The 144,179-nt window shown below is 46.4% G+C and overlaps 2 protein-coding genes across 4 annotated transcripts; one reads left to right on the top strand and one right to left on the bottom strand.

The window, feature by feature from the left end:
• Positions 1 to 56,206: 56,206 nt before the first annotated feature.
• Positions 56,207 to 89,263, bottom strand: ISG20L2 (interferon stimulated exonuclease gene 20 like 2). 3 transcript variants are annotated; one of them, XM_069727614.1, is made up of 5 exons: positions 89,134 to 89,249; positions 74,087 to 74,228; positions 66,465 to 67,250; positions 57,423 to 57,623; positions 56,207 to 56,403 (listed from the first exon to the last, which is right to left on the bottom strand). In XM_069727614.1, the coding sequence occupies exons 3-5, from the start codon at positions 67,140 to 67,142 to the stop codon at positions 56,290 to 56,292; spliced, it is 993 nt and encodes a 330-aa protein (XP_069583715.1). In that variant the 5' UTR covers positions 67,143 to 67,250; positions 74,087 to 74,228; positions 89,134 to 89,249; the 3' UTR covers positions 56,207 to 56,289. The 3 variants fall into 3 exon arrangements, with proteins under 3 accessions (XP_069583715.1, XP_069583707.1, XP_069583723.1); XM_069727606.1 differs by lacking the exon at positions 74,087 to 74,228 and having other exon boundaries at positions 89,134 to 89,263; XM_069727622.1 differs by lacking the exons at positions 74,087 to 74,228; positions 89,134 to 89,249 and adding an exon at positions 89,028 to 89,133.
• On the top strand, positions 89,073 to 137,624 carry METTL25B (methyltransferase like 25B). Its single transcript, XM_069727563.1, has 9 exons — positions 89,073 to 89,213; positions 92,288 to 92,399; positions 102,948 to 103,069; positions 103,453 to 103,666; positions 103,775 to 103,837; positions 104,457 to 104,600; positions 108,841 to 109,499; positions 109,578 to 109,762; positions 136,985 to 137,624. Exons 1-9 carry the CDS (start codon positions 89,188 to 89,190, stop codon positions 137,077 to 137,079), a joined length of 1,620 nt encoding a protein of 539 aa, XP_069583664.1. The 5' UTR covers positions 89,073 to 89,187; the 3' UTR covers positions 137,080 to 137,624.
• The last annotated feature ends 6,555 nt before the right edge of the window (positions 137,625 to 144,179 follow it).

The raw sequence follows: 144,179 nt of genomic DNA, 5'->3' as shown, positions 1-144,179 counted from the left end.
GATTCACTTCCCTGCTGGTCTCTCCAGTTTGCTGTGCTTTTCTACAAAGATAAGTCCTGGCTTTGTTTTTGCTGTCCACCTGCTGTGGACCTTATAGTTCTGTGCATATTCATGTTTTTGTCTTGTCCAGCTTGGTCTGTGAAGGATTTTTTGCAGCCTAGCTATTTCTCTGGAGATGCAGATATACCCCCCATGTCTTTAGTCAGATGTGGTGATTCATATTTTCTGTGGTGGATATTTTCTAGTGTTTTTATACTGACCGCATAGTACTCTGTTCTATTCTTTCTTTTTAGCTAGTATGGCCTCCTATGCTAAAATCTGATTTCATATCTGCGTATGTTATTTCCCTCTCCTCTCACAGTCAATATTTGTGGGGGGCTATCTATCCTTTGGGGATTTTCTCTGAGGCAAGATAGATTTCCTTTTTCTGTCTTTAGGGGTAGTTAGATCTTAGGCTGTGCCAAGGGGTCTAGGGAGTGTTAGGTACCCCCCACGGCTACTTCTAGTTGCGCTGCTAGGTTCAGGGTTTGCGGTCAGTACAGGGACCACCTTCTCCAGAGTCCGTCTCATGCTGCTCCTAGGCCACCAGATCATAACAGTGGCCGGAGTGTGAAGTGTAATGTGTGACTGTGATACCTGGTCAGGTGAACTCTTTTAGTGCAATCAGACATAACATCACTCCCCTTAGTGGCAGTGCGACATTACTGCAACGACCAGGACTCGGTTCCACTTCACCCTCCATTTTCTCGCTGGGGAGAAGAACATTCGTGCTGACGCCTTTTCTCGCTCTGTTGTATCATCTGAGGAGGAGGAAGGAGAGCCTCGGCTTATTGTCCCCTCTGAGAGGCTGAGAACCGTAGCTCCGGTGTCGCTAGAGTCTGTGCCTCCGGGCAAGACTTTTGTGCCCATAAATTTGTGACCGGAGGTTCTCTCTTGGGCTCATTCGTCCAGGGTGGGTGGACACTTTGGGACAAAGAGGACATCTGAGCTGCTGGCGAGGACGTACTGGTGGCCGCATATGCTCCGAGATGTCAGAGACTATGTTCTGGCGTGTGTCTCCTGCGCCAAAAATAAGTCTCCTCGACAACGGCCAGCTGGCTTGCTCCATCCCTTGCCGGTGGCAGATAGGCCCTGGGAGATGGTCGGGATGGACTTTGTGGTGGGTTTGCCCAAGTCTCGTGCCTGTACCATCATTTGGGTTATTACCGATCATTTCTCGAAAATGGTGCATTTGGTGCCGCTTCCACGGTTACCTTCTGCACAGGTCTTGGCAGTGTTGTTCATTAAACACATCTTCCGCCTACACGGCATGCTGGACAAAATTGTCAGTGACCGGGGTCCCCAGTTTGCATCTCGGTTCTGGAGAGAGCTGTGTTGTCTTCTCAGCATTGAGTTAAATCTCTCTTCCGCATATCATCCCGAGACGAATGGGTTGGTAGAGAGGGCCAATCAGACTCTGGTCACATATTTACGACATTTTGTTTCTGCCAGGCAGGATGACTAGGCATCCTTGTTACCGTGGGCAGAGTTTGCCCTTAACAACGCTGTAGCCGTTTCCACCGGTCAGACTCCTTTCCTCCTTAATTACGGCCAGCATCCGCGGGTTCCTGTGCCTATGCCCGTGTCCTCTGCTGACTTCAGGGTGGCAGACTGGGCTGTGGAGGCACGGGACATTTGGGACCGCACTCTGGATGCCATCCGGGCCTCCAAGGAGAGAATGAGGTCCTCCGCCGATGCACATCGGCGCCCTGCCCCGACCTTTGCTCCTGGCGATTTAGTGTGGCTCTCCGCCCGTAACATCAGGCTGCGTGTAGAGTTCACTAAGTTTGCACCTGGCTACTTGGGTCCCTTCAAGGTCCTCGAACAGGTTAATCCTGTGGTCTACCGTCTAGCCCTTCCTCCACGCCTAGGTATCACCGACACCTTTCATGTGTCCCTCCTTAAGCCCATATACATGTCCCGGTTTTCTGAGTCAACTGCCGGGACATCGGGTTCGTCTACGGACGATTTCGAGGTGAACGCTATTTTGGGGAGCAAGGTGGTACGTGGCAAAAAAATTTATTTGGTGGACTGGAAGGGTTACGGTCCTGAGGATAGGTCCTGGGAGACTGTTGAGCACATTCAGGCTCTGCAGCTCATTGCCACCTTCAAGTGTAGCGAGGCCCAAGGAGGGAGGGGCAATGTTAGGGGTCGAGTTCCCGCCTCTGCACAGGGGGAATCTCGGGGCGTCTCCGCTGCGGTCTCCCATTCTTCTCCTGCCGCAGTGGAGTCTGCTCAGCGGTGACATCGGTCCCAGCGTCTTGCTCAGTCCCACTCTGTACAAAGAGTTACTGCTGCTTTTCCTGCTTCTGCCATTGAAGTCAGTGTTGGGCAGCGGCGAGCAGATGCTTTTGGGACTAAGTCCTACTTTTCTCTTTCTGAGCATGCCCAGGGCAAGATCTCCCGTTGGAGATCGAGGGTCACATGCTCAGGTACTGCAGCACATCCCATTGGTCCTCCAGGAAGGTCCTGAAAGTGCAAAACTTCGGTAGCAGCTTCCCATTGGTCCTTTATTGGAAGGTCCTGAACGTGCTGCAACTATATAAGCTGCGCATGACCTCACGGCCATGCGCTAGTATTGACTTGATATAATGTGTGTGTGTAGATGGATGTATGTCGATGGATGAAAGCTCCTAAATCATTCCCATTCCTAGTGTTGTTGACTGTTTGCGAATGATGGTAGCTATCTAGCGCCCGACTAAGCCTTCAGCACGAAACACACATTACAGCGTCTAGTTGCTGTGACCGCCAGTGCGGCGCCGTGCGCTTTCTCAGCGCTTTCCTGACCCAAGTCTGGGTGGTTAGTGGCGTCCGTTAGTGTGGCACAGCATACACTTCTGTGCATAATAGTTTCCTCTGATACCCCAATTGTGGTGTTTATCGCAAGAGTTCTACACTAATTCTAATCCTGTGTCCTGGGATAGAGTTCTGTGGTTCCTTGTTTGCGCTCTCTGTGCGGTACCGCGACCCTGTGACTTACAGTCATGGCCAAAAGTATTGACACCCCTGCAATTCTGTCAGATAATACTCATTTTCTTCCTGAAAATGATTGCAAACACAAATTCTTTGGTATTATTATCTTCATTTAACTTGTCTAAAATGAAAAAAACACAAAAGAGAATGAAGCAAAAAGCAAAACATTGATCATTTCGCACAAAACTCCAAAAATGGGCCAGACAAAAGTATTGGCACCCTCAGCCTAATACTTGGTTGCACAACCTTTAGCCAAAATAAAAGCAACCAACCGCTTCCGGTAACCATCAATGAGTTTCTTACAATGCTCTGCTGGAATTTTAGCCCATTCTTCTTTGGCAAACTGCTCCAGGTCCCTGATATTTGAAGAGTGTTCTCCAAACTGCCATTTTTAGATCTCTCCACAGGTGTTCTATGGGATTCAGGTCTGGACTCATTGCGGGCCACCTTAGAAGTCTCCAGTGCTTTCTCTCAAACCATTTTCTTGTGCTTTTTGAAGTGTGTTTTGGGTCATTGTCCAGCTGGAAGACCCATGACCTCTGAGGGAGACTCAGCTTTCTCACACTGGGCCCTACATCATGCTGCAAAATTTTTTGGTAGTCTTCAGACTTCATAATGCCATGCACACAGTCAAGCAGTCCAGTGCCAGAGGCAACAAAGCAACCTGTTGTGAATTCCGCTCTTGGGCTCCCTCCGGTGGTTGTAAGTGGCACTTTTGTGAGTTCTGCTCTTGGGCTCCCTCTTGTAGTTTCAAGTGGTATGGCTGCTCCTTGGAGTTAGCTGTCATCAGCTGCCTCCACTTATCGTCTCTTCTGCTCGGCTATTTAGGCCTGGCTCTTTCTTCAGCCAGTGCCACTTGTAAATGGTTCCTGGTTGGATTCACATCTCTTTGGATTTCCCTGTTATCCTGACCAGTTCTGCAAAGCTAAGTTTTTGCTTGCACTTTTCTGTTCACAGATTGTGGACTTATCCATTCAGTGCTTTCTATGATTGTCCAGCGTTATCAGTTTGAATTAATTCTGTCTTGCTGGAAGCTCTGGGAAGCAGATTTACCCTCCACACCTTTAGTCAGGTGAGGAGATTTTTTTTGTAAACTCTGCGTGGATTTTTGTAGTGTTTTATACTGACCACACAGGATTCCATCCTGTCCTATCTATCAAGCTAGACTGGCCTCCTGTGCTCATCCTGGTTTCATTCTGTGTATGTCTTTTCCCTCTCCACTCACAGTCATTATTTGTGGGGGGCTAATCTATCCTTTGGGGATTTTCTCTGAGGCAAGATAGTTTTCCTGCTTCTGTCTTTAGGGGTAGTTAGCTCTTAGGCTGTGACGAGATGCCTAGGGAGAGTTAGGAGCATTCCATGGCTACTTCTAGTGTTGTGTTTAGCTTAGGTACTGCGGTCAGTACAGTTACCACTTCCTTCAGAGCTCGTTCCATGTTGCTCCTAGACCACCGCATCATAACAGCAACCCCAAAACATCAGGGAACCTCCGCCATGTTTGACTGTAGGGACCGTGTTCTTTTCTTTGAATGCCTCTTTTTTTCTCCTGTAAACTCTATGTTGATGCCTTTGTCCAAAAAGCTCTACTTTTGTCTCATCTGACCAGAGAACATTCTTCCAAAATGTTTTAGGCCTTTGCAGGGAAGTTTTGGCAAAATCCAGCCTGGCTTTTTTATGTCTCGGGGTAAGAAGAGGGGTCTTCCTGGGTCTCCTACCATACAGTCCCTTTTCATTCAGATGCCGACGGATGGTACGGGTTGACACTGTTGTACCCTTGGACTGCAGGGCAGCTTGAACTTGTTAGGATGTTAGTCGAGGATCTTTAGCCAACATCTGCACAATCTTGCGTTGAAATCTCTTGTCAATTTTTCTTTTTCGTCCACATCTAGGGAGGTTAGCCACAGTGCCATGGGCTTTACACTTCTTGATGACACTGCGTACGATAGACAAAGGAACATTCAGGTCTTTGGAGATGGACTTGTAGCCTTGAGATTGCTCATGCTTCCTCACAATTTGGTTTCTCAAGTCCTCAGACAGTTCTTTGGTCTTCTTTCTTTTCTCCTTGCTCAGTGTGGTACACACAAGGACACAGGACAGATGTTGAGTCAACTTTAATCCATGTCACCTGGCTGCAAGTGTGATTTAGTTGTTGCCAACACCTGTTAGGTGCCACAGGTAAGTTACAGGTGCTGTTAATTACACAAATTAAAGAAGCATCACATGATTTTTTGAACAGTGCCAATACTTTTGTCCACCCCCTTTTTTATGTTTGGTGTGGAATTATATCCAATTTGGCTTTAGGACAATTCTTTTTGTGTTTTTTTCATTTAAGACAAATTAAATGAAGATAATAATACTAAATAATTTGCGTTTGCAATCATTTTCAGGAAGAAAATGAGTATTATCTGACAGAATTGCAGGGGTGTCAATACTTTTGGCCATGACTGTAACAGGGATCGCTTCCTTCACACAGGGTGAAGTTAACCCGTGTGTGTAATCACATTGTACCGCCATATAGTGCCGCCATTCACTTAGCAGCAGGTTTTCACCTGCACGGTGGACCTCGGACTGCGAACGCACCTAATACCATTACATCTTGAACTTGGTGTGTTCCGCCAGTCCTAACAACGTGGCCTGTGCAATATACTACGTGGCTGTGCAATACACTACATGGCTGTGCAATATACTACGTGGCTGTGCAATATACTACGTGGCTGTGCAATATACTACGTGGCAGTGCTATATACTACGTGGCTGTGCTATATACTATGTGGGCTGTGTTATATACTATGTGGCCTGTGCAATATACTACGTGGGCTGTGCAATATACAACGTGGGCTGTGCAGTATTCTACGTGGCTGTGCAATATACTTCGTGGCTGTGCTATATACTATGTGGTGTCACCACCTTGCGGTCCGGGGTGCCTACTTTCTCTTCTCCGCCTGTTCTTACCTCCTCCGGTCCTGTCGTGGGCCAGCAGCGTCACGCTCCGGTCGTCCGCCGGCGCTCCGGGTCCGTCTCTGCAGACTTGCTGCCTGGGTCCTTGCTCCCTTGTCTGCAGCACTTCCTCCTTTCCCTCCCTCTCCTAGGGAGTGCATAGGGGGCGGGCAGGCGAGCTCTCTGGTTTCTTAGAGTGCCAGCCCGTTCCTACTCACCGCCCCTCCTCCCGGCCTATCACCTGGAGGCTGCAGGGATAAAAGGATCTCAGTCACTCCTGGACGCCGCCTGGGCAACTTCTATTATCCTGAAGTTGCTTCTCCAGGTCTGATCTTTCTAGGCTTTTCAGTTCTATTTCCCTGTCTTACTCTTTGTACCTTTTTCCCTAGGATCGTGTCTGGTCTTCTCTGCATCTGAGTCCCGGATCCTGTGAGGTTCCCTGCAGTCTTCTTCCTGCTTCCAAGTTCCACATCCTTCCCTGCTTAGTCTCTTCATTTCTTCCCAACCTCCTAGGTCGGTTTAACACAGTTGTCCGTCTCATCGGTCCCTCTACTGGTGGTCAAGGGGAAATCCCTGTATAGGGGTCACTCCTAGGCTTGGACTCCTTGGAGGCTCCCCGATGTTTTGGTCCTGTGGCCTTCTTTTGGGGTTCCTTCCCTAGTATTTTTGTATACCTTTCAATAAAGCTTCTAACCTGCCTTCCTAGTCCGGCTCTCCCTTCCTGGTATCTGTAACCGTTGTATAGCAGTCCAGTGGGTCCACCCGATACACCCATCTATAGGGCGTGACAGATTTTGCCCAGGTCATGGATCCCGCTGATGCCAGGTTCGATGCCCAGAGGGAACTCGCTAGTCTCCGCCAGAGCCAGGAACAGGTTGTTGCCTTTATGTGGACCCTTGATGCCCGTCTAGTTTCCCCTCAGGGGGTGGATGCATCTTACTCCTCTCATCTTGCAGATCTCCATCAGGAGCTGAATCAACAAGGACGGATGCAGACCCAGATGCTGGATTACATGACGTCTGTGGACGAGCGGCTCTCGAATCTGCAGCGGTCTCCTCCTGCCCCGGTTGCTGCACCTGTGTTGGATTCCGGTGCCGTAGGAGGCGTCTTCTCTTCCTTTCGTCTCTGCAAACCCACCAGGTACTCTAGGGATCCAAAGATGTGCAGGGGTTTCATCAACCAATGCCAGCTGCATTTCAGGCTTCTCCCTCATCAATACCCTACGGATGTGTCAAAAGTGGCCTTTCTGGCATCACACCTGGAGGGTGAAGCCTTGGCCTGGTTCAACCCATTACTAGAGAGAGAGGATCCCATTGTATCCGATCTGCGGCTTTTCTTGGACACTTTCTGGAGGATCTTTGATGAGCCTGGGCGGGTGGCTTCTGCCACGGAGGAGTTGTTCAACTTACAGCAAGGTACTCTGTCGGTTGGCCAATACGCCATACAGTTTCGCACTTTGGCTTTAGAGCTTCGCTGGTCTGATGAACCCCTGATCGGTGTCTTCCGGAGAGGGTTATCCAGTCGCCTGAAGGACAAGCTTGCCGTATGAGACCTTCCCGGTACTCTGGACGGATACATCTCCCTTGCCGTCCGGATGGACCGCCGCCTACAAGAACGCACCAAGGAGAGAACCCAGGAGAGAAGACCATCTCGATTGGCACCTTCTTTTCAGAGGCCCCTGTTTTCAGGTAACGCTTCTTCTGCCATAGCACCCGAACCCATGGAGGTGGATCGTCTCCGGCTGAGTCCCCAGGAGCGTGAGGAGAGAGTCGCCTGGAGATTGTGTCTCTATTGTGGTGGCTCCAATCACTTCCGCCGGCAATGTCCCAGAAGACTGGAAAACTCCTCCACCTAGGACAGGTTAGAGAGGCCATGCTAGGTGAGAGTGACACCTCTCAACCATTAACTGTTCCCATACAGGTGAGAGTCGGAGACAGGCGGTTCTCCGAGTTGACGTATTTGGACTCAGGATCTGCAGGTAACTTTATTCAGCGAGACATGGCTCTCAGTCTCGGCATCCCTATACACCCCCTGCAACATCCCCGCATCATCGAGTTGGAGCTTCAGATCGGAGCTCTCCATGCTGAGAGGATTGCTTTTTACGTGCTGCCTACTCTCTTCCCCCCTTTCATGCTCGGCCTGCCATGGCTGCGTACGCATGAGCCAGTCATTGACTGGCGAAGTGGGGAGGTCCTGCATTGGGGTTCGGCCTGCCATAGCCGTTGCCTGCTGTCCGTCCGGCCTATCCATTTGCCTCCTTCACCTACGTCCTTGCCCGAACTTCCGGAGGCCTACTGGGCATATGCGGATGTCTTCGATAAACTAGAAGCAGAGGTGTTGCCTCCGCACAGGCCTCATGATTGTTCCATCGATTTGGTTCCAGGTGCCTCTTTTCCTACAGGACGAATCTACCCTCTGTCCCCTGCTGAGACTCAGGCAATGTCAGAATACGTCACTGACAGCTTGGCCCGGGGATTCATCCAGAGGTCCACGTCCCCTGTTGGAGCCGGGTTCTTGTTCGTGAAAAAGAAGGACGGGTCGTTGCGTCCTTGCATTGACTACCGCGGACTAAATGCCATCACAGTAAAGAATAAGTACCCTCTGCCTCTTATTCCAGAACTCGTCGATCGGCTCCGGGGAGCCCGGATATTCACCAATCTGGACCTGCGAGGGGCTTACAATCTTGTCCACATCCGGGCCAGTGACAAATGGAAAACCGCTTTCAACACCCGTGATGGTCACTTCGAGTACCGGGTGATGCCCTTCGGACTGTGCAATGCACCAGCCGTTTTCCAGGAGTTCGTGAACGACGTCTTCCGTGACCTGCTGTACATATGTGTAGTGGTATACCTAGATGACATCTTGGTTTTCTCCCCAGACCTGCCCACACATAGAAGAGACGTCCGACGAGTTCTCCTTCGATTACGGGAGAACCGCTTGTACGCCAAATATGAGAAATGCCTCTTCGAGCGGTCTTCCCTGCCGTTCCTTGGATACATCGTCTCTGACTCAGGGCTGGAGATGGATCCTGATAAGGTGTTGGCCATCATGAACTGGCCTCGGCCGGTCGGGATCAAAGCCATCCAACGGTTCTTGGGATTCACCAACTACTACCGGCAGTTTATTCCGCACTTCTCGGATCTGGTCAAGCCCCTCACAGCACTCACACACAAGGGAACACCTACTAATGGGTGGACTCCAGAGGCCGAATGCTCCTTCCAAGCACTCAAACGGGCCTTTTCCTCTGCACCAGCCCTGCACAGGCCCATCGCTGAGAAGCAGTTCTTTCTGGAGGTGGACGCATCCTCCACAGGTGCCGGGGCCATCCTTACGCAGAAGGCCGCCTCCGGACGTATGGTTTCTTGCGGCTTCTTTTCGAAGGCCTTTTCCTCCTGTGAGCGAAATTACTCCATTGGTGACCGTGAGTTGCTTGCCATCAAAATGGCCTTGGAGGAGTGGCGTTACCTCCTAGAGGGAGCGGTGCACCCGGTGGTGATTTACACCGACCACAAGAACTTGGCCTATCTCCAGTCTGCCCAGAGGCTCAATCCTCGCCAGACCCGTTGGTCCTTATTCTTTGCTCGGTTTGACTACCGTCTTCATTTTCGCCCCGCAGTTAAAAATATCAAGGCTGACGCCCTCTCCCAGTCTTTTCTTACCGTCGATCAGGAGGAGGAACCTCGTTCCATCATCGATCTTTCCAAGGTGATCGTGGTTGCACCGCTTCAACTGTCGCAGGTACCCCCAGGTAAGACGCTGGTGCCCGAACTTAATCGAGAACGCGTCCTTCGCTGGGGACATTCCTCCTTACTAACCGGTCACGCGGGTTTGACTAAGACCTTACAGTTGATCGGTCGGCACTACTGGTGGCCTGGGATATGTCAAGAGGTGACAGACTACGTCTCTGCCTGTTCTTCCTGTGCCCGCAATAAGACCCCCAAACGGCTTCCCGCCGGACAACTCTTACCCTTGCCTATACCATCAAAACCCTGGCAACACATTGCGATGGACTTTATCACGGATCTTCCTGCATCCTCCGGGAATACTGTCATCTGGGTTGTGGTGGACAGATTTTCCAAGATGGGTCACTTCGTTTCGCTGCCAGGTCTTTCTTCGGCACCCAAGTTGGCCGAGTTGTTTGTTCAACATATCCTCCGCTTGCATGGGTTACCGTCCAACATTGTTTCCGATAGGGGTGTTCAATTCGTGTCCCGATTCTGGCGCTCTCTCTGCAGGAGACTCGATATTGCCTTGGACTTTTCTTCGGCTCATCATCCACAGTCTAATGGACAGGTGGAACGAGTAAACCAGGTGTTGGCAGGTTTTCTACGGCACTTTGTCAACGCGCACCACGACAACTGGACGTTCCTACTGCCTTGGGCGGAGTTCTCATACAATAATCATGTTGGTGAGTCTTCACGTAACACTCCATTTTTTATTGTATATGGGCAGCACCCGAGGATCCCGACACCCTTGGACATCACGACTTCCAATCCTGCAGCAGAGGCCGTGGCTCGCGACTTCGTCAACATCTGGAACAAGACTCGTGTAGCTCTTGAGAAAGCATCCCACCGTATAAAGGACCATGCCGACAAGAGAAGACTTGATGCCCAGTTGTTTCAGCCAGGTGACAAGGTATGGTTATCAGCCAAGTACATCCGCCTTAAGGTGCCCTCCTTTAAGCTCGGACCTCGGTACATCGGACCTTTCGAAGTGTCCCAGAGACTCAACGATGTATGCTATCAGCTACGACTGCCTCCTTCTCTGCGAATACATAATTCTTTCCACCGTTCCCTCCTCAAGCCTGTGATCCTCAACCGCTTCTCCCAGGACCCGGGAGAGCGTCCTTCTCCGATCTCAGCCTATGATGAGTTTGAGGTAAGTGCCATTCTAGACATGAAGAAGAGAGGACGTGCCACTTGGTACCTGGTCGACTGGAAGAGGTTTGGTCCTGAGGAGAGGTCCTGGGAGCCTGAAGGCAATGTCCATGCTCCTCATCTCCTACGTCGGTTCCTTGCCAGTCGCCTCCCGGAGGGGCCTGGAGGGGGGTACTGTCACCACCTCGCGGTCCGGGGTGCCTACTTTCTCTTCTCCGCCTGTTCTTACCTCCTCTGGTCCTGTCCTGGGCCAGCAGCGTCGCGCTCCGGTCGTCCGCCGGCGCTCCGGGGTCCGTGCCTGCAGACTTGCTGCCCGGGTCCTTGCTCCCTTGTCTGCGGCATTTCCTCCTTTCCCTTCCTCTCCTAGGGAGTGCGTAGGGGGCGGGCAGGCGAGCTCTCTGGTTTCTTAGAGTGCCAGCCCATTCCTACTCACCGCCCCTCCTCCCGGCCTATCACCTGGAGGCTGCAGGGATAAAAGGATCTCAGTCACTCCTGGACGCCGCCTGGGCAACTTCTATTATCCTGAAGTTGCTTCTCCAGGTCTGATCTTTCTAGGCTTTTCAGTTCTATTTCCCTGTCTTACTCTTTGTACCTTTTTCCCTAGGATCGTGTCTGGTCTTCTCTGCATCTGAGTCCCGGATCCTGTGAGGTTCCCTGCAGTCTTCTTCCTGCTTCCAAGTTCCACATCCTTCCCTGCTTAGTCTCTTCATTTCTTCCCAACCTCCTAGGTCGGTTTAACACAGGTGTCCGTCTCATCGGTCCCTCTACTGGTGGTCAAGGGGAAATCCCTGTATAGGGGTCACTCCTAGCCTTGGACTCCTTGGAGGCTCCCCGGTGTTTTGGTCCTGTGGCCTTCTTTTGGGGTTCCTTCCCTAGTATTTTTGTATACCTTTCAATAAAGCTTCTAACCTGCCTTCCTAGTCCGGCTCTCCCTTCCTGGTATCTGCAACCGTTGTATAGCGGTCCAGTGGGTCCACCCGATACACCCATCTATAGGGTGTGACACGTGGGCTGTGTTATACACTACGTGGGCTGTTATATACTATGTGACCTGTGTTATACACTACATGGGCTGTGTTATAAACTACCTGGGCTGTGTTATATACTGCATGCGTGGGCTCTTATATACTACGTGGCTGTGTTATATGCTATGTGGGCTGTTATACACTCCATGGGCTGTGCTATATATTACGTGGCTGTGCTATATACTCCGTGGGCTGTGTTATATACTAAGTGTCTGTGCTATATACTCCGTGGGCTGTGCTATATACTACGTGGCTTTGCAATATACTAAGTGGCTGTGCTATGTACTGCGTGGCTGTGCTATACTACGTGGCTGTGCTATATACTACGTGGCCAGCCGCGAACAATCAGCGACAGGCGCGGTATTTGAACCACGCTTCGCTAATTGGTTGCGGCCGGCCGAATCCTGTGTATTCAATGTATTATTCTAAAATCTTCATAAATAAACTACATACATATTCTAGAATACCCGATGCCTTTGAATTGGGCTACCATCTAGTCTATACAGTGGGGCAAAAAAGTATTTAGTCAGTCAGCAATAGTGCAAGTTCCACCACTTAAAAAGATGAGAGGTGTCTGTAATTTACATCATAGGTAGACCTCAACTATGGGAGACAAACTGAGAAAAAAAAATCCAGAAAATCACATTGTCTGTTTTTTTAACATTTTATTTGCATATTATGGTGGAAAATAAGTATTTGGTCAGAAACAAACAATCAAGATTTCTGGCTCTCACAGACCTGTAACTTCTTCTTTAAGAGTCTCCTCTTTCCTCCACTCATTACCTGTAGTAATGGCACCTGTTTAAACTTGTTATCAGTATAAAAAGACACCTGTGCACACCCTCAAACAGTCTGACTCCAAACTCCACTATCGTGAAGACCAAAGAGCTGTCAAAGGACACCAGAAACAAAATTGCAGCCCTGCACCAGGCTGGGAAGACTGAATCTGCAATAGCCAACCAGCTTGGAGTGAAGAAATCAACAGTGGGAGCAATAATTAGAAAATGGAAGACATACAAGACCACTGATAATCTCCCTCGATCTGGGGCTCCACGCAAAATCCCACCCCGTGGGGTCAGAATGATCACAAGATTGGTGAGCAAAAATCCCAGAACCACGCGGGGGGACCTAGTGAATGAACTGCAGAGAACTGGGACCAATGTAACAAGGCCTACCATAAGTAACACACTATGCCACCATGGACTCAGATCCTGCAGTGCCAGACGTGTCCCACTGCTTAAGCCAGTACATGCCTGGGCCCGTCTGAAGTTTGCTAGAGAGCATTTGGATGATCCAGAGGAGTTTTGGGAGAATGTCCTATGGTCTGATGAAACCAAACTGGAACTGTTTGGTAGAAACACAACTTGTTGTGTTTGGAGGAAAAAGAATACTGAGTTGCATCCATCAAACACCATACCTACTGTAAAGCATGGTGGTGGAAACATCATGCTTTGGGGCTGTTTCTCTGCAAAGGGGCCAGGACGACTGATCCGGGTACATGAAAGAATGAAAGGGGCCATGTATCGTGAGATTTTGAGTGCAAACCTCCTTCCATCAGCAAGGGCATTGAAGATGAAACGTGGCTGGGTCTTTCAACATGACAATGATCCAAAGCACACCGCCAGGGCAACGAAGGAGTGGCTTCGTAAGAAGCATTTCAAGATCCTGGAGTGGCCTAGCCAGTCTCCAGATCTCAACCCTATAGAAAACCTTTGGAGGGAGTTGAAAGTCCGTGTTGCCAAACGAAAAGCCAAAAACATCACTGCTCTAGAGGAGATCTGCATGGAGGAATGGGCCAACATACCAACAACAGTGTGTGGCAACCTTGTGAAGACTTACAGAAAACGTTTGACCTCTGTCATTGCCAACAAAGGATATATTACAAAGTATTGAGATTAAATTTTGTTTCTGACCAAATACTTATTTTCCACCATAATATGCAAATAAAATGTTAAAAAAACAGACAATGTGATTTTCTGGATTTTTTTTTCTCAGTTTGTCTCCCATAGTTGAGGTCTACCTATGATGTAAATTACAGACGCCTCTCATCTTTTTAAGTGGTGGAACCTGCACTATTGCTGACTGACTAAATACTTTTTTGCCCCACTGTATATATAATTGTCTAAGGTCCATTTCCGTCTGTTTGTCTGTAACGGAAATCCCGCGTCGCTGATTGGTCGCACCCGGCCGGCTGCGACCAATCAGCGACAGGCTTTACTATTGATGCTGCCTATGCACCTTCCGGCGGCCCCCGAAGCCTTCCCCATCCTCGCGATGCTCTCGGCAGCTCCGTTCCCAGTAATGCTTTGCGAAATGACCCCAGATGACGTAGGATCACATGAGACCACTACGTCATCACAGGTTATTGCCGCAAAGCATCACTGGGAACAGACCTGGTGAGAGCATCGCTAACTTCTGGGCTGGATCCGGGGGTCGCTGGAAGTTGAATATATAACTATTTTTTATTTTAATAATTTTTTTAACAGGGAGATGGTGCCCACAGTGCTATATACTACATGGGCTGTGCTATATACTACGTGGGCTGTGTTATATATTCCGTGGCTGTGCTATACACTACATGGGCTGTGCCTGTGCTATATACTATGTGGCTGTGCTATATACTACGTGAACTGTGCTATATACTACGTGGGCTGTGTCATATACTACATGGACTATACTATAAACTACATGGATTGTGCTATATAATACGTGGACCATGCTATATACTACATAGACTGTGGTATATACTACGTGGGCTGTATTATATATTCTGTGGCTGCTATATACGTGGCTGTGCTATACACTATGTGGGCTGTGTCTGTGCTATATACTACATGGCTGTGCTAAAAACTACGTGGCTGTGCTATATACTACGTGGATTGTGCTATATACTATGTGCACTGTGCTATATACTACGTGGGCTGTGTTATATACTATGTGGACTGTACTATATACTACGTGGGCTGTGTTATATACTATGTGGACTGTACTATATACTATGTGGATTGTGCTATATACTACGTGGACTGTGCTATATACTACGTGGCTGTGTTATATACTACGTGGACTGTACTATATACTACATCAACTGTACTATACTATGTGGATTGTGCTATATACTATGCGGACTGTGTTATATGCTACTTGGGCTGTGTTAGATACTACATAGCTGTGCTATATGCTATGTGGCTGTGCTATATGCTGCATGGGCTGTGTTATATGCTACGTTGCTGTGCTATATACTACGTGGACTGTACTATATACTATGTGGATTGTGCTATATACTACATGGACTGTGTTATATGCTATGTGGGCTGTGCTAGATACTACATGGTTGTGCTATATGCTACGTGGCTGTGCTATATGCTACGTCGGCTGTGTTATATGCTACATAGCTGTGCTATATACTACGTGGGCTGTTATATGCTACGTGGCTGTGCTACATGCTACGTGGCTATGCTATATGCTACGTGGCTGTGCTATATAGTACGTTGGCCTGTTATATGCTACGTGGGCTGTGCTATATAGTACGTGGCTGTGTTATATACTATGTGGCTGTGCTATAGGCTATGTGGGCTATGTTATATGCTACGTGGCTGTGCTATATGTTATGTGACTGTGTTATATACTACGTGGCTGCGCTATATGCTACATGGGCTGTGCTATATGCTATGTGGACTGTGCTATATACTACGTGGCTGTTACAGTATATGCTACGTGGCTGTGCTATATGCTATGTGACTGTGTTATATACTACGTGGCTGCGCTATATGCTACATGGGCTGTGCTATATGCTACGTGGGCTGTTATATGCTATGAGCAATGTATGGTAGTATTTAAATGGGTTATTCCCAAGGTGTAAATTATCTGCTCTCCAAGGTTATAACTTACTAATTGGTTGGGGCCCCCACAATACAGCGCTCTGGAACCAGGGAACCGAAATATGTAAAGCCTCATCATAAATAAAGCGGAGGCCCCATGCTCAATATCAGTTCCATTCATTATTTATGAGACTGCCGGAGAAAAGTGACTACAGCGTTTTGCTATTTCCGACATAAACAATAACTGGCACGGAGGCTGACCAAGGACAACTCTGCACCATTCAAGATGGGGTCCCGCAGAACCGTGATCCTAGATTCTAGAGCTGTCCTTCAGGACCCGTCCCCAGGCCCCAACATATTCATTCTATAGGCAGCGCTGATGATGGAGATGTCAGGACCAGAAGCTCTGGGTGGTGCAGACTCTGTCCAGCCACTGATATTAAGATACTTTTATATTTGTATTTGGATACTTCAGCACTATTACTTGGGCACGGTATGGAGGTATTATTTTCAACCTCTAATTCATGTATGATACTTATGGGTTAATATCTAGAAATGTGCTTTTTAGGGTGAAACTCTTGCACCTATGACCAGCTCTTCTCCTATCCCAGGGTTAAAGCATAGTCTCCAGAATGTAGAAATGGGTGGGAGGTCTATCTTCCTGCCCCCAGGGCCCCCTGCTGATTCTGTCACTTCCATAAAGGAAGCTAATACAATCTGTAATATGCATTCCAAAGCTTGCGTTATAGCCATTGTAAGGACGTATTTTACATAGGAAAAGCTGCAACACAGACGGATGGACAATACAGAATCCAGAATGATAATGGGTGAAAGGAAAAGACATATCCTGGGAGAAAGGAAAACTTTACCATCATCACTCATAGAGGTCCAGTCACGCTCCCCCCCACCCCCTGTGAGGATGAATGGGACAGTGGCGTCCCCCAGAAATCGCCTAACAGGGTTCTCTGTCACCTCGTGTCAGTGCTCCATCCCCCTTTAATGACACTCTATGTGCTATGAGAAACAGCTTTTGTCTTCATGTTAATGTGAGTGTCACTGGGCTAAAGAAGGGGAGATGTCATTGTGACTGGTGCCAGGGGAGGAGGTTTGGTGAAAATACTGCAGAAACCAAATGTAGAGGGGACACCGGCAACAAAGCTAATAGTATAATTGTTTCCTACGCCGTGTGTCCAGTCCATAGGAAGATCTAGTATACAGGGTGGACCATTTATATGGATACACCTAAATAAAATGGGAATGGTTGGTGATATCAACTTCCCGTCTGTGGCACATTAGTATATGGGAGTGGGGAAACTTTTCAAGATGGGTGGTGACCATGGCGGCCATTTTGAAGTTGGCCATTGTGGATCCAACTTTATTTTTTTCAATGGGAAGTGGGTCATGTGACGCATCAAACTTATTGAGAATTTCACAAGAAAAACAATGGTATGCTTGGTTTAAACGTAACTTTGTTCTTTCATGAGTTATTTACAAATTTATGACCACGTTTAAAATGTGTTCAAAGTGCTGCCCATTGTGTTGGATTGTCAATGCAACCCTCTTCTCCAAATCTTGACACACTGATAGCAACACCGCAGTAGAAATACTAGTAGTATGTCCCCAGTGCTTCCCAGTAAGGTGGATGGTGATGGTGTGAGGTGCAGACAATAACGAGGACACAGGGTTGCAGTCTCTTTACCTCTTTACTGGTGACTTCAGGATCCTCAATCCAGAGCACAGTTAACAGGGCTGTCTGAGACCGGCCGGTCCGAAGGCACATCCAGAATTCCCTTTGCAGGTGGAAATCGTTGCCTACCACTGGCGCCTGTGTGTTGTAGTGCTTCCCTGCTGAGCATTCGGGATAGTCCTCACAACTTCTATTCTCATTCGTTCCAGTTCTTTCTAGTTCTATTCTCCGTCCCCCAGGTTTGTTATGGCTAGGACGCACCCGTTTGATGGGTAGGCTCGGAGCTCTTCCGGGACCCTAGAGATGCCCCTCTCCACGCGTTGCCCCCTATGTCTGCTTAGGTGATGTAAGGTAGACAGCCAACCTATAATTAACTGTCCTGCGGTATTTGAAGTAAGGCATAAAGTCAGTTACTTCCTCGGTGTTCCGGGCACCGGCTACGCGCCTCAGTAGGATATTGCCCTTCTCTGGGCACGACTCCTACTGGCTCTCCTTTGTGCTTGATCTCGTTTCTCACTGTCCACAATATCCTTCGCTTCGTGTCCTTTCTAAGGATACTGCCGCGGGTAGTGCAGGCGCAGTTCCTTCCGTTCTGTTCTTGTCGCTGGGTACCTGCCAGGTTCCCACGCCTGACAGGGACCCCCCTGAATCTTCCCCCTGCAACACCCCCTGCCACAGGTTGTTGCCTGGACAAAACCCAGTCAGCTTCTGCCTAACTTCCTATCCAACCCCTAGTTTTACTAGTGTGAGGAGTGGCCTAATAAATAAAACCTTTTGCTCCCTCTAGTGGCCGGAGTGTGAAGTGTAATGTGTGCTGGTGATACCTGGTCAGATTAACTCCTTTAGTGTCATCAGACGTACCATCACTCCCCTTAGTGGCAGAGCGACGTTACTGCAACGACCAGGTCTCTGGGGCGCTGCACTAGCACAGGCTTCCAGTATCCATTGTTTCAGATGCTGCACATCTCGTATCTTCATAGCATAGACAATTGCCTTCAGATGACCCCAAAGATAAAAGTCAAAGGGGGTCAGATCGGGAGACCTTGGTGGACATTCAACTGGCCCACGACCACCAATCCACTTTCCAGGAAACTGTTCGTGTAGGAATGCTCAGACCTGACACCCAAGATGGTGCACCATGGTGCACAGAGCGAACAACAGCTGGAATACCACCTAACGAACAAGACCAATTTATTTGGCAGCGAATCATCCAATAGATGGAGGAGTGTCAATGTTTACTGCAGGAACTCTTGCCCGTGGAATGACGAGCTAAAGGAGAGGGGGAGTGTAAGGAGGAGAACCGGACCGTGGGTGCCTGTCCTGTGCCAGGTCCAGAAATGTCGGGGCTATCTCCTCTGTTGTCCGAGGGAAAGAGTAGGAGACCGGACAGACCTTTGCACTCGAAACCTGGAGTTGTGGCTAAGTGGCAGCAGCCACCACACGCGTGGAAGCAGTCAGTCTTGGCGGGAACAGGCAGCGCACAGCATAGAGAGAAAAGTGCCCCGCCCTTGGAGCACCGGGATTGTGCCGGCCCGCGTCCGTGTACTCCCGCCGTCACCAGCGGGTCACCAGCGGGGATTCCAGAGAGAGAAGTGCAGTGTGGCCGGTAGCTGGCAGAGAGCGAGGTGCCGTGCGCTTCGTGACCGTGAGAACAGCGCACGTGCGCATAGAGAAAACCGGGTACTGGACAGACGTTTGCGGCCCACCTTACCAGTATATACCTGCCCGCTCATGTTGGACCGTGATAGTGCTGTGGCCTTGTTTGTTCCGGCCGCATATGCTTATGGACTAGGGGCTCAGTGGAAAGTCCCGGAGACCGACCGCTGCTGCCAGAAGATTGACCGCAGTTACCAACCGAACTTGTTTGGACAAGCACCATGTCAGCTGTTGTTGCCGCTACTAACCCTCAAGTAGTATCTGCAATCTGAGGAACTTCTGACACGATAAGTGTACCAAAAAAAAGAACTGCCTTGTTCATTAACTCTGCATATCCTTTGCAATTTGACTGTTTATTCCCTTGTTTAACCGTTCATTTCCCTGAGAGTATTTAACCCCCTGTTCAATCAAAAGAGGAAAAAAATTGTTAACCCTTGTTCTGCCTCCTGTCACTGCATCCCGACCCTGCTCACACAGGATAATGATGCTGACACTTGGAGTACAGGATAATGACACTGATTCTTGGTGTACAGGATGATGAAACTGACACCTGGGGTACAGGATTACACTGACTCTTGGCCTAGAGGATGATGGCCCTGACTCTAAGGGTACAGGATGGTGGCACTGATTCTTGGGGTACAGGATTACACTGACTCTTGGCCTAAAGCAGGGGTCCCTAACCTGTAGGTCGGGAGCCACTTGTGGCTCGCGGTCCCATGAATTGTGGCTCACGACTCTGCCAGCTTGGTGCATTAGCTCCAGGTCTAGCAAACAGGTATGAAGAGTACATCTCAAAATGGTGAATTTTTGAGAAGCCCTGCACAGAAGAGCAGATCTGGATGCACCTATACTGGTCTTAGGGGTTTAGAGATGTTTTAGGTATGGTGGATGATATTACCTGTAAGAGCAGGTTCTTAAAGCTGGATGCGACAATGTGTTTGGAGTCCTTGATGGGAGAATACTGAATTAGGGCATTGTGGTAACCCCTGGATTTCAGTGTACTGCTTTGGCGTAATTTCTGTAGAAAATCTTCAGTTATCATTATACCCGTAATGGGGGACTTTGGTTGAGACTACGTTGAGGGGGACAGGAGCAAGATGTTGCTCGTGACCCCCTTTCAGAGCTGAATGTGGCTTGCGACCCTCTCTCAGTGCTGAATGTGGCTTTCTAGGTCATAAAGGTTGGGGACCGCTGGCCTAGATGATGATGGCACTGACTCTTGGGGAACAGGATGATGGCTCTGACTCTTGGTGGACAGGGTGATAGCACTGACTCTTGGGAAACAGGATGATGGCTCTGACTCTTGGTGGACAGGGTGATAGCATTGACTGTTGGGGTACAGGATGATGGCACTGATTCTTTGGGTACAGGATGATGGCTCTGACTCTTGGGGTACAGGATGATGGCACTGACCCTTGGGGTACAGGATGATGGCTATGACTCTTGAGATACAGGATGATGGTACTTACTAACTATGTTACTATGTTACTATGTTACTGATTCTTTGGGGTACAGGATGATGGCACTGACCCTTGGGGTACAGGATGATGGCTCTGACTCTTGGGGTACAAGATTATGGCACTGACTCTTGGGGTACAGCATGATGGCACTGATTCTTTGGGTACAGGACGATGGCTCTGACTCTTGGTGGACAGGGTGATAGCACTGACTCTTGGGAAACAGGATGATGGCTCTTACTCTTGGTGGACGGTGATGGCATTGACTCTTGGGGTACAGGATGATGGCACTGATTCTTTGGGTACAGGATGATGGCTCTGACTCTTGGGGTACAGGATGATGGCACTGACCCTTGGGGTACAGGATGATGGCTCTGACTTTTGGGATACAGGATGATGGCACTGATTCTTTGGGTACCGGATGATGGCACTGACCCTTGGGGTACAGGATGATGGCACTGACCCTTGGGGTACAGGATGATGGCTCTGACTCTTGGGGTACAAGATTATGGCACTGACTCTTGGGGCACAGCATGATGGCACTGATTCTTTGGGTACAGGATGATGGCACTTACTCTTGGGGTACAGGATAATGACATTGATACTTGGGGTACAGGATTACACTGACTCTTGGCCTAGAGGTTGATGGCACTGACGGTTAGTGTACAGGATGATGGCACTGTCTCTTGGGGTACAGGATGTTGGCTCTGACTCTTGGGGTGCAGGATGATGGCACTGACTCTTGGGGTACAGGATGATGGCACTGACTCTTGGGGTGCAGGATGATGGCACTGACTCTTGGGGTAGAGGATGATGGCTCTGACTCTTGGGGTACAAGAGGATGGCACTTACTCCTGGGGTACATGATGATGGCACTGATTCTTTGGGTACAGAATGATGGCTCTAACTCTTGGTGTACAGGATGATGGCACTGACTCTTGGGGTACATAATGATGCTACTGACTCTTTGAGTACAGGATGATGGCTCTGACTCTTGGGGTATAGGATGATGGCACTGACCCTTGGGGTACAGGATGATGGCTCTAACTCTTGAGATACAGGATGATGGTACTGATTCTTGGGGTACAGGATGATGGCACTGACCCTTGGGGTACAGGATGATGGCTCTGACTCTTGAGATACAGGATGATGACACTGACTCTTGGGGTACAGGATGATCGCTCTGACTCTTGGGGTACAGGATGATGGCTCTAACTCTTGGGGTACAGGATGATGGTACTGACTCTTGGGATACAGGATGATGGCACTGACTCTTGGGGTACAGTGTGATGGCTCTGACTCTTGGGGTGCCAGCTGAATTATGGAGTTGTCATATAGTTACTAACACATATCTATGTCAGCAGATATCACTATGGAGACAGTGACGCGCACAGTTTTCGCACAGAGCAGAGTCGGTTAGAAGGTAATAGTTTCCAGAAAGGTCAGAGAACTGGGGAGATTAACTAAGATCAACATTAGATCCACAATAGGACGGGCGGGCTTTGATCAATGGCTGAGTCAGACTGTACTAATATTCAGTGACAGGCTCAGATGCCGGTTACCACGCTATCAGCAGGACATGTTCATTCACATGCCGTGACCTATCCGCTAATGAGTCCATCAGTGCCGGCTGCTGCCTTCTGTCCAAAACGCTTTCCCTCAGCCAATGAGAAAGAGGTAACAGATCAGCAGAGCTTTGATGCACAGTGTCTGCATGTGAAAGTAGCGCCCTGTGGCAGCATACGACACAAGGTGGACTAGGCGGTGATCTAAGGACCTACAGCTGTGTGAAAAAGTATTTGCCCCTCCTGATATTCTGTTCTTTTGCATGTTTGTCACACTTAAATGTTTCCGACAACAAACAAATGTAAATAATAGAGAAAGATAACACAAGTAATCACAAAATACAAGTTACAAAGTCCTTTATTATTAAGGTAAAAAGAAATCCAAACCTACAGTGCCCTGATACAGACATTACAGTGCAGGATCACAACTGATTCTTTTTGAGAGGTAAAACATTTTCCTGACTGTGTTTAAAAAAATATTTTACCTTAAAGAAAAAATGACCGTACTTGTGATCATGCTATAATGTCTGTATACTCCTTTGAGTCCTCCCCTGCCCAGGAGCTGTGGTATGATCAGACCATGTTCCTGTACGGTCAGACATGGCCATTACACAGTACACAGCAAAGGCACATGTAGGCTGGTTTTTTTTTTTTTACCTTTTTTCTGTAAAAAACGCAAAAAAAGCATGCGTTTTTATCCCTATACTTAACATAAAAAACGCATGCGTTTTTTTGCGTGCGTTTTAATGCGTTTTGATGACGCATGCGTCGTTTCTATGCATGCGATTTGTTGCAGAAATGCAATATGTAGTAATTTTTAGCGGCGTTTTTTTTGCCGCAAAAAAACGCATGCGTTTTTTCGCGGCAAAAAAAACGTATTGATGTCTATGGAAACGCATGCGTTTTTAAGCACATGCGTTTGCATGTGTTTTTAAACGCATGCGTTTTTATAGAAAAACACAAGAAAACACACTGATAAGCCAACCCCCAACCCTAACCCTAACCCAAACCCAAACGCTAAGGGATCCTAACCCTAACCCTAATCCTAACCCTAACGGATCCTAACCCTAACCCTAATCCTAACCCTAACCCTAAGGGATCCTAACCCTAACCCAAACACACCCACGTGGTGCGGCTTATTACAGTAATGAACATGCGACTCCACCCCTATGGGAGGTGGAGCCGCATATTCATCACTGTAATGTGCGGCACCACGTGACTGCTCATACAGGACAAGCAGCAACGCTGAGAGGATGTAAGCGCCGAGGGAGCTGGGTAAGTATTTTAATGCCAGTGGGCGGGGGCACAGGGGGTGGGAGGGGGCAGATTACCGGCAACTTTATTTAAAAAAATAAATAAATAAAAAAAAAGATTATTCATTCCTTCTTTCCAGCGAACGCTGCTGGGAAGAAGGGATGAATTCCGGCTTCAGCACCACACGCAGGGGGGGGGGGGGTGCAGCGCTTACAGTAGCGCTGTCTCCTGCACGGCACACAGACTGAACACGGACAACATCCGTGTGCGGTGCGTGTTTTACACGGACCCATTGACTTTAATGGGTCCGTGTGATCTGTGCGCTCCCACGAACACTGACATGTCTCCGTGTTTTCCAAACGGACACACGGTCCGTGAAAACGCACTGACATTTGCAGAGACACATTGATTTTAATGTGTCTACGTGAGTCAGTGTCTCTGGTACGTGAGGAAACTGTCACCTCACGTACCGGAGCCACTGACGTGTGAAACCGGCCTTAATGTGACACCTGGAGCTGCTTCTCTTTAGTTCAGCTGTGATGTTAGGTGATACTGATTATGTTGCTTCTCACAGCTGCTTTTCCAGGTTTGTTTCAGACAGGAGAGCATTAAACTTTTTATCATAAGTTTTGTAAATCATATACATCACCATAGGAGACGCTGAGAATACTGTATATACATCACATAGGAGACGCTGAGACATCTGTACATACACCACATAGTAGATGATGGGACTGCTATATAAGCATCACAGAGGAGACACTGTGACTGCTGTCTATACATCACATAGGAGAAGCTGAGACTGCTGTATCTATATCACATAGAGGACATGGAGACAGCTGTATACACATCACACAGGAGATACTGGGACTGCTGAATTTACATCACATAGGAGACGCAGGGACTGCTGTATATATATTACATAGGAGACACAGGGACTGCTGTACATACATGACACAGGGGATTCTGGGACAGCTGAATATACATCACATAGGAGAAGCTGGGACTGCTGTACATACATAACAGGAAATATTGACACTGCTGTATATGAATCACAGGCGACTCTGGGGTCATAAATTACAGGAGGGGCTGGGAGGGCATAGACATCACAGGAGACGCTGGGATATATTCATCAGTAAGGAGGCTGGAGGGGAATAGACATCACTGAGGGGCTTTATACATCACTATTAAGCACAGACAGCACTGGGGGTATATATGACCATGGGGAAAAATACATCACTGGTGGGGTCACATACATTACTGGGGGCTATATACATCACAGGTGGTTGGATATACAGCACTGGGGGTGATATATATAGCACTCAGTGGAATATACAGCACTTGTGGTGAAAATGCAGTGCCGGGGAATATACATATCACTTGTGTCACATACAGCCCTGGGGGGATATACAGCACTTGGGGAGGGGGGATATACAGCACTGGGGGGGACAGGCATTGCCGGGGGAGGCACATAGATCACTGGGGATCGACACAGAGATCATAGGGGGAGTGGCACGAAGATCACGGGGGGGGAGTACAAAGATCAAAGGGGGGCACATAGCTGGGGGGGCACAGAGTTCACCGGGGTGTGACACAAAGATCACAGGGGGGTTAAAGGGCTGGCAGCTGGCAGGATACGGTAGCCGCCCGAGCATTGCGGACTCCGGTGACCTGCCCGCGGGGCGCATGAAAGGTCACCGCAGGCAGGAGGTTCCCCACCCCTGTGCTAGATTATATCAGAGAGAGCAATAAATGGGAAATTGGATTTTTTATTTTTTTTTTGCGGTCGTTGTTATTCACCAAATAATGGCGATCGCAACACCGAGGACGGTAACAACTGACTCAAATTATGTTCTCCGGGGTCTCAGCTACCCCAGAGATTTTCTTACGCTGGGAGGCACTATACCTTTTGTCACGGGGTCCTTCTCTGGTATCACACAGTCAACAGAGCAAGAGAATAGTGAGCAACTCCAAGACCTTTATTAGGCAAAAATATGAAAGGTCCATATATAATCCACTACACTGAGGATACAATAGTCCAGAACACGAATGCAGTTCAGTAACAGGATAAAAGTCCAACAATCCAGCAGACAGAGGATATCATCTACTATATAATTGTCTAAGGGGTACTTCCGTCTGTCTGTCTGTCCTTCTGTAACGGTTATTTGTTCGCTGATTGGTCTCGGCAGCTGCCTGTCATGGCTGCCGCGACCAATCAGCGATGCGCACAGTCCGGAAGAAAATGGCCGCTCCTTACTCCCCGCACTCATTGCCCAGCGCCCGCATACACCCCTCCAGTCTGCCCTCACACAGGGTTAATGGCATTGGTAACGGACCGCGTTATGCCGTGGTGTAATGCAGTCCGTTACCGCTGCTATTAACCCTGTGTGACCAAGTTTTTTACTATTGACGCAGCCTATGCAGCGCCAATAGTAAAAACATCGAATGTTAAAAATAATACAAAAAAAGATTATATACTCACCTACACCGCCTTTCCTGCTCCTCGCGATGCAACCGACATGTTCCAGTCGCACGGATGGTCTGGCAGAAGGACCTGCCATGATGTCACGGTCATGTGACCGCGACATCATCACAAGTCCTGTACGCCTGCGCAGAAAGGACCTGCCGTGACGTTACGGTCATGTGACCGCTACACAGTCATGTGACCGCGACGTCATGACAGGTCCTGCACGACAAGCACCTGCCGTGATGCACGGTCATGTGACCGCGACACGGTCACGTGACCGTGACGTCAGCACACCCTGGAACCGGAAGATGCCGCCTGCACCCCACACAGGCGACAGTGCTACAACGCGCCTGCGGAAGGTGAGTATATGTTTATTTTTTTAACCTGTGTCATACGTGGCTGGGCAATATACTACATATCTGGGCAATATACTATATGGGCTGTGCAATATGCTACGTGGCTCTGTGCTGTATACTACGTCACTGGGCAATATACTACGTCACTGGGCAATATACTATGCGGCTCTGTGCTGTATATTACGTCACTGGGCAATATACTACATCACTGGGCAACATACTACGTGACTGGGCAATACACTACGTGGCTGAGCAATCTACTACGTGGCTGGGCAATATACTACGTGGCTGAGCAATATACTACGTGACTGGGCAATATACTACGTCGCTGGGCAATATACTATGTGACTGGGCAATATACTACGTCTCTGGGCAATATACTACGTGGACATACATATTCTAGAATACCCGATGCGTTAGAATCGGGCAACCATCTAGTCTACTATATAATTGTCTAAGGGCCACTTCCGTCTGTCTGTCTTTCTGTCTGTCTGTCACGGATATTTATTGGTCGCGGCCTCTCTCTGTCATGGAAATCCAAGTCGTCCATGACCATTGCCACGACCAATCAGCGACGGGCACAGTCCGGCAGCAAAATGACCGCTCCTTCCTCCCCGCAGTCAGTGCCCGCTCCATACTCCCCTTCAGTCAGCCCTCACACAGGGTTAATGGCAGTGTTAATGAACCGTGTTATGCCGCGGTGTAATGCACTCCATTAACACAGCTATTAACCCTGTGTGACCAACTTTTTACTATTGATGATGCGTATGCAGCATCAATAGTAAAAAGATCTAATGTTAACCCCTTTCTGACATCGGACGTACAATCCCGTCGAGGTGGGGTGCGCCCCTATGACCACGGACGGGATAGTACGTCCAGCGCGATCGGCGGCGCTCACGGGGGGAGCGCGGCCGATCGCAGCCGGGTGTCAGCTGCCTATCGCAGCTGACATCTGGCATTATGTGCCAGGAGTGATCACGGATCGCCCCCGGCACATTAACCCCTGGCACACCGCGATCAAAGATAATCGCGATGTGCCGGCGGTGCAGGGAAGCATCGCGCAGGGAGGGGGCTCCCTGCGGGCTTCCCTGAGCCCCCCGCAGCAACGCGATGTGATCGCGTTGCTGCGAGGGTCTTACCTCCCTCCCTGCCTGCTCCAGACCCGGATCCAAGATGGCCGCGGATCCGGGTCCTGCAGGGAGGGAGGTGGCTTCACAGAGCCTGCTCACAGCAGGCACTGTGAAGGCTGTACTGCTCTTAGGGTACCGTCACACTATAACATTTCGATCGCTACGACGGTACGATTCGTGACGTTCCAGCGATATCGTTACGATATCGCTGTGTCTGACACGCAGCAGCGATCAGGGATCCTGCTGAGAATCGTACGTCGTAGCAGATCGTATGGAACTTTCTTTCATCGCTGGATCTCCCGCTGTCATCGCTAGATCGGTGTGTGTGACACCGATCTAGCGATCTAGCGATGCGATCCAGCGATGCGTTCGCTTGTAACCAGGGTAAACATCGGGTAACTAAGCGCAGGACCGCGCTTAGTTACCCGATGTTTACCCTGGTTACAAGCGTTAAACTAAAAAAAAAAAACAGCACATACTTACATTCTGGTGTCCGTCAGGTCCCTTGCCGTCTCTGCTTCTCGCACTGTGACTGCCGGCTGTAAAGTGAAAGCAGAGCACAGCGGCTGTGCTTTCACTTTCACTTTACGGCCGGCAGTCAGTGAGTGCAGGAAGCAGACTGCAAGGGACCTGACGGACACCAGAATGTAAGTATGTGCTGTTTGTTTTTTTTTAGTTTAACGCTTGTAACCAGGGTAAACATCGGGTAACTAAGCGCGGTCCTGCGCATAGTTACCCGATGTTTACCCTGGTTACCCGGGGACCTCGGCATCGTTGGTCGCTGGAGAGCGGTCTGTGTGACAGCTCCCCAGCGACCACACTACGATTTACCTACGATCACGGCCAGGTCATATCGCTGGTCGTGATCGTAGGTAAATCGTATAGTGTGACGGTACCCTTAAGTGAGATCAGTGATCTGACAGTGCTGTGCACACTGTCAGATCACCGATCTGTGATGTCCCCCCCTGGGACCAAGTAAAAAAGTAAAAAAAAATTTTCCAAATGTGTAAAAAAAAATAAAAAAAAATATTCCTAAATAATGAAAAAAAAAAAAATATTCCCATAAATACATTTCTTTATCTAAATAAATAAAAAAAACAATAAAAGTACACATATTTAGTATCGCCGCGTCCGTAACGACCCGACCTATAAAACTGGCCCACTAGTTAACCCCTTCAGTAAACACCGTAAAAAAAAAAAAAAAACGAGGCAAAAAACGCTTTATTATCATACCGCCGAACAAAACGTGGAATAACACGCGATCAAAAGGACAGATATAAATAACCATGGTACCGCTGAAAGCGTCATCTTGTCCTGCAAAAAATGAGCCACCATACAGCATCATCAGCAAAAAAATAAAAAAGTTATAGTCCTGAGAATAAAGCGATGCAAAAATAATGATTTTTTCTATAAAATAGTTTTTATCATATAAAAGCGCCAAAACATAAAAAAATGATATAAATGAGGTGTCACTGTAATCGTACTGACGTGAAGAATAAAACTGCTTTATCAATTTTACCAAACGCGGAACGATATAAACGCCTCCCCCAAAAGAAATTCATGAATAGCTGGTTTTTGGTCATTCTGCCTTACAAAAATCGGAATAAAAAGCGATCACAAAATGTCACGTGCCCGAAAATGTTACCAATAAAAACGTCAACTCGTCCCGCAAAAAACAAGACCTCACATGACTCTGTGGACCAAAATATGGAAAAATTATAGCTCTCAAAATGTGGTAACGCAAAAAATATTTTTTGCAATAAAAAGCGTCTTTCAGTGTGTGACGGCTGCCAATCATAAAAATCCGCTAAAAAACCCTCTATAAAAGTAAATCAAACCCCCCTTCATCACCCCCTTAGTTAGGGAAAAATTAAAAAAATGTATTTATTTCCATTTTCCCATTAGGGCTATGGTTAGGGCTAGGGTTAGGGCTAGGGTTAGGGCTATGGTTAGGGTTAGGGTTAGGGCTAGGGTTAGGGTTAGGGCTAGGGTTAGGGCTAGGGCTAGAATTAGGGTTAGGGCAAGGGTTAGGGCTAGGGTTAGGGCTATGGTTAGGGTTAGGGCTAGGGCTACAGTTTGGGTTGGGGCTAAAGTTACAGTTAGGGTTTAGATTACATTTACAGTTGGGAATAGGGTTGGGATTAGGGTTAGGGGTGTGTCAGGGTTAGAGGTGTGGTTAGGGTTACCGTTGGAATTAGGGTTAGGGGTGTGTTTGGATTAGGGTTTCAGTTATAATTGGGGGGTTTCCACTGTTTAGGCACACCAGGGGCTCTCCATACGCGACATGGCGTCCGATCTCAATTCCAGCCAATTCTGCGTTGAAAAGGTAAAACAGTGCTTCTTCCCTTCCGAGCTCTCCCGTGTGCCCAAACAGGGGTTTACCCCAACATATGGGGTATCAGCGTACTCAGGACAAATAGGACAACAACTGTTGGGGTCCAATTTCTCCTGTTACCCTTGGGAAAATACAAAACTGGGGGCTAAAAAATAATTTTTATGGGAAAAAAAAAGATTTTTTATTTTTACGGCTCTGCGTTATAAACTGTAGTGAAACACTTGGGGGTTCAAAGTTCTCACAACACATCTAGATAAGTTCCCTGGGGGTCTAGTTTCCAATATGGGGTCACTTGTGGGGGGTTTCTACTGTTTAGATACATTAGGGGTTCTCCAAACGCAATGTGACGCCTGCAGACCATTCCATCTAAGTCTGCATTCCAAATGGCACTCCTTCCCTTCCGAGCCCTCCCATGCGCCCAAACGGTGGTTCCCCCAACATATGGGGTATCAGCGTACTCAGGACAAATTGGACAACAACTTTTGGGGTCGAATTTCTCCTCTTACCCTCGCGAAAATACAAAACTGGGGGCTAAAAAATAATTTTTGGGGGAAAGATTTTTTTTAAATTTTCACGGCTCTGCGTTACAAACTGTACTGAAACACTTGGGGGTTCAAAGCTCTCACAACACATCTAGATGAGTTCCTTAGGGGGTCTAGTTTCCAAAATGGTGTCACTTGTGGGGGGTGTCTACTGTTTAGGTACATTAGGGGCTCTGCAAATGCAATGTGACACCTGCAGACCATTCCATCTAAGTCTGCATTCCAAATGGAGCTCCTTCCCTTCCGAGCCCTCCCATGCGCCCAAACAGTGGTTCCCCCCGACATATGGGGTATCAGCGCACTCAGGACAAATTGGACAACAAATTTTGGGGTCCAATTTCTCCTGTTACCCTCGGGAAAATACAGAACTGGGGGCTAAAAAATAATTTTTGTGGGAAAAAATTTTTGTTTTATTTTTACGGCTCTCCATTATAAACTTCTGTGAAGCCCTTGGTGGGTCAAAGCGCTCACCACACATCTAGATAAGTTCCTTAGGGGGTCGTCTTTCCAAAATGGTGTCACTTATGAGGGGTTTCTACTATTTAGGTACAATAGGGGCTCTGCAAACGCAACATGGCGTCTCATCTCAATTCCTGTCAATTTTGCATTGAAAAGTCAAACAGCGCTCCTTCCTTTCCGAGCTCTCCCATCCGCCCAAACAGTGGTTTACCCCCACATATGGGGTATCAGCGTACTCAGGACAAATTGTACAACAACTTTTGGGGTCCAATTTCTTCTCTTACCCTTGGGAAAATAAAAAATTGGGGGCAAAAAGATAATTTTTTTGAAAAAATATGATTTTTTATTTTTACGGTTCTGCATTATAAACTTCTGTGAAGCACTGGGTGGGTCAAAGTGCTCACCACACCTCTAGATAAGTTCCTTAGGGGGTCTACTTTCTAAAATGGTGTCACTTGTGGGGGGTTTCAATGTTTAGGCACATCAGTGGCTCTCCAAACGCAACATGGCGTCCCATCTCAATTCCTGTCAATTTTGCATTGAAAAGTCAAACGGCGCTCCTTCCCTTCCGAGCTCTCCCATCTGCCCAAACAGTGGTTTACCCCCACATATGGGGTATCAGCGTACTCAGGACAAATTGTACAACAACTTTTTGGGTCCAATTTCTTCTCTTACCCTTGGAAAAATAAAAAATTGGGGGCGAAAAGATAATTTTTGTGAAAAAATATGATTTTTTATTTTTATGGTTCTACATTATAAACTTCTGTGAAGCACTTGGTGGGTCAAAGTGCTCACCACACCTCTAGATAAGTTCCTTAGGGGGTCTACTTTCCAAAATGGTGTCACTTGTGGGGGGTTTCAATGTTTAGGCACATCAGGGGCTCTCCAAACGAAACATGGCGTCCCATCTCAATTCCAGTCAATTTTGCATTGAAAAGTCAAATGGCGCTCCTTCGCTTCCGAGCTGTGCCATGCGCCCAAACAGTGGTTTACCCCCACATGTGGGGTATTGCCGTACTCAGGACAAATTGTACAACAATGTTTGGGGTCCATATTCTCCTGTTACCCTTGGTAAAATAAAACAAATTGGAGCTGAATTAAATTTTTTGTGAAAAAAAGTTGAATGTTCATTTTTATTTAAACATTCAAAAAATTCCTGTGAAGCACCAGAAGGGTTAATAAACTTCTTGAATGTGGTTTTGAGCACCTTGAAGGGTGTAGTTTTTAGAATGGTGTCACACTTGGGTATTTTCTATCATATAGACCCCTCAAAATGACTTCAAATGAGATGTGGTCCCTAAAAAAAAATGGTGTTGTAGAAATGAGAAATTGCTGGTCAAAGTTTCACCCTTATAACTCCCTAACAAAAAAAAATTTTGGTTCCAAAATTGTGCTGATGAAAAGTAGACATGTGGGAAATGTTACTTATTAAGTATTTTGTGTGACATATCTCTGTGATTTAATTGCATAAAAATTCAAAGTTGGAAAATTGCGAAATTTTCATAATTTTCGCCAAATTTCCGTTTTTTTCACAATTAAACGCAGGTACTATCAAAGAATTTTTACCATTGTCATGAAGTACAATATGTCACGAGAAAACAATGTCAGATTCACTGGGATCCGTTGAAGCGTTCCAGAGTTATAACCTCATAAAGGGACAGTGGTCAGAATTGTAAAAATTGGCCCGGTCATTAACGTGCAAACCACCCTTGGGGGTAAAGGGTTGAAATAATAATAATAAAAAAAGGTTATTCTCACCCTCTGATGTGGCGCGCTGTCCTCGGCAGTGCAAGCGGCAGGTTCCGGTGCCAAGGATGCTATGCGAGGACCTTCCATAATGTCACAGTCATGTGACCGCGACGTCATCACAGGTCCTGCGCTCATACCAGCCCTTAGACCAGAAGCTGCCGCGTGCACCGCACACAAGCGTCAGGACTTCAATTGGCCTTCGGAAGGTGAGCATAGGCTTATTTTTTATTTTAAGTCTTTTCTAACCACGCATATAGTGCCCACATTGCTATATTTATTATTATTATTATTATTCATTTTTATAGCGCCATTTATTCCATGGCGCTTTACATGTGAATACGGGGCAAATATAGACAAATACATTAAACATGAGCAGATAACAAGGCACACGAGTACATAAGGAGGGAGGACCCTGCCCGCAAGGGCTCACAGTCTGCAGGGGGTGGGTGAGGATACACTAGGAGAGGGAAGAGCTGGCTGTGCGGCTGTTCAGTAGGTTGAGGATCACTGCAGGCTGTAGGCTTGTCGGAAGAGATGAGTCTTCAGGTTCTTTTTGAAGGTTTCTATGGTAGGCGCAAGTCTGATGTGTTGGGGTAGAGAGTTCCAGAGTATGGGGGAAGCACGGGAGAAGTCTTGGATGCGGTTATGGGAAGAAGAGATGAGAGGGGAGTAGAGAAGGAGGTCTTGGGAGGATCGGAGGTCGCGTGTAGGTAGGTACCGGGAGACCATGTCACAGATGTATGGAGGAGACAGGTTGTGGATGGCTTTGTATGTCAGTGTGAGGGTTTTGAACTGAAGTCTCTCGTGGGCTGTGTTACATACTGCGTGGGCTGCGTTATATACTACATGGCTGCTATGTACTACGTGGGCAGTGTTATATACTATGTGGGCAATGTTATATACTGCGTGGTCTACATTATATACTACATGGCTGCTATATACTACGTGGGCAGTGTTATATACTGTGTGGGCTGCGTTATATACTACATGGCTGCTATATACTACGTGGGCAGTGTTATATACGATGTGGGCAGTGTTATATACTGTGTGGGCTGTGTTATATACTGTGTGGGCTGTGTTATATACTGCATTGCTGCTATATACTACGTGGCCAGTGTTATATACTATGTGGGCAATGTTATATACTGCGTGGGCTGTGTTATATACTGTTTGGCCTGTGTTATATACTGCGTGGCCACTGTTATATACTGCATAGCCACTGTTATATACTGCGTGGCCTGTATTAAGGCATCGGGTATTCAAGAATATGTTGTGGCCTGTGCTATATACTATGTGGCTGCTATATACATACTGTACATATTCTAGAATACCTGATGTGTTAGAATCGGGCCACCATCTAGTAGCCCATATATTCTTCTTTCTCTCTGAGATGCTGTGAACACATCATCATTCCACACAGGACTGATCTGTGTCTCACCTCCCTGATATTTTAAGTCTCCCTCCTCATTCACAGGTCAGGAGGGGGAAGGTCTCAGGGGCTCATTGTTTCAACAAGCTAGGTCAACATGTCATTAGCATATTCGCAAACAATACAGTGCTGTGGGGTCTGATATCAGATGGCAGCAACAGCCATTCATCAATTAGCAAATAACTCCTTTTACAAGAGAACACCATGAAAATAAGTAAAATAGAAATATACACAAAAATGATACCCACATAGCATATCACACCATCACACCCTTATTTCTCAGCACTGTTAAAAAGCGGGGCTGAGGAATAAGTACCCTTAACTGCCACCGTTAAAAGGAGTATCGGCGGTCATTAAGGGGTTAAGCCTTTTAGAGATCATTTAATCTTCAACTTGCTTAACTGTTCTCAATAACAGTAATTTTGACCAGCGGTGCCCAAACCTTTACATGCCACTGTATGTCCCAAACCCTACCAGGAAACCCCAGGAAACCCGAGATTCAGCCTTGTGATGGGGAAATGAGAAATGGCATGGGTGGGTGTATCCTTGTCTTAAAGTAAACATGGCAGATGGGAGAGGCTTCTGCTGCAGCCAGTTTTCTTATCATCACACATGAGATGGTGTAGAGGAGGAATAGGGATATGTCTGAGATCCTGGGTCTCACAGAAAAGATTTTCTCAGTTTTAACAGTAATACTAGACAAAATATGACCAAAGAAAAGGGGGGAATTTTCTGCATTTTTTAAAATTTAGTTTTCCTAAATGGCCCTCAATACTGGAGGAAGAAAGGTGATTCTGGCAGCTAGGTAGGAAAGGGTTCTTTATAGTTAGAGCAGTCAGACTGTGGAATGCCGACCACAAGAGGTAGTAATGGCCGACTCTATAACAGCTGTTATACAAGGGATGGATGATTTCCTCAGTACAGAACATTATGGGTTATAGATAATTTAGTGACAAAATGTGTAATTGGTGCAGAAAGGTTGCACTTGATGGACCAGGGTTTTTTATTTCACCTTTGTAATTATGTAAAAGTCATTGCCTCATTAGTTTCGTTTGTTGTCTTTGATTTCATATAATAATATATTGCAGCCACCTAACTTGTGGGAAGTTAAAGGAGAACTCCACTCATCTCATTGTTACATGGATGACGTCCCCTGTATGAAAACAAAATTTAGCTGATGGAAAAATTGGAAGATGGAAACATTTCCACACTGTATTCGTTATTTTAGATGTCTCTCTTGAGGTGAGTTGATTGGTTGCTATTGTCAGAATATTGACATCACTGAAGATTTAAAAACCTTGTCCCGATTTGTCAGCTATGTGCTTCATGGAGAAACTCTGCCCTCTGCTGGCCTGGAGTGTGAGATGTCTGAACATATAGTAACCTTCCTTTAATCCAGCATCCGAATCCAGAGTCATCGCACTTTAAAGTAATGCAAAATCGACATGTCCAGCTGTGTAATATGAGCATTTTGTCATTGCTTTATATGCCATCTGTTCTGCGGAGATTGTTTAAGTACATCCATAATTTTTTGGCATGTATGAAATATTCTGTATGAAATGAAATATTTTATTTTATAGGCATAGATGGTTTTAAGATTTTAGATGGTTTGTACATCCTCTGGAATCAATATCTGCACAATTCAAATGTCACAGTACCGCTGCAGCCTGTGATTGGCTGCATCGTTTAGGTTACTAGAAGTCACCTGACCTATGCAGTCAAACACCAGCCGCAGTGGACCTCTGACTTTCAAACAGAGCAGACATTGCTTCTGGAGCTGGCGCAGAGAAGAATGCACTGAGTGAGTGTTGCCTGAATTTAATCCCCAGCACACTGACATTGCAGGTGCCACAGCATCATCCCTCATATTGACAGTGTCCGGAATGATGGCAGGAGATGCTCGCCACCCTCTCCTCTCTCTAAATCCACTGCAGGTAGGAGAGAGGGATGAGAGTGCGGCAGTGCAAACACTGCAGTGTCAGCGTGCCTGCAATTTAGTTTTAGCAGCGCTGTCATTCAGTATAATTGGAGGTGTGCTAATTAAGGGGGAGGAAAGATGCACTAAGCCCCTCACCATACTGCCAGGAACCCCACTGCGCTGCCACCAATATGTCATGGTTCACGAGGATACCTTCATCATCCCCACCGCTCACACCAATTTGTCATGAACCGGGGTTGTTTGGTTGCCCCTGGTTCTTTCTGAAAGGGATTTATCTATATCCCACTTCCCAGTTCCGGTTTGGAACTTGCAGCTCTCTGGCGCCTCCTTTAATCTCAGGTCAGTCAGGGTACTGTACCTAGGGTAAATAGTCACCAGAAAGGCTGCCTGTAATGTACTAGCTATTGGGCACACTGCAGCGAGGGCGATATAACTACTCCCACTCAGGCAGGAACAATAATTATCAACACCGCCGGTCGCTGCAAAGACTCCCAATTGCACAGGACAAATTATGCTGCCACCAGCTCCTAATTCCTTAATTATTAACGGGATCGGAGCCAATCCAGATTAATAGTGTAATTCACTTCAGAGGACATGACAGTTCATTATAGAGCAAGGAGAGACAAGCTAATAATTTTATATTTTACTCCAAAAAAGGTAGGCAGTGTTTACAGAGGTATAAAAAGATATTATAAAGAAGACAAATATCATATGTACAATACAATACAATTACAAATAAAATGGGATTAAAGTTGAAAAAGAACACTTACATTTCTTTATGTCTTCTTATCTCATGCCCGACCGTGTGCTGTGGAGGATAGGCACACATCTAGATGCATAGCACGCATCTGTATAGCAACTAGACCCTGGACAAAGACCCATGAAGACTGATTGCTTCCCTTACTTATTTCCTAGCATAAACCCAAGGCACTCCCCCTGTGGTGACCTCCCCTTTACTTGGAGTTATGGCAACTATTTTTCTACCTAGCTTGCTGTATGAATCTCACATACGAAAGACACCAGGATCCAGATGTGCACCACGTTGGGACGATTCTTTTAAACACGGCGTACCCACTTATGGAGACACCTGCACTTTGCACTCATTGGGTTTAGCTTCTAGCGATTTCAGGGAGTTATAGATCCCTCGATGGACATCCGGAATATATAATTCTTATATCTCTAGCCCTGATCGGTGCCAATATATATAACCTTGAAAGAACAATAGAAGCTTGAGCTTTCTATTCCAGTTTTAACCATTACCAGGTGGGAGGGGGAATGAGGGATTTTTACTCTGACTGCCCAGAGTAAAGCCATATACATTTTTTTTTTTGGGGGGGGGAATAAGGGGTTTTGGATAACACACACAAACAGAGAAAAGAAGGGGAGGAGGGGGGTCGGAAAGGCCCGCAGCGTGTATCTGAAAAGCCATGGAACTTCTAGGTAGATACTCGAACATGGCATATTCACATTATCGTGACACATGCCAATAAATAAAGACCTTTTCCTGAGCTGCAGAGGAAGTAGATACTAAACTTATAATTATTATAGGAGCTAAGTCCCTTACATGACAGTAGAAGTAGTTTAATTTGAATCTTTGGGGTGAAAGACTCCCTTTAATGGTACCGCTTTATATTGTGTATTGTTTGGTTAATCCCCCCCCCAAATGTAAAAAATGCAATTGCCAAATCTGCAGCAAAAAAAAGCATAATAAAGGGGTAATGCATTAATAAAACAACAAAAAGTAGTAATCAGAGAAGATTGTTATTGTGCAACTTTGTGCAGACACCTGCAGAAAAAAACAGCGTTTTTGCATGTTTTTGTTATATGTGTGTTTGCTGTTAGAGTTCTATATTTGCCATTTTTTATGTTTTGGGTATGTTCTTAAGGTACCGTCACATTAAGCGACGCTGCAGCGATCTAGACAACGATGCCGATCGCTGCAGCGTCGCTGTTTGGTCGCTGGAGAGCTGTCACACAGACAGCTCTCCAGCGACCAACGATCCCGAAGTTCCCGGGTAACCAGGGTAAACATCGGGTTACTAAGCGCAGGGCCGCGCTTAGTAACCCGATGTTTACCCTGGTTACCATTGTAAAAGTAAAAAAAAAACCACTACATACTTACATTCCTGTCGCGTCCCCCGGCGTTCTGCTTCCCTGCACTGTGTAAGCGCGCTGGCCGGAAAGCACAGCGGTACGTCACCGCTGTGCTTTGCTTTACGGCCGGCCGGCGCTGACACTGGGGGACGCAGGGAAGCTGACGCTGAGGAACGTGACAGGAATGTAAGTATGTAGTGTTTTTTTTTTACTTTTACAATGGTAACCAGGGTAAACATCGGGTTACTAAGCGCTACGTCACAAAAAGCAACGATATCGTTAATGATATTGTTATGTGTGACGGTACCTTTAGTATTTTGTGTATTTTTATGCTTGGCATATGCTCTCAGTGGCTTTCCTTGCTGTGGGTAGGTTATTTCCCCACTTTGATACAATCTTCGCTCTGCCCCCACTAAGACCCTAGTGATAACATAAAGCATCATCTATCCCACAGCTGTTCCCAAAAACACTCGGCAAAGGAAAGGACTACAAGGACGTGTGAAAAAGTTAGTGCTCCCATGAGAAAGGCTCTACCTTATTCCCAGTAAAGTAATGCCACAGTCATGTGTCACTTTGGCACAAATGTGTGCATGTAGGTGGCAGCTGATTTTTTTTATCCTTGCCTCCGCAGCTTCTTAACTATTAACCCTTTTGATCCATAAACTCTCTTACCACAAAAATTAAACATTTCCGAGAGGCCAAGATCCCGACTGCACAAAAAAATGTGATCTTATCGCAATTTGAATTGATTTCACCTCTGCTTGCCACTAAAAATTGCTATATAACCTCATATGTATTTTTGCAGTGTGGCGAGTTTACTATGATTTTGAGCTCCAGGGCTTTGGAAGATTTTATTTAGAATTTGGGGCAACTTAGATATAATGGCCGTGATGCTAATTTCACTTTAAAGAGGATCTGATAGTTTCCATAAATATGTACTTGTTTTACCTGGGGTAAATGCCGTTGTTGACCTGAATCCGGAGATGTTTTTCTTTTGTTCCTGCGCCTCTCCGTTCCTGAGATATGGTCCTTTCTTTCCTCTATATAAATCTAGTATTTTTATCCAAGTGGGCGTGGTCGTAAAGACACACCCACAGAAAAGCATGAACCATGCTGACTTAACTTAAAAGACTAGCTTGAAATACAGAGAAGGGCTATATCTCAGCAACGGTTCTCCTCGCCGAAAAAAAAGAAAAAGGCCGGATACAGGAGCACTTGGGACATTTGCACCAGGAATTTTATGGCAATTTTAAGAAATAGGAACAGGGAGAATACAAGCTGCCTGCTCATAATCAGTCATAGTAAACTACAGGGTCCTTTTTAGTCCCAACTCTATGGGGACCCTTTAAGAATTGAAAGCTATCTTGTAGGATCATGAGGGAGGATTGGCTTTGGGTGGGGGGCAATCAAGACTCAATTCAGTAAATATTTTAAACAAATGAGACCTGATCTGAAGTGTCCAGGCATGTTCAGAAACCTCCTAACCCCTAGGTTTACTTAAATATTTGTTGGTTTACCCATAACAAATAAAGACCCCTCTCCTCCTCTTCAGCTTCTTATCAGTTAATGAGATAATGGCTTTGGCTGATTTTCTCAATTAGGACCCCAGTGTCTCACAAATTAAGCTCATTAGCATCCTGTTTGTATTTTTGGCCTTCCTAAATAGCAGGATTGGACCCAAGCTGCATTAAGGATTGGGAAGGAGGGGGGTCAGGTATGTTACTAATCCTCAGCAAAAGTCAACTACAGCTAAAGCCTTTACCTTTGTAGATGGGAAATCTCCTCTTGGCAAAAAGGTTGGGAGGAGTGGGGAGGGGTGGCATAATCTCATTAGCAGTCGACTCTTTACACAATAAATAGTTTTCCCTACCCCATGGGAAGGTAAAATCTGATAATGGCAAAAGCTTTTAATGCTATTGATGAAAATACTGGATTTGTCCCCCAATCTCTAGAGGCACACATTAGTATGCTCCCTAAGCTAGGTGAAGACTCTTCAATAATAGCCAACTTTAGGGCGATATCTCTCTTAAACATAGACATTAAATTATTTTCAAAAATCTTAGCTGAGAGACTAGCCCCTGTACTTCCTTCCATAGTCAATAGTGATCAGGTAGGCTTAGTCAAAGGACGAGAGGCCCGGGATAATACTATTAAGACATTACTTATCATTTCCAAGGCAAAAACTAGCTCCACGCCACTAGGTCTTCTATCTGTAGACATAGAGACATAGAGAAGGCTTTCGATGGAGGGTTTATGGAGGAAGTCTTGAGACAGATAGGTCTAGGTCCTCGCTTTCTACAGAAAATCTTAGATGGTTAGAGTAAATGGTTCACTATCCCGCCCATTTAAGATTAACAATGGAACCAGGCAGGGTTGCCCGCCTTTCTCCATTACTTTACGAAGTGGTAATGGAACACCTAGTCAACGCTATCAGAAATAATATCAATATTCATGGATATGGATATACGATAGGACCTAACTCTTAGAAAACAGCTCTGTATGCAGATGATTTACTCCTTTATATATCACAACCACAAAGATCGTTTCCAATGATTTTAAAGGAATTTGATAGGTTCGGATCACTCAGAAATTCAATTATTCCAAATCAGAAGCCTTAAATATATCCCTTCCTCAGAATGAGGTCATTCAAATCATGAATAAATTCCCATTTAAATGGCAAGGAGGGTGATTGAAATATCTAGAGGTTGTGGTCTCTTCTGATCCTAATAAATAGTTTTTTTAAACTGTATTAAGCAGAATATACAGAGACCTAGCGAATTCTAGTAAATTTAAACTATCAAGTTTGGAAAAATGCCTTCAAAATGGACATTTTACCCTGCTTCTTATACATTTTCCAGACAGTACTGATTTCCCCCCCTTAGTTTCTTCTGTAAATTACGATCAGCTTTAACCAAATTCATATGAGGTAAACTCAAACCTCGCATAAGCATACAGACCCTTTCTCGACCTAAATCTATAGGTGGTGCTGGTCTTCCCAATTTTAGGAGGTACTTCCAGGCTACTGCATTACTTAGGATTCTAGACTGGCACTTTGAAGCTGATGCCAAACAATGGATGGGGGGGGGGGGGACAGGAGGGTTTGGATGTCCCTTTAAGACATGTGCCGTGGTGTTCTGGGGAATCATTGACTATAGTCAATTGTAATTTAACTTGAGACACACTTAAAATATGGCACACTCTGAGAAAGAAGGGGTTCCCAGATAGGAATATTAGTTCACTAACATCAACGTTTTTTATCCATCCTTTCTCCCTGGATACTTGCGCGGACCTTTTCTCGGTTGGAGGGCAGTGGAGGATACCCAATTGTTTCAGGTGCCAGAAAACGGGGTGTTGCCTTCATTTGTCTCCATACAGGCTCAATTTCCAATGGTTTGAATACTTGCAATTACAATCCTTCCTAGTGGCACATCATTTTGATAACATTTTGATTTCAAACTTTACCTTTTTTTGAGAAATTGTTCTTAGAAGAAAATAGGCCCCCACATGCTATATCAGTGATTTATGGGGGATTGAGCAGAGAGGGTGAAGTAGAGAAATTAACATTTCGACAGGCATGGGAGAGAGACTTGGGGATACGCTTGTCTCCTCAGGAATGGGAAAGGGGGTTTCTCTTGACTCATAAACTTGCTAGCGCTGGGGTTGCACAAGAGAAGAACTATAAAATACTTATGAGATGGTATCATTACCCTTCTAAACTACACGCAATAGATCCAGCAGTATCAGGGGTATGTTGGAGATGTGAGAGGGAGGTGAGCTCTATGATTCACATTCGGTGGGAGTGCTGTAAGATCAAGCCATTCTGGGAGAAGGTTTTTGACAGTTATCAATGAATCACGGGAAACAGTGTAGCAAGGTCCCCTCAAATAGCTCTTCTGTCAATTTTACCTTCTTCAATAGGGACTCCGAAAAGAGATCTTCTTTGGTTTTGTCTAACAGCAGCATGAATGGTAATCCCGCGGTTTTGGAAACTTACAAACCCCCCCTGACATATTTGACCATTTCCTTATATCAGTCTATCTACGTAGAATGGAGGAGCTGTCTGCAGACTGCAAAGGAACAAACAATAAATTTAGAAGGATTTGGAGTGGATGGATTTCAGGACTCACCTGATTACCATAATTTGTTCTGCTGACTTTTACAGTTACATAGGAATTTGCACATTAATATATCTGATTTTAAGGACCCCTTTATCTATAACCCCTTTTTGTTGTCTCTTCCCGTGTCTTTCTTTCCCTCTTTTTCTTATCCTATGTCTTTCTTCTACATAATATAGAGGATACTTCCTTTCTTGAACACCTTGTTATATATGTTACTGTTATTGTCTACCTTGGTATGTTTGACTTACTGTTAAAAAGTGGTATTCTCATTTTGAATACTAGATATTTTCTATGATTCTATATATTATCATTTTTCATATATTTTTTATTTATAAAATGTTTAATAAAATAGATTGAACATAAAAATCTGTCTGATAAAAGCAGTAATGAGTTTAGGTTGACTAGTCCTCATTAGGATGCAGGTCAGGAATATAGGGCGATGCCTGGGTAGACTGGATCTGCCCATGTACACACTCATTCCGCGGACAGCTATCTCTCCCGACTGCCCGATACACATGAATGTTTGGTTCATGTGCTCTCAGTGTGGAGAGTAAGACGTTACCATGGAGCTCTGCCATCGATTGATCTTCCCTGAGAACATTTTAAATTCAAACTTCCAACTGCCAGATTCTTTTGTCCCACGACCTCGCCAGTTACACCCAACTGCTCGGCCGATTCCGCCTAAACTGTCGAATAAAGTGTATGGTGTGTTCCCCAGGCCGTTTTACTAACCATTCCCGCCAACTCTGTACCAATATCACCAAACCCCTTTAAATAAACCCAGTTGCCCTCATAAGAAGTCCTGAGCTGTATTCTAATGGGTGCCAAGTGATAGGATGGACATCTCCAGTTGCCCTTTCTGCCCATAATTGTTTCCATTCCACCATTGATTGATATCAACGGAATCAATTGACGTCTCCTATAAAAAAAATCAAGACAATGCTCTTTGCTCAATGGGGCAGACGGAATCTTGCCTGTGCAAAGCTAAAGTACAACTGCGGAGGTGCAGGCGTGATGTGGGTGACATCTCCTAGGCAAATATCAGGATGATGATCTGCCCTAAATGGGGCAAACGGAATCCTTGCTGCGCAAAGCTAGATTGCCACTGTAGAGGTGCGTGATTGACATGGATGACATACCATGTCAAACCAATCAATCTGGCGCATGCACAGATCAGTAGGTTGCTCTTCCATCAGCTGGTCGTCACTGTGGCCTGGCACCACAGCTGCCTACTAGATGACCTAATTTAGAGGTCTGTCCTATTTCCAGATGCAACATTCATGGGTTGCCGGACAGGGTAATGCACAGGGAACACTTGGTGACATTTAGACAGAGACTATGACAGTTGCCTTTGTGCTCGTCTCCGAATGCCGTGTGGTTGATAAGAGGTGCGAGTTCTCTTCGGGACTCGTGTCTCCTGGCGGCCCAGGATTTCCTTGTTTCCAATACATTAATAATGTGAACTTTCAATCTTCACAATGGTCCGGTGATAAAGAGTCACCGGTGTTGTCCCTGCGAGAGAAGGCCTTGTTCTCCCACACAGAAACCAGATCCCCCTCTGGGGGACGGCAGGACAGTGGAGCGCTGTCTTTAGAGGGATCCATGCCATCGTTGCAATCAGATGCCACCTAGATAATTGTGCCCGGGGCTAAAACTCCGATTTATAAAGCTCCACAGGAGAACTCTAACACGAATGGCCAAAATGCTTTCTAAGGGTTTCTCCAACCTTACTCTGTGTTACCCCAATGTATCTGAGCCTGATACGCAATGTTCCTGCTCAGTTTTTATACCTAATCATACCCTAGTAATATTGCCTGCAGGCCAGAAGTATCTAAGCCTATCATGTGTGATACTAACTGCAGAGGCAGTGTAGCCAATCCTAAAATATGGGATACTGCCTGATGAGCTGAAGTATCCAATCTTATCCTGTGTGATAGTCTGCTGTGCTATGGATCTAATCCTATCCTGTGTGATACTGTCTGCTGTGCTGTGTATCTAATCGTATCCTGTGTGATACTGTCTGATGTGCTGTGTATCTAATCGTATCCTGTGTGATACTGTCTGCTGTGCTGTGTATCTAATCCTATCCTGTGTGATACTGTCTGCTGAGCCGTGTATCTAATCCTATCCTGTGTGATACTGTCTGCTGAGCCGTGTATCTAATCCTATCCTGTGTGATACTGTCTGCTGTGCCGTGTATCTAATCCTATCCTGTGTGATACTGTCTGCTGTGCCGTGTATCTAATCCTATCCTGTGTGATACTGTCTGCTGTGCTGTGTATCTAATCGTATCCTGTGTGATACTGTCTGCTGTGCTGTGTATCTAATCCTATCCTGTGTGATACTGTCTGCTGAGCTGTGTATCTAATCCTATCCTGTGTGATACTGTCTAATGAGCTGTGTATCTAATCCTATCCTGTGTGATACCGTCTGCCAAGCTGTGTATCTAATCCGATGTGATACTGTCTGCTGAGCTGTGTATCTAATCCTATCCTGTGATACTCTGCTGATCTGTGCATCTAATCCTAACCTGTGTGATAGTTTGCTGAGCTGTGTATCTAATCCTATCCTGTGTGATACTGTCTGCTGAGCTGTGTATCTAATCCTATCCTGTGTGATACTGTCTGCTGAACTGTGCATCTAATCATATCCTGTGATACTGTCTGCTGAGCCATGTATCTAATCCTCTCCTGTGATACTGTCTGCTGAGCCATGTATCTAATCCTCTCCTGTGTGATACTGGCTGCTGAGCCGTGTATCTAATCCTATCCTGTGTGATACTGTCTGCTGAGCCGTGTATCTAATCCTCTCCTGTGTGATACTGTCTGCTGAGCTGTGTATCTAATCCTAACCTGCATGATACTGTTTGCTGAGCTGTGTATCTAATCCTATCCTGTGTGATACTTTCTCCTGAGCAGTGTATCTAATCCTATCTTTTGTGATATTGTCTACTGAGCCGTGTATCTAATCCTAACCTGCGTGATAATGTCTGCTGAGCCGTGTATCTAATCCTATCCTGTGTGATGTCTGCTGAGCCGTGTATCTAATCCTATCCTGATCCGATCACATGTGAGCCATGTATTTGATAGTCCCACAGGCCCGCTGGGGAGGACTCCACTGGTCCCTTACAATCTTAGGCTACTTTCACACTTCCGTCTTTTGTCCTCCGTCGCAATCCGTCAGTTTGGGCAAAAAACGGATCCTGCAAATGTGCCCGCAGGATGCCTTTTTTGCCCATAGACTTGTATTAGCGACGGATCGCGACGGATGGCCACACGTTGCGTCCGTCGTGTTTTGGCGGACACGACGCACAAAAAAAGTTCAATGTAACTTTTTGTGCGTCGCGTCCGCCATTTTCGACTGCACATGCGCAGCCGAAACTCCGCCCCCTCCTCCCAAGACTACAGAATGGGCAGCGGATGCGTTGAAAAACTGCATCCGCTGCCCACGTCATGCAGTAATTTCACAACGTCCGTCGGTACATCGGCCCGACGCATTGCGCACTGCGGATACCTGCGGATTTACCGCGGTTTTTGTGTGGATTTCACCTGTGGTTTTACACCTGCGGATTCCTATTATGGAGCAGGTGTAAACCGCTGCGGAATCCGCACAAAGAATTGACATGCTGCGAAATGTAAACCGCAGCATGTGCACTGCGGATTTTGTTTTCCATAGGTTAACATGGTACTGTAAACTCAGGGAAAACTGCTGCGAATACACAGCGTCAAAACCGCTGCGGATCAGCAGCAAAATCCGCAGCGTGTGCACATAGTCTGAAGCCTTGGAGGGGAGGACAGTGGAGCTTTGTGGCTGTCATCTGTCAGCAAACAACCATGTATTCCAGGAACTGGTAAATAATGAGGTGCAGACAATGAGACGACCTAAATATACTAGCTGTAGTTACCACACAGTTAGCGGACTGCAGAGCTCGATGACCATAGCCAGAAATGATCACATCCAGTCAAGTGTCTGAAGTGCACCACCACCACCTGGTGGAACAGCACTGGAATTACAATAATCACAGGGTAATACAGGTGCTTCTCAAAAAATTAGAATATCATCAAAAAGTTAATTTCAGTTTTTCAATACAAAAAGTGAAATTCATTATATAGTCATTACAAACAGAGTGATCTATTTCAAGTGTTTCTTTTTGTTAATGTTGATGCTTATGGCTTACAGCCATTGAAAACCCAAAAGTCATTATCTCAGTATATTAGAATACTTTATAACACCAGCTTGAAAATTATTTTAAAATCCAAAATGTTGGCCTCCTGAAATGTATGTTCAATAAATGCACTCAGTACTTAGTCGGGGCTCCTTCTGCATCAACGCGGCGTGGCATGGAGGCGATCAGCCTGTGGCACTGATGAGGTGTTATGGAAGCCCAGGTTGCATTGTCTGCAGTGTTGGGTCTGGTGAGTTTGCTGCCAATCAAGCACATTGATACTGTTGTTTGTAAACCAAGTATTGGTACTTTTGGCAGTGTGGACAGGTGCCATTCCTGCTGGAGAATGACATTTCCATCTCCAAAAAGCTTGTCGGCAGAGGGAAGCATGAAGTGCTGTAAAATCTCCTGGTAGACGGCTGCGCTGACTTTGGTCTTGATAAAACACAGTGGACCTACATGAGCAGATGACATGGCTCCCCAAACCATCACTGATTGTGGAAACTTCACACTAGACCTCAAGCAGCTTGGATTGTGGCCTCTCCACTCTTCCTCCAGACTCTGGGACCTTGATTTCCAAATGAAATGCAAAATTTACTTTCATCTGAAATCACCACCTTGGACCACTGACAACAGTCCAGTTCTTTTTCTCCTTGGCCCAGGTAAGATGCTTCTGGCGTTGTCTATTGGTCATGAATGGCTTGACACAAGGAATGCGACACTTGCAGCCCATGTCCTGGATATGTCTGTGTGTGGTGGCTCTTGGAGCAATGATTCCAGCAGCAGTCCACTACTTGTGAAAGACTCATGGCAAAAACCCCTTTGTGAGGCATGCACTAATCGCATCGTGGAAGAATAGGCCTCTCTTATGTCAAGTATGAGGACTATTATCAGAGAGGAGGTGCAGGCGTCGGTGTCTGGCCTTGTCCCTCAACCCACGCAGCCTGAAAGTCTATCCAGGAAGAGGATGAGAGCATCGGACTCCTCTTCTGAAGGAGTTTTGTCTGAGTCTGATCTGGAGGAGCATTAGTATAGAGATCCTCCAGAAAGAGGGAACTAGGTGCAGTGAGACGCACCATGCAGATTGAAGAACCTCCAACATCAGTTCAGGATGAAATGTTTGGTGGGTTACGTACTCAGACCTTCATATACGGTCTATGATTCTAGAGGAGTGGGAGGAGACAGAGAAATGTCTGACTATTCCCAAAGACTTTAAACTTCGCCTTCCTTTTGATTCGGAAGAGGTCAAAGATTAATAATCTTTATTTTAATAATAATCTTTATTTTTATATAGCGCTAACACATTCCGCAGCGCTTTACAGGTTGCACACATTATCATCGCTGTCCCCGTTGGGGCTCACAATCTAAATTCCCTATCAATATGTCTTTTGCAATGTGGGAGGAAACCGGAGTACCTGGAGGAAACCCACGCAAACATGGAGAGAACATACAAACTCTTTGCAGATGTTGTCCTTGGTGGGGTTTGAACCCAGGACTCCAGCGCTGCAAGGCTGCTGTGCTAACCACTGCACCACCGTGCTGCCCCAAGATTGGGAGGACATTCCCAAAATAGACATTCCTTTAGCCCTAGTCTCCATGAGAACTGCCATTCTTTTTGAAGACTCTTCTAACCTAAAGGAACCTATGGATAGGAAGGCAGATGGTCTCTTGAAAAGAACCTGGGAGAGTTCAGCAGCTGTGTTACATGCAAATATAGCGGCAACATCAGTGGCGCGATCTATGCACTTGTGGATCGATGATTTGGTAGATCAAATATCATCCAAAACCCCTTGAGAGTCTATATTGAAATCCCTACCCCTTCTAAAAATGGCAACAGATTTTCTTGCAGACGCTTCTGCAGAATCAGTGAGGTTCACGGCCAGGAGTCAGTCCCTATCAAACGCAGCCAGAAGAGCAATCTGGCTCAAAAACTGGTCGGGGGATATGCATTCTAAAAATAAGATTTGTGCTATCCCATTTTCAGGTGGAAGAGTTTTTAGTCCAGTTCTGGACGATATTTTAGAGAAGGCTTCAGACGAAAAGAAGGGGTTTCCGGAGGGTAAGCGCAAAAAATTTCAGCCCTTTCATAGGCCCCGTTTTAACCAGAGAACTGACTAAAGGGGAAAAGGGAAGCAAGGGAGGTGGAGTTATCCTAAAGGAGGGGATAATAGAACCAAAGGTAAAGAGTCCACCTTTTCAGGTTCAACCTCGGGATACCACAGGAAATTACGCAACCAGAGTAGGGGGGCGCCTGACCAGGTTCCTGAAGGGATGGCAGGAGATTTCCACAAGCCCGTGGGTCCTACAACTGATCTCTCAGGGATACAGGATAGAGTTCTCGTCTCCCCCACAAAAATTCCTGATATCCAGCTCCCACCTCGTCTCAACCTCTCCCATGTGGGTAGACATTCAGGATCTTCTAAAAACGGCTGCAATCATTCCGGTGCCTCCCCAAGAAATAGGACAGGGGTTTTATTCGAGTCTGTTTTCCATAATAAAGCCCTCTGGAGAATCAAGAACAATCATAAATCTCAAACATCTAAACACATGGGTAAAATACAAGAGATTCAAAATGGAATCTATAAAATCCACGATTCCCCTCTTAGGGAAAGGAGTGGTAATGTGCACTCTAGATTTAAAGAGTGTGTACTACCACTTCCCAATTTACCCAGGCCACCAGAAATATCTCAAGTTTGCGGTAGAAAAAGAAGGCAGGATCTTCCATTTTCAGTTTTGCTGTCTACCGTTCGGCCTAGCCTCAGCCCCAAGGGTCTTTACAAAAATTATGATAGAGGTAGTGGCCTACCTAAGGAATCAGGACATAATAGTTGTCCCATATTTGGACGACTTCCTGGTAATAGCAGACACGGTAAATCAGCTCAGAACCGACTGTCAGTCTTTGATCTCCACACTGCAGAATTTTGGATGGATTATAAATTGGTCAAAATCCGATCTAGCACCCAAACAGAGAATAAAGTTTCTAGGAGTCACACTAGACTCAAGTGTAAGAATGTCATTCTTACCATAAGTTAAATTATCCGGCATAATAAACAGAGTCCTTCAGTTCACGAAGAACAGAGTGTCCATGAGGGAAGCCATGAAGGTCTTGGGACTGATGACATCCTGCATACCTTGCGTAAATTGGAGTCAGTTTCACTCTCTACGGCTTCAGCAAGCGATTCTCGTCTCCTGGGACACAAGACAAGGGTCATTGGACAAGGTGTTTCATCTGTCACCTCGAGTAAAGACCTCCTTAAGCTGGTGGACAAATCCCAAAAATCTGAAGAACGGGGTGGCTTGGATTCATTCGCCCGATGTCGTAATAACCACCGATGCAAGCCAGCAAGGCTGGGGAGGACATATCCAGGGAAGATATTACCAGGGTCTGTGGAGTCAGAAAGACAGCAAGGAGTCCTCGAATTACAGGGAGCTACCCACAGTCTGGAAAGTGCTATGCTCTGCCCAGTCCTGGGTGAAAAACAAACACGTGAAAGTGCTATCGACAACACAACAGCAGTAGCTTTTCTTCGTCACCAGGGTGGTCCGAGGCACTTGGCTCTGCAGAACCTGGCAGAGCAAATCTTCAAGTGGGCAGAGAAGAGCGTGCTCTCCGTTTCAGCAGTTCGTCTAGAAGGTACTAGAAACCAGATGGCGGACTTCCTAAGCAGGAAGTCAGTCTTGTCGACCGAATGGGAATTGAACGACGAAGTATTTACAAACTTATGCCATCATTGGGGAAATCCACTCATAGACCTCTTTGCAACCAGACAGAATGCAAAGGTCAACACCTTTTACTCACTGAACCCTCAAGAGATCCCAGCCGGGATCGATGCATTTTCCCAGTCATGGAGCAGGGGCCTGTTATACGCATTCCCTCCTCTTGCGTTAATACCAAGAATTCTCAGGAAAATCGCAGAAGACAGAGCCAGAGTCCTTCTTGTAGTACCGTTCTGGCCAAGGAGGAGTTGGTTCCCCTTATTAAAGAAGATGTCAGCAGAAAGACCCATCTTTCTTCCTCGGAGGAGAGACCTTCTTTATGAGGGACCTATTTTCCACCAGAATCCAGAAGCTCTTCGGTTGTCAACGTGGATCCTGAACGCCAGGTTCTGAAAGCAAAAGGTTTGTCGGATGAAGTTATTTCCACGCTACAAGCAAGTAGGAAGCCGGTAACTTCTTCCATCTATACCAAAATTTGGAAAAAATTCTGCAGCTATTGTGGAGAGACGACAGTTGATATTGATCACCCCAATATTCCTAAAATCCTTGACTTCTTACAATCAGGTTTTAAAGCAGGTCTTAAGCCCAGTACTTTAAGGGTGCAATTAGCGGCTCTTAGTGTCTTCTATGACTCTACATTATCATCTCATCCCTGGATATGTCATTTTTCCAGAGCGGTTGCGAGATTAAAACCATTAATAAGAAAAACTGTCCCACCGTGGGACCTAAATCTGGTCCTTAACGTACTGTGTAAGCACAACGCCCAAACCCATAACCCCAACGGGGAGTGGGCAACACTTCATATAACGTCTAGAACATACCAGGAACACAGATATACTGTGGTCCAAGAAGTGCCGCAAAAATATACTTAAAATAAACACTTTTTATTTACACATTAGTTAAAGGGCCACTGTCACCCCCCTCCAGCCGTTATAAACTAAAAGAGCCACCTTGGTCAGCAGTAATGCTGCAGTCTAACAAGGTGACTCTTAGTTTTTGTTCCTGATATTCCCACAAAAAAGGTATTTATAATTTTGCTCAAAAACCTGTCTTTGTCCACGGAGGCAGGTCTGAAGCCTCCTCTTTGAAGCGCCCAACTGCCGTCAGTCATCTCTTCTGGGGCGATTGTCGCCGCCCCCTCAGCAGTTATTGTCCGAAATCCGGCGCCTGCGCTCTGCTCTTCTGCCTGGAGCAGGCGCATACAGCAGCGGCCGTACTAGCTCTGATGCCGGGTTCCGGTCTGCGCCTGTGCGGGCAGTGCGGCCACCCTGTTACTGAATCCCTGCCCCGCACTGTGTTATGCATAGAACTAGATATTAGTAAATTGTCCCTAAAAACGTTTTTTCTTGTAGCCATTACTTCGGCGAAGAGACTGGGTGAACTCCAGGCTCTTTCTATCCAGGATCCTTATTTACAGGTCTTTAACGACAGGTTGGTTTTGAAACTTGATCCAGCTTTTCTCCCGAAAGTGATCTCAGGGTCAAATATGAATCAGGAGGTCATACTTCCCTCTTTCTTCCAGTCACCTAAAAATCAAAAGGAAACGTTCTACCATAACCTAGATGTTAGGGAAAGTCCTTAAATATCTAGAAGCGACTGCACCCTGAAGACAGGTTAATAATCTTTTTGATCAATTCAGAGGCCCAAACAGAGGTAGAAAAGCGTCTAAATCTACTATCGCAAGGTGGATTAGATCCACAATCATTTCGGCCTATAAAATTCAGGGAAAGAATCCCCCAGACAGTATCAAGGCACGTTCGTCTAGATCAATGGCAGCCTCATGGGCAGAGAGGGGGGGCTTCAGCAGATCAAATTTGCAATGCCGCATCTTGGTCTAATCTTAGTATCTTTTCCAAACATTATAAACTAGATGTAATGTCAACACAACTAGAGTTTGGCAGGAAGGTACTCCAGACAGTAGTCCCACCCTAAGAACCAATCTTCTTTCGTACTTCTCCATGGTGCTGTCAGGTGGATGACCTGGAAAGCGGTAATTAGACCTACCGGTAAATGTATTTCCAGGAATCCATTCTGACAGCACTACTAGTTTCCCTCCCTATGCTAAATCACTAAAAACTAATGTGATGTAACATTTGTATCTTGTTTTGTTATTTGAATAAACTATCCTTTTTGCATCCATCCAGATGTGGTACTTTGGAAAATCACTGATGGTTGGTAGGGGGAGGGTCCTTTTGTACTCTCGTGGTTTCCTGTCCCACTATGGATTAGGCCGGTTTCACACGTCAGTGGCTCCGGTACATGAGGCGACAGTTTCCTCACGTACCGGAGACACTGACTCACGTGGACACATTAAAGTCAATGTGTCTCTGCACATGTCAGCGTGTTTTCACAGACCGTGTGTCCGTTTGGAAAACATGGAGACATGTCAGTGTTCGTGGGAGTGCACGGATCACACGGACCCATTAAAGTCAATGGGTCAGTGTAAAACACGTACCGCACACGGATGTTGTCCTTGTGCAGTCCGTGTGCCGTGAAGGAGACAGCGCTACTGTAAGCGCTGTCCCCCCCCACGTGTGGTGCTGAAGCCCCATTCATTTCTTCTCTCCAACAGCGTTTGCTGGAAAGGAATTAATAATTTTTTTTTTTTTTTTAAATAAAGTTGCCGGTAATCTGCCCCCTCCCACCCCCTGTGCGTCCCCCCGCTGGCATTAAAATACTTACCCAGCTCCCTCGGCGCTTGCATCCTCTCAGCGTCGCTGCTTGTCCTATATGAGCGGTCACGTGGTGCCGCACATTACAGTGATGAATATGCAGCTCCACCTCCCATAGGGGTGGAGCCGCATATTCATTACTGTAATAAGCGGCACCACGTGACCGCTCATACAGGAAGAGCTGCGACTCAGAGGATGCAAGCGCCGAGGGAGCTGGGTAAGTATTTTAATGCCAGCGGGCGGGCGCACAGGGGGTGGAAGGAGGCAGATTACCGGCAACTTTATTTTAAAAATAAAAAAAAAAAAGATTATTCATTCCTTCTTTCCAGCGAACGCTGCTGGGAAGAAGGGATGAATACCGGGTTCAGCACCGCACGCAGGGGACAGCGCTTAACTCTAGCGCTGTCTCCTGCACGGTCCGTGTGGTCCTCAATCGGCACACGGCTGCCGCACGTGTGCCACACTGATGTTCAACGTAAGCACACGGATAATTCCGGTATCGATTTTTCCGGTACCGGAATTATCTGGACGTGTGAGACTGGCCTAAGGACAACCTCAATGGTGCTGTAAGGTGGATGACCTGGAAATTATAACATTTGGACGATCCATATATTTTTCCCATAATAGTTAATCTTGTACTTCTTTCTCAATTCAATATCTTGGAGCTTAATTCATGCTGTACGGATCAATAGAAATATCTTAGCCAAACATCGTATCAGGTGGAAGGAGAAAAAAATATATATTTAAAAAACCTGATATTGGAGGGGGATTCCATATTAGCAGCAGAATTTGTCAGTTACTTGGATAATAACACGAATTTAAGATTTACTTCAGATCTACATTCGAATGTGGTAAAAAAATTTTGACATTTCTTTAAATAAACAACCAAGACACAATTATTACGGTTTCTCCTCACAGGTGATTAAAAATATGATACGTATGAAGGGAAATACATCTATGAAGCAGGATTGTAACATAGAATTAAAGCAAATGAAGGAGAGATTGGAAGACAGACAATATCCTAAATGGATGCTTGCACGGGCATGTAACATTGTAGAAAATATTCTCAGATGTGACATTTTGGAAGATAAAAATGATAAGGCTATGTGCACACCTTCAGGATTTTTTGCAGAAATTTCCTGAGAAAATCCTGAGATTTTCTGCAAGAAATCTGCATGCGTTTTTTGCGCTTTTTTTTGCGGATTTTTACGGACATTTCCCAATGCATTATATAGTGGGAAATCCGTGAAAAAAACGCAAAATTAATGAACATGCTGCATTTTTTACCGCGATGCGTTTTTTCATGGAAAAAAAACGCATCATGTGCACAAAAATTGCAGAATTCATTAAAAATGATGGTATGCATAATGTATTCTTTTTTTTGCGGTTTTATAGCGTTTTTATCTGGACAAAACGCGAAAAAACCTGCGTGCGCACACAGCCTAAAAGTGGAGGTAGGAATAAGGACAATAAATCAAGTGAATGTAATATTAATTTTACTGCAACATACAGTCCCCTATTCAAGCAAATTAAGAAAATTATTGATAAACATGTATCTATTTTTTACCAAGAAGAGAAACTCAAACTATTTTATCCAATCAGATTTTCAGGTAGGAGGGCGCCCACTTTGGGGAATATTTTATCCCCTAGCTTATACATTAATGATGGTGAATAAAAATCTAAAAGATTTCATTCAATAGGGTTCTATAAATGTGGTCATAACATCTGTACCTGCTGCAAACACAGTGAGAACACCACGGCATTTACTTCAACGGCAACAGGTAAAACATATCCAATAAAAATGTTATTAATGGATCGCCTAAATATTATACTTTTCAATGGATTAATTTGGTTATAATGAATTTGTACTAAATGTATCTTCAAAGTTTCCCTTGTATAAGTACTTGATGACGTGATTGGTGGTTCTGTACCACATGACTGCACAGGGTATGACATAAAAAGCTATTCCGTGTTAAAATAGTATGCAATGAATAAGGATTAAATTCCAAAACGCGTATGCTAGATTTGCTCATTTTTTCTGCCCATGTACACTGGTGTGACTTTTTAATTCTTCAATAAAGACGTCTGAATATTATTCAACACGCTGGATATATTTCTACAAATGGTTTCCTAACTGCAGAACTGCAGGTTTCCTTGCATGGTATCCATTGAGAAGGTGAGCTGATATTTTTCTCTCTTTTTAGCATAAAAAGAATCCTATCAGTAAACGGCGTAGCACAAAACAAAGGCGCAATTTATTTTTTTTTTTAACAAACTTCGTATTTTTTCTTCACTACTCAAATAAAAAAAGAACCTAGACATGTTTGGTGTCTATGAACTCATAATGACCTGGAGAATCACAATGACAGGTCAGTTTAAGCATTTAGTGAACATGGTAAAAAACAAAACAAAAAAAATTTAAAAAATAGTTTTGGAATTGCACTTTTTTTTGCAATTTCATCGCACTTGGAATTTTTTGCCTGTTTTCCAATACACAATATGGTACAACCAATGGTGTCATTCAAAAGTACAACTCGTCCCGCAAAAAACAAGCCCTCATATGGCCATATTAACAGATAAATAAAAAAACGTTATGGCTCTGGGAAGAAGGGGAGCGACAAACACACACAAAAAAAAACGTAAAAGGGCTTTGTCGTGAAGGGGTTAATAAGATGACTTTTGGGTTTTCATTGGCTGTAAGCCATAATCATCAACATTAACAGAAATGGACACTTGAAATAGATCACTGTGTAATGATAATATAATATAGGAGTTTCACTTTTTGTACTGAAGAACTGAAATAAATTAACTTTGATGATATTCTAATTTTGTGAGAAGCACCTGTATCAGTTTCCACATTTTAGGACAGTGGCTTCTCAAGAATAACTTTTAGCTCCATTCACTATAATTCTTCCGCGCTGTCAATTCCTGCATTGTTGACACCTGAAAACACAAATATGTCTCTTCCTGCTGAAAGCTCGGCAACGTCATCATCAAAGCTACGAGAAGTTTCCAGTTGTAACCTAACATCATTCACTGACAGCAAACAGCCATTAAAACCAGAGAATGGCGTTTCCATCAACTCATTTTACCTCACAATCCACCACTTATAGTAAACAAGGCATTCACTGATGACCCTTGTTGTCCCCTCCAGGAGGCGGCCACCCGTGACCCTCTCTGTCCCTTCCGGGTGGCGGCGGCCCTTCGAGTCGCTTCGACCCTCTCCGTTCCCTCCCGGAGGTGGCAGCCCATCAACCCTTGTTACCCCTTCCAAGAGGGGGCTGCCCGCGAACCTCTCCGTCCCCTCTGGGAGGAGGACATCCTCGAACTTACATTCCATATGGAAACCCCTTTAAAGGTGCAGCCAAATATCCATAATCACTTATATGGTTATCCCTATAAATGTGGGCCGAATTACAGTAACGTAGGTATGATTGCTGGGGGTCTAGCCGGTGTGACCCCCTACCCATCCCAACGAAGGGTTTCTGGGTGAAAGAAGCAATAGTGAATGTACATGACTACCACTAGTCACAGTCAATGGGAGCGGTGTTCCCACTTCTACGTTCAGAGTTGCTGGGTCTCTTTTATGCCCTCGTAGTCAGATCTCTGCCATTATTACATGGAGATTTTATTAGGGAGCGTTTTTTTATGTAATTATCCTATAGGAAGAGATTAGATCAGACCGCAGTGGTTGGTGACTTTTTGTTTACCCCCTGCATATATATCAGACACAGGACACAGTGTAGGAGGGAGGCGACACTCCTATTTTATTCCCTTGACGTCATATAAAACATTTTAGCTATGATAAAACCGTGGAGATGAGAGATCATTGTTGTGCTGCGCCTGCCGCCAGCTCCCGCTCGTACTCCGCCTCCACTACCCGGTACAGCTCCATCGTAGTCTTGGCGTCTTCTACAGAGGAATGGCCGCCTTTTCCCATCTGCAGGACAAAATATAGGGTGAATGTATACATGGTACATTTTTCTTAACATACGCAGCTCTTTATATCTCTTGTGGAGGGTTAGTCTCAAGAGGCGATCTGGTTCTGCTTAACATAGAAAAAAAGACCTAAAAATTACTATTTATTAGATATGTGTTAAAAGGATGGATAACATCCGATAATAGACATACATACAAAGAAAAAATATCTTAAAAACGGATATAAATGGGGGCAGGGAATTGCTACCCACACCCTGAACTGTTGCCTATCCTGTTTCTGGCTCACTATACGGTTCTGACTTCATTGATTATACCCCTACCATCATTATCCGTTGCACTCTACATTTTGACTGGTCCCATAGAGATTCTTTTTTGATTATTTGTCATTCCCTTGGACATATTATTAACAAATCATTAGGGTGTCTATCTAGGGAACGGGTTGTTTTTGTTTATTACTTGCCTAAGTCTGCACACATTTATATGTCCCCCTCTATAATTAGGGTTATCTAGGGCTAATAAGGACAGCCACTATCATATCCCCTTAGGGTGCCAACCTCCGCTGGTAGGTAAGAAACAGGATAGGCAACAGTTTAGGGTGTGGGTAGCAATTCCCTGCTCCCATCTATATCTATTTTTAAGATATTTTTTCTGTGTATGTATGTCTGTTATCGGATGTTATCCATCCTTTTAACGCATATTTAATAAAGTCACTTTTAGGTCTTTTTTTCTCTATGTTAAGTAAACTTTATTAGAGACCGTACATTCAAAAACATTTTTCACTAGCGATCGGAGTCTGCTAAGCTTTGGCGATCACGTCTGGCTCTGATCACTGCCGTTTAACCATTTAAATATTGTCATGGCTCCCATTAGCCTCATGCAAAGTGATGAAGGAGGACTGATGGGTTGTTATGACCACATGGCTGCCATTGGGGGCTTCACAGGAAATGTCATGTTAACCGTACACTCGAAACCTGCAACATCAGGACAAAATGGACTCAGAGAGAGGTGCGGGGGCCGTACCTGGATGTCTTTATGAAGAATCTGTTTGGCGAGACGCTTCAGGGATGCAGTTTCCTTCTCTGGGAAGCCAGCCTTACGGTTCAACAGTGGGATCTTCGACGTGTCTCGAGTCATCTCCTTAGGATGGAAGTAGCTCAGGGCCTTATAGTCATTTTGTATGGCGTGGCCAATAACTATCTTACCGTGGAGAAGTTTCAGGACCTGTGGGATAAGAAGTTAAATAAGTGGTGTGCTCCCTCAGTGAATGCTGCATGTTGCAACATGTCTATTTATGCTGTGGGCTTCCTCTAAGTGGTGCCTGCAAGATGCAACAATGTTTATACTGTGTGCTTCCTCTAGTGATACCTGCAGGTCACTACATCTATAGCTTGGGCTCCCTCTAGTGATACCTGCAGGTCACTACATCTATAGCGTGGGCTCTCTCTAGTGATACCTGCAAGTCACTACATCTATAGCGTGGGCTCTCTCTAGTGATACCTGCAGGTCACTACATCTATAGCGTGGGCTCTCTCTAGTGATACCTGCAAGTCACTACATCTATAGCGTGGGCTCTCTCTAGTGATACCTGCAGGTCACTACATCTATAGCGTGGGCTCCCTCTAGTGATACCTGCAGGTCACTACATCTATAGCGTGGGCTCCCTCTAGTGATACCTGCAGGTCACTACATCTATAGCGTGGGCTCCCTCTAGTGATACCTGCAGGTCACTACATCTATAGCGTGGGCTCTCTCTAGTGATTTCTGCAGGTCACTACATCTATAGCATGGGCTCTCTCTAGTGATACCTGCAGGTCACTACATCTATATCATGGGCTCCCTCTAGTGATACCTGCAGGTCACTACATCTATAGCATGGGCTCTCTCTAGTGATACCTGCAGGTCACTACATCTATACTGTGTGCTCCCTCTAGTGATACCTGCAGGTCTCTACATCTATAGCATGGGCTCCCTCTAGTGATACCTGCAGGTCACTACATCTATAGCTTGGGCTCCCTCTAGTGATACCTGCAGATCACTACATCTATAGCTTGGGCTCCCTCTAGTGATACCTGCAGGTCACTACATCTATAGCGTGGGCTCCCTCTAGTGATACCTGCAGGTCACTACATCTATACTGTGTGCTCCCTCTAGTGATACCTGCAGGTCTCTACATCTATAGCATGGGCTCCCTCTAGTGATACCTGCAGGTCACTACATCTATAGCTTGGGCTCCCTCTAGTGATACCTGCAGGTCACTACATCTATAGCGTGGGCTCCCTCTAGTGATACCTGCAAGTCACTACATCTATAGCATGGGCTCCCTCTAGTGATACCTGCAGATCACTATATCTATACTGTGTGCTCCCTCTAGTGATACCTGCAGGTCACTACATCTATAGCATGGGCTCTCTAGTGATACCTGCAGGTCACTACATCTATAGCATGGGCTCCCTCTAGTGATACCTGCAGGTCACTACATCTATACTGTGTGCTCCCTCTAGTGATACCTGCAGGTCACTACATCTATAGCATGGGCTCTCTCTAGTGATACCTGCAGGTCACTACATCTATAGCGTGGGCTCTCTCTAGTGATACCTGCAAGTCACTACATCTATAGCGTGGGCTCTCTCTAGTGATACCTGCAGGTCACTACATCTATAGCGTGGGCTCCCTCTAGTGATACCTGCAAGTCACTACATCTATAGCGTGGGCTCCCTCTAGTGATACCTGCAGGTCACTACATCTATAGCATGGGCTCTCTCTAGTGATTTCTGCAGGTCACTACATCTATAGCATGGGCTCTCTCTAGTGATACCTGCAGGTCACTACATCTATAGCATGGGCTCCCTCTAGTGATACCTGCAGGTCACTACATCTATAGCATGGGCTCTCTCTAGTGATACCTGCAGGTCACTACATCTATACTGTGTGCTCCCTCTAGTGATACCTGCAGGTCTCTACATCTATAGCATGGGCTCCCTCTAGTGATACCTGCAGGTCACTACATCTATAGCTTGGGCTCCCTCTAGTGATACCTGCAGGTCACTACATCTATAGCGTGGGCTCCCTCTAGTGATACCTGCAGGTCACTACATCTATACTGTGTGCTCCCTCTAGTGATACCTGCAGGTCTCTACATCTATAGCATGGGCTCCCTCTAGTGATACCTGCAGGTCACTACATCTATAGCTTGGGCTCCCTCTAGTGATATCTGCAGGTCACTACATCTATAGCGTGGGCTCCCTCTAGTGATACCTGCAGGTCACTACATCTATAGCATGGGCTCCCTCTAGTGATACCTGCAGGTCACTACATCTATACTGTGTGCTCCCTCTAGTGATACCTGCAGGTCACTACATCTATAGCATGGGCTCTCTCTAGCGATACCTGCAGGTCACTACATCTATAGCGTGGGCTCTCTCTAGCAATACCTGCAGGTCACTACATCTATAGCGTGGGCTCTCTAGCGATACCTACAGGTCACTACATCTATAGCATGGGCTCCCTCTAGTGATACCTGCAGGTCACTACATCTATAGCGTGGGCTCCCTCTAGTGATACCTGCAGGTCACTACATCTATAGCGTGGGCTCCCTCTAGTGATACCTGCAAGTCACTACATCTATAGCATGGGCTCCCTCTAGTGATACCTGCAGATCACTATATCTATACTGTGTGCTCCCTCTAGTGATACCTGCAGGTCACTACATCTATAGCATGGGCTCTCTAGTGATACCTGCAGGTCACTACATCTATAGCATGGGCTCCCTCTAGTGATACCTGCAGGTCACTACATCTATACTGTGTGCTCCCTCTAGTGATACCTGCAGGTCACTACATCTATAGCATGGGCTCTCTCTAGTGATACCTGCAGGTCACTACATCTATAGCATGGGCTCCCTCTAGTGATACCTGCAGGTCACTACATCTATACTGTGTGCTCCCTCTAGTGATACCTGCAGGTCACTACATCTATAGCATGGGCTCTCTCTAGCGATACCTGCAGGTCACTACATCTATAGCGTGGGCTCTCTCTAGCAATACCTGCAGGTCACTACATCTATAGCGTGGGCTCTCTAGCGATACCTACAGGTCACTACATCTATAGCATGGGCTCCCTCTAGTGATACCTGCAGGTCACTACATCTATAGCGTGGGCTCTCTCTAGTGATACCTGCAAGTCACTACATCTATAGCATGGGCTCTCTCTAGTGATACCTGCAGGTCACTACATCTATAGCGTGGGCTCTCTCTAGTGATACCTGCAGGTCACTACATCTATAGCATGGGCTCTCTCTAGTGATACCTGCAGGTCACTACATCTATAGCGTGGGCTCCCTCTAGTGATACCTGCAGGTCACTACATCTATAGCGTGGGCTCCCTCTAGTGATACCTGCAGGTCACTACATCTATAGCGTGGGCTCTCTAGCGATACCTACAGGTCACTACATCTATAGCGTGGGCTCCCTCTAGTGATACCTGCAAGTCACTACATCTATAGCATGGGCTCCCTCTAGTGATTCCTGCAGATCACTACATCTATACTGTGTGCTCCCTCTAGTGATACCTGCAGGTCACTACATCTATAGCATGGGCTCTCTCTAGTGATACCTGCAGGTCACTACATCTATACTGTGTGCTCCCTCTAGTGATACCTGCAGGTCACTACATCTATAGCATGGGCTCTCTCTAGTGATACCTGCAGGTCACTACATCTATACTGTGTGCTCCCTCTAGTGATACCTGCAGGTCACTACATCTATAGCATGGGCTCTCTCTAGTGATACCTGCAGGTCACTACATCTATACTGTGTGCTCCCTCTAGTGATACCTGCAGGTCACTACATCTATAGCATGGGCTCTCTAGTGATACCTGCAGGTCACTACATCTATAGCGTGGGCTCTCTCTAGTGATACCTGCAGGTCACTACATCTATACTGTGTGCTCCCTCTAGTGATACCTGCAGGTCACTACATCTATAGCGTGGGCTCTCTAGCGATACCTACAGGTCACTACATCTATAGCATGGGCTCCCTCTAGTGATACCTGCAGGTCACTACATCAATACTGTGGGCTCCCTCTAGTGATACCTGCAGGTCACTACATCTATAGTGTGGGCTCCCTCTAGCGATACCTGCAAGTCACTACATCAATACCGTGGGCTCCCTCTAGTGATACCTGCAGGTCACTACATCTATAGCGTGGGCTCCTGCTAGTGATACTGTACCTGCAGGTCACTACATTCATACCGTGCGCTCCCCCTAGTAATACCTGCAGACAACTACCTCTATACTGCGAGCTCCCTCTAAAGGTACCTTCAGGTCACTACCTCTATACCGTGTGCTCCCTCTAGTGGTACCTGTAGGGCACAACATGTCTAAAGTATCTTATTCCAAGAGCCATAACTATTACTTTTTCTTGGAAGGAAAAACGATGTAACTCTCGCACCCACCCGAAAAAAAGAAAAGATTTTGCCATTTTTATATTCCCCATAAGGAATAAGTATTTTAATAATCTAATAGTTCAGACAATTACAGTCGAGGCCACACCAAGTATGTGGTAGCTAGGACTGAGCTGCAGTACCAGACATCGCCACAATTGGATGACTGGTGCTGTGCTGAAGTGGAGTGCTTAGAAATCAGACAGCACCAATCAAGCACTGATGAACCATTACGCCATCAACCTCTAAAAGGCGGCCATTCAGACTAGGCAGGAATTGGTTAAATAAGTTGATACACGTGGGTGTTGGGGCTTAGAGCTGAAATATCCTGCATGTCTATTGCTCCAGTCCCTGACAGCAAGCAGCTTGGATGGTAAACATATCATTCATTCTCTGAGCTGAAATATCCTGCATATCTATTGCTCCAGTCCCTGACAGCAAGCAGCTTGGATGGTATCTGAGTCATTCTATCTTCGGCATTGAATCCTGCATGTATCTATATATGTTAGTCATACTATTATGCCTTTGTGTTTATAGATATTTAACTCACTTTTGCATGTCCTTACTCAGAGAGATCACATAACTGTTTCAAAGTGCTTTATGATCCATGTAGACCTGGACATTTGTTTATCTGATCACTACATTTATTGTGTCCTGTTGTCTCAACTGAGTTAGATTGATTGCTAACGAGCTTTAACACAAAAAAAAAAAAAAAAAAAGAGATCTAAGGGCTAGCCTTCTATAAATGTAGATGTAGCTTGGGGATGCATTCGTGCAGGGGTGCATTCGTGCACTGTTAGTCGTGTATTTTTTATTCAAAGTACTTTTTTTTCTAAGTACTTGGCAGTTATAACATGGCAGTTACACAGGGCAGGAGACAGGTAAGAAAAACAAAATCTAATCCATATTCACTTGAAACAGCACAAATACTCACCATATTTATTTGTATAATCTATATTCTGGCTGCTGCATTCACTCACATTCACCGCCCTTGCATTAACTCTCTACACTCCATCCATATCGGCCCCTCTGTCCTTGCCTCTCCTATGTATAGCACTCATGCTCTATTCACATTGCTTAACAGCACAGATCCATTCAGTCCCAACATCCAACACAAGAGACGCTCTCACAAATCACTTAACCATCTGCTCACTCTTTCGATCCTCCTTCTCCTAGTCGCTGGAGACATATCTCCAAACCCCGGCCCCCCATGTTATAGCCAGTCAAACCTCCCAATTGCTACACCCAGAAACCCCTCTAACCTTATTAATATTCCCTGCATGCCTGCTGTCTCTTTCAATTGTGCCCTTTGGAATTCTCGCTCTGTGTGTAATAAACTCTCCTTCATTCATGACTTCTTCCTTTCTAATTCTCTTAATCTCCTGGCTCTTACTGAAACCTGGATCCAGCAGTCAGACACCACCGCTGCTGCTGCTCTTTCATATGGTGGACTACACTTTTCTCATACCCCAAGATCAGACAACAGAGCAGGTGGAGGCGTTGGTCTGCTCCTTTCACCCAAATGTACTTTCCAAGTTATCCCCCAAGTACCCTCACTTGTCTTCCCTTCCTTTGAGGTCCATGTGGTCAGACTCTACGTCCCCTTCTCCATGCGAGTGGCGGTGGTGTATCGTCCTCCCGGCCCCTCTCATCAGTTCCTGGATCACTTTGCCACCTGGCTTCCACACTTTCTCTCCTGTGACACCCCCACCCTTATCATGGGTGATTTCAACATCCCCATTGCCTCTCCCCTCTCCCCATCTGCTTCTCACCTTTTATCTCTATCCTCCTCTTTTGGCCTCTCGCAGCATACTAACTCTCCAACACATGAAGATGGAAACTCCCTTGACTTGGTCTTCTCCCGACTTTGCTCAGTGGATGACTTCACAAACTCCCCTCTCCCGCTCTCTGACCACAACCTTCTTTCATTCTCTATCAAGAACTGCCATCCCGCTCAGGTCACCCCCACTTTCCACACCTATAGAAACATACAGGCCATTAACACCCAGAAACTTATGATGAACTTGCAGTCCTCATTGGCCCCTATTTCCTCCATCTCATGTCCTGATTCTGCATTGAAGCATTACAATGAAACCCTGCAAAGTGCTCTGGATGAAGCTGCTCCTCCTATACATAAAACAACTCGGCACAGACGGCAACAACCGTGGCACACGCTGCAAACACGTTTCCTGCAGCGGTGCTCCAGGTGCGCAGAACGTCTGTGGAGAAAATCTAATCTACCCAAAGATTTCATCCATTATAAGTTCATGCTAAAGACATACAATTCTGCCCTTCACCTCTCCAAACAAACCTACTTCAACACCCTCATCACCTCCCTGTCCAATAACCCTAAACGTCTCTTTGACACGTTCCAGTCCCTACTCAACCCAAGAGAGCAGGCCCCAACCACGGATCTCCGTGCTGACGATCTGGCCAATTACTTCAAAGAAAAAATTGACCACATTCGACAGGAAATCATCTCCCAATCTCTTCATACCATGCACTGTCCTCCCTCCCCCACTGCATCTAGTTCACTCTCTGACTTTGAAGCAGTTACAGAAGAAGAAGTAAGCAGGCTCCTTGCATCTTCGCGCCCGACCACTTGCACCAGTGACCCCATTCCGTCACATCTCCTCCAGTCCCTTTCCCCGGCTATCACCTCTCACCTAACAAAAATATTCAACCTTTCCCTCACTTCCGGTATTTTTCCCTCCTCATTTAAGCATGCCATCATACATCCATTACTTAAAAAACCATCCCTCGATCAAAACTGTGCCGCTAATTATAGACCTGTCTCTAATCTTCCCTTCATCTCTAAACTCCTCGAACGCCTGGTCCACTCCCGTCTTACCCGCTATCTCTCAGATAACTCTCTTCTCGACCCTCTTCAATCTGGCTTCCGCTCTTTACACTCTACTGAAACTGCCCTCATTAAAGTCTCTAATGACCTACTAACAGCTAAATCTAATGGTCACTACTCCATGCTAATTCTCTTGGATCTCTCTGCAGCATTTGACACTGTGGATCATCAGCTCCTCCTCACTATGCTCCGCTCCATCGGCCTCAAGGACACCGTTCTCTCCTGGTTCTCCTCCTATCTCTCTGACCGATCCTTCACTGTATGTTTTGCTGGTTCCTCCTCCTCTCACCTTCCCCTTACTGTTGGGGTTCCTCAAGGATCAGTCCTAGGCCCCCTACTCTTCTCGTTGTATACTGCCCCTATTGGACAAACAATCAGTAGATTTGGTTTCCAGTACCATCTCTATGCTGACGACACCCAATTATACACTTCTGCTCCCGATATCACACCGACCTTTTTAGAAAACACCAGTGATTGTCTTACCGCTGTCTCTAACATCATGTCCTCCCTCTATCTGAAACTAAACCTGTCAAAAACTGAACTCCTCGTGTTCTCTCCCTCTACTAACCTACCTTTGCCTGACATTGCCATCTCCGTGTGCGGTTCCACCATTACTCCAAAGCAACATGCCCGCTGCCTTGGGGTCATCCTTGATTCTGACCTTTCATTCACCCCCTACATCCGATCACTGGCTCGCTCTTCTTACCTGCATCTCAAAAACATTTCTAGAATTCGCCCTTTTCTTAATTTCGACTCTGCAAAAACTCTGACTGTTTCACTTATTCATTCTCGTCTGGACTATTGTAACTCTCTACTAATCGGTCTCCCTCTTGCAAAACTCTCCCCGCTCCAATCTGTCCTGAATGCTGCAGCCAGGATCATATTCCTCACCAACCGTTACACCAATGCCTCTACCCTGTGCCAGTCATTACACTGGCTACCCATCCACTCCAGAATCCAGTACAAAACTACTACCCTCATCCACAAAGCACTCCATGGCTCAGCACCACCCTACATCTCCTCCCTGGTATCAGTCTACCACCCTACCCGTGCCCTCCGCTCCGCTAATGACCTCAGGTTAGCATCCTCAATAATCAGAACCTCCCACTCCCGTCTCCAAGACTTTACACGTGCTGCGCCGATTCTTTGGAATGCACTACCTAGGTTAATACGATTAATCCCCAATCCCCACAGTTTTAAGCGTGCCCTAAAAACTCATTTGTTCAGACTGGCCTACCGCCTCAATGCATTAACCTAACGATCCCTGTGTGGCCTATTTATAATAAAAAAAAAAAAAAAAAGGTTCCTCGCATCATGTTCTCATACACTTTATGCAGTATTAGCCCTCTGTGTCTGTACTGCTACATACTTAGGCAGGTAACTGGTTCATGCAGCTTTACATGAACACCTGAGCCTTACACTATAGCTGGTCCGAATAACTAAAGCAATTGTTACCATCCACCTCTCGTGTCTCCCCTTTTCCCCATAGTTTGTAAGCTTGCGAGCAGGGCCCTCACTCCTCCTGGTATCTGTTTTGAACTGTATTTCTGTTATGATGTAATGTTTATTGTCTGTACAAGTCCCCTCTATAATTTGTAAAGCGCTGCGGAATATGTTGGCGCTATATAAATAAAATTATTATTATTATTATTAGAGGGGAGTAGGCGGATAGCTGACATGGCTGGTGGCGGCGTAAAACAAAGATTGGGCATGTTGAAATCCAGCATGCTCCATTCCTCTTTTCCCTGAAAGCAAGCTTACCTCTTTTTGTGCTACGCTGAAGGGGGTGGCGTTGGATAAATGTTCCCTCCGGATCCCACTCCATTTGGTCCTGAAGTCAGTGACTGGGCAGACGGGCCTTATGTACTTGTCATACACCACGTCACCATGGTAATTCACGACGCTGCACCGCGCCAGGGCGCTGTTTTGGCCCCTAAACCCTGTGCCCACCATTTCACAGTCAATAGCAAGCAGCTTGTGGCTGGGCACTGACATGGCAGCGGAGAGGCCGCTTTCATACTCGCTAAGCAGGTTGCGCTGCGGTATGAGGGGCTTGGCAGGTTCTTTGATGTTGTTCATTGCGGGGGCATTGCAGTCTTTGGAGGGGGCGGCAGGATGATTAGCGGCACAGTTTATACTGATGCTTAACGTCCCCGGTTGGTGTGGTGCGCTTGCAGTCACAGTCCGAGATGACCCATCCAGTACCCCCTGATGTTTCCGCTGCCCATGACTCTCCGCCTGCCCGTTGTGCCGACCGCACTCCCACGCATTTTTCGGCTGCCCCGGTCTCTTATTCGGTAGCTGTTTTTGCTTGAGGAATCCGCGTTTCTCCAGATACTTCCGCTTTTTCAAAAATTCCTTGTGCTTTCGATTTCCTTGGCCGCTCTGTGCCCTCGAGAAGCCGGAGGACATGTCTATGTTTATGAATGGGTCGGCCATGATGGCTCCTTCACCGGCGTGGGCTGAAAACTAAATAACGTGTATCGTCCCTGCTTCATCCGATGGTAAATGGCGTCCCAGAGTTGGTTGGCGAGAAAGCGACATCACCTATAACACACAGACGCATGGTTACACAGTGCTCGTACTGTAAAGAATCCTTTCCATTCCTCTGTGAGGAAAACTGGGTGATAGAGAACACAAATTTGGAATATAAAAAAAAAAAAATTATACAACCACTGGCAAAAATTACCGTACGTAATCACCAGCCTTGGAGGATGTTCATTCAGTTTTTTATTTTTTTTTTTTATGAAAAAAAAGCAGATCACAGACATGGCACAAAACTAAAGTCATTTCAAATGGCAACTTTCTGGGTTTAAGAAACACTAAAAGAAATTAATTACAAAAAATGTGGTAGTCAGTAATGGTTACTTTTTTAGAACAAGCAGAGGGGAAAAATTATGGAATCATGAAAAACAAAACAACAACAAAAAAAACACTCCAACACATCACTAGTATTTAGTTGCACCACCTCTGGCTTTTATAACAGCTTGCAGTCTCTGAGGCATGGACTTAATGAGCGTCACACAGGATTCTTCATCAATCTGGCTCCAATTTCTCTGATTGTTGTTGCCAGATCAGCTTTGCAGGTTGGAGCCTTGTCATGGACCATTTTCTTCAACTTCCACCAAAGATTTTCAATTGGATTGAGATCCGGACTATTTGCAGGCCATGACATTGACCTTATGTGTCTTTCAAGGAATGTTTTCACAGTTTAGCTCTATGGCAGGATGCATTATCATCTTGAAAAATGATTTCATCATCCCCAAACATCCTTTCAATTGATGGGATAAGAAAAGTGTCCAAAGTATTAACAAACTTGTGCATTTTTTGAAGATGTAATGACAGCCATCTCCCCAGTGCCTTTACCTGATATGCAGCCTCATATCATCAATGACTGTGGAAATTTGCATGTTCTCTTCTGGCAGTCACTATAAATATCATTGGAATGGCACCAAACAAAAGTTCCAGCATCATCACCTTGCCCAATGAGACAATGGCTCCTGCAGTGCATCACTGAAGAGGTTACCTTAGTTCATTGCTCTCACTTTATGGCAATGCTGTGTGGGAATTTTCCCACGCAGCAGTGCTGCAAGTGAGAGTATGAACTATACTCACAGTGGCGCAAAGATACAGTGCGGAAGGATACCTTCCGTCATTGTATCGCTGGAGCCCCTGGAGAGTGGTCGCATCAGCTGATGTGGCAGCGCTCCACGGGAGATCGTCATGGGACACGCATATTAATTGGATTACTGCGGATCAGGGAGTATACGGTTGGTTTAATATTTTCACAGGTGATTGATGGCTTCGGGAGCAAGGTGATTGGTGAGTATGTACTGCATATTGTATGTTCTGCATGTTGTATGTACTGCAGCACGGTGGATCAATGGTTAGCACTGAGGACTTGCAGCGCTGGAGTCCTGGGTTCAAATCCCACCAAGGACAACATCTGCAAGGAGTTTTAATGTTCTCCCCGTGTTTGCTTGGTTTTCCTCCGGGTATTCCAGTTTCTTCCCACATTCCAAAGACATACTGATAGGGAATTTAAATTGTGAGCCTCATCGGGGACAGTGATGATGTGTGTAAAGCGCTGCGGAATATGTTAGCGCTATATAAAAATAAAGATTATTATGTACTGCATGTTGTATGTACTGTATATGTGGGCTTTTTCTTTTTGTACATTCAACACAATAACTGGTTGATGGGACTACTACTGTCCCATCATTGGCTAATGTGTCAATCACTGTCACTGTAGCAGGCATAGCCGGATGGGACTTGGTAGTCCCATCAGACAATGTCTGCACACGCACCGCAGACCCCCGGAAGACACCCACATACAGCCCGACGGACAGCCCGCAGACCCTTGGACACCCACACAGCTCGCAGACCCCCGCACACCCATGGATAGCCCGCAACCCTCGGACAGCCCCGGCAGACCCCCGGACACACATAGCTCCGCCCACACACTTCCCTCCTCCCGATCTACAGCATTTCATCCACAGCTAAACCGCAGATTTTTACATCTGCGGTTTTGCTGCAGATGTGCCTGACTCACTGCAAGTCAATGGGTGCAGAAACGCTGCAGATCCTCACAAAGAATTGACATTCGGAAAAAACACCGCTGCGTTTCCGGATTTTTTTTCAGCAGCATGTGCACGGCGGATTTGGTTTTCCATAGGTTTACATACTACTGTTAAACGCATGAAAACTGCTGATCTGCAATGTCGAAAATGCTGCGGATCCGCGGGAAAATCCACAACGTGTGCACATAGCCTTACCCTCTTTTAAGAGTTTGATAATCCTCTCCTTTGTTCCAATTGACATCTCTCGTGTTGGAGCCATGATTCATGTCAGTCCACTTGGTGCAACAGCTTTCCAAGGTGTGATCACTCCTTTTTAGGGTGTGTATCCACGTTCAGTATTACATCCGGATTAGCTGCAGATTGAACGCTGTGAACAACCGCAGCGATCAACCCGCAGCGTCCAGATGTTACAGCATAGGTGAGACGATTTTATGAATTCATATTTAGAAAAAGAAATTGTATAACTAGGGTCTCAAAAATATATAATCGTATGCAATCCCTAAAAAACTATAAATCTTTATTAAGAACCCACATATTGGATCACACCACAAAAAAATGACCACAAAATAAAAAAAAACATACACTGTGCTCACACATAAACACTTAATAAAAATGGGGTAACTAGGTGTCCCTAATGTATGCTATTCTCGCACCTTCCTACCTGTGGGGGTTGGCACCCTATAGGGGAAACGATATGGCGCCCCCACTCCACGGCGGCTGTCCCTAGGGGCCCTGTAGTACCCTATATCCCCTAGGGAAACCCACTACCCACAGATTAGGGAAACCGCTGTAGATAGACAGACGTGCTCCTATGCTAAAGGAACCCTAGATCCCCACAAGTATAAAAACAAAATAAGGAACACAGTAGGCAAAAAATGTTGGCATTATTGGCGATAAAGGAGAGGGCTATTTAGCCTAAATGCTTATAGGGCCATAATATCTGTGATAGGAGAGTCAATTGTAGTGCCCCAATACAGCCACAGACATGTCCATATATAAAATATCTCCGCTATAGCAAAGGACTGAAAGCACTTATCTCCCTTCGCCTGCCAGTTGCCATACAGATGAGGAGCGCCTCATCTGTATGGCAACTGGCAGGCGAAGGGAGATAAGTGCTTTCAGTCCTTTGCTATAGCGGAGATATTTTATATATGGACATGTCTGTGGCTGTATTGGGGCACTACAATTGACTCTCCTATCACAGATATTATGGCCCTATAAGCATTTAGGCTAAATATCCCTCTCCTTTATCGCCAATAATGCCAACATTTTTTGCCTACTGTGTTCCTTATTTTGTTTTTATACTTGTGGGGATCTAGGGTTCCTTTAGCATAGGAGCACGTCTGTCTATCTACAGCGGTTTCCCTAATCTGTGGGTAGTGGGTTTCCCTAGGGCAGAGGTCCCCAACCTTTTTTGCCCCAGGGACCGGCTTTAAGCAAGACCAGTTTTCCATGGCCCGGTGGGGTGGGGGTGGGGCTCTGGTCATATGGGGGTGGAGTTATGAAGGGGTGGAGCTTAGTGCATACTTATCATGTAATTATGACATTTATAATGAGAATTTGATTCACACATTCACACACACACATTCTCACACACACACATTCTCACACACACACACACACACACACATTCACACACACACACACACACATTCACACACCCCTCTCACCTCTCCTCGCACTCTACCACAGCATCTCATTGCCTTCCTCTGACACAGCCGGCCGCTGAATGATGACGTCATCCAGCGGCGCGTCTGTGTGAGAGGAAGCAGGAAGACAGATCGCTGGGCAGCGGAGCTGCACGGATTTCTCCCTGCCTACCGCAGCCACCCTGCAGGGGCTCCCCTCCACCTCTGCACACATTGGGATCCGGCGCTCTGCAGCTTCTCTGTGCCGGCTGTCAGCTTGACAGTCGGCACAGAGAACAGCTGACTCCCTGACCGGGGACGGCAGAATGCAGCCGCCGGGGGGAGACACTGCGGACCGCCGAATGAGGCGGCCCGACTGCGCCCCTCCCTGCCGGCTGCACCCGGGGCAAATGCCCCGGCTGCCCCCCCCCCCTAGATACGCCACTGGGCGTGTCAGTGAGGAGAGCCTGCCGCCCCACCCCATCAGGAACACACCATGCTGCGCAGGAGGGCTGCCCCCTCGTCCTGCATAATGTTCTCTGCCGGGAGCTGCGAGCTGTCACAGAGCGTGCTCTGACCAGGCGCAGGGCCGCGAAGCTAGCTGTCAGCGGCGCCGCGGACCGGCTGAAAAACCTCAACGGCCCGGTCCTGGTCCGCGGACCGGCGGTTGGGGACCTCTGCCCTAGGGGATATAGGGTACTACAGGGCCCCTAGGGACAGCCGCCGTGGAGTGGGGGCGCCATATCGTTTCCCCCACAGGTAGGAAGGTGCGAGAATAGCATACATTAGGGACACCTAGTTACCCCATTTTTATTAAGTGTTTATGTGTGAGCACAGTGTATGTTTTTTTGATTTTGTGGTCATTTTTTTGTGGTGTGAACCAATATGTGGGTTCTTAATAAAGATTTATAGTTTTTTTAGGGATTGCATACGATTATATAGATTTTATGAATTCCCATCTCCACTATGTGCACCCGGCGGCCCTGCGTTAATGGACATGCGGCGCATCTTTTTAGAAAGCAGCATGTCTGTTTACCTTGTGGCGACACTGTCGCCGCAAGGTAAAATAACAGTCCTATGTATGGGGTGCGGCGATTCTGGATGAGTGCAATGAACACATCCGGAATCACCGCACGTACAGAAGGGGGTGGCGCTTTGGGCGGAGCTAGGTTTCCGCTCCGTCCAAAGCACCGTCATTATGGACCGTGGACATGCACCCTTAGGGCTTGTTTTCACTTGCGAGGAACACGTCCGTGCGACTCCATGTGTTGCTATGCGGCCGCACGCTCCGCTCCACAGTGCCGGCGCCAGAGCTTCGTTTCCACATGCGAGACACGGACGTGTTCCTCGCAAGTGAAAACAAGCCCTTAGAGGCAGAGTAACGAGCAGACCTAATTTGATGCAAGTGTTTGTTTTGGGAATTGAAATTCAGAGGGTGATCCCATAATTCTTTCCCACATAATTGAGTGAGTCCATAATTTTTCTCCTCTGCTTGTTCTAAAAAAAAAAGAACAAATACTGACTACAACATTCTTTCATTTTATGTTCTTGATTTCTTTTAGGCTGTGCACACGTTGCGGTTTTTTCGCGATAAAAACGCTATAAAACCGCAAAAAAAAACGCATACAATAAGCATCCCATCATTTAGAATGAATTCTGCATGTTTTGTGCACATGATGCGTTTTTTTCCGCGAAAAAAACGCATCACAGTAAAAACCGCAGCATGTTCATTAATTTTCCGTTTTTTTTTGCGGATTTCCCACTCCAAAATGCATTGGGAAGTGTCCGGAAAAAAACGCATCAAAAACGCGTCAAAACCACGGCAAAAACGCATGCGGTTTTCTTGCAGAAAATGTCCGGAATTCTCAGGAATTTTCTGCGAGAAATCCTGAACGTGTGCACATAGCCTCAGTGTTTCTTAACCCCTTTCTCAGGGCCGTATTTAGAGTTTCTGCTGCCCTAGGCACTTTTAGTGCTACCTCCCCTTTTGGTGAGTATGACACTGTCGGCAGTGACTTTGCCATAAATCACTGATGTGAAAGTCGCCTTTTACAGCAGATCCGGCAGTTTTTCCGCATCTGCTGTATAATGGATCACTTACGGCAAAACTGCATTCGGCCTGATTCATTCCCTATGGGACTTGCGGACATGTTAGGCACTTGCGGTTTTGTCGCGATCCGGCAAATGCGGTACTTGCAGCAATGGAAAAAAACACTGCCAGCAGTGTTTTTTGTATCACCGCAAGTGCAAAACCACACGTGCCGCACATGTCCGCAAGTAGCCATCCCTTCCTTTCCCTGTACCTTCCTAGCTCATCCCTAACCATCCCTCTCTGACCTATAACTACACTATAAAGCTTTAGGAAAACAATTTATTAACTGCCATATTCCTATGATAATGAGGCTCCAGGCTACGGCGTAGACTGGGACGGGCAGTCTCCGGGTCTCCATTCTCTCGCTGTGCACACCCTCAGTCCCTGCCTCATTCCCTGTGCACAGACCTCCCACCACCGGACCCGGTAATCACCGCTCGCAGTGGCATACCAGCAGAGGTGTATCTAGGGTTTCTGGCACCAGGGGCAAGAATTCATTTTGGTGCCCTCCCCCCACAGGACTTATGCGATTTGCACACTTAGTCATGTACGCACGAGCTCCTCTCCCTAATGCGCTCAATGATCAGTGAAAAACAGAGAAAAGCAGAAGAGAAGCTCGTTGTCACAGGACCATAAGTATGAAAATCGCATATGAGTGAAGTGTCCATGTGACGACTACTGGAACCTGCAGAGCTGAATCCTGACATCGCAGGCTTCTGAATTCTCACAACGCATGCCCTGCACACTTTTAGGATTCTCCTTTGCCGGTGGACAGTGATGTCAGCACAAGCATGTGATTTGTATACTTCTGACCACATTCTGACTAGACATGCCTGGCCTCACTCAGTTCATTTTCATTGACGGAGGCCACATATGTCTAGTCAGTATGAGACTGCATTAATGTAAATCCCAAGCACGAGAGAATCCTGACAGTGTGCAGGGCGCACTGTGAGAAGTCAGAAGTCTACAGTCATAAAGAATGACTGCAGACTCATCACAAACCTGGACATCCCCTTTAATGCTCCTAACAAATAAAAACATGAGAGTTAGTTAGTATCACAAATAACATTTACATCCAGGTACCTTATAGATGATGTCGTCTCTGGAGCCGTTCTCCTTCTTTTCTTCATCTTGTCCAGACCCCATGATGAGTTTTCTCATCCACAGCTGTCACTGCAGACTTCCATCTTCTCCGCTCTTTTGCAGAAAATCTCCACATGACACCCTTAAAGATACAAGTGTCATTATAATGCTCCTGAATAAAAAATTGCCCCTCACTATTTTGTCTGCACAAAATATGACCTCACACTGTCCCTCTTATGGTACATGCTCTTCACACTGACCTCTCCTTTCCATACCGACCCCCCTCTTCACATTGTCCTCTCACACCGTGTCCCTCTATAGGGCTCAGTATACTGTCCCCTCCTGGCTGTGCCCTTGCACTGTCCCTCCATGCTACGCCCCCACTACTCAGTTTCTATTCTGTGCCCACTCACTTTTCTGCCCCTATACTGTCTCCTCACACTATTCCCCTCCCTCCTCATACTGTCTCCTCTCACATCCCCCCTGATCACCATCCTGTCTCCTCATATATTTACTCCCTCACTTTCTATACTGCCTGCTCACCTGACTCCCCATACTGTGTCTGCACACATCCCATCACCCTCACTCCCCGTACTGTCTACATCCATTTTTCACAGCTACTCCTACTGTGTCCACACATATTCCCTTGTTCGCTCCCCATACTGGCTGCACCCATCCCCCCATATTGTTTCCTCACATATGCCCCCCATTCCCCCATACTGTTTCCTCATACATGCCCCCCATTCCCCAGTACTATTTCCTCATACATGTCCCCCATCCTCCCATCCTGTATGCATGGCTCGGCTCCCCCATACTCCCATCCTGTATACACGGTTCCCCCATCCTGTGTGCACGGCTCCCCCATCCTCCCACCCTGTGTGCACGGCTCCCCCATCCTCCCACCCTGTGTGCACGGCTCCCCCATCCTCCCACCCTGTGCGCACGGCTCCCCCATCCTCCCACCCTGTGCGCACGGCTCCCCCATCCTCCCACCCTGTGCGCACGGCTCCCCCATCCTCCCACCCTGTGCGCACGGCTCCCCCATCCTCCCACCCTGTGCGCACGGCTCCCCCATCCTCCCACCCTGTGCGCACGGCTCCCCCATCCTCCCACCCTGTGCGCACGGCTCCCCCATCCTCCCACCCTGTGCGCACGGCTCCCCCATCCTCCCAACCTGTGCGCACGGCTCCCCCATCCTCCCAACCTGTGCGGGAATGTCCATTTCTCAGGCCGCATCATTAGCCCGGCATTAGCCGCCGGCAGCCATGCAGCAGTGCACGGTCTGCAGCGTGCAGGGGTGCCAGGCTGCGGACACAGGTGGAGTGGAATCCCCCTCGTCCCCTTCTGTGGGAGGGGGTGACAGGTCATAGCTCGGGGAATAGGGGGGGCCCACCGTGACGTCACGGTCTCCGCACAGGGAAAGTTGTGCTGAGCTCGGCCTCTGGCTAAATAGCAGGCACGCCATCCTCCCACCCTGTAAACATAACTCCTCCCATCATCCTCCCCTGTCCTCCTCTATCCCCCGTCATACTCACCTTTCTCTCACCGCGCAGCGCTGAACTTCCCGGCATCTCTGTCCCCGCAGTGACTTCCTTCCTGTATGAGTGGTCACGAGGTACCGCTCATTAAGGTGATGAATATGCGTCCATATTCATCACCTTAATGAGCGGTACCACGTGACCGCTGAGGACAGGACGAGCTGCTGGCGCTGAGACGGAGTTGCAGCAGGCACCGCTGGAGGAGGGTGAGTATGAAGTCTTCAGGGAGGGGGCGGGCGGACGCTTGACCCCGAACATTCTAAAAAAAAAAAACCTTGCTCAAGTGCGCCCCCCCCCCCCGCATCCTGCCACCCTAGGCACATGCCCTCAAGTGCCTAGTGGCAAATATGGCCCTGCCCTTTCTGACATTAAACGTACTATCCCGTCGGGGTGGGGTGGGCCCATATGCCCACCGACGGGATAGTACGTCATATGCGATCGGCCGCACTCCCCCGTGACTATCGCAGCTGACATCCAGCACTATGTGCCAGGAGCGGTCACGGACCGCCCCCGGCACATTAAACCCCGGAACACTGCGATCAAACATGATCGCAGTGTTCCGGCGGTATAGGGAAGCATCACGCAGGGAGGGGGCTCCCTGCATGCTTCCCTGAGACCCCCGGAGCAACGCGATGTGATCTGCGAGGTGGCTTACCAGCGCCTGCTCAGAGCAAGTGCCGGTAAGCCTGCAGGAGTGCACGTCAAATCGCTGATCTGACACAGTGCACAGCAAAGTGTCAGATCAGCGATCCTACACTATAACATGATGCCAACCCCACCCCCACCCCCTCCCGGGGCAATGTTAATAGTGTAAAAACAAAATATTCACATGTGTAAAAAAAAATTAAACAAAAAATTAAAAAAATATATATATTGTTCCTATAAATACATTTCTTTATCTCAATAAAAAAAACAATAAAAGTACACATATTTAGTATCGCCGCGTCCGTAACGACCCGACCTATAAAACTGTCCCACTAGTTAACGCCTTCAGTGAACACCATAAAAAAAAAAAAAAAACCTAGGCAAAAAACAACGCTTTATTATCATACCGCCAAACAAAAAGTGGAATAACACACGATCAAAAAGATGGATATAAATAACCATAGTACCGCTGAAAAAGTCATCTTGTCCCACAAAAAACAAGCGGCAATACAGTGTCATTAAAGAAAAAATAAAAAAGTTATAGTCCTCAGAATAAAGCAATGCAAAAATATATTTTTTTTCTATAAAATAGTTTTTATCGTATAAAAGCGCAAAAACAAAAAAACGATATAAATGAGGTATTGCTGTAATCGTACTGACCCGAAGAATAAAACTGCTTTATCCATTTTACCAAACGCGGAACGGTATAAACGCCTCCCCCAAAAGAAATTCATGAATAGCTGGTGTTTGGTCATTCTGCCTCAGAAAAATCGGAATAAATAATAATCTTTATTTTTATATAGCGCTAACATATTCCGCAGCGCTTTACAGGTTGCACACATTATCATCGCTGTCCCCGTTGGGGCTCAATCTAAATTCCCTATCAGTATGTCTTTGGAATGTGGGAGGAAACCGGAGTACCCGGAGGAAACCTACGCAAACACGGAGAGAACATACAGATGTTGTCCTTAGTGGGGCTTGAACCCAAGACTCGAGCGCTGCAAGGCTGCTGTGCTATCCACTGCGCCACCGTGCTGCTCTAAAAAGCGATCAAAAAAATGTCACGTACCCGAAAATGTTACCAATAAAAACGTCAACTCGTCCCGCAAAAAACAAGACCTCACATTACTCTGTGGACCCAAATATGGAAAAATTATAGCTCTTAATATGTGGTAATGCAAAAAATATTTTGTGCAATAAAAAGCATCTTTTAGTGTGTGACGGCTGCCAGTGATAAATATCAGCTAAAAAACCCGCTTATAAAAGTAAATCAAACCCCCCTTCATCACCCCCTTAGTTATGGAAAAATTAAAAAAAGTATTTATTTCCATTTTCCCATTAGGGTTAGGGCTAGGGTTAAGGCTACAGTTAGGGTTAGGGCTAAAGTTAAAGGGAACCTGTCACCCCATTTTTTCAGATTGAGCTATAAATACTGTTAAATAGGGCCTGCGCTGTGTGTTACTATAGTGTATGTAGTGTACCCTGATTCCCCATGTATGCTGAGAAATACATTACCAAAGTCGCTGTTTTCGCCTGTCAATCAGGCTGGTCAGGACGGGTGGGCGTGTTCACAGCGGTCTTTTCTTCCCCAGCTTTCCGTTGGTGGCGTAGTGGTGTGCGCATGTCCAAGGTCCGAATTCCCTGCGCCCACGTGAAGACACAGCGCGCGATCTGCGCTGTCATCCCTTTCATCGGTGGGGGCGGCCATCTTCCTGGGGCCGCGCGTGCGCAGATGGAGTGCTCTGCTGCACGGGGCTTCAGGAAAATGGCCGCGGGATGCCGCGCGTGCGCAGAAGAGATCGCGGCGGCCATTTTCCCAAAGCAGAGATGCAAACTCGGCTTTGGGAAAATGGCCGCCGCGATCTCTTGTGCGCACGCGCAGCATCCCGCGGCCATTTTCCTGAAGCCCCGTGCAGCAGAGCACTCCATCTGCGCACGCGCGGCCCCAGGAAGATGGCCGCCCCCACCGATGAAAGGGATGACAGCGCAGATCGCGCGCTGTGTCTTCACGTGGGCGCAGGGAATTCGGACCTTGGACATGCGCACACCACTACGCCACCAACGGAAAGCTGGGGAAGAAAAGACCGCTGTGAACACGCCCACCCGTCCTGACCAGCCTGATTGACAGGCGAAAACAGCGACTTTGGTAATGTATTTCTCAGCATACATGGGGAATCAGGGTACACTACATACACTATAGTAACACACAGCGCAGGCCCTATTTAACAGTATTTATAGCTCAATTTGAAAAAACGGGGTGACAGGTTCCCTTTAAGGTTTGGATTACATTTACGGTTGGGATTAGGGTTAGGGGTGTGTCTGGGTTAGAGGTGTGGTTAGGGTTACCATTGGGATTAGGGTTAGGAGTGTGTTTGGATTAGGGTTTCAGTTATAATTGGGGGGTTTCCACTGTTTAGGCACATCAGGGGCTCTCCAAACGCGACATGGCGTCCGATCTCAATTCCAGCCAATTCAGCGTTGAAAAATTAAAACAGTGCTCCTTCCCTTCCGAGCTCTCCCGTGTGCCCAAACAGGGGTTTACCCCAAAATATGGGGTATCAGCATACTCAGGACACATTGGATAACAACTTTTGGGGTCCAATTTCTTCTCTTACCCTTGGGAAAATACAAACCTGGGGGCTAAAAAATAATTTTTGTGGAAAAAAAGGATTTTTTATTTTCACGGCTCTGCGTTATAAACTGTAGTGAAACACTTGGGGGTTCAAAGTTCTCACAACACATTTAGATAAGTTCCTTGGAGGGGGGAGGGTCTAGTTTCCAATATGGAATCATTTGTGGGGGGTTTCTACTGTTTAGGTACATTAGGGGCTCTGCAAACGCAATGTGACGCCTGCAGACCATTCCATCTAAGTCTGCATTCCAAATGGCGCTCCTTCCCTTCCGAGCCCTCCCATGCGCCCAAACGGTGGTCCCCCCCCCACATATGGGGTATCAGCGCACTCAGGACAAATTGGACAACAACTTTTGGGGTCCAATTTAAACTGTTACCCTTGAGAAAATACAAAACTGGGGGCTAAAAAAATAATTTTTGTGGGAAAAAAAATAGGTATTAAGCTTACCGTTAATTATGTTTCCAGGAGTCCATCCTGACAGCACCCTGGAGGACGTCCTCCTCCCCTTGCTGGGACAGGAAACACACGAGTTTAAAAGGCCAAGTCCCACCCACAGTCCTCAGTGTTGTAACAAGAACCGCCTCAAGGAAATGCAGAAAAAATCTTTGTTTAATGGTAGCAAACATATCACATTATAACCAGGAACATATTACATCATATGCTAGAAATAGGTTACAAACATGCTAGAATACCATGCATCATATAATAATACAGGGAGGGAACTACCCGTGCTGTCAGGATGGACTCCTGGAAACATAATTAACGGTAAGCTTAATACCTATTTTCCAGGACGTCATCCTGACAGCACCCTGGAGAGTACCAAAGCACCTCCTCAGGGTGGGATAACCGCTTGGAGAACCTTTCTCCCAAATGCAGTATGCTGACCAGACAAAACATCAAGTTTATAGTGTTTGCAAAAGGTATTGGCACTAGCCCATGTTGCGGCCTTACAAATCTGTTCTAGAGAGGCACCTGCCCTCTCTGCCCAAGAGGTAGCTATCCCTCTAGTCGAATGTACATGGAGACCCTCCGGAGGAGAGAGCCCTTCAGATTGATAGGCCTCAGAGATCACAGACGTGATCCACCGAGCAATAGAGGCCTTAGAGGCCTTTTTACCCCTATTTTTGCCCCCATACAAAATGAATAGGTTTGGGTCGATGCGCCAAGTGTTGGTGGCTGCCAGGTAGTCAAGGACTGCCTGCCTGACATCCAGAGAATGAAGGACTTTTTCTTTAGCGTTAGCAGGGTTATTGCAGAAAGATGGTAACACAATCTCTTGATTTCTATTTTTAGATGTTCCTACTTTTGGAATAAAGGAGGGGTCGAGTTTAAGAATTATACAATCCTCTCTAATTTGAAGGTATGGGTCCCTAGTACACAGGGCCTGAATTTCCCCCACTCTTTTAGCCGTAGTTACTGCTACAAGAAACGCCGTTTTACGTGTAAGAATGGAAATGGGCATATTATCCGCTGACGCATAGAGGTCTTTGCAGAGAAATCTGAGGACCAAGTTAAGGTCCCAAGAAGGAGACATATGTCTGATAGTGGGGCGCAACCTCTGGGTAGCTCTGATGAATCTAACTATCCACGGGTGTGACGCTAGGGGATAGTCGAGGAAAGAACTAAGTGCCGAGATCTGCACCTTCAAAGTGCTTGGTTTAAGACCTTTGTCAAACCCAGCCTGCAAGAAATCTAAAATTCTGGGTAAGTCGGGAGTGACTGCCGTAACCTCAGACCTGCCACCCTCCAGACAGAACCGTCTCCAAATTTTCAAGTAAATTGCTGACGTAACAGGCTTCCTACTAGACTTCATAGTAGATATTACTTGGCTTGATAGACCCTTAGCCTTCAAGATGGACCCTTCAGGATCCATGCCGAGAGATGGAGCTTCTCTGGGTTTGGGTGGAATACCGGACCCTGGTGGATTATATCCGCTCTGAGAGGGAGCTCTACTGGATTCTCGATTGCTAGCTCTAGTAGAAGGGAAAACCAACTCCTTCTTAGCCAGTATGGAACGATCAATATGACGAGAGCTCGATCCTCCTTGATCTTTCTGAGAACAGCCGGAACCAACGCCAGAGGGGGAAATGCATACGAGAGAGGTTCCGTCCAATCCTGGCTCAGAGCATCTATTCCTTCTGGAAGATTCCGCGGGTTCAGAGAGAAGAATTTTGAGACCTTCGAATTTCTCCTGCTTGCGAATAGGTCTATACAGGGGGTTCCCCAGCGAAGACATAAGTCCTGGAAGACGTCCTGGTTGAGTTCCCACTCTGTTGCAGACACCTCCCTTCTGCTGAGATAGTCCGCTATAACGTTCTGGGAGCCTTCTAGGTGAACCGCTGAAATAGAAAGGACCGATCTTTCTGCCCAACGAAATATCTTCTCTGTCAGTTCTTGAAGCGCATGATGTTTCGCATCTCCTTGATGTTTCAGAAAAGAGACTGTTGTCACATTGTCGGACATTATCCTGACATGACGATTTTCCAGGATGTGTCGGTTCCTTCTCAAAGCTTCCCAGACCGCGTATAGTTCTTTGAAGTTGGAGGAGCTGTGGATGACGTCTTCCGGCCATCTCCCCTGAATGATCCTGTCTTCTAGGTGAGCTCCCCAGCCCCAAGCGCTGGCATCTGTAGTAACTACTACGTATGGATCTGCGGACCATAATACTCCTTTTCTTAATTTCTCTGGCTTTGTCCACCAGAGGAGAGACCTTCTTACACAATGTGATAGGTGTAAAGTACTGTCCAGAGAAGACAGACTCCTGTCCCATCTGGAAAGAATCAATTTCTGTAGTGGTCTTGAATGGAACTGAGCCCATCTCACACACGGAATACAGGCCGTCATCAGGCCGAGGACTCGCATGGCCGTCCTTGTCGTCACCCTGTGCTCCAGCAGGAGCCAAACCTGAGACTGCACTGCAATCAGCTTGGACTCGGGTAAGAGGGATATTCTGTTCCTTGAATCCAGACGTACTCCCAGGAACGTCTTCATGCACTCTGGAGTCAAATCGGATTTCCGCCAATTTATGACCCAACCAAGTTCTTCCATCACTGAAATAGTTCGGTTCCTGTGGTCTGATAGAATTTCTGGCGTTCTTGCCACCAGGAGAAAGTCGTCGAGATAAGGGATTATTCTGATCCCTTGATTTCTTAGGAAAGCGACAATCTCCGACACCAGTTTTGTGAAGATACGAGGTGCTGAGGCAAGACCAAATGGAAGGCACTGAAACTGGAAGTGACAGGTCCCGGACGGCAGGACTACCGCAAACCTCAGAAGCCTCTGAGAAGAAGGGTGGACGCGAACCTGATAATAGGCACTCTTTAGATCTAGAGTGCACATCACAACATTCTGATCTATTAGGAGTATTGCCGAACGGATGGATTCCATACGAAACCTCTTGTACCTGACCCAGGCATTTAGAGGTTTCAGATTTATTATAGTGCGAGATTCGCCGGACGGTTTCATTATGGAAAAAAGGGAGGAGTAATGACCCAAGCCTATTTCCGGAGATGGTACCGGAACTATGACCTCTGAGGAGAGCATTTCCATCAGGTCTGTCAACATGGGAGAGTCTCGCGGTACTACCGTAGGACTGATTAATCTGTCTGGTGGGGGGGGGGGGGGGGGGGGAGTAGAGCTCTATACTGTAACCTTCTGAGATGGTCCGAAGGACCCACTGATTTTGAGTGATCCGAGCCCAATTGTGCGAAAATTGGCGGAGTCGACCCCCTATGAGACTGGCGTCATTGCGATTTAGATTTTGAGGAAGGGCTGAAGAAGAAACCTCTGTTTCTATTGCCCTGGCTACGGGAGCCCCTATAAGATCCTCTACTGGATCTGCCTCCTCGAAACTCAGACTGCCTTCTGAAGGGGAATCCTCTCCGAAAGGACTGGGGCTTCTTAGATTTCTCCTCTGGAAACCCCTTCTTTTTGTCGGAGGCTGACTCCAAAATGGTATCCAGGGAGGGTCCAAAAACCCTTTCACCTGAGAAGGGAATTGAACAAAGTTTAGATTTGGAAGCATTATCCCCCGACCAGGACCTTAGCCAGACCGCTCTCCTAGCCGCGTTAGATAAGGAACTGCATCTGGCCGAAAACCTGACTGACTCAGCAGTCATATCAGACAGATAAGCCGTGGCAGATTTCATCATAGGGAGGGAATTTATGATTTCAGATCTCGGGGTCTTATTGGATAGGTGTTCCTCCAATTGACCCATCCATAGATACATAGACCGAGCCACCGAAGTAGCCGCTATATTTGTTTTTATTAGAGCCGCAGAAGATTCCCAGGCTCTTTTTAACAATATGTCGGCTTTCCTATCCATAGGATCACGCAAGTTTGATGAGTCCTCAAAAGGTATGGCCGTTTTCTTGGCCACCTTTGCCACAGGAACGTCAATTTTGGGAACTTCGTCCCATAGTTTTATGTCCTCCGGCTCATAAGGTAGACAAGCCTTAAAGTCCTTGGATAACACCAGCCGGCGTTCTGCCTCTTTCCATTCTTCCAGAATCATGGCCTTAATGTGCTCGCTAACCGGAAATACTGTCTGCTGACGTGACATAAGTCCACCAAACATCAAGTCCTGCCTGGTTTGTGGTTTAGATGTCTCCTCTATTTGCATAGTGCATCGCACCGCCTGCACCAGATCATTTGTGTCTTCTGCCTAGAAGAGGTATTTTCTTTGGTAATCCTGGCTTCCTGACGGAAGCTCTCCCTCTTCCTCTGAGACGAAGTCCTCTGAGTTAGACTTGTCCTCAGAAGTAACCTCCTGTTCTCTTAAGTCCTGCTCCCGTCTGGCCCGCTTACGGGTGGGGATAGGACTGGATTTCTGCACCATGGTAGACAAAGAAGCTTGTACTTCTTCACGTATAAGGGATCTCATCTCAGCCAGCAATGTGGGTTGTTCGTCCCTTACGACCTTAGCTGTGCAGTCCCCACAAAGATTTCCCATGGGAGTCCGGGAGCTTCATATTACAAAGGGGACATCTAACAGATTTCCCAGATGCCTTGCCGGATTTCTTAATCTGAACAGGAGGACCCGCGGGGTTTCCCTTATCCTTAAATGACATAAGAAGGGATAAGCAATGGGGTGAGCCTGCTTCTGCATATAGATAGGGGAACTTGCGCCATGCGCACTTACCCCCTCCTCGGTTGGAGTACTTGCTTCCATGATGAGGGTAGCAGGTCCCCGCAGCTCTCAGCGCCAGATCAGGAGCGCTTCTGCCGCTGTGCGATTTACTGCACGCTTTCCCCCGCGCATACAGCGTTACCGGAAGTAGCGGTAACGAAATGCCGACGGACCGGAAGTGACGCCTTCTGACGACTTCCTGCCGGGAGACGCCGTTCTGTATACCACGCTGCCCAGGATGGCCGCGCACCGCGTGGATAGCGTCCGCAGCCGAGAGCCTCCCACCGGGAGGAGCGGCTGCCACCAGGAGCTTCGTCCACTCCTGGTCTTTGGAGCAGAGGGACCCCCCACCAGAGGGTTTCTGCCCTGAGCCTCTTGACAGGGGGAAGGGTATTGGCAAGCCGCACGATCCCCCTGAGCTCCGGTAAGTCCTGCGCAACTTCTCACTCGTGCGTCCCTTCCTTGCAGGGACAGGAAAAACACTGAGGACTGTGGGTGGGACTTGGCCTTTTAAACTTGTGTGTTTCCTGTCCCAGCAAGGGGAGGAGGACGTCCTCCAGGGTGCTGTCAAGATGACGTCCTGGAAAAAATAATTTTTATTTTCACGGCTCTGCGTTATAAACTGTAGTGAAACACTTGGGGGTTCAAAGCTCTCACAACACATCTACATGAGTTCCTTAGGGGGCCTACTTTCCAAAATGGTGTCACTTGTGGGGGGTTTCAATGTTTAGGCACAACAGGGGCCCTCCAAATGCAACATGGCGTCCCATCTCAATTCCAGTCAATTTTGCATTGAAAAGTCAAATGGCGCTCCTTCGCTTCCGAGCTCTGCCATGCGCCCAAACAGTGGTTTACCCCCACATATGGGGTATCAGAGTACTCAGGACAAATTGTACAACAACTTTTGGGGTCCATTTTCTCCTGTTACCCTTGGTAAAATAAAACAAATTGGAGCTGAAGTTAATTTGTGAAAACAAGTTACATGTTCATTTTTATTTAAACATTCCAAAAATTCCTGTGAAACACCTGAAGGGTTAATAAACTTCTTGAATGTAGTTTTGAGCACCTTGAGGGGTGCAGTTTTTAGAATGGTGTCACACTTGGTTATTTTCTATCATGCAGACCCCTCAAAATGACTTCAAATGAGATGTGGTCCCCAAAAAAAAAAAAAAAAAATGGTGTTAAAAATCGATGGTCAACTTTTAACCCTTATAACTCCCTAACAAAAAAAATATTTGGTTCAAAAATTGTGCTGATGTAAAGTAGACATGTGGGAAATGTTACTTATTAAAGTATTTTGTGTGACATATCTCTGTGATTTAATTGCATAAAAATTCAAAGTTGGAAAACTGCAAAATTTTCACCAAATTTCCATTTTTTTCACAAATAAACGCAGGTAATATCAAAGAAATTTTACCACTATCATGAAGTACAATATGACACGAGAAAACAATGTCAGAATCACTGGGATCCGTTGAAGCGTTCCAGAGTTATAACCTCATAAAGGGACAGTGGTCAGAATTGTATAAATTGGCCCAGTCATTAACGTGCAAACCACCCTTGGGGGTAAAGGGGTTAAAGCCAGAAAGTTTCCATTTGAAATGACTTTAGTTTTGTGCCATGTCTGATTTTTTTTTTTTGTTGTTGAAAAAAAGCAGAACAAACAAAAAAAACACAACTGAATGAACATTTTTGCCTTGCCAGGGGTTGTATTTGGCATTTTCTGAGAATGCGACTATTTTCGATCGTTTTTTAATTTAGAAAAAAAGGCAATTCTAACATTTTAATTGCCTTTATTTATGCCGTCTACCACAGGGGCTAATAAATTTTACATTTACATAAACTGTACATTTACAGACGCGGCAATACTGAATTCGATTACTGTTTTATACATTTTATAAGGTTTTAATATTTTATATTTGACGAAAATATAAATTTTTCTGCTACATGTGGACCTGTCACGACACATGCCATTATGTCGAGAAGCTGCGCGGTGAAGGGTTGCTATGGCAACAAAGACAGGCAATTTTGTTCATCTATCAGCCTAAGGCTATTTTCACACTGGTGTTTTTTTGAATACGTCGCAATGCGTCGTTTAGGGGAAAAAACGCATCCTGCAAAGTTGTTTGCAGGATGCGTTTTTGCCCCATAGAGTAACATTACCGACGCATTGACACACGTAGCAACCATCGTGCGATGGTTGCGCCGTGTTGTGGTGGACCGCCGGGAGAAAAAAAATGTTAAATGTAACGTTTTTTGCTGCCGACGGACCGCTTTTTCGGACCGCGCATGTGCGGCCGGAACTCCGCCCCCACCTCCCCGCACCTCACAATGGGGCAGCGGATGCGCCGGAGAAATGCATCCGCTGCACCCATTGTGCGGCGCATCAAACGCTAGCTTCGGAACCTCGGCCCGACGCACTGCGACGGGCCGAATCCGATGCTAGTGTGAAAGTAGCCTTACTTAACGCATTAAAACGTTTTTAAGGGTTTTTTTTTTAATGAAAAACACATGCCGCAATATTCTTCCTACCATTACCTGTTGAGGTAAAAGCTGTCCTCCATTAATGTACACCATAAAGGAAGCTCCTTTAAAGGGAACCTGTCACCCCCAAATTCGAAGATGAGCTAAGCCCACCGGCATCAGGGGCTTATCTACAGCATTCTGTAATTCTGTAGATAAGCCCCCGATGTATCCTGAAAGATGAGGGGAAAAAAAAAGGGTTAAATTATACTCACCCAGGGGCGGTCCGGTCCAATAGGCGTCGCAGTCAAGGTGTGGGGCCTCCCATCTTCATCAGATGACGTCCTCTTCTTGTCTTCACTCTGCGGCTCTGGCGCAGGCGTACTTTATCTGTCCTGTTGAGGGCAGAGCAAAGTACTGCAGTGCGCAGGTGCCGGGCCTCTCTGGCCTTTCCCGAAGCCTGCGCACTGCAGTACTTTGCTCTGCCCTCAACAGGACAGACAAAGTACGCCAGCGCCGGAGCCGCAGAGTGAAGATCAGAAGAGGACGTCATCTGATGAAGATGGGAGGCGCCAGACCCGGACCAACAGCGGGACCGCCCCTGGGTGAGTATAATATAACCTCTTTTTATCATCTTTCAGGATACATTGCGGGCTTATCTGCAGCATTTCAGGATGCTGTAAACTGTTTCCCTGAAAATAGGGCGCCCCCTGAAAGTAAGGCATGCTAGGGGGAGCACTGTGCCTGCTAATATAAGGCACCCTCCCCCCCCAAAAAAAATAAGGCATACCTTGTTCTGTGCATGGGGCATGCAGTTGTGTCTCGCTCCCGCTGTCTGGTGCCCGCCGCTGCAGCCGCGCTGCTCGCAGGAGTTAATCACAGCCTCGGAGCTGTGTGCCGAACTCTGCCCATGAGCCCTGCACCAATCACAGCGCAGGAAACAGGGGCCGGCTGACGTCATCCATAGCCTCCGATTGTTCCTGGGCTGTGATTGGCCCAGGACTCATTTAAGGACAGTGCTATTGCTAGACATGAGAGATATGGGCCAATGATCCTGAAAGAAATGGAGTCACAAGAAATTCCACAGGAACTTCAGAGTTTGGATTGTTATGATGATGTTCCAGAAGATGATGACATGGCTGTCATTGAATAAATCTTGTTTTGTGTTATTAAATATTGAGACCAGTAAATGAACCATTGTTCGTTGTTTTACATGTTGTACTTGGAAATACCGTAATTATACGGTAGTAACAAGAAATTCTTGATACGATTCAGTGTTAATTTGATTCTACTGTTTTGTGATGACTACTTTTCAGCATACGCTGGCATGTTAATAATTGTTAATTTTTTTGTTCAAAAAGAATTTGTCAATCCTTTTTCTTGCGAAAATAAGACATGGTGCAACTTTCGGAGCAAAAATTAATATAAGACGGTGTCTTATTTTCGGGGGAAACAGGGTAGATAAGCCCCTGATGCCGGTGGGCTTAGCGCACCTTCAATTTTTGGGGTGACAGGTTCCCTTTAACAACAAAAAATAATCATCACAATCATAACATAGAATGCAGCGAGGTGCCCTGATGGGAATACACTTAAAAACAGCTATAAAAATTATAAAACTGGCACATAAATGGGCACCGAAGGGCGTTAATGAAAGGGTTAAATCGCTTTGGGCCACTGATCTCACACTGCAGACATATAGAACGGGGAGCCCCACATCAAAGCCAGGTCTCTTCAGCCTGGCCCAAGTGGGTTGTGGGCATCAGAACTGGCATCAAAGTGGGTAAACAGCTGTTTTTCACAGATTTGAATAAGTAACTGACTTTTTAAGGGGTTAAATTACTTTGGGCCACTGATCTCACACTTAGTGATGCCCTGCATCAATCCCAGGTCCCTATAGCCTGGCCCAAATGGGTTCTGGGCATCAGAATTGGCATCAAAGTGGGCAAACAGCCGATTTTCACAGATTTGAATATTCTTAGTGTGAGATCAGTGGTCCAAAGTCATTTACCCCCTTGAAAACATCAGTTATTTAATCAAATCTGTGAAAATGGGCTGTTTGCCCACTTTGATGCCAGTTCTGATGCCCAGAACCCACTTGGGCCAGGCTGGAGACCTGGGTTTGATGTGCGGCTCCCTGTTTTATATTTCTGCAGTGTGATCTCAGTGGCCCAAAGGCATTTAACCCTTTCATTAACGCCCTTCTGTGCCCACTTTTATACCCATTTTTGTGCTAGGTTTATAGTTTTTGAAGCTGTTTTTACGTGTATTCACATCAGGGCTCCTCGCTGCATTGTGTTTTATTATTGTGATGCTTATTATGTGTTGTTAAACCTATAAAAAACAGAAAAGAATAAATTGACGAATAAGAAACCAACTTCAGCCTCGTGATAAGTGTACTAATAATATAAAGTTTTACACAAATATGTGCAATACGGAGAGATATCCCCCATACAGTAATCACTTCCGGCTCGCCACCACCGTAGAGGCCACACGTGAGGCCGCGGCGTCTCCCTCACTAGGAGCCGAATATTACCTCAGAGATTCGGCCGCGCTGCGGGGAGAGGCCGGGGACGCGCAGGCCATTAGCTGCACGGACTGTTAATGCGAGAACAATACATGGAAGCGGAGCGGGAACTCACCAGGCACACGGGACGTGAAGGCCTTCCGGGTGTAACGTCACGTCCCACTATCACATGAAGAGCCGGCCTCACATGGAGGAGTAAGTGCGGGGAGGGAGAGGCGCCATCTGCATAGTGACGAGCAGGGAGGGGCCCCTGCTGCCGCCGCCTGGTATTACGCCCCGGGTGTATCATTATATGCACTAATATACGGTGTATCATATGTGTCTGGCACACTGGAGGTACCACACTTGTACCCCTCAATGTATGGCTTTGAAGGTCAAAAATTGCTGTCGAACCACAATAGAGTCTGGTTCAGAGCGCCATTACTACACAACATCTTTTTAAGGGACCCCTTTAATATTTTATGGCCATAGGCATGTACGGGCGCCATGTCTGTGTGACTGAAATCGACGACAAAACTAATTACTGCCATATCAGGTATCGAGCAATAGTAGCCCCATATTATCAGGTATCAGGCAATAGTAGCCCCATATCAGGTATTAAGTGTTATTAGCCCCAAATTAGCACGTATCGGCTGTTATTAGCCCCATATTATCAGGTATCAGGTGTTTTTAGCCCCATATTATCAGGTATCAGACAATAGTAGCCCCATATTATCAGGTATCGGCTGTTATTAGCCCCATATTATCAGATATCGAGCAATAGTAGCCCCATATTATCAGGTATCAGGCAATAGTAGCCCCATATCAGGTATTAAGTGTTATTAGCCCCATATTATCACGTATCGGCTGTTATTAGCCCCATATTATCAGGTATCAGGTGTTTTTAGCCCCATATTATCAGGTATCAGACAATAGTAGCCCCATATTATCAGGTATCGGCTGTTATTAGCCCCATATTATCAGATATCGGGCAATAGTAGCCCCATATTATCGGGTATTAGGCGTTATTAGCCCCATATTATCACGTATCGGCTTTTATTAGCCCCATATTATCAGGTATCCTGGTGTTATTAGCCCATATTATCAGGTATCGGGCAATAGTAGCCCCATATTATCAGATATCGGGCAATAGTAGCCCCATATTATAGGGTATTAGGTGTTATTAGCCCCATATTATCACGTATCGGCTGTTATTAGCCCCATATTATCAGGTATCCTGGTGCTATTAGCCCATATTATCAGGTATCGTGGGTTGTTAACCTCATATTATCAAGTATCGTCTGTTATTAGCCCCTTATCAGGTATCGAATGCTATTAGCCCCATATTATCAGGTATGGGCTGTTATTAGCCCCATATCAGGTATCTGGCAATAGTAGCCCCATATTATCAGGTATCGGCTGTTATTAGCCCCTTATCAAGTATCGGGTGCTATTAGCCCCATATTATCAGGTATTGGCTGTTGTTAGCCCCATAGTATCAGGTATCGGCTGTTATTAGCCCCATAGTATCAGGTATCGGCTGTTATTAGCCCCATAGTATCAGGTATCGGCTGTTATTAGCCCCATAATATCAGGTATCGGGTGCTATTAGCCCATATTATCAGGTATCGTGGGTTTTTAGCCCCATATTATCAGGTATCGGGCAATAGTAGCCCCATATTATCAGATATCGGGCAATAGTAGCCCCATATTATCAGCTATCATGGGTTGTTAGCCCCATATTATCAGGTATTGGGTATTATTAGCCCCATATTATCAGGTATCGGCTCTTATTAGCCCATATTTTCAGGTATCGGCTGTTATTAGCCCTATATTATCAGTTATCGGGAGCTATTAGCCCATATTATCAGGTATCTGGGGTTGTTATCCCCATATTATCAGGTATTGGGTGTTGTTTAATTAGTTTTTCACTTCCGTTTTTGAACCTTATAAAAGCCATAACCTTTTATTTTCCTATTTTCTGGTCTCCTGTAATAATTACCGCAGTCTGTAGTGAGAATGGCAGCCACCCATGAAGCTCAGCCTATCACTGAGCTACTCAGGCGTACCAATATGGCGGCTTCTGCTCCATGGTAAACAATCGAAGCCCTGCCGTCATGTCGTAGGATGAGCATCTGAGTGTCTTTTGTCGGCAGAGTCACTATCACAGGATAGGATTAGATACCCGACTTAGCAGACAGTATCACACAGGATAGATACACGGCTCAGCAGACAGTATCACACAGGATAGGATTAGATACACAGCTCAGCAGACAGTATCACACAGGATAGGATTAGATACACGGCTCAGCAGACAGTATCACACAGCATAGGATTAGATACACGGCTCAGCAGACAGCATCACACAGGATAGGATTAGATACACAGCTCAGCAGACAGTATCACACAGGATAGATACATGGCTCAGCAGACAGTATCACACAGGATAGGATTAGATACACGGCTCAGCAGACAGTATCACACAGGATAGATACATGGCTCAGCAGACAGTATCACACAGGATAGGATTAGATACACGGCTCAGCAGACAGTATCACACAGAATAGGATTAGATACATGGCTCAGCAGACAGTATCACACAGGATAGGATTAGATACACGGCTCAGCAGACAGTATCACAGGATAGGATTAGATACAAGGCTCAGCAGTCAGTATCACACAGGATAGGATTAGATACACAGCTCAGCAGACAGTATCACACAGGATAGGATTAGATACACGGCTCAGCAGACAGTATCACACAGAACAGGATTAGATACACAGCTCAGCAGACAGTATCACACAGGATAGGATTAGATACACAGCTCAGCAGACAGTATCACACATGATAGGATTAGATACACAGCTCAGCAGACAGTATCACACAGGATAGGATTAGATACACGGCTCAGCAGACAGTATCACACAGAATAGGATTAGATACATGGCTCAACAGACAGTATCACACAGGATAGGATTAGATACACGGCTCAGCAGACAGTATCACAGGATAGGATTAGATACAAGGCTCAGCAGTCAGTATCACACAGGATAGGATTAGATACATAGCTCAGCAGACAGTATCACAGGATAGGATTAGATACATGGCTCCACAGACTGTATCACATAGGATAGGATTAGATACATGGCTCAACAGTCAGTATCACACAGGATAGAATTAGATACACAGCTCAGCAGACAGTATCACACAGGATAGGGTCAGATACATAGTTGAGCTGCAGATGATGGGCATTGTAGTCCTTTCTGATGGTGGTTCTGCTCTTTTCCAGAATGTTTGACATCGGGGCACATATGGGGTCTCTGGAGCAGAACAAGCTGCTGGCAGTGAACATCTCTCGGGTCCTGTCTGTGTACGGACACATCACAGATTCATACATCATTGTGAGTACCCCGAGAAAGTATAAACCAGCCAGAAGCAAAGGAAAATAAACTGCCTTTTGGTGCAGGCAAAAAAAGTCAATAGTTCCTACAAAGTCACTTGAGAGACAGTCCTAGCTGGATGGCATCGAGTATATGGGCTCAGTCTGGAGTCATCACCCAGTGAACCACACCCAGGGGTGGGGTATGTGTTAGCCAGACTCGCCCATCTCTCAGGCTGCCCGTAAAACCTGGCCCAGATGCAACAAACAAGCCTCTTAGTGCTAGGTGCATTAGAGCAATCAATACCCCAAGTTTACATCACAGATGAAAAAGTGATACATACCTCCCATCAACTGTGTGACGGCAGCCACCTTACATACCTCCCCTTTCTGCCTAAATACCTCCCCTTTCTGCCTAAAGCAGAAGGGGCACCTTCTACTACTAGATTCGGGATTCTCAAGAGAGCATCGGCATTACCATGTAGCTTCCTGGCTTTATTTTCCACATGGAAGCTGAAATTCTGCAGGGCTAGAAGCCAGCTGGTAATTGGAGCATTTTTCCCCTTTTTCTCCCCCATCCACCTGAGTGGGGCATGGTTTGATACTAATTTAAATTTGCGCTCTAAAATATAGTATTGTAATGTGTCCACCACCTACTTTATGGCCAAGCATTCCTTTTCTATGATGGAATAATTCTTCTTACATGCCTACAGCTTCCTACTCAGGTAGAGCACACGGTGCTCCTGCACGTGTTACTCTTGAAAAAGGACTGCTCCTAAACTGACTTCTGAGGCATCTGTCTGGAGTACAAATTCCTTCTTAAAGTCAGGGTCAACCAGAGACACTTTCAGTTCTTGAAAGGCTGTCTCCGCCTCTGCAGTCCATTTGGCTATAGGTGATTTCGTCCTTTTAAGGAGGTTAGTCAGGGGTGCGGCCATCATAGCAAAGTTTGGGATGAATCTTCTGCAGTATCCCATGATTCCCAGAAAGGCTCAAACTTGCTTCTTTGAGAGTGGTCTCTGCGAGTTTTAGATTGTGTCCACTTTATAGTGAATCATGCCTTCAAGAGAGCATCAAACATCGCCTGGACCTTTCCCAGATGATTTTTCCACTACGATATTGTCCAGGTATGCTGCAGCGTAATTCTTATGGGGTGAGAGGATCCGGTCCATGGCCCTCGGGAAGGAGACCTGGGCTTCCTGAAGACCAAATGGCATCGTGACATATTGCAAGTATCTGTCGAGCGTAGAAAATGCCGTCTTCTTCTTGGCTTCTTGTGACTTGGGGATTTGCCAATAACCCTTTGTTAAATCCAAGGTAATTTATAAGTTTCCGGTAAAGTCTCTCAATTAGCTCATCGACACGCGGCATCAGATATGTGTTGAACTTGGAGACGTCATTCAGCTTCCTATAATCGTTACAGAACCTCCATTTGCCATCTGGTTTTGGAACCAGTACAATCAGGCTAGACCACCCACTATTGGATTCATCAATGACTCCAAGATTCAACATACTTCATACTTCCTTAAAGATTAGCTCTTGCTGGTCCACGGAATTTTGATAGGGCTTCAGGTTCACGCATACACGGGCTTCTGTCAGAACCTTGTGTTCTATGACCTTTGTACATCCAGGCAATTCAGAGAATAGTATATTTTACACTTCGCACCAAATAATGGATCAAATACCTAAGAGATCCTTATAAAACAATATAACTTTATTGTAAGTTAAAACATGATAATAAAAAAGCAGAGATGTCACAATAGGGGACTCTTAGTGGTGGCACTCAGAGTAAATAGAAATAAAGTCCGTATAATCACTAATAAATTATCATAATCTCAATATGCCATAAGAAGCACCAACAAAAGTGAATAAATCAGGTAATATGTATTTAAATAATTAATGTACTCACTAGATCACCACACCATCATTATTATGGTACAACACGTTAAATTCTAAAAAAAAGTCCTAAGATCACAGTTGTATTATATGTACATTCAGGTTCTGCCCCCATATATTACTGTCTATCACTTGTATGGACAAATCAATAGGGACTGCAACACCTAACAATGTGTGGCATTAGTATTGACACCTGGAAAGGATTTGGGAGAATACATGAAAATAAAGTGCAAAGTGCTTTGTTAAATTTACATGGCAATAATCAGTCTGTGAAGGCTCCACTGCCCGAGGTCACCTCAGCGTCCCCTTACCCCGATGCGCGTTTCACTGCCAGCTTCTTCCTGGGGCGTGTTGTGGTGAGGGGCTGCCGGGATCTTTACCGGCACTCTAGGCTATCTGAAACGCGGTCCCCAGCATGACGTATGCGGCGCATGTCGATGCCGCCCCTCTCGCTTGAATAGTCTTCTTGTCAGCGCTCCTGACACGCAAGCGTGGAACGCAAACCTGTCTGTGTGTGAGCGCTGCAGGAAGAACCCGAGTAAGGGAGTGCTGCACATGCGCACTGTCCGTGCTGCAGGAGAACGTGGAATGACCTGTAATTAGTTTAACACTATGTCCGGAGGAGAAACCACGATCTTAGTTATATATACCGGTAAGTAATGTTAGATATAATGGATACAGTGTATCTGGGGAAATGTGGACCAATGGATACCATGATGTTTGGGACTAATATGGATGCATTTATTGCAATTGATTAAACCATATATGGGATTAGAATTAGCAAATTAGGGACCTTTAAAATGTAACATTTATTAGTGAATTAAAATATACGGACACAACAACCATAAAAGTCAATATCCCTAAACAAGACTCTTAAACATAGACCAAAATAGTCGAGACAGAAGACATGCTGTCTATTATAGAGCCACCAACATCAGTAATACTGGCAATGTAGCAAAGAATAGACAAAATGAACCGTTAGGGCCAGAATTATCTGTATATTGAAATAACAAATTACTCACATTGCCCCATATATACAATAAAGATCAATAATAGGGAATAGGAACAATCTCACCCATCCAGTCAGAAATAAGATCTCCAAAGTATTCACAAATTCTCCAGTTGAGCTGAAGGCTTTACACCATAATCCAATTCAGAAGAAAAAATTGCCATTCAAGCCTGGGACCACCTCCCATCCAAATCAGGAGAAAACAAATGCCATTCCAGCCGACACAGCCTCCCAACGCGTTTCATCTCACCGGGACTCATCATATCCCTCGACTCCATGATACCTTTCGATCAGTCCGACCAGGTCATCGGCATTCTGAGGATCACCCTGGGCATCCCAAGAATGTAATGGCCTCAGAAGGGAGTGCACAAACCGGTCAATTACCACACACTCTACCATCTGCGCAGGGGAGGGGGACTCTGGCTGGAACCATTTTTGGACCAGATGCAGCAGATCAAACATTTAGGAGCGATTGGATTTGTCACGGTGATATTCTCAGCTGTGGACCCTATTGTGACCTGACAGACATTGTCACCCCCAAATGTGCCAAAATTTCATTTTTCAGTTTGACATATTTCTTGGTGTCTTGTAAGGCTAAGTCATAGTAGACCTTCTGGGGCTCCCCTGTTAATGATGGCGCCAGGACTTCTACCCATTGCTCTGGCGGGTGTTTGTCCCTCTTTGTGACCCTTTCAAAAACGATCAGGCCTCCATGTCGTCACCCCTGGTTATTTTCTTTAGGGCTCCACTTACCGCCTTCCGGATGGAAAACTCATCAGCTGACCTTGGAGTCGGAGCTACTTCCGTGCCACTAACCATCTCTACGAGTAGATCAGACTTTTGCTGGTGACGGTGCTGCTGTTGCTGGATCTGTTGCATAAGCAGCTTATTCGTCTCATGTTGCACACGCTATTGTTGTTGGTGCTGCTGCAGCTGGGCTTGCACCAGGTGTTTAACCAGGTCTTCCATGCTGTCTGATGTTGCTTGCTGGCTTATAGTCTTCTTCACCCAGGACATGCAATACCTCAGTAGCAGTCACATGTTCCTTGGGAATGCTGCCCGCCCTTCTAACTCCAAGTGTGGGAATGCTACTCACTTGGGTGCGTGGTGAGGTAACACAGGAAACGTTTCCATTGAACCCCTTAACGACCGCCGATACGCCTTTTAACGGCGGCAGTTAAGGGTACTTAAACCACAGTGCAGTTAATTAACGGCGCTGTGGAAAAAGTAAATAGCGCCCCCCAGAGTCCGATTTTATCCGGGGTCTCGACTGCCGGGGGTAGCCGAGACCCCAGAGAACATGATTCGGGTCGGTTTTTACCGACCCCGCTTTTGCGATCGCCGGTAATTAACCGTTTACCGGCGATCGCAAAAAAAAACGCGATTTCCCTTTTAATTTCTCTGTCCTCCGATGTGATCGCACATCAGAGGACAGAGAAAAGGGGTCCCAGATAGCCCCCTGATACTCACCTGTCTCCCCCGGTGCTCCTCGTGGCTCACGATGGGCGGCGCCATCTTTTTCCGGCAAAAAAATGGCGGGCGCAGTGCGCCCTCCGGCCGGCACCGGGAGAATCTTTGGGATCTCGGCTGCCGGGGGTAGCCAAGACCCCAAAGAACATGATCGGGGTCGGTTTTACAGACCCCTGTTTTGCGATCGCCGGTAATTAACTGTTTACCGGCGACCGCAAAAAAAAAGAAAAAGCGATGTGTAATTCTCTGTCCTCTGATGTGATCTGTTATGAACTAGTGATTCAGAACCACAATGGACCTAGTGGTTAAGAGCACACAAAGTGACCTGATAGTTACTAATAACATAGGACGAGCTCTGAGACGTGGGAACTCTGCTGACCGCAATCCCTAATCCTATCATACCACACTAGAGGTAGCCGTGGAGCGCTCCTGACCAGACCTAGGCGTCTCGGGCACAGCCTGAGAAACTAACTAGCCCTGAAGATAGAAAAATAAGCCTACCTTGCCTCAGAGAAATTCCCCAAAGGAAAAGGCAGCCCCCACATATAATGACTGTGAGTAAAGATGAAAATACAAACACAGAGATGAAATAGATTTTAGCAAAGTGAGGCCCGACTTACTGAATAGACCGAGGATAGGAAAGATAGCTTTGCAGTCAGCACAGAAACCTACAAACAACCACGCAGAGGGCGCAAAAAGACCCTCCGCACCGACTAACGGTACGGAGGTGCTCCCTCTGCATCTCAGAGCTTCCAGCAAGCAAGAAAAACCAATATAGCAAGCTGGACAGAAAAAATAGCAAACAAAAGTAACACAAGCAAAACTTAGCTTATGCAGGGCAGACAAGCCACAAGAACGATCCAGGAGAGAGCAAGACCAATACTGGAACATTGACTGGAGGCCAGGAACAAAGAACTAGGTGGAGTTAAATAGAGCAGCACCTAACGACTTAACCTCGTCACCTGAGGAAGGAAACTCAGAAGCCGCAGCCCCACTCACATCCACCAGAGGAAGCTCATAGACAGAACCAGCCGAAGTACCACTCATGACCACAGGAGGGAGCCCGACCACAGAATTCACAACAGTGATCGCACATCAGAGGACAGAGAAATAGGGGTATTCGGGGACCCTATTATACTTACCGGTGTCCCTGGGTCCTCCTACATCTTCTCCTGGCCGCCGGCGTCTTCTTTGGGAAAGAAAATGGCGGGCACATGCGCAGTGCGCCCGCCATCTGTCGCCATCTGCCGGCCGGCAGGAGAAAGCAGTTGGGGCTAAAATTAGGGTTAGGGCTAGTGTTAGGGTTAGGGCTAGGGTTAGGGTTGGGGCTAAATTTAGGGTTAGGGCTAAATTTAGGGTTAGGGTTGGGGCTAAATTTAGGGTTAGGGTTGGGGCTAAATATAGGGTTAGGGTTGGGGCTAAATTTAGGGTTAGGCTTCTTTCACACTTACGTCGGTACGGAGCCGTCGCAATGCGTCGGCCCGACATACTGACGAACGTTGTGAAAATTGTGCACAACGTGGGCAGCGGATGTAGTTTTTCAACGCATCCGCTGCCCAATCTATGTCCTGGGGAGGAGAGGGCGGCGTTACGGCCACGCATGCGTGGTCGGAAATGGCGGACGCGACGTACAAAAAAACATTGAACTTTTTTGTGCCGACGGTCCGCCAAAACACAACTGATCCAGTGCACGACGGACGTGACGTGTGGCAAAAAACGCATCCTGTGGGCACATTTGCAGGATCCGTTTTTTGTCCAAAACGACGGATTGCGACGGATGCCAAACGACGCAAGTGTGAAAGTAGCCTTAGGATTAGGGTTGGGGCTAAAGTTAGGGCTAGGGTTAGGGTTGAAGCTAAAGTTAGGGCTAGGGTTAGGGTTGGGGCTAAATTTAAGGTTAGGGCTAGGGTTGCGGCTAAAGTTAGGGTTAGAGTTGGGATTAGGGTTAGGGTTTGGATTAGGGCTGGTATTAGGGTTAGGGTTGGCATTAGGGTTACGCTTGGGATTAGGGTTAGGTTTGAGATTAGGGTTAAGGTTAGGGTTGGGATTAGGGGTGTATTGGGATTAGTGTTAGGTTTGAGGTTAGGGTTGAGATTAGGATTAGGGGTGTGTTGGATTTAGGGTTTTGATTAGGGTTATGGTTAGGGTTATTAGGGTTGTTTTGGGGTAAGGGTTGTGATTATCGTTAGGGTTGTGATTAGGATTATGGATTGGGTTGGGATTAGGGTTAGGGGTGTGTTGGGGTTAGGGTTGGAGCTAGAATTGGGGGGTCTCCAAACACGACAGCCAAATTTGCGCTCAAAAAGTCAAATGGTGCTCCCTCCCTTCTGAGCTCTGCCGTGCGCCCAAACAGTGGTTTACCCCCACATATGGGGCATCAGCGTACTCGGGATAAATTGGACAACAACTATTACGGTCCAATTTCTCCTGTTATCCTAGTGAAAATAAAAACTTGGGGGCTACAATATCTTTTTTGTGGAAAAAAAATATTTTTTATTTTCACGACTCTGCATTCTAAACTTCTGTGAAGCACTTGGGCATTCAAAGTTCTCACCACACATCTAGATAAGTTCCATGGGGGGTCTAGTTTCCAAAATGGTGTCACTTGTGGGGGGTTTCCACTGTTTAGGCACATCAGGGGCTCTCCAAACGCGACATGGCGTCCGATCTCAATTCCAGCCAATTCTACTTTGAAAAAGTAAAACGGCACTCCTTCTCTTCCAAGCTCTGCGGTGCGCCCAAACAGGGGTTTACCCTCACATATGGGGTATTGGTGTATTCAGGAGAAATCGCACAACAACTTTTGTGGTCTAATTTCTCCTGTTACCCTTGTGAAAATAAGAATTTGTGGGCGAAAAAATCATTTTTGTGTAAACAAATGTGATTTTTTATTTTCACGGCTCTACGTTATAAACTTCTGTGAAGCACTTAGTGGGTCAAAGTGCTCACCACACATCTAGATAAGTTCCTTAGGGGGTCTACTTACCAAAATCGTGTCACTTGTAGGAGGTTTCAATGTTTAGGCACATCAGGGGCTCTCCAAACGCGACATGGCGTCCAATCTCAATTCCTGCCAATTGTACATTGAAAAAGTAAAACGGCGCTCCTTCACTTCCAAGCTCTGCGGTGCGCCCAAACAGTGGTTTACCCTCACATATGGGGTATTGGTGTATTCAGGAGAAATCGCACAACAACTTTTGTGGTCTAATTTCTCCTGTTACCCTTGTGAAAATAAGAATTTGTGGGCGAAAAAATCATTTTTGTGTAAACAAATGTGATTTTTTATTTTCACGGCTCTACGTTATAAACTTCTGTGAAGCACTTGGGGGTTCAAAGTGCTCACCACACATCTAGAAAAGTTCCTTAAGGGGTCTAGTTTCCAAAATGGTGTCACTTGTGGGGGGTTTCCACTGTTTAGGCACATCAGGGGCTCTCTAAACGTGACATAGTGTCCGATCTCAATTCCAGCCAATTCTGCGTTGAAAAAGTCAAACGGCGCTCCTTCACTTCCAAGCTCTGCGGTGCGCCCAGAAAGTGGTTTACCCCCACATATGGGGTATTGGCGTGTTCAGGAGAAATTGCCTAACAAAATTTATGGTTACATTTCTGTTTTTACACTTGTGAAAATAAAAAAAATGGTTCTGAATTACAATGTTTGCAAAAAAAGTTAAATGTTCATTTTTTCCTTCCACATTGTTTCAGTTCCTGTGAAGCACGTAAAGGGTTAAAAAAAACTTCTTGAATGTGGTTTTCAGTACCTTCAGGGGTGCAGTTTTTAGAATGGTGTCACACTTCGTTATTTTCTATCATATAGACCCCTCAAAATGACTTCAAATGTGATGTGGTCCCTAAAAAAAAAATGGTGTTGTAAAAATGAGAAATTGCTGGTCAACTTTTAACCCTTATAACTCCCTAACAAAAAAAAATTTTGTTTCCAAAATTGTGCTGATGTAAAGTAGACATGTGGGAAATGTTATTTATTAACTATTTTTCGTGACATATCTCTCTGATTTAAGGGCATAAAAATACAAAGTTTGAAAATTGCAAAATTTTAAATATTTTCGCCATATTTCCTTTTTTCATAAATAATCACAAGTAATATCGAAGAAATGTTACCACTAACATGAAGTACAATATGTCACGAAAATACCACTAACATGAAGTACAATATGTCACGAAAAAACAATCTCAGAATCAGCGGGATCCGTTGAAGCTTTCCAGAGTTATAACCTCATAAAATGACAGTGGTCAGAATTGTAAAAATTGGTCCGGTCATTAAGTACCAAATTGGCTCTGTCACTAAGGGGTTAAATGTCCATGCTGGTTTATTGTTGCTTTATAAACCAGCCAAAAGCAAAGGAAAATAAATGGTCTTTCAGTGCAGGCAAAACAAAATAAACCATTCTTAACAAAATCACTTAAAGGACAGTCCTGGTCACGCAGCCTGGATAGCATCCAGTATACACACACACAGACTACGACGAGTCAAACAAACAGACTCCATTTTACCCTGTGACCACTCCCAAGGATGGGGTCTGTGTCAGGCAGACCCACCTATCTCTCAGACTGCCTGAAAAATTTGGACCAGATGCACCAAACAAGCTTCCTAGAACTATGTGCACTAGAGCAATAATCCAGGATTAAATCACAGAGGACAACCACCTCTGTGATACATAGCTCCCATCAACAATGTCCGGTAGCCACCTTACAATATACACGCAACGCTTTACACCACATGCATTCTGTATACTCTTTGTAGCACACAGATACACAGTACAAGTGCACAGATACACAGTACATGCACATTCATCCCAGCTATATACACACACAAGTGACTCTGTTACATGCACACACTCACACATGGATTTGCTATATAGATGTAGCCCTGCTACATACACGGCTATTCTACACACACAGATTTGTTACATATGCACACAGCTCTGCTACGTACAGCATTGCTACACACACACACATGGCTCTGCTATATAAATGACTATGTTACACACTACTACATACATACGTACACATGTTCACGCAGTTCTGCTACACACACACACATGTGAATATCCTACATACAAACACAGCTGTGCTACACACGCGTCTCTGCTGCACACCCAAATACGACTTTCCTACATACACACAATTGCCTATGATACACACACACGTGGCTCTGCTACACACACACGTGGCTCTGCTACATCATAAAACATGTAGACACAAAAGAGAATAGTAAAACCAAAAACACTCAGTTTGAAAAAATGTTGCAGTAATCCGCAAGTGCTAGTAAAAGATGTAAAAAACAGGGTATTTGGTTGATACGTTTTTTGCAAAAAATGTATACTAAGCTGCTCTACCAATCTTCACGGTATACCCTTATCAGAGCAGTCCTAACTAATGTATGCAATCCCTATCTGATGTATTTAAAAACCTGATCATCTGTATATAACCTGTGTGAACAGGGTTCAGAGAGGAAAAATCCATGTGTGCATACAGGGTAGAACAGCTTTTGTGCAGATAGCCCAAGAGGAGTGGTGGAACTCCCCAGTCTTGTAGACACAAGAGAACAATTATGGAAACAGGAACACATGGGCTACTTGCACAGTGAACAAGTCTGTATGATCATGTTCACACACCACCAAGAAACCTGAAGACACAAAAGAGAATAGTAAAACCAAAAACACTCAGTTTGAAAAAATGTTGCAGTAATCCGCAAGTGCTAGTAAAAGATGTAAAAATCAGGGTATTTGGTTGATACGTTTTTTGCAAAAAATGTATACTAAGCTGCTCTACCAATCTTCACGGTATACCCTTATCAGAGCAGTCCATAAAACATGTGCTGTATAAATGACCATAGGCTGAAGTTCCTTCCAGGCATGTGACTGATAACCGGACAGGTGTGTGAGCTGCTCGGGTCCTGTAACCTCCATGCAGGTCCTGGTATTTGTTCTCCTGCTCGATCAGTATAGGGCAGGAGAAGTGAGCCGTGATCATGAAGGACCACATGTCAGAAGGACGCTGCCTCCAGAATATTCCACACAGATTTTAGCAAGATTTTTTTTTTCTTGCTAAAAAGTGCTTTTTATTGTCTAAAAAATTATGGTATTTTTGTGTGATTTACACTGGACAAAAAAAGTACCGCAATATTAAATGTGGTGAGATAGGAGTCTACCAAGAATCTTTTTTTTTTTTTTTCAGGAATTTTTCACTGACAACTTGTGGGACACACTGCCTGAGTCTTGGAGGATAGCTTTGTCAGACCTGACCGCTCCGGAGCTGGCCGATCTACTCCTATCGAACAGTAACACAAGGAAAGCGAGGTAGATGAATGCAAGTCACCTGGTCAGTAAGCACACAGACATTGTGCTGATTGTTGTGCCTCTTACCTGCCGGACACATACAATTCGCTGTATGGATCCGTCTCAGGTGCTGAGCCCGCGCCATACACCCACTGCACCTGACAATGACTGATGGAATGGGTGTCAGACCCCAGCGACATTTATATGTCTTCCAGATGTCGTCCATCACTACTGACGGCCCCAAGCACGCCACGTGACGCCATCATAGGATGCCGATTGTGTGGCATTTCAGCCGGACGCATTACAGGAGTCGGTCTATGCCACATCATTCCTCTCTGAGCACTGCACATACATAGGATTATACTGAGCAGTGCTGAGAGTCAGCTTGTTTGTTTCCTGTCCAGTTACAGGTCAGTATGGCCGCTCAGCCTCTTGGCTTTGAAGGTCACAGCGCAGACCTTGTCCTACCAGCGAACACCACGTCCTGATGTGGGCAGCGCAGACATGAAGAGACCGGCCGAGTTCCAGTCAAACCACTGCCAGAGCTCCTTACTGGATCCACTCTTTCGGAAACACGTGAAGCCCAAGAAGCAGCATGAAATCCAACGTTTGGGGAAGGTACGAGGTAATTTAGTGGAAGGCCCCTACTCGCATGCATACACGTCATTTTATAAAGCCTCTCGGGGGCACAGTCTGCTCAGCTTGTCATTTCTTATAATCCCACAGCTTGTAAAGAAACTGAGTGACGTGACCGGGTGCAATCATGTAGTGGACATCGGCAGTGGCCAGGTAAGGATTTTAGTGATAGCTGACTGACGGACGTACATAATCCCACTAGATGGCTACATCGCATCCCTTTAAAGGGGTTGTTCTCATCTTCATAAATGGGTATTCTTGCATTGTGCTTGTAAAGATGAGCACATGTTCAAATGCCTGGTTGTTTACATTTTCATCCATTCTTTAGATATTAAGACTTTTTTTGTTTCTTTACAGCTTGTTGCCTCGGAGACTGACCACCGCTGCTAGACACCAGAACATGCGTACGTATTACACAATCTTTTCTATTGAGAAAAGCCTACAAATATTGCTTTGGAGCTGGAGTGATCTGTACCCTCCCATTCCCGGGCAGCTTCAGTGCAGTGCTTATAATCTAGACAGCAGCAGTGGTCAGTCTCCTAGGCAAGAAGTTGAAAACAAAAGAAAAGTGTTGATTTCTCAAGAACGGCTGCTAATTTTAATAAGCAATAAAATACAAATGCGCTTGTTTTTATAAGCTCTGTTCAACATTATGTATTTTACAATGGCATTAACCCCTATAATGTTGTAGGTGTAGCTGACAATATTCATCTATGAAAATGACTGCTGGATGCTTGCTGATCACCTCTCCACCACTACACTGTCTTTCTAGGGTCACCTGTCAAGGGTCTTATCCTTCGGTCATGGGCTTGGCGTGACAGCACTAGAAGCCGACCACAACCTTGTCTCTATGGCCATCAAATTTGACCGAGATCTCATCTACATGCTGAAGAAGGAGCGAGTGAGGCCGACAAAGGTGACTTTATTTTGGCAAAACGAGAGATTAATTTAGACAACATTGAAGCATTTGTCACCCACCCATAGGATAGATGATAAGACCTAGTCCAGTGAATCGGGGCCAATGGAGGCAGTGGTCCAGAGAGACCAATTGTTCTAAAAAATATATGCTAAGCAGATTCCTGGAAAATTAATAAGTTTATAGGACAGAACATTTTCTGGAATGACCCTTTTCACATTGTAATTCCTACATGTGACCACTAGATGTCCTCAGTGTTACTCTCACTCATTTTAGTGTCCTTCTGTCCCTATTACCGTAATCAGGGCGACATCTAGTGGCCGAATCCTGTAACTTGTCTATAGAACTAAAATCTAAAGGACCCAAATCAAGGACATCTAGTGGCCATATGTAGGAATTATAAAGTGAAAAACAATAATAATAATCTTTATTTATATAGCGCCAACATATTCCGCAACACTTTACAGTTTAACAGTTTCAAACACAACAGTCATAAGTAACAACATTAACAATACAATATTTAAAGCAAAATAAGACGAACCTGCTCGTGAGAGCTTACAATCTACAATGAGGTGGGGGAGATGCAAAGTACAGGTGTGTATTTACAATGATGTATTTACAATGATGGCCCAGCCATCTTCAGAGGGTGGGGGATAGATGGAAGTAGTGAATTGGCTGCACACACACAAACATACAATGACTTTGAATAGGGAACGTGGTAGGCTGCTCTGAACAAATGTGCCTAAAACTGCAAGGTGGGGCTGGTCCTAATATCTTAGGGTAGAGCATTCCAGAGGATTGGCGCAGCACGGGAGAAGTCTTGGAGTCGGGAGTGGGAGGTACGGATTAGTGCAGAGGTTAGTAGAACGTCAATTGCAGAGCGCAGCGGTCGGTTAGGCCGAAATAAGGGAGGAGATGTAAGGGGGTGCCGCACTGTGGAGAGCTTTGTGGGTGAGAACAAGTACTTTGAATTGTATCCTGTAATGAATGGGCAGCCAGGTGGACGACCCTGGCTGCTGCATTAAGGATGGACTGGAGAGGGGAAAGTCGAGTGAGGGGGAGGCCAATTAATAGAGCGTTGCAGTAGTCCAGGCGGGAGTGGATCAAGGCGACAGTGAGGGTTTTTGTTGTTTCCATGGTGAGAAAACGACGGATTCTAGAGATGTTCTTTAGGTGTAAGCGGCACGAGCGAGCAAGAGATTGTATATGGGAGGTGAAGGAGAGATCGGAGTCAAACATAACACCCAGACAGCGCGCCTGCTGCCGGGGTGTTATTATGGTGCCACCCACAGAGAGGAAAATGTCAGGTTTAGGGAGGTTAGTAGATGGCGGGAGCAGAGGAAGTTCAGTTTTGGAGAGGGTGAGTTTCAGATAGAGAGCGGACATGATGTTGGAGACTGCGGACAGACAGTCAGTGGCGTTTTGTAGTACAGCGGGGGTAAGGTCAGGGGATGACGTGTATAGTTGTGTGTCACCAGCATGGATATGGTACTGAATGGCAAATCTGCTGATGGTCTGTCCAATTGGGGCCGTGTAGAGGGAGAAGAGAAGGGGGCCAAGGACTGAGCCCTGAGGTACCCCGACAGTGAGGGGGAGAGATGAAGTGGAGCCAGAGAACAGAACACTGAAGGAGCGGTCAGACAGATAGGAGGAGAACCAGGAGAGAGCAGTGTCCTTAATGCCTAGTGACTGGAGCCTAGAGAGTAGGAGAGGGTGGTCAACAGTGTCGAAAGCTGCAGAAAGGTTGAGAAGAATGAGCAGAGAGTGGTCACAGTTACATTTTGCTGTCAGAAGGTCATTGGTCACCTTGATGAGTGCAGTTTCTGTCGAATGTAGGGGGCGGAAGCCGGACTGTGAGGGGTTTAGGAAGGAGTGAGTGGAGAGGTAACGGGTAAGGCGGGAGTAGACCAGGCACTCCAAGAGTTTAGAGATGAAGGGGAGATTGGAGACCGGTCTGTAATTATTTGTGCAGGATGGATCGAGATAGGGTTTCCTTAATAATGGAGTAATGATAGTGTTTGAAGGAGGAGGGGAAAATGCCAGAGGAAAGGGAGATATTAAAAATTGTAGTTAGGTGAGTTGTGACGACTGGAGAGAGAGACTGGAGGAGATGTGAGGTAATGGGGTCGGTGGTGCAAGTAAGTCGGATGAGAAGAAGAGAGGAGCTTGGAGACTTCTTCTACGATGGGTGAGTTAGTGAGAAATGCAGGGAGGGATGGGAGTCACTGAACTTGATGCCTGGGAGTGGATTTCCTGACAGATATTATCAATTTTCTCTATAAAGTGGGAGGCCAGGTCATCAGCACAAATGTCTGTGATAGGGGCTTGTGCTTTTTGGCCTGAGGAAGGAGTGAAAGGTGTCAAACCGTTTCTTGGGGATGTTGAATAGTGAGGAGATCAGGGTGGTGTAGAAGGGCTGTTTGGCGAGGTGAAGGGTAGAATTATAGGTTCTTAACATAAATTTGAAGTGTATGAAGTCTTCTGGTGTGCGAGTTTTCCTCCATGAGTGTTCAGCACACCTAGAGCATCGCTGGAGAAGCTGAGTTTGCGATGTGAGTCAGGGCTGTTTTACTGTGTTTGGAGGTTCTGAGGGTGAGGGGCGCTACTCTTCCAGGGTGCTTCTGGGAGTGTCATTGTAGTGATGTAAAGCCAGATCAGGACTGGAAAAAGAGGAGATTGGGGACAATGATAAGTGTAGGGAGTCTGAAAGTGTATGAGGGTTACTAGCTTATAGATTTCTAAATTTGTGGTAGATAGGAATGTGCTGGGGTGGGCGAGGATTTGTGAGCGTGAAGGAGAGAATGTTGTGGTCAGAGAGGGGAAGCGGTGAGTTGTCTAGGTAGGAGATTGAACAGACCTGGACAAAGACCAGGTCAAGGGTGTTACTGTCTTTGTGTGTTTCAGAGGTTGAGAGTTGTGAGAGACCTAGAGAATTAGTTAGTGATAGAAGCTGGGATGCAGGTGTGGAAGTGGGGCTGTTAATGGGGATGTTGAAGTATCCCAGGATAAGGGTTGGTAGTTCTGAAGACATGAAGTGCGGCAGACAGGCAGAGAAATGGTCAAGGAATTGGGTATATGACCGCTACTCTGAGGGAGAGGGGACGGAAGAGCCTGATAGTGTGGACCTCAAAAGAAGGGAATGAGAGTAATGGAGCTGGAGGAATAACCTGGAACGTGCATTTTGGGGACAGGAGTATGCAGACTCCACCACCAGGTCTGAAAAGTAGAAAACAGCAAGGCACTCAACAAAAATGACTTGTGGATGGTGCTCAAGTAAGGTATCCAACTCGTAATCTAAGCAAAAGTAAACTTGGCACTCAAATTGTTGAAAGATGAGGAATTGCATTTATTTTGCATCCAGACAAAAAAACAGAAGAAATAACTGAACGTTTTCGGTCTCACATTGGACCTTCATCAGAGTATCTTGCTGGTTCAGAAGGATAGGACATTGTGCTTCAAATAAGCTGGAAAGATGATAAGAGGAAAATGCCTGAATGCTATTTGAGGAGGCAAGATTGAATGTGGCTAAATTAAATGTAGCGCTTCCATAAACAGCGACTGCCGTCACTGTGGTAGAGTACTGTATGCTGCGTGGGGAATCAGAATTCAGTTCAGCAAGTCCTTTATGGGTAATCACTATCGTTGTGACCAAGTGCTGGTTGCTGTACATGTAGATGAGATTATGTGCAGCGCATCCATGTGGGGTGACTATGGTCGCTGCTTCAAAGTGCTGCGTTTGTGGTGGTGCTGGACAGGAGGACGCTTGTCTGAACTGAATTCTGATTCCCCACTCTGCATCCAGTACTCTACCACAGCGGCAGCAGTCGCCATTTATTGACGCGCTACATTCAATTTAGCTACATTCAATTTTGCCTCCTTAAATAGCATTCAGGCATTTTCCTCTAATCATCCTTCCAGCTTATTTGAAGCACACTGTCCTATCCTTCTGAACCAGCAAGGTACCCTGATGAAGGTCCAATGTGAGACCAAAAATGTACAGTTATTTCTTCTGTTTTTTGTCTGGATGCAAAAATAAATGCAATTTCCTCATCTTTCATCAATTTGAGTGCCAAGTTTATTTTTGCTTCCACCACCAGGTCTGTTTGTGGAAAAAGCCCCATACCTCATAATAGTATGACCCCTGCTGGCTTTTATATCACCATCCCTGCCGATGAATATTGCTTGCAACTTTATTGCCACATTCTTTTCATTTGTACTTTGTTTTTCTCTCTACTTTAAGATTGCTGCTTACGATATTACCAGCATCAAGTCAACCAGACCTCCGCTTCACGTCTCAGCCTGTGTAGACCCTCAAGCTTCCTGGGAAGAGTTTATGCAGCAGTTAATGGATCACCAAGAGACGGGATCCAACACGAGTCTGACATTTCCTTGTACACAAGACCCAGTTGTATCTTCCTGTCCAAGTATAAGCTCTTTAGACCAGCGCCATTTTACTCAGAAGGACAACTTTATATTAACCGGACTCCATGCCTGCGGAGACCTCAGCGTCGCCATGTTGCGCCACTTCACCAGGTGCCCCCACATCGTTGGCATCACCTCTGTTGCTTGTTGCTATATGAAATTAACAACCAGTGAAGTGCCGTGGCCTCCCGGGGTGCTGGCTCCATGTCAGTGCCCTGACTCGACCCTAAAACAGTATGGCTACCCCATAAGTTCCTGGGTCTCTGAACTCCCCGGCCACAAACTTTCTTACAAGTCAAGAGAGGTGGCTTGCCATGCCATCGAAGACTACATAGAGCGCCTCAAAGAGGAGAGCGACATGTTACGGATTCATTGTTACAGGGCAGTGCTGGAGATGGTGATCCGAGGTATAGATCCCACCATGAAACGTGCTGGGGTCCAGACCATCAAGAATGCTCACAAGCTGCTTTTCATAGAGTACGTAGAGAGGCATTCTCCGGTGCCGCTCACTAACGCATGTGGAGATGATGGACTATGTGTTCATTTCTTTTGCAGGTATGCTAAGCAGGGACTGCGGCGTGTTGGCTTGGATCCTTGTACCCCCCTCAGTCACACATTAGTAGAAGCAATGTTGTCCCAGCACCAGAAAGTGGTGTCGTTCTTCAGCCTGGCCCTGCTGCTGGCCCCACTAGTGGAAACCCTGATTCTGCTGGACCGGATGATCTTCCTACAAGAGCAGGGTGAGTGGCAGCTGCTTTCTCATATCGCAGTAAAACCTCATATCAGCATTTTTGGCCTTGTCACGGCCTTACGTTGCTGCTGCTTAAGGACCCAGAATACTCCAATGGTCAATATATTTTTAAGGTATTTTTGTAAAAGGGCAGGGAATTAGTATTATGTAAAGTCTCGCTAGGATCTGCCATCACTTTATGATCAGTGAGGACACAACCACTATAGAAAATGAATAACGGAGCACTGATGACGTCCTGCAATCCCTTCGCTGATGTTTCCTTGCACAGCGACACTTATGCCACCCATATGTGTCCGGGTATCATGGGAGGTCAGTAATCGGGCCATAGACTTCTGTACTACAGTATTGCAGTATTTTAGGACAAAAGGGGCACTTGAACATGCAATCTCTTGATCGCTTCTACAATAGAAACATTCAGGTGATTGGTGGTTCAAGCACACCTATTGTCCCAAAATGTAAATAGCAAAATAATAATATAATAATTAAACAAAAAAATAAATATCGGTACACATATACATTTTGAAATGGCAAAATAAAAATAGATATATGTACACAGCAAACTACAAAGCATAAATATTTATGAATAGCAAAAGAAAAATATATGTAATTATCAAAATAAAAAATTCAAACACACTGACATTTACATATTATAGGATTTCTACACATTAGCTATGATTGAGAAATCGGTTTATTATTATTAGACTGCATAAACCGCTCAGCATAAGCAAAACAAATAGACAGCCTTGTCCACCATGGAGTGAAAAGCAGAAAATAAATAGTCCATATAGTAGTGCGAGTACGTTTGCTCAGAAAAGTGTCCATTAGCGAACACACTGGAGATCTACACATCTCGAGACGCAGAATCTGAATGAGATACCTGGTGTCCATTTTATTTTCCATACCATGCCCCTGAGTTGGGTATATGTGACCAGTCATTCCCACCCATCTCAATGACTGCTTGTAAACCCAGCCCTGATACGCCCTGTTAACTCTGTTTGTACTACATGTGCTGGAGCCTGGTTTCCTGGGCTTACAGCACCGACGCTACCAACCTCGATGATACATATCTTCCCTCAAGGACCTGGCCTGCAGCCATCTTACAATGTATGTATATACGTAGATGTATATTTATGTACAAAATATATATACAGTTATATGAAAAAGTTTGGGCACCCCTATTAATCTTAAGCTTAGTGTTTTATAAAAATTGTTTTTTTGCAACAGCTATTTCAGTTTCATATATCTAATAACTGTTGGACACAGTAATATTTCTGCCTTGAAATGAGGTTCATTGTACTAACAGAAAATGTGCAATCTGCATTCAAACAAAATTTGACAAGTGCATAAGTATGGGCACCCCACCAGAAAAGTGACATTAATATTTAGTAGATCCTCCTTTTGCAAAAATAACAGCCTCTAGTCGCTTCCTGTAGCTTTTAATGAGTTCCTGGATCCTGGATGAAGGTATTTTTGACCATTCCTCTTTACAAAACAATTCCAGTTCAGTTAAGTTTGATGGTCGGCGAGCATGGACAGCCCTCTTCAAACGATCCCACAGATGTTCAATGATATTCAGGTCTGGGGACTGGGAAGGCCATTCCAGAACAGTGTAATTGTTCCTCTGCATGAATGCCTGAGTAGATTTGGAGCGGTGTTTTGGATCATTGTCTTGCTGAAAGATCCATCCCCTGCGTAACTTCAACTTTGTCACTGATTCATGAACATTATTGTCAAGAATCTGCTGATACTGAGAGGAATCCATTTGTGACGCCCAAGAGACCGGGGTACCCAGCACCGGACCAATGGGGTCTGTCTCTTGAGGGGGGTGTCACGGGTGGCTTGACCCGGTGCTGTGGCCTCAGGCAATGCACAGTGTAAAGGGTATCGTGAGGGAACAGGCACTTACTTGATCAGCAGCAGGTTCTCCCAGCGGTGATGATCCCAATCCTGGATAGATGGCTATTGTCCAAATGAAAGACTGAGGCACTGAAACGTTTAACCAGTTTGCTTTAACAAAAAAGGATTTACAACCAGTCCTGTCACCGGAGTCTGTATGGGAACTCTGAGTTACTTTGACCCTGCCGGGGTCTTCGCCTCTTATTGTACGCAATATCTGTGTGGCCCTGCTGCTGTATGTGAACTGGCTGCCGGCCCAATCTCCCCTCCGGGTCCTGGTTCGACGGGCAACCCGAGTCCTTTTATCGGCTTACCCCCTCCAGGAGTACCGCTGAACTCTGTGTCTGTTGCTGCGTCCGGCCCTAGTGAAGCTGATATCACCTCACGTTTTTCCGGTTGCTGTATTATATGTAATGAATACAGCCACGGATCCGGTATCCGTCTTTGCGCCTGTTCTGGGTAGTGATTAATGCTACCCGGTTCTCACAATGTCCTTTTTCTCTGTCCCTTTTCTCCTCAGGCCGGTGATTTGGGCCTGGAAACAGTCATAGGGCTCTTAGAGATTCAGCTGTATGACCTCTCACTATCAGCTCCTTAGCCCAACTGCCAGTTCTTCTCTCAGACCAGAATGGATCAAGGGGAGTCTCTGGAGCTCCCCCTTCTGGCCGGAGGTGGTAGTGCAGTCTTGCTATTTTAGTATTTGTACTTACTGTCAGTAACTATTTTTGTGGCAAATACCCCTAGGGGTGCCACATTCCCCCTTAGTTAAGAACAGTACTCCGGGACTGTGGGACAATAACATTTTGAAATAACAATTAATATGTACAGAGTCTTAAAAATGAAAAGTTACAAAAACCACTCAAGGAAACAAAAATAGAGTTCTGTAAAAAGTCACTTCAAATAGCGTCCATTAATACAGTTCTATCCTTGAAGGTATTAGGAACGGCACTGTACTTAGTGTCCAGGAATTTAGTTCCATTTTTCCAACGGAGTTATCAATATAAAGTCTAAAGAAAGTTCAAAAAGAGCAAAAAGCAAAGTTCAAAAAGCAGTCTTTCCGGAGCTTTGATTTAGTGCCTCCGGGCTGATAAAAAGTTCAAGAATATGCACTAAGTTCATACAGACAAGTCTCTGTAGGCACTGGGCTTAAACGTTGCAGACTGATAGCAATGACTATACTACATTTTCTGTTTAACTATATACGGCATAACATATATACAATTCACATTATGAGCTTTATAGTTGGTAATCTGCATACCTGGCCGGTAATTGACCCTGGGTACTACGCTGTGATCTACGTAATAGCGGTGTCTCTTCATGTGGTGTACTACTGTCTACTGCGGATGTAGTATCTGCCCGCTCTGCTAAAGATAATTCCATGACTATGGAGTTGGCAAGTCCACCGTGAATGAGATTACTCTGATCAGGAATCTGTTCTTCCTGGCCTGGAACCTCCTGTAGTACGGGGTCAGCCTCTTCCTGTCTTGGGACTTCTGGTATTGGGTTCGGTGTTGGGTAAAAGGCCACCATGGGAACCACTACTGCACCATGGTATGTTAGTAGGGTTTTGGGAAAGTCTCCTATACAGGTGTGATACATTTCCTCTTCTTTTTCCTTTACTGGTTGAACCTGTATGGGTTGAATACCTTCTGGTTCTGGCTGGACAACTTCTGGCTCTTTCAATGCTTCCGGACACAATTTAAGATTGTCTCTTGACACTAGTACAGATGTTAAGCCTCCGTTTTTGCTAATGAGACACATTTTAGGATTATCCATTCTTGTTGGTAAAACTGTGTAGGGTACGGCTTCCCACTGATTGTCTAGTTTATTGGTTCGACGATTTCTCTTGAGCACTTGGTCACCCGGTCTTAATGGGGTCGCTAGAGCATTCTGGTTGAAAGTTCGCTCTTGTCTTTCTCTAGTTTGCTGAAGGCTTCTTTCCACACTCTCTTGCACTTGGCGATACTGCTTTTGCCGTATGATATCCCAATTGGAGTCTTGAACTTCTGCGTCTGGTTTCAGAATTCCCATTTCTAGATCGATTGGTAATTGGCCGGGTCTTGCACGCATAAGGTAAGCTGGGGTGCAGTTGGTGGAGCTCACCGGGACATGATTATACAGATCCACCAAGTCAGGCAATTTCTCTGGCCATTGATTCCTTTCTGCCTCAGGTAAAGTCTTTAGTAGTTCTATTACAATATGGTTCATCTTCTCGCATAAGCCGTTTGTTTGTGGATGATAGGCCGTCGTCCGGATCTTTTTGCAACCATACATATTACAGAATTCTCTGAAGATCTCTGATTCAAAGGCTGTACCTTGGTCGGTGAGAACCTGTTCCGGATATCCATGGGGTCTACAAAAGTACGTTTGGAACGCTTTGGCTGCTGTTTTTGCTGTCAGATCTTTTACGGGTACTACTACCAAGAAGCGTGAATAATGGTCCACGATGGTCAAGGCATAGACATAGCCAGACCGGCTTGGTGTCAACTTCACGTGGTCCATGGCTACAAGTTCAAGTGGTTGTTTGGTGATTATGGGCTGCAGTGGTGCTCTTTGGTTCTTTTGATCGTTTCTTCTGAGGTTGCACGGGCCACAATTTCTGCACCACTGTTCGATTGATTTTCTCATCCCGACCCAATAAAATCTTTCTCTTAGAAGTACTTCTAATTTTTTCCAACCGAAGTGACCAGCACCATTATGGTAAGCTTCGAGGACCATCTTGACATCTTGTTTAGGCACGATAATCTGCCAAACCAATTCATGTGTTTTCGGATTGGTGTACCTTCTACAGAGCTTCCCTTGATACAGGAACATTTTGCCTCTCTCTTTCCAGAGTTGATGCGTCTCTTCTGGGGCATCCTCATCGGGATATGCACTTTGCTCAGTTAACAGTTCCTTCACCAACTTCACAGCCGGATTGCTGTCTTGGGTGTCAGCCCATCTATGGTGTGCTAACGGATTTAAATTCACCTCTTGTTGTTTCTGATAGGTACTTGACTGATGATGTTTTGCCTTGGGATGATGGAAGGCTGGTAGTTCAATTTCTTCAAGCTCCCCCATTTCTTCTTCTACATCTCTCAAGTGTGGCATCCGGGATAGGGCATCGGCATTTCCATTCTTGCGACCTGCTCGATACTTGATCTTGAAGTTGTAATTAGATAACCGGGCTATCCATCGCTGTTCTAACGCACCTAATTTGGCTGTGTCCAGGTGGGTCAACGGATTGTTGTCAGTATAGACAATAAATTCTGCAGCGGCCAGATAGTGTTTGAAACGTTCAGTCACAGCCCAAACTACTGCCAGTAGTTCCAATTTGAAGGAGCTGTAATTTTCTGAATTTCTTTCAGTAGGCCGGAGCTTTCTACTTGCAAAGGCGATGACTTTCTCCCGACCTTCTTGCTTTTGTGACAGCACCGCTCCTAGTCCCACAATACTGGCATCGGTGTAGAGGATGAAAGGTTGATGGTAATCTGGGTATGCCAGAACCTCTTCTCCGGTTAGTGCCTTCTTTAGTTGTTCAAAGGAGTCTTCCCTTTCGTCGTTCCACTGAAAAGGAGGGTTTCGGTTTGAAGGTTTCTTCGTCTGCCCTACTAAGGTGTCCTGCAAGGGTGCTGCCAACTTGGTAAATCCTTTTATAAATCTGCGATAGTAACCCACCAATCCCAGGAATTGTCTCACTTCTTTTGCGCTGGTAGGTCTTGGCCAATCCCTTATGGCGCTTATTTTCTCGGGATCTGGTGCTACTCCCTCCGAACTCACGATGTGTCCCAGGTACTGTACCTTTGGCTTGAGAAGGTGACATTTGGATGGCTTGACTTTCATGCCATACCTGGATAAGGCTTCGAACACTTCTGCCAGGTCTATTAAGTGTTGTTCGTAAGTCTTTGAGTAGACGATCACATCATCTAGGTACAGGAGGACGGTCTCGAAGTTCTTGTGTCCGAGGCAGCATTCCATCAGCCGCTGGAAGGTACCGGATGCGTTGCAGAGTCCGAACGGCATGCGATTAAATTCACATAGACCCATTGGTGTGGTGAATGCCGTCTTTTCCTTATCTCGCTCAGCCACAGGGACTTGCCAATACCCGCTTGTTAAGTCTAAGGTGGAAAAATAATTAGCAGATTTCAAAGCAGTTAAGGACTCTTCTATCCTAGGCAAGGGGTAGGCGTCTTTATGGGTGATGTTATTAATCTTCCGGTAGTCTACGCACATTCTCATGGTTCCGTCCTTTTTTTTGACAATCACTAGAGGGGCCGCCCAGGGGCTACAGCTGTCTCTTATTACCCCGGCCTGTTTCATCTCCCTCAGCATATCTTTTGCACATTGATAGTGAGCGGGCGGTATGGGTCTATATCTTTCTTTTATTGGGGGATGGTCACTGGTGGGGATTGTGTGTTCTACCCCTTCTATCCGTCCGAAGTCCAATGGGTGTTTACTGAAGACTTGTTCATATTCCGTCACTAGCCTATACACCCCTTGTTTTTGATGGGTAGGTGTTGAATTTATGCCCACGTGTAGCTGTTGGCACCAATCCTCCATTTCTCCATCTGAGCCATTGCCTTCCACCTGACAGGTTGGTTCTAAGGGCTCAATGGTTGTGATGGCATTGTTGTCAACAGTATATAGCTTTGCCATTGTAGCATACCTTGGCAAAGTGACCTCTTCCTCTCCACAGTTCAAAAGTCGTACCGGCACTCGTCCCCGGTGTACCTCGACTATCCCTCGTGCTGTGAGTACAGTGGGCCTGCTGTCGGTGTACACTGGTTCTATTAAGGCTTGATAATCTCGTCCCTTAGTACCAATGGCTGCTCTACACCATACCAGCATTTCTGTTTTTGGTGGGATTACAATAGATGTTGGATCACTTACCCTCACACTGCCGATTTCTCCACCTGCAATTTCTACCTGTTGCCTTAACATCAATACTTTTATTTCCCTCCGGAGAACTCTCTGCTGGCAGGATTGGGCAGTTTCAGCAATTTGCTGTAAGACAGAAATGACTTCGGAAAAGCAGTTCTCTAACACATTCATTCCTATCAATACAGTTGGTTCACAGTTCCGCCGGTCAACATCAACAACAATTATACCCTGTTTCTTCAATTCTACTTTACCAATCTTTATGGTCATCTCCCTGAATCCTAGTTTCGGTACCAACTTACCATTACTGGCCCATATATCTAGTTCAACATCAGAGGGCCCTTTATCAATATCTGCATCAGCCCAGTACCTCTTATAAAGGATATACGGTATAGATGAAATCTGGGAACCTGTGTCCAGCAAAGCGTTGAGGGGCATTCCGTCCAGCACGATAGGGATAATGGGTCGTCCTCCGATGTACCTGTCGTGCCAGGGTGTTGGGCCTTGAAAGTTCATTCCTGCGAAGCGGCCCGCATTCCCAGGGGATTCCCGTTTAAATCACAATCTCGTGCAAAGTGGCCTGGCTGCTGGCAACGGCGGCAAATGGGCTGTCCATCCGGTTGGTAGCGGTCGCGGGGTCGTCCTCTCCATGTCGGGTATCTCCGGGGTCTCATCCATGGAACACCTTCTCTACGGTTTGACAACTCCATCTTGGGTCCTCTCATCTCCTGCATGGTTTTAGCCATTGAAGCAACAACATCAGTTAAAGAGTCAAGCTTTTGTTGAAGAGCCTCATTAGTACTGGGCCCCAGGGGCTTAGCAATGGCCCCGGACATAGCTGATGTCACTGGTACTCCATGTTGTTGAGGAGCCTCTGCCATGGGTTGCGCAGGATCCTGATCCCGAGGTGCCTCTGCCAGCTGGAGACATATAACGCTCTCCTTTAATTGGACAAATGTCAATTCAGGGTTCTTAAAAACAAGCATGCTCACATGCCCCCGGTGAGAAGGGGTGTAGAGTCCCTCAATAAATTGATCTCTTAGCAGTTTATCCGCTCCGGTGTTAAAAATGGGTTCAGCCAGTGTAAGTGATTTAAGGGCTTCCTGCAGGTTTAAGGCAAAGTCTCTCACGCCCTCATTAACTTTTTGTTTGCAATTAAAGAATCGTACTTTAGCTTTGCTGCTGGCAGTGGTTTCAAATGTAGCTTTTAATCCAGCAAATATGCGTTCAACAGTGCCTTTTAGATCAGCTGCCCATGCTGTGACTTCTCGCTTAGCATGGCCACTTAACTGCATCATCAGGAGACTAACACGCTGAACTTCACCCACAGGGAACATGTCAAAATGGGCCAGCATCTTTTCTCTGAAATCGTCAAGGGTATTAGGCTCACCTTCATACATTGGAAGCCATGGGCCACCCGGGGTATATGGCATCAGCACCGGCATGATGGGCGCCACTCCTTGCACCGCTGCGCTACCGGACTCTCTATCGACACTCTGTCTTTCAGCTGCATTAGCGTCGCCGGGTGCTGCGGCGTCTCCGTGCTGCGACATACTGTGCCCCCTTAGTTAATCCGGACCCTTCCGGTCCTCCGCTTCCGTCGGGATAGTGTAGATTCGTTCCGCTGTGCAGCAGGATCGATTTTCCCCTTGCTCTGATGTCAGAGCGCTCAGCTTGGTGCCGCCCACAATGACACGCCCCCTGCTGCTCCCACCCACCGCGCTCTGTAATGGCGGATTCTGAAGTTTTTCAGTTAGACTGGGGCTCAGGTGATGGCGTAGCTCAATTAACAGTCTCGTGCCTAACGGTTATGAAGTGATTACCTCAGGGGATGGCGGCCATCTTTACTCCGTTATAACCAATGGGGAAAAGTCACTTTCAATAGTTTTCAATGGAGAATGGATTTTTCTTTAATAAAGTCAATTTTCAAGATTTTTCATCCAAGTTTTCACAGTTTTGGGCTCCAATCACGGCACACAATACCCGGTATACGGGCTGGCTAGATCCTGTTCGTGACGCCAATTGTGACGCCCAAGAGACCGGGGTACCCAGCACCGGACCAATGGGGTCTGTCTCTTGAGGGGGGTGTCACGGGTGGCTTGACTCGGTGCTGTGGCCTCAGGCAATGCACAGTGTAAAGGGTATCGTGAGGGAACAGGCACTTACTTGATCAGCAGCAGGTTCTCCCAGCGGTGATGATCCCAATCCTGGATAGATGGCTATTGTCCAAATGAAAGACTGAGGCACTGAAACGTTTAACCAGTTTGCTTTAACAAAAAAGGATTTACAACCAGTCCTGTCACCGGAGTCTGTATGGGAACTCTGAGTTACTTTGACCCTGCCGGGGTCTTCGCCTCTTATTGTACGCAATATCTGTGTGGCCCTGCTGCTGTATGTGAACTGGCTGCCGGCCCAATCTCCCCTCCGGGTCCTGGTTCGACGGGCAACCCGAGTCCTTTTATCGGCTTACCCCCTCCAGGAGTACCGCTGAACTCTGTGTCTGTTGCTGCGTCCGGCCCTAGTGAAGCTGATATCACCTCACGTTTTTCCGGTTGCTGTATTATATGTAATGAATACAGCCACGGATCCGGTATCCGTCTTTGCGCCTGTTCTGGGTAGTGATTAATGCTACCCGGTTCTCACAATGTCCTTTTTCTCTGTCCCTTTTCTCCTCAGGCCGGTGATTTGGGCCTGGAAACAGTCATAGGGCTGTTAGAGATTCAGCTGTATGACCTCTCACTATCAGCTCCTTAGCCCAACTGCCAGTTCTTCTCTCAGACCAGAATGGATCAAGGGGAGTCTCTGGAGCTCCCCCTTCTGGCCGGAGGTGGTAGTGCAGTCTTGCTATTTTAGTATTTGTACTTACTGTCAGTAACTATTTTTGTGGCAAATACCCCTAGGGGTGCCACACATGCGTCCCTCAACTTTAACAAGATTCCCGGTTCCGGCATTGGCCACACAGCCCCAAAGCATCAAACTTAACTGAACTGGAATTGTTTTGTAAAGAGGAATGGTCAAAAATACCTTCATCCAGGATCCAGGAACTCATTAAAAGCTACAGGAAGCGACTAGAGGCTGTTATTTTTGCAAAAGGAGGATCTACTAAATATTAATGTCACTTTTCTGGTGGGGTGCCCATACTTATGCACCTGTCAAATTTTGTTTGAATGCAGATTGCACATTTTCTGTTAGTACAATAAACCTCATTTCAAGGCAGAAACATTACTGTGTCCAACAGTTATTAGATATATGAAACTGAAATAGCTGTTGCAAAAAAAACAATTTTTATAAAACATTAAGCTTAAAATTAATAGGGGTGCCCAAACTTTTTCATATAACTGTATATAGATTTATGTGAAAAAGTAAGATATACATTGTAGGGATTATTATTTATTATTATAGCGCCATTTGTTCCATGGCGCTTTACATGTGAGGAGGGGTATACATAATAAAAACAAGTACAATAATCTTGAACAGTACAAGTCACAACTGGTACAGGAGGAGAGAGGACCCTGCCCGCGAGGGCTCACAATCTACAAGGGATGGGTGAGGATACAGTAGGTGAGGATAGAGCTGGTCGTGCAGTGGTTTGGTCGATCGGTGGTTACTGCAGGTTGTAGGCTTGTCGGAAGAGGTGGGTCTTCAGGTTCTTTTTGAAGGGTTCGATGGTAGGTGAGTCTGATATGTTGTGGTAGAGAGTTCCAGAGTAGGGGGGATGCGCGAGAGAAATCTTGTATGCAATTGTGGGAAGAGGGGAGTAGAGAAGGAGATCTTGTGAGGATCGGAGGTTGCGTGCAGGAAAGTACTGGGAGACAAGGTCACAGATGTATGGAGGAGACAGGTTGTGGATGGCTTTGTATGTCATGGTCAGGCTTTTGTACTGGAGTCTCTGGGTAATGGGGAGCCAGTGAAAGGATTGACAGAGGGGAAAGGCCAGGGAATAGCGGGGGACAGGTGGGTTTGTCAGGCAGCTGAGTTTAGAATTGATTGGAGGGGTGCGAGAGTGTTAGAGGGGAGGCCACAGAGGAGGAGGTTACAGTAGTCGAGGCGGGAGATGATGAGGGCATGGACTAGGGTTTATGCAGACTCTTGGTTTAGGAATGTACGGATCCATGAAATATTTTTGAGTTGAAGGCAGCAAGAAGTGAAAAGGGCTTGGATATGTGGTATGAAGGAGAGATCAGTGTCAAGGGTTACCCCGAGACAGCGAGCTTGAGGGACTGAGGAGAGTGGGCACCCGTTTACTGTAATGGATAGGTTCGTTGGGGGGTTCGCGTGAGATGGGGGAAAGACGACAAATTCTGTTTTGTCCATGTTAAGTTTTAGAAAACTAGCGGAGAAGAAGGATGAAATAGCGGATAGACATTGAGGGATTCTGGTTAGTAGGGTGGTGATATCTGGCCCAGAGATGTAGATCTGCGTGTCGTCAGCATAGAGAAGATGCTGAAAACTGTGAGATTCTATGAGCTGTCCCAGGCCAAAAGTGTAAATGGAGAAGAGCAGGGGCATTAGAACTGAACCTTGCGGGACTCTGACAGATAGGGGGCGAGGTGAGGAGGTGGTGTGTGAGTGGGAGACGCTGAATGTCCAGTCAGTTAGGTATGACGAGATCCAGGATAGGGCCAAGTCTGTGATGCCAAGGGATGAGAGGGTCTGTAGTAATAGGGAATGGTCCACTGTGTCAAAGGCAGAGGACAGGTCCAAGAGGAGGAGGATAGAGTAGTGTTGCTTGCTCTTGGCAGTTAATAGGTCATTGGTGACCTTAGTTAGGGCAGTTTCAGTTGAGTGGTGTGACCGAAAGCCTGATTGTAAGCGGTTGAAGAGGGAGCATGAAGAGAGATGGGAAGACAGTTCAAGATGGACGTGTTGTTCCAGTAGTTTTGAGGCATAGAGGAGAAGTGATATAGGGTGATAGCTAGATACAGAGGATGGGTCAAGAGAGGGTTTTTTGAGGATAGGTGTGATTGAGGCATGTTTAAAGCTTGAGGGGAAAACACCAGTTGTTAGTGATAGGTTGAATAAATGGGTTAGGGTTGGGTTGAAGACTGTGGTGAGGTTTGGGATGAAGTTGAAAGGGATCGGGTCAAGTGCACAGGTGGTGAGATGCGATCATGAGAGTAGAGTGTAGAGTCGATCTTCTGTAATGGTGGAGAAGTTGGTTTTGGAGGTGGAGGGCTGGGTAGTTGGGAGGAAGGGCTCTGGGGGTTGTCGACTAAACTGTCTCTGATGTTGTCAATCTTCTGCTTGAAAAATGAAGCAAAGTCTTCAGCTGAGATGAGTGGGGAGGGAGGGGGTGCTGGGGGATGGAGGAGAGAATTGAAGGTGTTGAATAACTGTTTAGGGTTGTGAAACAGGGAGGATATGAGAGATGAGAAGTAGGTTTGTTTAGCTGTGGCGAGTGTGGTCTTGAAAGTAGTGAGGGACTGTTTGAATGTGATGAAGTGCTCATTGGAGTTGGATCTTTTCCATCTCCACTCAGCAGCCCTGGAAGCCCTCCTCACTTATTTAGTCAGGCTGGTGTGCCAGGACTGTCTGTTGATTTTGCGAGCTTTGGTATGTGCGAGAGGGGCAAGAGATTCCAAAGCTACAGCTATTGTGGTGTTATATAGAGCTGCAGCGTCATCCGCATTGTGTAGGGAACTTATGTTTGCAAGAGGCAGGAGGGATTCAGAGAGTGAGAGTAGATCAAGGTGTTTAAGATTTCTGCAAGGGTGTGCAAGTTTGTGGGGTGGGGATTTAAGACAAGGAGTGGAGAGGGAAGAGAATGTGAGTAGGTTGTGGTCAGAAAGAGGAATAGGTGAGTTAGAGAGGTTAGATAGGGAGCAGAGGCGGGTGAAGATGAGGTCCAGTGTGAGGCCATCTTTGTGAGTGGCTGCAGAAGACCATTGAGTGAGGCCGAAGGAGGAAGTGATAGATAGATGTTTAGTGGCAGCTGAGAGGGAAGTGTCAATGAGGATGTTGAAGTCGCTCATGATGATAGTGGGGATGTCTGCAGAAAGGAAATGAAGTAGCCAGGTGGTGAAGTGGTCAAAGAAGGTGGTGGCTGGCCCTGGGGGGCGGTAAATGACAGCCAGTTGGAGGTTGGAGGGGGAGTAGATGCGCACAGAGTACACCTCAAGGAAGGGAGGGTAACAGAGGGTGGCAGTGGGATGTGGGTGAAGGATTCATTCTCTCTGGTAGGCATAAGGCTTTAGTTAGCATTCACACAAGCAATGCAATTTTGGTCCAAACACATGCAGTTTTTATTGCTTTCCACAGGTTGCACAGCACAGGACAAACTCATAAACATAAATCACAGCCTTGTCCAGGTGCTGAGTAAACAGAACAGACCCTGGCTACTCATACACGGCTGAGCTAGCTCCAGCTCGGTCACGCAAAACTGCTATTGTCCATAGTAACCAATGATACTTGTGGTTCTCTCTACATGGCCTGTGCTGACTCTTCTCAGAGAAGACTACGTTATATGAACGCCTAGCCTGGTTATATGCAGGCCAGCCTGGTGCACTAATCAGCCTGCAAAGCTAGGATTTAACCCTAGCCTCCCTAACATTGCTACATACCCTCCCCCTCTGCCCAAAGCCAAGGCTGGGCACCACCTGGCAACCCACTGTGCCTTCATGGGACCACTTTACCATAACTAACAGTGTTAAGTGGTGTCGTCAGTTCTGGATTGCCCCCTCTGAGACTGCCTTTTGGTGGCCCCAGGAATTCTACAGGGCTTTGAATTGACTTGAATGCGAGGCACATGTTTGATGACATGAGTGTGACGTTGTAACCCCAAGAACTTATCCCTATTTTTCGGTACCAATTTCTGTTATTATTGTCTTTCGGAAGGTTTCCTGCCACTTAGAAATCAGGAACATTGGCTTTTAACTGGGCTAACAAGGGATCTCTATCGGGTCCATACCCTTGCATGGTTTTAATAGGTTGCCATACTATATGGGAAAGGTGTAATGGGAGTGGTGAAACCACTATGCCGGGGTCCAAGGAGAACCTGGAAGGGCGTAACTAGGTGAACACCTTACTTTTCACTAGGGCCTCTGATTGTGTGGTTAGGCTTGGCTCCAGATGGAGACTAGATGCTACTCCAGGCCAGACCATAGACGCATGGAAGCTGCCCCCAAGTGACAGGTAACTGGAATAGTCTGGAAGGAGAGGACAGCTGATGCATTCAGGCACTGGCCGGATTTGACTGGGTACAGCTGATGCACACTTTAGCCCGGCAAGTGATGATGGGACTGGCAGATGTACAGGCTGGCACGGAAGGTGCAGGTGTGTCTGTCCGATGTCCAGACTGGCATGGCAGATGGGTCCGTCTGATGTACAGACTGGCACAGCAGGTGCTGGCGGGTCCGGTTGATATACAGACTGGCATGGCAGGTGCATCCGGCTGATGTACAGACTGGCACGGCAGGTGCAGGCGGGTCCGGTTGATATACATACTGGCATGGCAGGTGCATCCGGGTGATGTACAGACTGGCATGACAGGTGCAGGCGGGTCCGGTTGATATACAGACTGGCATGGCAGGTGCATCCGGCTGATGTACAGACTGGCACGGCAGGTGTAGGCGGGTCCAGTTGATATACAGACTGGCATGGCAAGTGCAGGCGGGTCCGGTTGATATACAGACTGGCATGGCAGGTGCATCCGGCTGATGTACAGACTGGCATGGCAGGTGCAGGCGGGTCCGGTTGATATACAGACTGGCATAGCAGGTGCATCCAGCTCATTTACAGACTGGCATGGCAGGTGCAGGCGGGTCCAGTTGATATACAGACTGGCATGGCAGGTGCATCTGGCTGATGTACAGACTGGCACGGCAGGTGCAGGCGGGTCCGGTTGATATACAGACTGGCATGGCAGGTGCATCCAGCTGATGTACAGACTGGCATGGCAGGTGCAGGCGGGTCCAGTTGATATACAGACTGGCATGGCAGGTGCATCTGGCTGATGTACAGACTGGCACGGCAGGTGCAGGCGGGTCCGGTTGATATACAGACTGGCATGGCAGGTGCATCCAGCTGATGTACAAACTGGCATGGCAGGTGCAGGCGGGTCCAGTTGATATACAGACTGGCATGGCAGGTGCATCTGGATGATGTACAGACTGGCACGGCAGGTGCAGGCGGGTCCGGTTGATATACAGACTGGCATGGCCGGTGCATCCGGCTGATGTACAGACTGGCATGGCAGGTGCAGGCGGGTCCGGTTGATATACAGACTGGCATGGCAGGTGCATCCAGCTGATGTACAGACTGGCATGGCAAGTGCAGGCGGGTACAGTTGATATACAGACTGGCATGGCAGGTGCATGCAGCTGATGTACAGACTGGCATTACAGGTGCAGGCGGGCCCGGTTGATATACAGACTGGCATAGCAGGTGCATCCAGGTCTGTCTGATGTACAGACTCACAAAAATAACAAGCCTTTATATAATGTTATCAATCAAAAAATAGTGCCATGGCTCTCTAAGTTAACACAGGGCGTTTTTGCTGTGTTTTTTCGCTGCAAACATTGTTTTTTTGTTTGATCAGTAGTTTGTGCTTTGCTGCGTTTTTCGGACATAGAGCATGTCACTTCTTTCAGCGTTTTTGCTGCGTTTTTTCACCCATTGACTTGTATGGGTGTTGAAAAAAACGCAGGTATCATTATTTGCTGCGTTTTTGCTGCTGAAAATCCAAGGACATTAGCATGGACAAAGAGAAAAAAACACACCAAATACGCAACCAAAAATGCACCTAAACCTGCGTTTACGTTTTTTTTCTTTCCTGCCATTGTTGAGGGGGGATCTAAAGTGATCCTTCACGGTTGACTCGGTCATTTCCAAATTAATCTACAGGGTGGTGTCGGCAACTGAAAATGACCAGACGGAGACGAATGTCTCTGTTTGGGGGGATCAAGCAGATCTCTAGCCCCCGTTTATTGTGTATCATATTTTATAATCATAAAAATTATACTTCAACCAATCAGCATAAGAACACGTTCACAGTTCTTAGCCTATAAGAATACAGGAGCAGTCTGGACGTCAAAGTCTCGTAGAACAATGCACCCTCAGTCTCATGTTCTGTCCAGGTTGCAACAATCAAGGTCTCATCAAGGTCTCATAACAGCTGTAAACTTTAGTCTAGTAACAACATTTATATCAGAACAACAAAATGGAGTCGAAAAGCACAAAATGGAGAATCCTTCTTAATTTGTTCCTTCACATTCCCCCCCAGATAAATTTTGTGAACCAATATGCAGCATCAGAGGTACTATCCCGAGCTATAAGCTCGAGGGGTACGGTCTTCACATGACTGGTGCCATGTTACCAGCATGGCTATTACGGCGCACCCGTCCCCCCTCTATGCTACAATTTACGAATAACAATTTTTGATGACGGTGGAGGAGGTCTTTTGAAGGTAGCCATACGCTTGGCTTCAACATCTTCATCAGATAACTTTGTGAGATCGGTGTAGAGAAGAGCAGGGGTAGCAACGCTTTTGGTTTCATCATTAGTTGTCTTAGTGCAGAATTTCCTAATACATACAGAAATACACCAAAGAACAAGTTTTAGTATTACATACATGACAAGGATAAAGGCAGCGACATTTAACAAACTTTGCAAGATTCCAGCTATCCAGCCCCCAAATCCCTTAAACCAATTGGCTGGATTAAGAAAGGAGAAGGTGTCTGCCCACCAACTGTCCTTATTACAGTCATTGTCTTTATCATATTGATCTCTGAGTCTTTGAATATCCTCTAACTTTAACTTTAGAGCACTATTGGGATCTATATAATGACAGCAAGTGGGTCCAATAACCTGACACATACCACCCTGTGCTGCTGTTAAGTAGTCCAGTACTACAGTGTGTTGATTAGTGACTATGATAAGTTGGTTTTGGACAGCAACAGTAGTATTAAGTATATCCAATATATCCCAAATTTGATCATCTAGATAGTCTGTGGCCCTAACCAATTTATCCCACATTTGTGTAATCATAGGGTAAATGAAAATAGAACTGACAATTTTATTGGCTATACCCATCTGTACTACATGTAGTCTCCCTGAAGGGCGGGGTGAGTTGTCTGCAGCTCTTTTATACATTGTATGTTTGGGTATAGTCTGTGTATCCAACTGTTTACTTGAGAGGACAAAGGTGGCCGGGGTCAATCGACCTAGAGTACAAGTGCCCTTTATCCCTACTGGCAACCATTTATAAGCATTGTCTCCACACACCCAGAACATATCAACAGGTAAATCCCATAAGGCTGAATGTTGCAGTACCAATCTATGAACTAAGTCTATGAAGGCTGAGACATTCTGGAGCATGCACCAAGATGGAAATTGTCCTAGAGGACTACAATAACCTACATCAGGATTCCCACAAGTGGGGGTCCCCGGCACATATCCAGAGAACTCCTTACAGGGTATATTGCCAGGAATGCTAGCACAGATATCTTTAGAACCTTGTAAAAACAGACTAGAAAATTTCCATGACATATTATGTATCATTCTTTCTAACAATATTGGTTTGAAAGCATCAGTAGAATATGAAGTCACATCAAAACTAATTTGTAAACCATACGTTGGAACTTGCCCTAGATTGGTTAGGCTAGTCTTATTCTTAGGTACCCAAGCCCCTCCTTCATAGGCTAGATATTGAAGGTGTATATCGCTTCCTGAAAGGTTAGCTTGCCACCAGGGGTACCCAACCCATCCCACAATAGGTATACCGACAGTAGTATTCCATAATTTAACATTATTTGTAGCATTGTTAGCGAATGTGTCAGAACAGTTAGTCCAAGCAAATAACTCCTCACGCAGGACAAGAATAGCCAAAAAGGGGATACTTGTGGCTGACACTGGTGAATGTGTGCAAATCCAGCAATCTGCCAGAGACTGGGAATTATCCAACAAATCTCTCAGTAATCTTTCATGATGTTGTACAAACTTATTGTTCAAGGATGTTGGGGAATTTAGACTGTCCCATGCGGTTACCAATGTTATTATAGAAAATACGAAAAACCAAAACATTATGTTCTCTTAGGCTACATTCACACTAGCGTTGTGCGCCGCTGCGTCGGCGACGCGACGCACAACGCACCGAAAAACGCGTGCAAACGCACGCAAAAACGCTGCGTTTTTCGACGCGTGCGTCGTTTTTTGACGAAAATCGGACGCAAGAAAAATGCAACTTGTTGCGTTTTCTTGGTCCGACGCTAGCGTCAAAAAAGACGCACGTGTCAGAAAACGCAACAAGCAAAAACACATGCGTCCCCCATGTTAAACATAGGGGCGCATGACGCGTGCGTCGCCGCTGCGTCGCCCGACGCTAGCGCGACGCACACTAGCCGAACGCTAGTGTGAACGTAGCCTTATTTGCTACTAGTCTGTTTGACCAGCTTGCAGTGCGATGCGTGGATCCACGTCGGCCTTCCTTCCAGCTTTACTGATGTAGGAGTGATGAGGAGGACTTGGTAGGGACCGTCATACAAGGGTTCTAGTCCGTGTTTTCTGACATGCCTTTTCACGACCACAAAATCACCAGGCTTCAAGTTGTGACAAGTGTCGGTCTCTGCTGAATCTGGAAGTGAAGAAGAAACTAGAGCATGGGTGTTAGCTAGATTTTTACTAAGCTGAATAACATATTGAACAGTACAGTCAGTTTCCTCTGATAACTGCTGAGGCTGGAAATTTGCAACTGGGGGCCTAGCACCAAACAATATCTCATATGGGGACAGGCCATGTTTTGCAATAGGGGTAGTACGAATGTGGTACAGTACAATAGGTAGGAGCTCTGGCCATGGAGCCGTAGTCTCCTGCATCATTTTGGTCAATTGTCCCTTCAGTGTGCCGTTCAGCCTCTCAACTTTCCCACTAGATTGTGGATGGTAAGGAGTATGGAGGGCTACAGTAGATCCAAGCATTGTCAGAACCTCCTGATACACACAAGAAGAGAAGGCCAGACCTTGGTCACTTTCAACAACTTCTGGAACACCATATCTGCATATAACTTCCATCACCAGTTTCTTTGCTGTAGTTTTTGCCGTCATGTTGGTAACCGGGAATGCTTCCGGCCAACTGGAGAACATATCGACAACCACCAGACAATATTCATACCTTCCAGACTTAGGCAACGTGATGTGGTCCACTTGGAGCCTTTGGAAAGGATAGTCAGGCTTAGCAAGGTGCTTCGGGGGTACACGTTGAAGTTGACCAGGATTGCAGGTCTGAAAGATATTACATGCACGATTGAGTGCTGTCAGGACTGTAGAAATACCTGGAGCCCAGTAGAATTTTTGTACCAGGGCTAGGGCCTGGTTTTTTCCTCGATGTGTGGGCCCATGTGCCCACGTGGCAATAGCAGGATACATCCGCTTAGGGAGGCACACAAGTTGGTCCTTTTTCCAGAGACCATTGTCCATACGTGCTCCATCAGCCTTCCACTGCTTCACTTCTTCCTTTGGGGACATTCTCTGCATCGTCATTAAGCGGTCTCGCGGGGTCCGGCAGAAGACCTCAGTCTGTTGTGGATCATCAGGTTCCTGTAGAGTCAGTGTTTCTTGTAACTGTTTACTCTGAGAGCGTGTGGTCACCATAGCTGGTATGGTCGGTTCAACGGGTAGGAGAGCAGCAGCTTTTGCTTGCATATCCGCAAAGGCATTACCAACAGTCTGCGGAGTGTTCCTAGGACCGTGCGCCTTAATTTTGATAATGGCCACCTGAGTAGGTAATCTGATTGAGTCCATGAGGGTTTTAACAGCTTCAGCATTCTTCACTGGAGTCCCGGCGGTAGTAATAAACCCTCGATTGGCCCATAGGGCTCCGAAATCATGAGCAATACCAAATGCATACTGTGAGTCCGTGTATATATTAGCCCGCCTGTCTTTGGCCAGAACACATTCAGTAGACAGAGCCTGAAGTTCTGCTTGTGCTGACTTTGAGGGCGGGAGTGCAGCTGCGTGCACTACAGTGTCTTCCGTAGTAACAGCGTATCCGGTGTGGAATCTGCCAAACTCATCAGCATATCTTGAACCATCCGAGTATAACACCAGATCAGGATTTGGAAGTGGATTCTCACTGACATTTGGCGGAGTAGCTGTTTCTTCAGTCAGAAGTTGGGAACAGTCATGTTGCAGGTAATCCTCATGACTGCCATCCTTCTTTGGGACCGACAGTAAAGTAGCGGGGTTGATTGTAGTACAGCGATGCAACTTGACGTAGTCAGGCAAAAGGAGTGAACACTGCAGCCGCAAGTGTCGTTGTACAGTCAGATGTCTTGGCTGTTGGAGTGTCAGTATTGCCGCAATATCATGCGGGGCAAAAATGTGCGTTTCATGTCCAAGAATTATGTCTGCAGTCTTGTCAAGCAATGAGTGAGTGGCGTGAACTGCCCTCATGCAACTTGGTGATGCCCGGGCCACGGGGTCGAGGCGGGCCGAATAATAGCCCACTGGTCGTTGCCTATTGCCATGTGACTGTGTAAGTACCCCTGCTGCGTGTCCTTCATTCTCAGACACATACAAATGGAACGGTCGAGTATAGTCCGGGATGCCCAAGGCAGGGGCGGAGGCAATAAAGCCGCTTTAATTCAGAGAAAGCACGATGAAGGTTTTCCATACAAACCGGTGATCTTTCCTTATAGTTCATTATACCGTCTTTCAGGGCATTGTAGAGAGGTTGCATTATACGGGATGCGTCCGGTATCCACTGACGACAATAAGTACATAGTCCAAGAAAACGCTGGAGTGCAGTCTCATCTTTCGGAAAAGGAAGGGAGCTGACGGCTATTTTTCTTTCTTCTGTGAGGTGTCTGACACCCTGAAGTAGACAGTGACCCAAAAATATCACTTGACCAAGGCAGAACTGAAGTTTCGAGGCCGAAACCCGACAGTTCAGATCTGCCAGATACTTGAGGAGACTAACAGTGGCAGCAATGGCTTCCTGCTCCGATCGCGCACACAACAAAAGATCATCCATATACTGAAGCAGCGTGACATAGGGGTGTTCTAACTGCCAGGGTAAAAGACACTTGCCCATATTTTTTGCAAACTGATTGGGACTGTTTTGGGCCCCTTGAGGCATAACTGTCCACGTCAATTGTCGTCCCTGATAAGTGAATGCAAACAGAAACTGGCAATCTGAGTGTTTTGGAATGCTGAAGAAGGCATTGGCGAGGTCGATGACTGTGAACCAAGCGGCATCCTGAGGTATCTGGGACAAAAGAGTATGTGGATTAGGCACCACCGGAGTTTCTAGAACAGTAACTGCATTAACTGCCCGTAGGTCTTGTACCAGCCGGTACACAGGGGGTTGGCCGGGTGGGGTCTTTTTCTTAACCGGAAACAAGGGTGTGTTACATGGGGAAACACAGGGTACCAGGGCACCATTATCGAGTAATGTTTGTATTTGCCCCTTGAGACCCCGCTCCTGATCATGTTTCAAAGGGTACTGATGGACTTTGGGAAAAGGGGCACCAGGTTTAAGAAACACTTTTACTGGTTCTACAGGCATTTTCCCTATATCATCTGGCCCTTTTGACCAAAGTTTGGGTGGTATCTCTGAGAGATATGGGGTGAGTCGCTGATCCTCACGCATTATTAGGGGAGGATCTGGGCCTATCAGGGCCATCATAACTGTGGGAAGGGCGTGTAGGATGCAGATCTCCTCATGGTGTTCATCTGCATAGGGGTTATATAATGTGAGGACCATCTGACCATCATCTTGGAATTGTATCCTGGAGCGGAACTGTGATAATAAATCTGCCCCCAGTAAATTTACCGGACATGTAGGAGAGATTACGAACTGAGCAGTAACTTCAGGGAAAGGTCCCACAGGGATGGGTTTTGTAAGAGTATGTTTATTGGGCCTGCCATCTACTCCAATTAAAACAAGCTCTTGGTCTGAGAATTGAATAGGGATATCCGTAGGTACATCTGATGACTTGATTATGGAATTGGCCGCCCCAGTGTCTACCATAAACTTGACAAGGGTGTCCCGATCAGGAAGCGTGACAGATGAGCATGCCCCAGGCTTGGTGGAGGACATTGTGATGGCAGACCCTGGTTGGCCACCCCGTCAGTATGGGAGATTATCAGGATTTTGAGACTGTCTGTAACCAGAGTATCCCCCAGAGTTCCCAGTATTCAGATTACGGGTAGAAGGGGGAACTGGAAGGTAACATCTATCAGCAGAGGTATGACAATCTCTCTGAAAGTGACCGGGCCGGCCACAGCGCCAACACTGCAAGCGAGAATTGGCAGGGCGGGGCTGGAGAGTGAGATTCCCGGACATAGGGTTAAAAGGAATACTGGAGTAGAGAGCTGAATTCGTGTATGGTGGGAGGGCTGGAGCTGAAGTCTGTTGTGTGTGCCACTGATAAGGAACCAGCTGTGTCGGAGTGGAAATCGCTGTGGCTACTGGTTTAACCTTTGCCTTTCCTGCTGATGCAGAACGGGCTAAGTTCTTTTGAAAACTCTTTACTATTTTTAATGCATCATCTGGAGTGGAAGTCTCAATGTCAGGTCTAACTGACATTATTGCCTCTTTCAATTCAGATTTAAGGCCGGACATTAAAGCTGCCACAAAAAGGTGTGAATGGGCTTTATTATACAATGAGAATCCCAAATCTTTAAACACTACCATAAGACGCCCATAAAACTTCTCGGCAGTCTCCCCCTTGTCCTGTGTGACATCTGTGAGGGAGGTAGCGTGGTCCGCTAATCTATCTTGTGCCCAAACTTTTAAAGCATTACAGAAATCAACACCACTCTCATAGGTTCCCCCATCCAAATTCACATTATAGGTTATGCCACCCTCAATAATTGGAAAATATCCCTCCCTAGCCTTCACCTGGAGTAAGTGTAACAGATCTCTCCGGGGAGTGGAATAAATCTCTCGATTCGCTGCTATTTGTCTATAAAAGGCCATGGGGGAGGTTTCTGGGTCTGGTAACTGATTACAAAGGGTGTCTATCTGGGATGGAGAAAAGGGGGTATACTTTGGCCTATCAGGAGTAGGTTTCACATCATCTTCTTCAAACTCTGATATTACTGACTCGGGGGCGGGAGGAGGTGGCGGTAGTACGGGCACAAGAGGCATCTGCTGCAGAAGCGGGGCAGGAGGCTCTGTTACAGTTACAAATTGTATTGCCTGATGGGCCGTTAGGTGGCTATCGAGGACAAATCTGACCTCCAATTTTATGGGGTTTTCCTGTATACAGCGCTCTATTGCTGATACTATGACCATAGCGGCATCCTTCCTGGGATATTGAAAGATACCGGCAGAGATTAATGGTATGGCCATTGTACGCTGAGGCATCGTACCGGGGGGAACAGAGGAGGCATACAGGATTGCATTCTGGACAGCCTCAGTAAGCAACTGTTGGGACCTGGGAATGTTGGTAGGATTATATTGTGGTCCCACTGCATGTATCACATATTGGCACGGCAGCTGTCCTGCTCTGGTTGCTGCGACCTGTCCTGTTTCTACCTGGCCATAAGTTTGTAAATACGAATTAGATTCTTCCTGTATCATGGGTCCGCCTTTCTGTGAAATCATTGCAGCCAGTCCTCCAGCATGGTGGAGTTGATTGTTTGCGGCATTTACTATGGCCCCAACATGTTGTCTTGTGAGATCCCCTGGCCCTATCCTAAAGAGCACATCATGATAGTGGGGTCCAGGAATAACATTAGAATACATTTCCTGGAAATCTTCTATCTCCTCTGTATATCCTGTCTCTGACCGAGTGACTAAGGTAGGTGGGGGCGGATACTCATAACCACTAGCAATACTAGGCATAACAGGAGCTGGTGCTGGCGGTGGCCGATAATAGGTGCCATCAGCGTTTAGCAAGGGAAAGGTGGGGGCTACGACCCCGGGTCTCCTCGCTCCACAATTGTAACAGACCTGTCTCCACTGAGAATTAGTAACTCCGCATACATCACAAATCCACCCGGCAGGATCATAGGGTGGGGGCGCACTGAGTTTTGGCAACCCAGAATATATTGGTGCTTTGGGATTGAGGGGCACGGAGCTTACAGTCGGGAGGAGAGGCTTGATTTCCTGGGGAGGGACCATATCATCTAACAGGGAGCCCCCCTGTTTCAGATTATTATTTTTAATTATTTGTCTTTCTAACACATTACCCTCAATCACTTTCTCAATTCCTTCCTGCACCACAAAACATTCAGCCACTTTCTCAGTCTTTGTCATAGTAGTAGACAGCTTCCCTTTTTCAACGTAACGGTAACAAAAACAACTAGAATTCACTTCCTCTTCCAGTTCCACATAATCTTCATCACACAATTCATGTGCCAGACCACGGAATTCCTCAGCGTCTTTAAGCAAACCATTATCAGTTAACCTTCCCTTGTTCTTTCTGATACCTTCATCCCATAATGTAGTACAGGCTGTAGCCTCCCGCCCTTAGGAAAACCCATGATTGAGAATATTTTTCCTGCATTCCTGACAGATTTCTTTCCCCGTCTTTGAATCATGAGACTAATAGTATCAGTTCCATCACACAAATTCAAATTCTTCTTTTTCTTCCATAACGAAAACATGATTCTCCTTTAGAGCTAAATATCCTTACTTAGTCGTGCACAATACCAGAGCAGCCGTATTAGTTTTGTTCCACTAGGTTTACCTGTCCCCCTCTGGGACAACCCAAAAACGCGGTACTCAGCGAAAGGAGGAGGGCGTTTCAGACTTTCCCTCCGGATACCTCTAGAAATACACATATATATCTATATATTCCTGAGTTACGCATCCTACCCATCTTCGATCACCTCACCGCGCCTGATTCTAACAGTGATCAGGAATTCAGGATATTTTGACTATAAAGAGAATTACATCACTGGTCAATCCGGGGTGTCCGTCCCTTATGAGGTACGGTTCGAGCACTGGGCTCCCAACGGAACTACACCTCTATATGATTCCACCCAAGAATCACCCCACCATCGGGGACAAACCTCAGATCCTCTTTGCAGCACAAACACAGGAAAACCACACCAAACGGTCAGTCTGGACAGTATAACTGCCAACTTACCGTGGTTGTTGTGGGGGATGATCAGTCCCAATTTTCCAGTGCCTGTGTCCGGTCCGAGGGTCCTTTGTCTTGTTGCCCTCCGGGGGGCAGAGGCGTTCCTGTTTGGGGCCCCACGTTTTCGGGCGCCAACTGTTGAGGGGGGATCTAAAGTGATCCTTCGCGGTTGACTCAGGGATTTCCAAATTAATCTACAGGGCGTTGCCGGCAACTGAAAATGACCAGACAGAGACGAATGTCTCTGTTTGGGGGGGATCAAGCAGATCTCTAGCCCCCGTTTATTGTGTATCATATTTTATAATCATAAAAATTATACTTCAACCAATCAGCATAAGAACACGTTCACAGTTCTTAGCCTATAAGAATACAGGAGCAGTCTGGACGTCAAAGTCTCGTAGAACAATGCACCCTCAGTCTCATGTTCTGCCCAGGTTGCAACAATCAAGGTCTCATCAAGGTCTCATAACAGCTGTAAACTTTAGTCTAGTAACAAAATTTATATCAGAACAACAAAATGGAGTCGAAAAGCACAAAATGGAGAATCCTTCTTAATTTGTTCCTTCACACCATGAAGATCAGGTTATGCTGCAGAAAAAAAGCAATAAAAACATCCTGTATGGTTTCTTGATGGGGAATAGAAAAGTTATGGAGGGGAGGAAAAAGCGCAAATGAAAAATGGATCCATCTTTTAATGGTGCTGCAGTTTCCCCGCACATTATTAGGCCAGGTAGGCCAGGTCTCCACCGTGCTGGAAAAGTCTGTAAAGGGGGTGCAGTCCACAGTCAGGGCTACAGCCCAATATTCTAAGGGTATGTGCACATGATCAGGAATAGCTCAGTATTTCCTCAGGACTTGACGCTGGTGAAATCGGCACCAAATCTGCATTTGAGGTCACTGGCAGGTCACGTGGGTTATTAATGCGTTTTTTTCATGCGTTTTTTGATGTGTTTTTTCCGCATGCGTTTTTGTTGCGTTTTTTCATTGCATGTGTTTTTTTTTGTCACTTGAAATAAAGCTAATTGAAAGTTGGCTTCTGGAAAGGAAAAAATAGTGATTTGCTGTTTGCAAATATATTGTGGCTATGTTTCCAAGGTCAGTAAACGCTGCGGGTTGTACGCTGCATACATCTGCAGCGTCCAACCCGCAGCGTCCAGCTGTTACAGCATAGTGGATGGGATTTCAAGAAAACCCATGACCACTATGTGTGCACTGATGGCCGCGGCTCACCTGCAGAGACGGACATGTGGCGCATCTTTTCCAGACCGCACGTAAGTTGCCTATTCACTAGATGCGGTAAAACCACATTATCTTCCTAATCACATGCGTAGTAAGTGCGGGAATGCAGCTTACTACGTACGTGTACTAATTTACATAATGGTGAATCCTTTGACACAGCCAGAAGTACATGACACAAGAAGTTTAAGAAAGCACAGAGAGAGATCCCCTCCTTTTCTAATAAATAAACAATAATAAAAAAAAATGGCGTGGAGTCCCCTATAAATGGAGATACGTCTTTAAGACACCTATCCATTACTAATCCTATAGTTACATGGTAAAGACACAGCCAGAATAAAGTCTTTTAATTGAAATAATGACACAGACTCCTTTAATAGATGTTAATTAAACCATACTTACTGCATCGCTTATTCCACCGACGCCCTTGTCTCTTGGAAGAGAAATAAAATAAAAAAGCAACACTATCCTTACCTGTCCGCTGAGAAGATAATCCATAATGTTCCACGACAAGCCCAGCTCTGCTACATCTGGATGCCTTTGACTGAACGGTGGCTTTATGCCACCACTCAGCCTGACATCCAGACACAGCGGAGCTTGAAGGTGGATCACCAGTGATGTTCCCGGCGGTCACGTGCACTCGCGGTCAGCTGATCGTGAGAACTTGGCTGGTGACCGGAGATAATCCCATTTTCGGCGGTCACGTGCAAGGCAGTTCTCGCCGTCAGCTGATCGATCGTGGAAACTGCAATGTACGCGAACTTCCGGCTGAAACAAGGTACGCTATTATGTAAATTAGTACACATGCATAGTAAGCTGCGTTCCCGCTCTTAATACACATGTCACTAAGAAGATAATGTAGTTTTACCACATCTAATGATAGCGAATAGGTAATTTACACTGCAGAGACGGAGCATCTCCGCTACATAAATAGACATTCTGCGGTCTGGAAAGATGCGCTGCTTGTTCGTCTCTGAACCCATCCACTATGCTCTAGCATCTGGCGGCTGTGGGTTTGATAATACGGATGCACACAGTGTCCAGCTTGCAGCGTTTACTGACTGTGGGAACATACCTTTATAATCGCTGGATATTGATGTCTTAAAATCAGTATGACTTCAATATCCAATTATTGTGATGTAGAGACCGCTATATCAATCATATAACATGTTACATTTTCCTCTTTCCTTGCAGGATTTCATTGTGATCTCGTCCCTCTATTTAAACCTGAGTTCTCCCCGAGGAATCTGGTCCTTGTTGCTACCAAAGATGTCAACCCCCTCGTCTGATGTCATGGAGGGGATCACATGCTGTCACTGGAGGGTGGGATAGAAGACACAGAGAGCGTATAGCTCACTTATCAAGTTTTCAGGGTTTTATTTATAGAAAGAAAATATTTGAATTTGAATTTTTTTTTTGTACATTTTTGACCCCACACAAATTTCATGGATTCAATTCACAATTTCTTCCTTTTAACACCAGGGTCCTAGAAGAGTCGATATTTGGTGAGGAGCTTACTCAGAGGTCCTTCGTTTTAATCCTTACCCTACGTGGCATCTCTAGTGACTGGCAGGGTCTCCTCTATCCTGTGAATGATGGACGCTTAGTGATTCGATTACTGTTCCCAGTCGGCCCCCTGACCATCCTTTATTTTCAGGATCAGTGAGACTCCCAGAGGCTGGAGTAGACACGTATCTTGTCGTCACTTTACAAGATTGGAATTCTCCGACTGTGGTCGGCATCTGCATTAGGGACAGGGGCTCTCACATAACTTTGGGGGTCCGAAATAAATGAAGGTGACTTTTTCTGACATAAAAGTACCTTTTTGCTAACCTGTGTCGGATTGATGTACATCTGTTGACTGACGAGCTGTAGGTACAGGGGGTGCTGCTCCGACCTCTCCTTGAGTGAGACCATATTGTTTAGGCCTGCTACTGTTGACTGTAGAAACACTGGGGCACCCCCGGTACAGGAAGTGTTCTGTCTTCCTCCACGTAGGATGCTGTGTGGATTCCAACATACGGCTAAACCTTCATCCACATCCTAGTAAACAGACTGTGTTGATGCTTAAGTCTTATTTATTAGGGTGATGATAACCAAAACTATAACGTTGAACAACAATGGTGGACAGTATTCATAGTAGATGATCGAATAGTGAATGATGTTGATGTACAAAGTGGATGTTCAGTGAATAATCATAGTGGATGACTGATCATAGTGGATGACTGATCATAGTGGATGACTGGTGAAAAACTAAAGAATAACAGCATTTCAGTATATGCACATACAGGGTGCAATCACATAAATAACTGGGACATAACAGCAAGAATTATACAGAGTGCATTACACAGTAATTCAAACAGCACTGCCAAATTCTATACAAGAATGCATCTATCTAAATGCAGAGTACACATTAACCTAACTGCAAGCTGCAAAGCACATCTGCCTAACTATATCTGACTATAGGAGCTGCATAAGGCTTAAATACTAACACAAACATAAGATGCATTAAACATTTATAAACGTACCGAGATCCGTTAGGACAGGGGTAAGAAAGTAAGCGAGACAGGAGCACGTGTGCCTCTCTGCAGATCTGAGGAAAAATGGCTACTGAAGCTTGTCTTCACAAGAAGAATGTGGGCGGAACTAACCCATAAGACATTGCTCTTAGGAGGGAAAGGTTGGTAAACAACATGAAAAGTAGGCAACTGATGACCTCCAGTGGCCACAACTTGAATAACATGATAATTAACTCTGTGCACATTAAGATGGGCAGAACACTCCCCGCTTGGCGTCAACAGATGCCACAATTAGGTTCTTTTGGGGAAAATAATAATACAAGCTCGGTAACGGGTCTGAGGAACAGTTTGTTTTCTCTAAGCTTGCACATTCTGACCTCTACTTTCCGCACTTTCCCATCTTTACTGGGCAGGGTCTTAATGACTAGGCCGAGTGGCCACTCGTTCCGATGTGACTGACTGTCTTTGACGAGTACAACATCGCCAGATTGAATGTTTGGGCGGTCTTTCTGCCACTTTGTCCTGCTTTGCAGAGTGGAGAGATACTGTTTCCTCCATCTATTCCAGAAAGACGTTGGACACGCTTTGTACTTGCCTCCATTGTCGTCTGTAGAGGTCTTTGTCATTGAATTCTCCAAGTGGAGCTTTCGGGACACAGGTTTTCTGTGTGAGTAACATTGCAGGAGTAAGGATGGATGGATCTCCAGAATCACTAGAAAGTGCTGTCTTGTAGGACTGGGTTACATGAAATAGACAAGCTATAGCTCGAACAAGTGACTTCCATGTGGAGAACCTGCTGAACCGGTGAGATTCGAGGTGGCAGCTTGAAATCTCTGTATGTAGAGCAGATACTTGAGGTCGGATCTCTTCATCTGTGTCTGGACCCACTAGTTCGAAAGTTTCAGGCCTGCTGATGTGGGACATCGAACGGTACAAAGAGGTAGGACCTGTGAACCATGAAGTGTCCTTCAGATGACTGGGTGCAACGGATCTAGTCGCGTGGTCCGCAGGATTGTGGTGAGTAGGTACGTAGTGCCACTGATTAGGGTCGGTGGATCTTCTTACCCGAAGTACCCGGTTGCTGACGTAAACGTAGAAGCGTGTCTCGTTACAGATGTACCCCAGTACCACCTTGCTATCGGTGTAGAACTCTGCATCCCCGATCTTCAGGCCGATCGCATCCGAGACCAGCTTGGCCAACTCAACTGCGAGGACAGCAGCACAGAGTTCCAGTCTGGGTATCGTGTGTTCACGAAGTGGCGCCAATTTCGTCCGGCTCATAACGAACCCGATATGGCATTGTCCGCTTACGTCTGTGGATGTTCTTCTGTTTCTCATCGTGCTCCTCTGCTTGTGACAACACTCCTGGAGGTGGTCCAGGATGCAAGGCTGTATTGTGATCCGTGCTGCTGCATTCTGCACATTTCACGCTAGCTCCACAGTTCCTGGCAAAGTGAGAGGTCGTAGCACAGCATTTGAAGCAGATGTTGTTTTCCTTGAGGAAACCTTTGCGATCCTCTAAAGTCTTCTCCCTGAAGGCTCTGCACTTTAGTAGAGGATGTGGTTTCCTGTGTAGAGGACACTGCTTACTGACATCCTGAGGTTTGCTCTCTTCCGTAGGGGGCTTATTTGTCTTGTGTGGAGGACCTGTGGAATCAATATCAGTTTTATGGACTGCCACGGGTGTCTTACTGGGTTTGACACCAGGGGTAGTGGAACATGACAGAGTGAAATCAAAACTAGGGTCATTTCTGATCTTGGCTTGCTGGGTGACAAACTCAACAAATACAGCAAAAGGAGGGAATGGTACGTTATGAATTTGTTTATACCGTGAACCATGTATAATCCACCTTTCTTGAAGATTGTAAGGAAGTTTTTGTACTATTGGATTGACACCCCTAGCAGTGTCTAAGAATGCCAATCCAGCCAAGTGACCTTCCTTCTGGGCGACCTGTAACTCTATCAATAAATCATTCAATTCTCTAAGTCTTTGATAACCCTTGGGCCCTATCTTAGGGAAATCATCAATTCTTTTGAATAAAGCATTCTCTATTACTTCTACGGACCCATAGCATTCGTCAAGTCTTTCCCACACTTTACGTAAACCTATGTGTGGGTATTCTATGTTAATGTCTCTTAGTCTTTTAGCATGCTCGACCGATTCAGTTCCAAGCCACTTTACCAGGAGATCTAACTCCTCACTACTAGAAAGGTCCAGTCCCTGAATGGCGTTCTGGAACGAACCTCGCCACGACCTGTAGTTTTCGGCTTTGTCAGTGAACTTTACAAGTCCTTTTGTTACCAGTTCTCGGCGGGCAAAGAACTTTGCCAAGTCTATGGTGGCTTGATCAGTGTTGGTACGAGCCGGTATGTTATAGCCATGTCTAGTGTGTGGTGCGTCACCATACCTGTGAGACGCTCTTGGCTTCGGACAGTCTGCATAGTACCTTTCTGGTGAAGATGTCTCTTTAAGGTGAGGTGGGAGCTGTACCTTCTTCTCAGTGGAACGGTAGCTGTGGTCGACTCCTCTGTGTTGGACGTCTTCTTGTTTGTAGTAGTGAAGTTCGGGGTTGGATCGATGATAATCGGCGTAGGCTGATCGTTGTAGTCTGTCGAGGGTGTTGTCCATGCTGGAGTGTCGATGAACGTACTCTGCGACGCGCTGAGCTGGATCTTGCTGCTCTAGATCTGTTCCAAGAACGTTGCTGCGTCTCTCATAATCAGGATCCTTCATGGCTTCCAAGTACTCTGCCTTAGCTATTGCAGCTGCTGCCTCTTTGTCTACCATAAGTCTTTCTAGAGACACTTGCAGGCGCGCACCTTCTGCTTCTTGCTCTGCCCGCAAACGTGCGGTTTCAGCCTGCAAACGTGCATTTTCTGCTTCATGCTCTGCCCGCAAACGTGCGGTTTCGGCTTGCAGGCGTGCAGTTTGTTCTGCCTGCAAACGTACCTTTTCTGCCTCATGCTCTGCTTGTCTCAGCTTTAGATGCATTTCTTTCTCGGCAAAGGAGGACCTTGCTTTGGCTGCTTCAGCTTCAGCACGAGCGACAGCAGCCAGCTCTGCTAATGATGACCTGTTAGAGCTTGCTCGTGACCTCGTCTTGAGTGAGGATGTGCTGTTTCGAGACATTGTGCGCTTAGCTGCGTACTGATGAGTGTTTTGGCGGGAAACTGAGTCTAGGTGCGGTGAGCTTCCGCGTGGCGGGAATGATGTAGCTCCTCTTGGCGGGCTGCAGTATAGTCCCGCGGCTGTATGGCGGCTGCTGTGATACCCGAATGCGGAGCAGTGTGGGTGTTAGCGGTTCCGTACAGTCTGAACAACTACAGCCTGCGACCGGCTATCAGTTTCACTGAAGGCAGCTAATCTGTTCTTACTTTACAATCACCGCCTGCGACTGGCGGTCTCGTTTTTCACTGTTCTGTCTTCCTCCACGTAGGATGCTGTGTGGATTCCAACATACGGCTAAACCTTCATCCACATCCCAGTAAACAGACTGTGTTGATGCTTAAGTCTTATTTATTAGGGTGACGATAACCAAAACTATAACGTTGAACAACAATGGTGGACAGTATTCATAGTAGATGATCGAATAGTGAATGATGTTGATGTACAAAGTGGATGTTCAGTGAATAATCATAGTGGATGACTGATCTTAGTGGATGACTGATCATAGTGGATGACTGGTGAAAAACTGTAAAGAATAACAGCATTTCAGTATATGCACATACAGGGTGCAATCACATAAATAACTGGGACATAACAGCAAGAATTATACAGAGTGCATTACACAGTAATTCTAACAGCACTGCCAAATTCTATACAAGAATGCATCTATCTAAATGCAGAGTACACATTAACCTAACTGCAAGCTGCAAAGCACATCTGCCTAACTATATCTGACTATAGGAGCTGCATAAGGCTTAAATACTAACACAAACATAAGATGCATTAAACATTTATAAACGTACCGAGATCCGTTAGGACAGGGGTAAGAAAGTAAGCGAGACAGGAGCACGTGTGCCTCTCTGCAGATCTGAGGAAAAATGGCTACTGAAGCTTGTCTTCACAAGAAGAATGTGGGCGGAACTAACCCATAAGACATTGCTCTTAGGAGGGAAAGGTTGGTAAACAACATGAAAAGTAGGCAACTGATGAACTCCAGTGGCCACAACTTGAATAACATGATAATTAACTCTGCACATTAAGATGGGCAGAACAGGAAGTATTGAGACCAAGCATCCAAAACTAATTAGCCCTTTGGACAGGGCCGTATTTACCACTAGGCACTTGAGGGCACGTGCCTAGGGCGGCAGGATGCGGGGGGGCGGCACCTGAACAAGGGTTTTGTTTTTTTGTTGCTTTTTTTTTTTTTTTTTTCAATAGTCCGGGGCATGCCCGCCCACCTCCGCCCTCCTCACTCCGCCCTCCGCCCTCCTCCTCCCTGCTCCCTCCACCCACCTACGTTTTCTGGCTGCAGCGGGTCTCAGATCCCACGCAGTCAAATGTACTGCACAGGGAGCCAGAAGCGGAAACACGTCACATCATAGGCCCCGCCCCCTCCTCGCTGAGGCGCCTAATTCAATTGCTCCCTGACAGTCCACCCACCCACCTCAGTGTCCTGGCTGCTGAGGATCACATCCTAGATCACGTCTCTCTGCTGTACCCCGGCATTACTGCTGATGCCTTGGCCGGGGATCGGAAAGGCTGAAGCCCTCTGCCCATCACCATCAGGACCTCTGCGAGCGGCTGGCGGTGGGGGGCGCTGGTGGTGGGGCGTGCCATCCTGGGAGAAGAGCAGCTGAAACAGAGGGTGAAGCCTCCACCTGGATCCCGGCAATGTACTGTGAAGTGCTGAAGGCCAGGACATCCGTCAGCACAGCCTTGGCACCTGCATGCGTCTCTCCGGGAATCCAGGCTAAGTGATTCTGCCCAACACGCTGCCAGCATTCTCTTTACGGAGACGTGGATAGTGTAAGTGCACGGCAGGGGCTTGGGGCTGCGATGGGGGCGGTATAGCCGGGGAGCACTGATCAAAGGAGTCTGTGTTGGAGAGAAAGGTAATGATGTGTGAAACGTCTTGGGGGAGGAATGGGGGCTGATACTGCTCTGTGCACCTCCAGAGGATGCCATGGTCCCAGCAATGCCTGCAAGTCCTGGCACCTTCATCATGTCACTGTGCTGTCAGCAGATGGTCTGCAGCCGCCTGTCATGTAAGGCTAGGTTCACATTGCGTTAGGGCAGTCCGTTTAGCACATAGCGCTGCGGACTGCGCTAACGCAATGTCTCAAAAGGGATCGCGTTTGCCGATCCCGCTAGCGCAGATGCCCGATCTGCGCTAGCGAGGAACGGACCTCGGATGCTGCAAGCAGCGTCCGAGGTCCGTCCGAAACTAATGGGACATCGCTAGCGCGTGCCGAAAATGGCATGCGCTAGCGATGCACTAGAGATCTGTTAGCACATTGCTGTCAATGGGTGCGCTTAATGGATCCGTTGCATGGCGTTAATTGCGACAATTTCACCATGTAATGGAGTCCGCTATCGTTAACCCATTAACGCAATGTGAACCTAGCCTAAGGGTATGTGCACACGCTGTGGATTTTGCTGCGTTTCCGCAGCTGCGGATCCGCAGCAGTTTCCCATGCATTTACAGTACCATGTAAAGCAATGGGAAATGAAATCTGCAGTGCACATGCTGCGGAAAAAACGCGCGTAAACGCAGCGGTTTATTTTCCGCAGCATGTCAATTCTTTCTGCGGATTCCGCTGCGGGTTTGCCCTTGCTCCAATAGAAATCTGCAGGGCAAAACCCGCAGAGGAAACCACAAAAGAAACTGCGGTAAATCCACAGTAAAAACCGCAGCGGTTTTCAC

Source organism: Ranitomeya imitator, chromosome 1, assembly GCF_032444005.1.
Source record: "Ranitomeya imitator isolate aRanImi1 chromosome 1, aRanImi1.pri, whole genome shotgun sequence".
NCBI lineage: Eukaryota > Metazoa > Chordata > Amphibia > Anura > Dendrobatidae > Ranitomeya > Ranitomeya imitator.
The sequence above is the reverse complement of the archived record's forward strand: the minus strand, read 5'-3'. Positions and strand labels throughout refer to the sequence as shown.

Coding starts and splice junctions, on each gene's coding strand:
- ISG20L2 (XM_069727606.1), bottom strand. CDS start 67,142: ATGGCCGACCCATTCATAAACATAGACATGTCCTCCGGCTTCTCGAGG. Junction 57,624..66,464: donor TCAGCGTAGCACAAAAAGAG/GTAAGCTTGCTT, acceptor CTTATCCCACAG/GTCCTGAAACTTCTCCACGG. Junction 56,404..57,422: donor TTCTTCATAAAGACATCCAG/GTACGGCCCCCG, acceptor TTTGTCCTGCAG/ATGGGAAAAGGCGGCCATTC.
- METTL25B (XM_069727563.1), top strand. CDS start 89,188: ATGAAGAGCCGGCCTCACATGGAGGA. Junction 92,400..102,947: donor TCACAGATTCATACATCATT/GTGAGTACCCCG, acceptor TTTTTTTTTCAG/GAATTTTTCACTGACAACTT. Junction 109,763..136,984: donor GATCTTCCTACAAGAGCAGG/GTGAGTGGCAGC, acceptor CTTTCCTTGCAG/GATTTCATTGTGATCTCGTC.